Raw genomic sequence first — 137476 nt, forward strand, 5'->3', positions numbered from 1 at the left:
GGCAGGAATGACATATGAGAGATTGAGTCAATTGGGCTTGTACTCGCTGGAGTTTAGAAGAATGAGAGGGGACCTCATCGAAATTTATAAAATTCTAACAGGACTAGACAGACTAGATGCTGGAAGGATGTTCCCGATGGTCAGTGAGTCCAGAACCAGGGGTCACAGTCTAAGGATAAGGGGTAAGCCATTTAGGACAGAGGTGAGGAAGAATTTCTTCACCCAGAGAGTGGTGAACCTGTGGAATTCTCTACCAAAGAAGGCAGTAGAGGCCAACTCATTAAATATATTCAAGAAGGAGTTGGATATATTTCTTAAGGCTAAAGGGATCAAAGGATATGGAGAGAAGGCAGGAACAGGGTACTGAATTTGGACGATCAGCCATGATCTAGTTGAATGGCAAAACAGGCTCGAGGGGCCGAATGGCCTACTCCTGCTCCTATCTTCTATGTTTCTATGTGCCCATGAGATTTGTGCCGTTTTATATTAGATAGTTTATAAGAGAGGGAAAAGAAAGACTTCTCCAGCAAACATTAAAATAATCAGTTATCCCCATCTTGGAAGTGTATTACAGCCTGGAGACTATTAAGACTAATTTGCTTCACCTTGGCTGTGAGCCGCCGCCCGGAGCCACTGACTGGATGTGCGCGCTCCCGCCCGGAGCCACTGACTGGATGCGCGCGCCCGCCCGCCCGGAGCCACTGACTGGGTGCGCGCGCCCACCCGGAGCCACTGACTGGGTGCGCGCGCCCGCCCGGAGCCACTGACTGGGTGCACGCGCCCGCCCGGAGCCACTGACTGAGTGCGCGCGCCCGCCCGGAGCCACTGACTGGATGCGCGCGTCCGCCCGCCCGGAGCCACTGACTGGGTGCGCGCGCCCACCCGGAGCCACTGACTGGGTGCGCGCGCCCGCCCGGAGCCACTGACTGGGTGCACGCGCCCGCCTGGAGCCACTGACTGAGTGCGCGCGCCCGCCCGGAGCCGCGGACTGGGTGCGCGTGCCCGCCTGGAGCCGTGGACTGGGTGCGCGCGCTTGGAGGCACAGCCAGAGCGCCGGGTCACGTGGGCCGGCCTTTCGCAGACAGAATTGGAACTGGAACCAGAATAGGAAGCGCAACGTTCCACAGCATCATTTTCGCTTCTCTGTTGCACTTGCTGGGTGGCGGCGGCGGCTCCGGGCTGTGAATTGAACGAGCAGCAACACAGAGAAGTTTCAGCTGTGCCACTCCAGCAAAGGTAAGCGACCCGAATCCCTCTCACCCTTTTGTTCCTTTTTTGGGAGCCGGCTGGCCAAGCTCCTGTTATTGCTACTGCCCGGCTAACGGTTCCCCTTCTCACCCGTTTTCCGAACCATGTTGGCAGCGCTGCTCACTACATTTATTTTTGTGGTTCTGCTTGATGTCGCTTTTAAATCATTGTTTTTTTGTTTTCATGATGGTTTTGAGGGTTGTATTAGTTGGTTGCTCCCCCCATTGCGTTTTTGCTGGGTGCCACCCCACCCATCCAGAGTCACCCACAGCAGGATGCCTGCACGCAGTAATCGTTCTGTAATAGGGGCATTCCGCAAATGTATGTTATTAAGTGATGCTGGTTATTACTTTCTTTTGCCGGTCAGTATGTGTGCTGCTAAGATGGCACTTAGAAAAAGACTTACATTTATATAGTGCCTTTTATGGCAGCTGATCAATCATAGAATCGTAAAAATTTACAACACAGAAGGAGGCCATTCGGCCCATCTTATCCGTGTGGCGGACAAAGCTATCCATCCCAATCCCACTTTCCAGCTCTTGGTCTGTATCCTCGTCGGTTACAGCACTTCAAGTGCACATCCAAGTACTTTTTAAATGTGACTAGGGTCTCTGCCTCTACCACCCTTTCAGGCAGTGAGTTCCAGACCCCCACCACCCTCTGGATGAAAAACATTCTCCTCAAATCCCTGCTAAACCTCCTACCAATTACTTTAAATCTATGCCCCCTGGTTATTCTGCTAAGGGAAATAGGTCCTTCCTATCCACTCTATCTAGGCCCCTCAATTTTATACACCTCAATTAGGTCTCCCCTCAGCCTCCTCTGTTCCAAAGAAAACAACCCCAGCCTATCCAATCTTTCGTCATTGCTAAAATTCCCCAGCCCAGGCAACATCCTCATAAATCTCCTCTGCACCTCCTCCAGTGCAATCACATCCTTCCTGTAATGTGGTGACCAGATCTGTACACAGTATTCTAGCTGCAGCCTAACTAGTGTTTTATACAGTTCAAGCATAACCTCCCTGCTCTTATTCTATGCCTCGGCTAATAAAGGCAGGTATTCCATATGCTGCCTTATCTACCTGTCTTGCTACCTTCGGGGATCTGTGAACATGCACTCCAAGGTCCCTCTGCACTCTGTGTCCTACCATTTATTGTGCATTCCCTTGCCTTGTTAGCCCTCCCCAAATACATTACCTCACACTTCCCCAGATTGAATTCCATTTGCCACTATTCTGTCCACCTGACTAGTCCATTGATATCTTCCTGCAGTCTACAGCTTTCTTCTTCATTATCAACTACACGGCCAATTTTTGTATCATCTGCAAACTTCTTAATCATACTTCCTACATTCAAGTTCAAATCATTGATATATACCACAAAAAGCAAAGGACCCAGTACTGAGCCCTGTGGAACCCCACTGGAAACAGCCTTCCAGTCACAAAAACACCCTTTGACCATTACCCTTTGTTTCCTGCCTCTGAGCCAATTTCGGATCCAACTTTGCTTTGGATCCCATGGGCTTTTACTTTCGTGACCAGTCTGCCATGCGGGACCTTATCAAAAGCCTTGCTAAAATCCATATAAACTACATCAAACATGCTACCCTCATCAATCCTCCTTGTTACCACCTCAAAAAATTCAATCAAGTTAGTCAGACACAGCCTTCCCTTAACAAATCCATGCTGACTGTTCCTGATTAATCCATGTCTTTCTAAATGAAGATTTATCCTGTCCCTCAGAATTTTTTCCAATAATTTTTCCACCATCGAGGTTAGGCTGACTGGCCTGTAATTACTCAGTCTATCCCTTTCTCCCTTTTTTAAACAACGGTACCACATTAGCAATCCTCCAGTCCTCCGGCACCACACCTGTAGCCAGAGAGGATTGGAAAATGGTCAGAGCCTCTGCTATTTCCTCTGTTACTTCTCTTAACAGTCTGGGATACATTTCATTCGGGCCTGGCGATTTATCCACTTTCAAAGATGCTAAACACCATAATACTTTCTCTTTCACTATGCTTATTTCATCTAATATTTCACACTCCTCTTCCCTGATTGCAATTTTTGCATCGCCCCTCTGTGAAAACAGACACAAAGTATTCATTTAAGAACCATACCCATATCTTCCGCCTCCACGCACAGGTTACCTTTATGGTCCCTAATAGGCCCTACTCTTTAGTTATCCTCTTGCTCTTAATGTATTTTAAAATGTTAAGTTTATCACATTAAGCTGTGATTTCTGCTGTTTTAAATTAATGTTGATATCTTCACTGGTTTGTTTGGACGAATACCCTGCCTACCTCAGTATCTATGTAATTATATTTTACATGTTTTATTTAAATATGGCAGTGGTCTTACAGATGCAACATGTCTCGATCATTTTGAATATACTGCGATCATTAGTTATGTTGATTTTTGACTTGGGCCTGAACTAAACTACTAAATGGCCGTAAATTGAATACTTAGGGTTGTGATCCTTGCAAATAGGCAGAGTAATATTTTCTAACTTTATTCCATTACTGTATAAGCAGTGTGTCTAATTGCAGCATTCCTTTTTACAAAAATCTCTGACCTGACCGTTTTCCTATCCTTTATTAATAAATGACTGCTCGCTACTGTGTTAGTGATCTCCGCTAGGGCCACAGTGGTCATTCCAGTTGGTCTTGTGTATGTCTGGGTTGGCTGGGGGTGGAAGCAGCAGGATTCCTAGTATTGATTGTGATTCAGCAATCCCAGGTGGAAGTACTTGTGTGCAGATGTCGGGTGTAGCAGGCTGGTCAACAAAAGCTCACAATTAGAAAGACTTGCAGTGGAGTACTTGCTGTCCACCTAAAGAATTACCATCTGGTTGAGGTAGTGGAAGCTTGCTGTTAGTCATAGAATTATACTTCAATATGCCTTGCTGTCTTCAGAAGAGGGGTAAACAAAGATAACTAACTGGAGGAGGGGGGGGGGGAAGCATAGACTAGAAACTACTTTATATATTGTATGGGGCAAAATCTCCCCTTTTTAGAGGGATTAGTAAACAAATATAATTATCCTAAGGATTGATGCATGCTGGGCTTTTGCTTGCTGTTTTATGTGTGAAGTTGGTAACCGTTTTTAGTGATTTTTTTTAAAGTTTCAAATGTGAAATGTATGTGTTGTGTTGACCAAATATATATATATATATATATATATATATATATAATATATTTGCAATGTTTGCAGTTACAACTGGCTCTTCAAATCTATTTGCTTTTTTCATAAGCCACAGCTGTAAACCAGATGAGTGGCTTACACAAAAATGAATCCTGTTCTGACATCAGGCTGATATACTACAAGTATTGGTACCTGATGAGATTGTTGTGGTGTTTATTCTTTATTGCCGGTTTTGCATCTCTTAATAATTAGGGATAGTAGACCTCTGCACATGTATTGATGCATCATTTTAGCTTTGCATCATTACAAAATGTGTAGTACAGGAGACACTTTGGTATCCGGGACCGGGATGGTGCCGGTTGATTAAAAATTCTGGATGACGGAGAGGGTTATCTACTGAGGCTATTTTTAACAAGCAAAAATTTAAAAAATCAAGAAATGTGCAGTACAGGTAGACTGTCCTTTATCCGAACTTCCGAAAACCGAAACCCTCTGAAAACCGAAAGATTTTTCGTTCAGCGTAAGTCGTGCACACGACGGCGACCGCCAACCCCCCCACCCCCGACAAATTTCCCAGTCTTATAAAATATTTTCCGAAAACCGAAACACGGCTGGTCCCGAGGTTTTCGGATAAAGGATAGTCTACCTGTATACAGTAATTGGGTACTCACCTACACCACAGGAGAGTCAGGTGTTCGGACTTCCGACAGCACCAAGAAGCCGAGTAGTGGCAGTTTGGAGAACTACACCCACTGACAAACTCGGTCACTGTGGGAGACTCGGACTCGGCAACATTTCTGGTTATTGAGGTATTTTTAGTGTATGAATTTTGCCGGTTAATCGAGAATTCTGGATATTTAGGTGCAGTTTAAATGAGAGTTTCCTGTATAATTGGGAAATGTTGTACTGCAGGCTCTAGGGGCTCAATGGCCTACTCCTGTTCCTATGTTGCTATAAATACTTTTTTTTAAAGTAACCCCTCTTGATTCAAATATCACGGTGTTTTTGTGGTTAAGGTTGTAATCTGTCTGAATAGGAATTCAAACTAGTGGGTAGACTTCTTAAGCAGGTATTAAATGAAGAGAACAAAGAAATGACCCATAGGTAAAGCTCTTGGATTGTGTGTACATATGTGAGCATGTATACAGAGACCTTGTGTGGCCGATATGTTGGCCCATATTTTCCAATCGAATCGAAATGCATGCGCTGAAAACCGGCATTTCTGACCTGTCTAGAATCCTCTTGACAGATCGGACGCCTGTCCCGGAGAAGGGCCTCTGCGGGTGGAGAGTTCCGCTTTCTGCAGAATCTCCGCCCGCTGAAATCACTTAAAAATCTTACTGCTTTTACCAGCATAAGAGTTTTAAAAAGTTTATAAAAAATAAAAAAATAAAAAATTTTCACTCATTTATAATTCTAAAATACCTTTAAAAAAGGTAAGTTTATTTTTAGCCCTGTAAAAAAAAAAACTTTATTTTTCAAAAAATTAAATCTTTGTTAAAATTACATTAAATTAAATATTTTTAAACTCATTTTAAAAATGTGATGGTTTTTTAAAAATGTATTTAATGTTTTGATGTCTTTTTTTTCCAGTGATCCCCATTCATACTTTTGACAGATAGACCTATAAACAGTATGAAGGGGGATTCCTTTTTCCCATTGGCTCGCCTGGCCCACGTGATCCCAGGGACGCTTGTGAACCGCATGCACCCCTGGGAATACGTGGGCCCTGCGCATTTTGTCGTGGCGGCCCAGGAGCGGAAGTGTCCAGACCTTGGCAGCCCTCGGGTAAGGGTGTAGATTTTTTCCCCGATAGGAGACATCCACACGCAGGAAGCCTCCTATTGGAAATTACGGGCCATTTTGTTTTTCAGGAGAGGAGCAGCCCCAGTTATGTTCATAGCTGCAGACATTTTCAGTTTCTTCCCAAGTTACCCTTTAGGACAAGTAAATTCTTGTTTACTTCTAAACTACTTTAGAATTTTTTTTTGTGATTTTTAAATGTGCCAAATCATCCTGGGAAAAGAGCGATGAGTTCACGATGCCCACTGTTAATGAACAAATTGGCCAGCAAGTTGAGGGTAAGAGGAGATACGCTGCGAGTTACGAATCTCCCGAACTTGCTGGTTGATTTACGCTACTCTGGCGTTTGCCTCATACAAACGGAAGCTCACTTTTAGTTTCCATGTTATTTTTAAGAACTTGCTGGATTTGCACATTCATTGATCATTAAACTTGCTGTAGAAAGTTAGGACTCATAATTAACAGCATAAGTACCCTTTTAACGACATGATAATTCTTAATGCAATGCCAATCAATCTCTGTCCCAGAAATGGAACAATTTAAACTGTTGGGTCTCATTCCTGCATGATAATTCTTCTTGGAGATTTAAAAAATTGCAAATTTTAAAATTATTTTCTTCCTTTTCCTCACTCTCGGTCTCTCAATCCAAACTTTCTTTCCCCCCTCATTAATTCTCTTCCTGATTTAACATTTAATTCACCCACTCTAATTCAACCTCCTTCTCTGTCGTTTCTCTTTCTTTCTCAATCTTTAAATCTTATTGGTTAAGGAGAGGGACTGTTGGTCTCGTCGTTCACCTGAGGCCCAGATGTTGCGTTGCCCTTGCTGTGCCTTTATCAGCTCGCACTTTCAGCAAGTTAATTCACAAATTATATTCAAGCTGAAAAGTGCAGGAAAGTGTCTTAACAGCAGACACTGCGAGATGCCCCACTCCAGCAAGATTGGGCCCAATAACATCATTGTTTTACAAGTCTTAAAAAAGCTGTTGGAGCTCTGATTAACTTTAACAAACCATGTGCTTTTCTTTTTATATTTATATCAGTTGTGAGTATTTGTGCTTCAGTTGAGTACTGCTGGCCCCAAAAGGAAAAAAAAACAATTTGGATGAGTTACTTAAAAGGAAAGTGTAAGGAGCTGGGTTTGCATCAGTAGTTTGACTTTTACTGTTTGTATTTCTCTTTCCCATCCCCATTTCCACTATAATGGTGTGCATTTAGTAACACTTTCACCTCAGTAGTGTCATTAATACTCAGTTTAAAATAGCAAAAATCCCAAAATAGGCACAAAATGATGAAGCGTTTTTTTTACTAATGATGAAAGGGGATTCCTGGCATTGCATTTCCCTCGAGTCTGTAATTTATTTCACATTTGATATAATTTTAGCAAGTTGCTGAAGTGTATATCGATTATAAACCTGTTTATTTGTAATGCGTATAACAGAATGTTAATATCTTAGTGTTGCTAGATCAGGGGCTTTAAATCCCTGAAGTAGGACTATGCAAGTAAATGTCTAGGCTAAAATCAAAGTTTGAGTGTGAGCCCCATGTTCTGACTACCACTGGTCCACTTATTGTAAGGGGGAACATGCAACTGAGGCCTCTGGATTGTGGCTAAGCATTTTGGAACCAGAACAATATCAGAAAACCTGAATACAAAAGCATATTTCTGACAGTCATCGACCGGAAGTGTTAACTCGGTTTCTCTCTCCACAGATGCTGCCTGACCTGCTGAGTATTTCCAGCATTTTCTGTTTTTATGTCAGAAAACCTGACGCTTGCAAGACTGCATGATTAGACAGTAAAGTTTTCCCAACTTAGATGAAAAAGAGCTATGTTCATTGTGTTAAGCACTTGATGTCTAGTTTCCTCATTGGATTAGGGGAAGAAAATAATTTTGTCAATATTTCCAGCTTAATGAGACTACCAACCTTTTGTGTATTATTGGGCATTTAATCCTCAGCACACAAGCATCCTTTTCAGCAGGGATCACTGGGTATCAATCAAGAGCAGGAATCCTGACTGAGTTTCTCCTTCATTGCCCAAGACTCTGCTTGAGATTAGCTAGCAAAACACCGATCAGTAATCAAACCTGCAATTTTCTGTTGTGTACTGCTGGGCTACATGAACTAATTGTATTTGGGAGTTGAAAATACAGTTATCCAAAATTTACTACATTTGCGAGTAAAAAATCATCAATTAGTACTGCTCCAAACTATTATGTTGGGTGAAGACAGGATCAGATTTGCCTTTGATGCTGAGCCTGCCAAAGTTCACAAACTGGCACATGGTGAATGGACACTAGGCAAGTTACCAGAATTTGACAAGAACCCATTAAGATATTTTATTTGGTTCTTTTCAAACACGGGAAAATGCAATTAATGTTTAATAATCATGCATCCATCTGTAAATCTTCTCTCCTTGATATTACTGAGCCCCCTCAGTAGCCTTATGTTAAATGCACTGCATGGTGTGGTACAGCTGATCTTGTCAGTGGTGCTACAGTTGGTCTCGAAAGGGGATGAAGTTTTTTTGTTCGTTCCTGGGATGTGGGCATCGCTAGCAAGGCCAGCATTTATTGCCCATTCCTAATTGCCCTCGAGAAGGTGGTGGTGAGCCGCCGCCTTGAACAGCTGGAGTCCGTGTGGTGAAGGTACTCCCACCGTGCTGTTAGGTAGGGAGTTCCAGGATTCTGACTCGGCGATATACTTCCAAGTCAGGATGGTGTGTGACTTGGAGGTGATGGGTGTTCTCATGCGCCTGCTGCCCTTGTCCTTCTAGGTGGAAGAGGTCACGGGTTTGGGAGGTGCTACCGAAGAAGCCTTGGTTAGTTGCTGCAGTAGATGGTACATACTGCAGCCACGGTACACTGGTGGTGGAGGGAGTGAATGGCACCCCATCCACCACCTTAAACAATCAAGTGGGCTGATTTGTCCTGGATGGTGTCGAGCTTCTTGAGTGTTGTTGGAGCTGCACTCATCCAGGCAAATGGAGAGTATTCCATCACACTCCTGACTTGTGCCTTGTAGATCATCATCGTCGCTGGGTCAAAATCCTGGAACTCCCTACTTAACAGCACTATGGGAGTACCTTCACCACACGGACTACAGCGGTTCAAGAATGTGGCTCACCACCACCTTCTCGAGGGCAATTAGGGATAGACAATAAACGCCCATATCCCATTAAAAAAAAAACGAATTAAAAAAAAAAATGGTGGAAAGACTTTGGGAAGTCAGGAGATGAGACACTCGCTGTAGTATACCCAGCCTCTGATCTGCTCTTGTTGCCACAGTATTTATGTGGCTGATCCAGTTAAGTTTCTGGTCAGTGGTGACCCCCAGGATGTTAATGGTGGGGTGTTCAGTGATGGTAATGCTGTTGAATGTCAAGCGGCTGTGGTTAGACTTTCGCTTGTTGAAGTTGCTAACATTCCTGTTCCTGATTGCTGTCTAGTGACTCTTGCTGGAAAATCCTTGTGTATTTAGGCTTGACGATAGAATTGAGTTTAGCTTGACTGAGATTCTTGCCACTGTTAGCTAAAAGCTTTGTTGAATCTTGCTGTCGAGGCTCAACACATGGAGGATGGCCATTTGGGATTCTTTTGATACTGGACAAGCTGAAAATTCCAGCCAATATACCCAAGCACTGACTTATTCCCTAATTAAATTAAGAGTTTTAATTGAAATCTATGTTTCCTTCTCTCATTGCTCACTTGGTTAGTTTAAAAAAAAAAGACACCTTCCAGTTTGACATTAGAATTTGTGCCCATGTCATGAATCCTGCTGCAAAATGATTGCTTTAAGAAGGGCAAGCAATCTGCATTTTGAAGAAAAATTATTCAAGCATTTGGAAACTGGACCCAATTTGACCCTTTTTGACTGCTTTAATTTTGTGGGAATTCATTAACTTGTTTAAAGGATTACAGTGCTACTGTTTTTTTCACATCTAATTTTAGTTCTGAAATGGAGAAATATCTACTTTATTTTCATGTAATAACTGACTACACTTCAGAAGTACTCTGGCTGTGAAGCACTTTGGGACATCCTGATTTTGCTCAAGGCACTACATAAAAACATGTTTTCTTTAATGTTAAATTAATGTTCTACAAAAGTAGAATTTAAGAACTATAAATCAAGGGACATTCAAATTAGATTATTTTTGAAATGAGCTGTGTGTAGAATTTGCAATGAAAACTGTATTTAGTGCAGATATTTCATTGTAGATTTTGGCTTTTTTAAATGGAGCACAAGCACACACGTTTGTCTAGAAATTGGTATTGTGGGGACAGTAAGGTTCTTGCCTTTGTTTTTGACCCTTGCGTGTAACTGACATCCAATAGTTTTCCCAGTAGAAAACTGAAAATACTTGTTTTCGTAAGGCTTGATGTACAGAGTGTCTGTTTACATTTTGAAATGTATCTTTTTTTCATCATCCTTGAATACCATGGAAAATATGCAGCCAAGTCCCCAAACAAAACCAGCACTGAGTAATATCCTTGGCTGTTTACAAAGGTCTACACTAGGTTGCATGACTGCATAGAAGGTCAGCTTATTGTTCTAGTTAGCGATGAGTTGTGAGCAGGAATGCTTTTTACTGCAGTGTAAGTTACTGACCTCAAGTTACTTTAAATCAGGCCCTGGAGTTTTCAAGGATTTCCAGTGTAAAGTGCTACTCTTCAACATACCATAAACTAGGTTTAACCTTCCTTTTTCGAGGGAAGTGCCATGAACAATAATAACCTTTAGATTTTCAGTCATTTATGTACTGCATAAACTGTTTCAGTTCAATTTAGACTGATCATCAATGGTCAATTGCATGGCTTGATTGCTGAATTAGTACAATGAAGTGCAGTTAAAGGAGTCTGAATGAAAAACCAAATTCACTATAATAGGCTGTATTCTGTTTCTAAGTGAGATTTGTTCATTTTCACTCATCTCCCAAACAAATTGTTTCTGGAATTAAACTGAAGTTATCGGGTATGTTTAGATTTGTTGGGATAGTGGCCACAACTGAACTCTGCATTGCATCATCCAGTTTTCGGTACTTCATCTATGAAAGACCAGCATTGATAAAAGACAGCAGCAGAATTCAGGAGGTCAGCATTGGGGATTGTTTGTTGTAAGGGAATTAAATTATTCCCACCCAAAGCAATGCCTCTCCAGAACTGAACTGTACGAACAAAAGACCCCAGCTGCTTTGGTCTCTGTGCATGCATGATTTCTACTGGCTGATTTGCAGATGGAAAATATATTGATGCAGGAAGTTGTGAAGGAGGCTGCAGCCTGCTTGCCAGGAGCCACTGAGTAGCCACTGTGTGGTTGCTTTGCATGAAAATAAATGGAATGGTTAATTTAAATGTGGGGTGGAGGAGGTGGGGAAGGAGGGAGGGGCAGACGGACGGGTGTATTTTTCTTTCTTTCATCACTCCCATTCTGCCTGAACTTGTGATTTCAGACCATTCTATAGGTGTGCGGGACCCCAGTGTTCCAATTTTCTCTTCTAATACTTTGGAAGTAACTTCCAAAAGGCTTTTTTTTTTAAAGTAAAGCTCTTTGGATAAAAATGAAATGTGCCATTTTATGAGGAAATTAGTTAAAATACTGCAACAGTCTTGTTCTTTTTTTCTTGATCTAGCTTCAAAAGAAAAGAAGTTTTGATCAGAACTACTGTAAGTTTAACTGTAGAGTTCCTGAGTAAGATGGGGTTGCATATGTTTGCAGGATTAAAAAAAAAACTATTTATCAAGAATTAAACACTTAGAAGAAGCACTGAGTGTAGCAAGGGCACAGAATGTACTCTGGGTAGGGGATGTTAATGTCCATCACAGAGTGGCTTGGTAGCGCCACTATTGACCGAGTTGGCCGAGTCCTGAAGGACATAGCTGCCAGACTGTGCCTGCGGCAGGTGGTGAGAGAACCAACACAAGTGAAAAATCTACTTGACCTCGTCCTCGCCAATCTACCCGTCGCAGATGCATCTGTCCATGACGGCATTGGTAGCAGTGACCACCGTACAGTCATTGTGGAGACGAAGTCCTGTCTTCACACTGAGGACGCCCTCCATCGTGTTGTGTGGCACTACCACCGTGATAAATGGGATAGATTCAGAACAGAGCGAGCAGCTCAAAACTGGGCATCCATGAGGCGCTGTGAGCCATCAGCCGCAGTAGAATTGTACTCCACAATCTGTAACCTCATGGCCTGGCATATCCCTCACTCTACCATTACCATCAAGCCAGGGGAGCAACCCTGGTTCAATAAGGAGTGTAGAAGAGCATGCCAGGAGCAGCACCAGGCGTACCTAAAAATGAGATGCCAACCTGAGGAAGCTGCAACACAGGACTACATGCATGCTAAACAGCAGAAGCAGCATGCTATGGACAGAGCTAAGCAAACCCACAATCAACGGATCAGATCAAAGCTCTGCAGTCGTGCCACATCCAGTCATGAATATGGTGGACAATTAACCAACTAACTGGAGGAGGAGGCTCCAGGAATATCCCCATTCTCAGTGATGGCGGAGCCCAGCATACGAGTGTGAAAGACAGGGCTGATGTGTTTGCAACCATCTTCAGCCAGAAGTGCCAAGTGGATGATCCATATCGACCTACTCCTGATGTCCCCACCATCACAGAAGCCAGTCTCCAGCCAATTCTATTCACACCACGTGATATCAAGAAATGGCTGAGCGTACTGGGTACAGGAAAAGCTATGGGTCCTGACAACATCCCAGCTACCGTGCTGAAGACTTATGCTCAAACTAGTTGCGCCTCTAGCCAAGCTGTTCCAGTACAACTATAACATTTGGCATTTACCCGACAACGTGGAAAAGCTTTTGTAGTGGGGAAGTTTTAGAAACTATAATCCGGGACAAAAATAAGTCACTTGGACAGGTATGGATTAATTAAGGAAAGCTAGCATGGATTTGTTAAAGGCAAATTGTGTTTAACTAACTTGATTGAGTTTTCTGATGAGGTGACAGAGGGTTGATGAGGGCAATGCAGTTGAGGTGGTGTACATGGACTTCCAAAAGTTGTTTGATAAAGTGCCACATAATAGGCTTGCCATCAAAGTTGAAGCCCATGCAATAATAGGGACAGTGGCAACATGAATATGAAATTGGCTAAGTGACAGGAAACAGAAAATAGTGGTGAACGGTGTCTTTCGGACTGGAGGGAGGTATACAGTGATGTTCCCCAGGGGTCGGTACTAGGACCACTGCTTTTCTTGATACATATTAATGACTTGGATGTGGGTGTACAGGGCACAATTTCAAAATTTGCAGATGAGACAAAGCTTGGAAGTACAGTGAACATTGAAGAGGATAGTGATAGACTTCAAGAAGACATAGACAGGCTGGTGGATTGGGCGGACACGTGGCAGATGAATTTTAACGCAGAAAAGTGTTGTGATACATTGTGATAGAACGAGGAGAGGCATTATAAACTAAAGTGTATAATTCTGAAGGGGGTGCATGAACAGAGACCTGGGGGTATATGGTTACAAATAGTTGAAGGTGGCAGGGCAGGTTGAGAAAGCAGTTAAAAAAGCATATGGGATCCTGGGCTTCATAAATGGAGGCATAGAGTACAAAAGTAAAGAAGTTATAATGAACTTTTATGAAACACTGGTTCGGCCCCAACTGGAGTATTGTCTAATTCTGGGCACCACACTTTAGGAAGGATGTGCAGGCCTTAGAGGGTGCAGAAAAGATTTACAAGAATGGTTCCAGGAATGAGGGACTTCAGTTATGTGGATAGACTGGGGAAGCTGGGGTTGTTCTCCTAGGAGCAGAGAAGGTCGAGAGGAGATTTGATACAGGTGTTCAAAATCATGATGGGTCTAGATAGAGAGAAACTGTTCCCATTGGTGGAAGGGTCAAGAACCAGAGGACACCGATTTAAGGTGATTGGCAGAAGAACCAAAGGTGACATGAGGGAAAAACTCTCTTACTCAGCAAGTGGTTAGGGTCTGGAATTCACTGCCTGAAAGGGTGGTGGAGGTAGGCTCAGTCGTGGCTTTCAAAAGGGAGTTGGACAAGTACCTGAAGGAAAAATAATTTGCAGGGCTATGGGGAAAGGGTGGGGTAGTGCGACTAGCTGAAGTGCTCTTGCAGGGAGTCGGCGCAGGCTCGACGGGTCAAGTGGCCTCCTTCTGTATTGTAACCATTCTACGATTCTATGAAAACTGCCCAGGTATGTCCTGTCCACAAAAAGCAGGACAAATCCAATCTGGCCAATTACCACCCCATCGGTCTACTTCCAATCATCAGCAAAGTGATGGAAGGTGTCATCAACACTGCTATCAAGCAGCACTTAATCATCAACAACCTTCTCACCAATGCTCAGTTTGGGCTCCGCCAGGACCACTCTGCACCAGACGTCATTACAGCTTTGGTCCAAACATGGACAAAAGAGCTGAATTCCAGATGTGAGGTGAGAGTGACTGCCCTTGACATCAAAGCAGCATTTGACCAAATGTGGTATCAAGGAACCTTAGTAAAAATTGAAGTGAGTGGGAATTGGGGGGGGGAAACTCTCCACTGGCTCGAGTCATACCTAGCACAAAGGAAGGTGGTTGTTGTTGGTCAATCATCTCAGCCCCAGGACATCACTGCAGGAGTTCCTCAAGGCAGTGTCCTAGGCCCAACCATCTTCAGCTGCTTTATCAATGACCTTCCCTCCATCATAAGGTCAGAAATGGGGATGTTCGCTGATGATTGCACAGTGTTCAGTTCCATTCGCAACTCCAGATAATTAAGCAGTCCATGCCTGCATGCACCAAGATCTGGACAACATTCAGGCTTGGGCTAATGTGTGGTGCGAATGTTACCTGCCACTTAAGTACCAGGTAATGACTTTCTCCAACAAGCGAGAGTCTAACCACTGCCCCTTGACATTCAACGGCATTACCATCGCCGAATCCCCCACCATCAACATCCTGGGGCTAACCATTGACCAGAAACTTAACTGGACCAGCCACATAAAAAATGTGCCAACGAGCAGGTCAGAGGCTGGGTATTCTGCAGTGAGTGTCTCACCTCCTTACTCCCTAAAGCCTTTCCACCATTTACTAGGCACAAATCGGGAGTGTGCTGGAATACTCTCCACTTGCCTGGATGAGTGCAGCTCCAACATTCAAGAAGCTCGACACCACCAGGACTAAGTAGCCTGCTTGATTGGCACGTCATCCACCATCTTAAACATTCACTCACTCCGCCACTGGCGCACTATAGCTGCAGTGAATACCATCTACAAGATGCACTGCAGCAACTCTTCAAGGCTCCCAAACCCGCAACTTCTACCACCTAGAAGGAAAAGGGCAGCAGGCACATGGGAGCACCATCACATTCAAGTTACACACCATCCTGACTTGGAAGTATATCGCTGTTCCTTCATCGTCGCTGGGTTAAAATCTGGAACTCCCTCCCTAACAATACTGTGGGAGTACCTTCACCACACAGACTGCAGCAGTTCAAGAAGGCGCTCACCACCACCTCCTTGGGCAATAAATGCTGGCCTTGCCAACGACGCCCACATCCCATGAACGAATATTGATAAAATTTTGGCTGCTTTAATTTTGAACGCTTGACAAGTCAAACTGATGCAGTGAATGCAGCAACAATGAATGAATGCATTACCTGAGACAGAAACCTCCATGTCCCTCATAGATTGACCTCTAGCTCTGCATCATGTGATTACATGCCCTGTCTGCAACTGATCTGTCAACTTGAGTCACTACATAGTTCTACTGTACAGTACTAAATGCATGTATTTGGACACCGAAATCAATGTGTTTTAAGCTGACGGTTCTCATCATTTTAAAACACAATATTTAGCAGAATTTGTGTTCTTTAAAGCTTTATGAAAGATAGTGAGTTGAGACACAATAAACTTGATATTTTAAGTGCATTGTCTGGTTATACTTCTGTATTTATACCAGAATTTCAGTTTTTTTGTGCATGGCATTTTAAAAATTCTGACGAAGGGTCACAGACCTGAAACATTAACTCTGTTTCTCTCTCCATGGATACTGCCTGACCTGCTGAGTGTTTCCAGCATTTTCTGTTGTTACAGATTTCCAGCATCCGCAGTATTTTGCTATTTTTAAAGTTCTGTTGGGCAGTGTGATTTACACCCACTGGATCGTGCAGTGGTTTAAAATACCATTGTTTCACTTCTGGATAAGTCATCTCTGCCTGCTAGCTGGCACAAAAGTGGTTTTGCATCAACATAAATGACAAAATTGTGTCTATCACTCTCCCATGTTTTATGAGCTGGATATGACATTCTCCATCATTCTGCATGCCAAAAGAAATGAAATATAATGAGCCTAGAAATCGTTTTGTTCGCTGGCTCCAGAGGCAGCATTTGGTGTTTTGCCAATGATCAGTAGACTTTGTGATTGTCCACCATATTATGCACGTCATGTAAAATTGGGCTGCATATAGGTTGAAAAAATCCAATGTTCTGGATGATTCCCATATTTATCCATGATGCATTTTGCCTCTTTTGTTTTGTTGGATTACATGTATGAATTATGTTTATCACTGTAATGAGAGTGCAAAATGCACATACAGACTGAAATCCCGTCTGAGAAGAGCAGAATTTCAAGGTGGTCATTCCTAGAAGAGAAGTGGCAGTGAATTAAATACTAATGCAATAGTGAAATACTGCAGATGCTGGAAATCTGAAATAAAAACAAAATGCTAGAAATACTCAGCAGGTCAGGCAGTTGCCGAGTATTTCCAGCATTTTCTGTTTTAATTAAGTGGTCACCGTTTTCTAGGAAAACGTGGCACCTCACTTTTTGCACAGCAAGACCCCAGAGACGACAAATGAGAGAAATGCGTTGAGGGATGACTGTTTCCCAATATACTGGAAGAACTCCTCTTCTTCAGATAGTGCCATGGATCTTTTACATTCACTTGAACAGGCAACTGGATCCTCGGTTTAATGTCTCATCCAAAAACAGCAACTCCAATAATGTAGCCTCAGTGAAGTATCAGCCTAGAATATGTGCCCAAACCCTGCAGTGGAGCTTGAACTCTCACTTCTGACTGAGCACTGAGCCAAGTTGACACTAATACATTTAGTTAAGTCTGTCCAATCCAAACTATTTATTTGGTCTTGATCTGTTTTGGCAGATATTTTCCAACTCTGTCACAAGTGGGTATGCTGTGTGGCCCACACGAGAACTGTGAAGCGTTCACTTTATTTTAAGAATGTGTGCACCAATGCTTCTTGGACAATTTTTTTCTGACACTTCTGCTTTTTCCTTTTTGATTTTTTTTGTCTTTTTTAATTCTCAGATTTTGGTTGTTGCAATCAGTGCAAAAGCTGTTTTGGAAGGTTTATTAAGTTCTTCATCGAAAACTCTACTTTGTGCCCATGGATAGTTTCAAAAGTCTGTTTAACTGAGGAAGAAAACAAATACGTCAACAGTAAACATGATTTCAAAACTAGTCAAAAATGTCAACAGTTGCTCCTCAGTGGCATTTGTTTTGTTGCTTTGTGAAAGACATGTGATTTGTTCTAATAATTAACGAGTTCTTGTCGACTTCATAGAATTCCCTCTCTGACATGTGTTTTTGCTAATCAAGATGTGCCTGTTACTATCGATTCAAATTCAGAGTAGCCTTTGACCATATCTTTCTGGTAAGGGGTTGGAGCAGATTTGCTGTTTCTATTGGCTAGTGACTTTTTTTTTTGTTTTCCTTTTCAAGCTGACGTTTAACCAAAAATTGTTTATCAGTCGATGTACTTTGTAATAGTGCACTTGGTAAACTTGGATTCCTGTGAGCGCAAACTATTGGAAAACATCTACAATGAACTAGCGTTTGTGAAATTTTAAAGAGGGGAAATACTCCTTTTAAAATGTATTTCTCCAATGAGGATTGTGATTCTTCAGGAGAAAGTAGCTGTGTAAGTCAAGATAGCAGCTTTGGAAGATCCTGGCTCTGGGTGAGTTTGTGAAGTTGGTATAACTAGGACAATGACACTTAATGGAAAAAAGGATCTGTGATCTTTTTTCATAACTTATGTTAATGTTCTTGCAGTTTGGTTTGTTTTAAGAGCTCTGGAGGTCTCTAGTGTATATTGGGTGGGGTGCAGAATGACACAGTATATTAACAAAGCCTGAAATTTAAAAATGAATATACAGGAAATTCTCGTTTAAAAGGCACCTAAATATCCGGAAATCTCTATTAACCGGCAACATTCAAGAGTAGGTTCAGGTAAGTTTTACTGTATATTAGTGGCCGTGTAACAGGGACTCCTGGATCTGTGGCCGTGTAACCGGTGTGCTGTGTAACGGGGCTCTCGTACCTTGGTAGGTATACCTCTCGGTTATCTGGAATTTTTAATCAACCGGCACCATCCTGGTCCCGTAGGTGCCGGATATCGAAGAGTTTCCTGTAGTTGTAAAATATTTGTATTGTGATCTACATGGTATAGTTACATAGGAATAGGGCATTCAGCCCCTCCAGCCTGTTCTGCCTTCAATCGGATCCTGGCTGATTTGTACCTCCACTCCATTTACCTGCCATTGCTCCATATCCCTTGATACCCTTTTCCCAACAGAAATCTCTGAATCTTAGTCTTGTAAATTTCAATTGACCCAGCATCCACAGCCTTTTTCAGGGAAAGAGTTTTAGATTCCACTACCATTTGTATGAAAAAGTGCTTCCTGATTTCACTCCTCACCAGTTCTAATAAGATTGTGGGAAATAGTTTCTCCGTATATACCCTATCTAACCCCTTTATCATTTAAACACCTCAATTAGCTCTCCCCTCAGCCTTCTAAACTCAAGGGAATTCATGCCAAATTTATGTAACCTGTCCTCATAATTAATCCCTGGTATAATTCTGGTGAAGCTGTGCTGTACCCACTTCCAAAGCCAATATATCTTTCATGAGGTTTGGTGCCCAAAACTGAAGGCAGTACTCCAGATGGGGTCTGACTAAGGCTCTGTACAATTGAAGCATCACTCCTGCACCACCAAACCCCCTGCCCCCACCCCACCCCAGAGATTAAACCAACATTACATTGGCCTTTATAATTACATTTTGTACTTGTGCGCTAGTTTCTAGTGATTTGTGTACGTGAAAACCTAAATCCCTTTGCATGGTTGCAGTATCATTCTACTGAATTACAACATTTAATAAGTAATTAGCAAAATAATTTTGTTTAAAGGACATTGAAAAGCATTTTTTGTGAATTGGACTAAGCCTTAGTTGTATTAGAACTTTGCAGACATACATCGATGGTTCACTCATAAAATTTCTGTTCTGAAATTGGTTTGCAAGTATATGGAGCTATGTATTAAATAGACAACAGTGTCAGTAACTTAGGAGATACTGTACAATCAGCAAGGGCACTCACTATTGAATAAGTAGGGGGACCACCATGACACAGATTTTCAGGTGTGGGGGGTAAGTAGGAAGTAATCGGGAGCGATTGAGAGAATGTATTTAATATTGGATTTTATAACCAGACAGGTGCAGATGACATCCATTTACACAGGAGCTTTATACCCAAGGATTCTACTGAGTATTGTTGGCATATAAATGAGGCTTTTGGCCATTGTTTCACAGATATTTTCCAGATTGAATCACAGAACAGTAATCAAGCAGAGACCTCAAGAAAGGAACAAATGGAATTTTGTCTTTTGGGAGAGACTTTTTATTTACAATGCACTTGCCTCTTTGGCTGATTCAATGCTGCTGTATGAGTGGCTAATAATGTGGGATATCTGAAACTCTCAGGGTGGGAAAGCTGGGATTGACTGCCCTGTTCTTTAGTTGGATTGCCATTTTTTCATGGTTGCCAACAGCAATAAGTTGTCATTTGTGTGGATCAAGTGGTAATATCCAATGTAAAGGCAGAAAATAGGAATAAATTCACCTAGCCTCTATTCTGTGACCTCACTTACCACTGATCAAATTGGAGCCAAAAATTGGAGTGTGATTTGATATAAAGCTAAGATTAAGGGGTGATATAAAGAAGTTGTAAATAGATTCAAGTATATAGAACTATGCCAAAAGAAAAATATTGCGGGTGCTGAAAATCTGTTTCCAGCATTTTCTGTTTTAATTTCACTCAGCCGGTCAGGCAGCATCTGTGGAGAGAGAAACAAAGATGATGTTTCAGGTGGATGACCTTTCATCAGCACTGTCATCACTTCTGCACAAGCAAGCTGTAGTCATTATACCATATCGTGATCACAATAACAATTGTTTTTAAAATCTGTCGTCTTAAAATGTTCCACACAGCAGCTTTCTCTCCCCGATATCATCTTTTTTTATATAAAGGCATAGGGGGAAAAATTTGGTTGCTTTACGCCTCCTGTTAACGCCCTAAGGAGGGCGCTAATGGGGCGCAAAGCAACTAGCACCTGGGCGCGGTGTCGCCAACGCATCCTGCGAAATTCAGCAGGTGGTTGGCGGCGGCACTAACAGTTAGCGCCCCGGGGCGCTGTGCCGCCAGCTGAAGTAATCGCCATGCGCAGCGCCCCGGCTGCGATCTTCGGCAGCACTCCCCGACTTACCGCCGGACGCTATGTCCGATGGGGTCAGGGGAGCCTACCTGTGGCCGGGGCGGCGCTATTTAAAGGCGAGGTACCAGGTGGCCATTTTTGTTGCTGGCCGCCTGCCAGCACCTGCCTCCGCTCCCGTCCCTGGCCTCATGACCCGCCTCTCCCCCGCCCCCCCCCCCCCCCCCCCCCGGGTGGAGTGCGCCCCGGCAAAGTTAGCGCCCCAAAGGGGGCGCAACTCAATTTTTCCCCCATAGTACTTAAAACTCTTGCTATGTATTCATTTCTCAATGTAGAAATAGTTAAAGGAATACTGCTTTAATCGCATAGGTTACCATTTGTCATGAACAGGTTCCTGAAATCTTTAATATAACTTGAATAAACACAGAGCTATAAATCCACAGGATCCGGTCCTTTTGGTTTCATAAATTACAGATAGGTTTGCTATATGAAGTTGCTCTTTTTATATTAAAAAAAAAAAAAAAATTGTTACTGATGTGTGTATAAAAGAACATTTGTTGAAGTTTTGTAACAAATTAATTGTAGCTAGCTCTTAAGTGAATACTAATGACGGTGATTTTCTGTTCATTGGTCTAGTGTGGTTCTCATGTCAAACTGGTTTACAACACCTTAAACCACTTCAGTGTTGATGTAAAATGATTCCTTTTATGCCTCCAGGAAGCACTATGTTTTTGTTTTGAAATATTTGAACTTTTTATTTGGAAATCTCACGCTCTAATGGAGCAGCAGTAGTGTGACTGGTGTAATTGAAACTATTGTCTGATGTGCTGCTGTCGAAAAGAGGCCAGTCTGCAGCACATGGATTTTGACCACTTAACCAACTTTTAGAATGGCACTATTTTAATTTGAATCTCGGCTGACCGATGTAAGCCAGGTTCCAGCTTTTACACTGCTAAATCTGACTCTTATCCATGCAACAAGCTCACAGACCCACAAAAACAACCTGGGAGCTGGATTTGGCAGCGTACATGTTGGGAGCTAGCTTTATAGACTGTTGGAATTAAACCGCACCATTATAAAAACATGACCTCAGGATGTCCCAAAGCACTTTACAACCACTGAAGTACTTTTGAAGTGTAGTCACTGTTGTAATGTAGGATAGCCTGCTGACGCTTACTATGTCGGCTGAAATATGAGTGGTCATTTGAACAAGGTACCGGGCTTTTTTGAGGGGGTGGCACGGCGCATCGGAATCCAAGAAGCCATGCTCCAGCATGAAGTTGATGCCTTCAAGGGAGGAGAGAAGTATATATTTAAAATGCTTGGTTTTGAATGTTTGCAGCAGTGAAATCACTGCTCTCTCTGACTTGTTAATGGAAAACCAACTCACCGTTTTATTTTCATTCTTAGTCTGCTTTCAAATGTGCAGTGTTTATCAGTGAGTGTTCTGTTACTGGTGATTTGCATTACTCTATGACCTCGGAATCTTCCAATGAAAAGTACACTCACCTGGCATTGAACTTTACTTTTGATCTGATAAAAGTCTATGACTTAATGTTCTCTTTTTGGCTCCTCTGATTTGTGTTTATCTTGGGTGTGTCTGGCTCTGTGATAGTGACCTTCCCAGAATGTCTGTGGCAAGGTGCATGGCCTTCCATACAGGCTTCCTGAGTGGTATTTCTGAAGCTTTTTTTTTTGTATATAGGCATGATTCTGAGTTACTTTTATTTGGCTTCATCAAGGCCAGCCCATTAATAGCAGAACCGTCTCAATTGAGCAGACCTTTGAGGAAAAAAAAGGTAATCTAAGGTCACATATACATACATAGATCTGCTTTGTATTGCAAACTGAAGCTTTCAAGACCACACAGGTAACTATTAAGGATAATGGAATTTGGGGGAGTGATACATTGGATTAAAACTAGTTAGAAGTGAGGAAGCAGATAGCTGGCGTTACAGGCAGTTTTGCAGTGGTTTGACATGGGTGGGTTATGGTGTCCTACAGCATTCTGTTCTGAAATGACTTCTGTTCACGCTGTACATCAATGCCGTGGATGTAGGGCTGGAGGGAGTAGTGTCCACGTTTACAGACAATATTAAAATAGGAGGAAGAGTAAGTAATTCTTGAGTTGTGGGGCCAGTGGGATAATTAGAGGGTCCTGGATGTGATCGCATTGGGAGGGAGGGTCCAAGGTGGGAGTGCTGGAATGATAGTGGAGGGGTGTGGCAGTAGCTTTGGCAAGTTTTAGTTGAAATGGACAAAGCACATTAAAGTACAAGAAATCCATAGTCCTGAATGGGTGACTGTTAACCAAATAAACATAAATGCTTAGATTATATTGTTTTCACTTCCATTGTTCAATTTAATTGTGTTATCAGTCCACATGATTTAGAATCTGGGTAAATTGATCAGTTTTGCTTTGTATTGTACTTTGATAAAAAGAAGACTTGTATCTGAAACATTCTTTTAAACAGTGAGTCAACTCGGACAATTCTCATTTGCTGTAATTATTATTGAAATAAAATTCTCTCATCCCTACCAGAGGATGAAAATACAACTCCATTCATAAAGCATCTTCCATTTATCCAGAAGAATCAGAACTGAACTCTGATGCTTCACCATATAATCTAAAATGTATTAATATAAAGGTTACATGTATTAAACTAAAGCTCATCTTGTCTGTGAGATCCACCTCCTGCTCCCTCAACCCTGTTCCCTTCAAATTGCTGACCACCCAACTTCCCTTCCTGGCCCCCATGTTAGCTGCTATTGTTAACGGTTCCCTCTCCTTCAAATCTGCTGTCATCCCACCCTTGACCCCTCTGTCCTTGCAAACTACCACCCCACCTCTAACCTCCCTTTCCTTTCAAGTCCTTGAACGTGTTGTTGCCTCCCAAATTCATGCCCATCTTTACCACAACTCCAGGTTTTTGCCTTTGCCACAACGCTGAAATGACCCTTATCAATGACGTCCTATGTGACTGTGACCAAGGAAAACTATCCCTCCTCGTCCTTCTCTATCTGTCTGCAGCCTTTGGCATGGTTAACCACACCATCTTCCTCCATTGTCCAGCTGGGTGGGACCACCTACTTCCACTTCCGTAACATCTCCCGTCTCCATCCCTGCCTCAGCTTATCCTGCTGAAACCCTCATGCATGCCTTTGCTACCTTTTAGACTCGACTACTCCTGAAGCTCTGCTGGCCGATCTCTCATCTTCCACCCTAAATAAACTTGAGCTCATCCAAATCTCTGCTTCCTGTATCCTAAGTCTCAAGTCCCATTCACTCATCCCTCCTCCTGTGCTCGCTGACCTACATTGGCTCCCGGTCCAGCAACACCTCCAATTTTAAAATTCTCATCCTTTTCAATTCTGTCCCTGGCCTCGCCCCTCCCTCTCTCTCTCTCTCGTAACCTCCCCCAGCCCTGCAACCCCCACAAGATCCTCCAATTCCAGCCTCTTGCACATCCTCTGATTTTCATCGCTCCACAATTGGCTGCCATACCTTCAGCTGCCTAGGTCTTAACCTCAGGAATTCTCTCCCTAATCCTCTCTGCCTCTCTCTCTCTCTCTCTCTCTCTCTCTCTCTCTCCTCTAACACACTCTTTAAAACCTACCTCTTGACCAAGCTTTTGGCCACTTGTCCTAATATCTGCTTATGCAACTCGGTGTCAAATTTTGTTTAATGCTCCTATGAAGTGCCTTGGGATGTTTTGCTACGTGAAAGGCGCTATATAAATGCAAGTTATGTATATTTCAACCAAATTTTATAAGGTTTATAACATTTTTCCTCTGCAAACCATTTGCTATGACCTATACATAGTATTGGCCTAAGTGCTTTAAATAAACTATCTGCACCACAAAAGCTGTATTTTTCTCTGTTCAAACTGGTAGCTACAGTACAAGTTCCAGCCAGGCATTGCATTGTTCATACTGCTTGACTTCTCACTAACTCCGATTCAAATTCTCCTGCCCAAGAGGGAAGCTCTTGAGCATACTTGTACTCATTTGCAGGTCTCTGCTGGCAGCTGTTAAATTTTAAATATTTCAGTAGCATAGCTAGGGGTGCCCACGCACTCAATATATTTACATAATCTATGGTTAAGGTATTGGTAAATATTAAATTCTCTAGCTTTTTTTAAAACCTGGTTTGACAGCACACCAGTGTCTCACTTCTCGCCAATCACTTGCACCGGGCAGGATTTTGCAGTTTGAGCAGCTGTGTTCTAGTCCCTGCTACTGGAAGAGTTTTCCTTAGTCATTTCAAGGTTCTTTGGTATTGGGGAGTGTTCTGGCAAATACAAAACTCCCTCATTATTTTTGAAAGGCTTCAAAATACAACACTTACTAAAAATCACTCGCTCAACTTAATGTGCAGTTGGTGTGCGACCACACAACGAATCCTCAATGTCAATGCTCGCTATCCTGGCAGCAGCCACGATGCCTTCGTCCTGCGGCAGACTGGTTTGCCAGCACTTTTCCAGCCACCACATCAAGCTCTAGGGTGGCTGCTTGGAGACCTGAGCTATCCGCTCCCCACCTGGCTCATGACTCCCCTCTGCAACCCCAAAACTTTTGCCCAGCACTCATATGAGCCATGCTGCCATCAGGAACATCATCGAGTAGACCATCGGCTTATTAAAGCAACAGTTCCGCTGCCTTGACTGCTCGGGAGGAGCCCTCCAGTACTCACCAATTTTGTGGTGGTCTGCTGCATGCTCCACAACTTGGCCAGCAGGGATTGCGGGACCACCGAGGACAAGGAGGGTGGAGGCAGCGAGACAATCGGCCTTCCGGACGGGCTGTTCGTGACTGGCTCATCAGACTGCGATTCGAATGAATGATATCCCAGATCCCCATTGCTCACCACACCCCATCATACCATCCCTGACTCACGCCATATCACCGCGTCCTCCTGGGCGCAAAGGTCAAATGAGAGAGACCACAAAATATTCCAAACACCATTAATAAATTTATCTCTAAACATATCATATTACATGAATTTTAATAACTAATGACCCTTGTGCCCGCCATAGTTGAATAGCTATCATTGTGTGCAAGGTGAGAGATGTGGGTGAGTGTTGCTAGGTAGTGCTTGTTGGTGTGGTGCATTGAGCACTGTTAAGCTTGTGGTACAGATGGTGGTAGTATTAGTTGAAGCCTTCACTCACCCTGACCACCCATGTGAGCTTGTTAAACTTCCTCCTGCACTGGTTGTGGGACCTGGGGAGCGCAGTGCTGCCCGTGATGTGGTGTGCCACCTCCCTCCACATAGTCTGGCCGATTTGTGGTGAGGGCCTCCTGCCAGTTGGTACAGGACTGCCCGCCTTCTCTCCACCACTAAAACCAATGCCTCCAAAGTGTCATCGGAAAATCTCCAGGCTCTCTCCCTGGGGCAGCGATCTACCATCAGGATTTGTAAATAAGTGCTCAATCTCCTTGTCCTTATGATTGTTGAGGCAGCTGCACACCCAACAATGCTGAGAATGAGGTGCTGCAACATCAGTGAACCTCCCGTTTACGTAGTGAAAAAAGCCCGTGGTAATCATTACTTGAGTTTAGACTACACCTAGAATCGTGACTGCAATCATTTTAATGAGTGAGGATGAATTTTGTGTGCAGCATAAACGATTTTCACCTGGTGCTACTTAACTTTTTAGTCTAAACACTGCCCATTCCTTGGCTATAATGAATTTCTAGCCCTTAGTCTGTTGGAGTCTGATTATGATTATAACTTGCTGGACAGTATGAGAACATTCTCCGCCCATGCACGCATGTACTCTCACCTCCTTTTATGGTAGTGACCTGTGCTGATGTATGGTTCCACAGATGCTCTCCAATACTTTGTTCAAATGGTCACCTCTGTTCTCGCCATCCTACGTTGGCTCCTGACCCACCGTATTCAAATCCATCCATGGCCTTGCCCCCTCCCTATCTCTAACCTCCTTCAGCTCTACAACCCCCAAGATCTTTCCTCCAACTCTGGCCTTTTGTGCATCTCCCACTCCTTTTGCTTCACCATTTAGCGACATGCCTTCAACCGTCTAGGCCTTGAGCTCTGGAATTCCCTCCCTAAACCTCTCTGGCTCTCCTCTCCCCTGCGCAAAGCCTAATATTTCCTCCTTTGTCTCGGTGTCAGTTTTTGCCTGACTTATGGGCCTGTGAAGTACCTTGGGATGTTTTTCTACGTTAAAGATGCTATATAAATGCAAGTTGTTATTTTTCAAATATGAAATGTGGACATTGCATGTCGGCAGGCTGCTGAACTTGTTGAGGAAAGCATCGTAGTCGATCCCAAACTTGTCCATCCGCCCACCGACACACCTTCCAGCAAGGCTCACTGGATCTCGGCTACATTTCTTCCACTTTGGCTCATCATAAGAACATAACATAAGAAATAGGAGCAGGATTAGGCCATATAGCCCTTCGAGCCTGCTCCACCTTTCAATAAGATCATGATCTTTGACTTCAACTCCACTTTCCCGCCCGATTCCCCCATATCCCTTGATTCCCCTAGAATAGGTAGAGAATTCCAAAGATTCACAGCCCTCCTGAGTGAAGAAATTCCTCCTCATCTCTGTCTTAAGTGGCCGACCCCTTATCCTGAGACTATGCCCCCTAGTTCTAGACTCGCCAGCCAGGGGAAAACAACCTCGCAGCATCTACCCTGTCAATCCCCCTCAGAATCTTATGTTTTAATGAGATCACCTCTCATTCTTCTAAACCCCAGAGAGTATAGGCCCAATCCACTTGAGATCTCCACATAGGACAACCCTCTAACTCTCATATCTACACTTACCAGCAATCAAAACCATTCCAAATGTAGTCAAGAGTTTACAGATCAAATACCCATTGTCCATTTTAAGGGATCACCAACTTGGTTACTTATCTAGAACAATGTTTCTGGTTGATCTGTACTTCAAGCAACCTGCTTACACTCCTGTACATAATTTGTGTCTATTCAAACTGGTTGAATCAGGTTAATTTTGTGTATTGCCTATCTGCCAGTCACACACTTTTTTTCAGTTATAGGTATCTGAAGCCTATTTGAATTCACTTCTGCCTTATCTATCTAAAGTCAGCCAAAAGCTATGAAAATGTTTCCGATTTGATGCAGGAACAAAACTGTGCTTGTGTCACAGTAAAGAATAAGGGAATGGCAGAGACATGGAGGGCAATAGAGATGCAGTAAATGGGGCAAGGCAAATAGTCTAACCAAAATTACTGTCTGCTGTTTAACATTAAACTGATGTTTGCTGAGGTATTTTTGGAGCGACTGCAAGCATTATCACTGACATAACTTCCTGTGCATTTGTGGTTTTACTCTACAATCTTGTGGTTAATTAAGTATGGTAGGTAGTACTTCTTTGGTTTAAATTAAATGGTGACAGTTTTTAACCAACTTAAAAAATCAATCCATGAAGTTTAAAAGAAAATTATGGTGGACAAAGATGAGTACTTTAGATGATGGATGTGGTGTCATGAACGTTATGGACTGTAAGCATTGTGAAATGTAACTAAATAATGCGTCAGATTTTGCTGTAGAAATAACGGTGAGACTAACGGTGCTCACCATTATTAAAGTGTAAATAGGACAACAACTTCCAGCGCCTGAACATACGCAGTTAAATGCAGAAATCAGAAAGTTGCTGTGTGAGTTGCCCTGCTCCTCCAGAAGTTGTGCGAGAATGGTATGAGATTCTGCATTGAAATTCACGGAACACGTCTGTGTCTGTCTTGAATTACTGCCAACAGCCTCTCTGGCACTGAAAATTTACTTTTATAAGTGTGGAGTCTCATTCCTTCACATTTTAATTATTGTTGGAGATTTAAAATAACGTAATTTTTTTCTCCCTGTCTTCTCTCTCTCGCTCTCTCAATTCCAGCATTATTTCACTTTCTGTATCTGATTTGACATTCAATTAAATATTTTAACTGACACTTCCTGGTTCAGACTCTGCGCTGCTCATAACGATTCTTCAATCTGATTGGTTAAGGGGATACACAGTTGCTTTCCCTCTTTATGCAGGTCCCAGATCCCCTGTAGATGGTGCTGTGCCAAAATGGCTTTCTAATCACAGCAAGTTCCAGTGCAAAATCCCATGGAAAGTTTGTGAGCAAGTGCAATGAACGGCTAGCCGTTCGCTCACCACCAATGCGGTGCTGCTTTCAGCCTCCACTATTCAAATTATCCAATTTTAAAGACCGCATAAACGAAAACACATGCGCAACAGTATCATTACTGAACCATAAAAATTAAACACAAAACGTTTAAGATTGAACCATAGACTTTAGGCACATCCTTTGCAATGCCCTCCGTAAAAACAGAAACCAAATCCCAACACATTAATACCCCTGTACTACTACTTAGGCAGTCCCTCAGAACCGAGGATGATTTGCTTCCACACTAAAAATGAGTTCAGGTGACTGATGAGTCCAATGCGGGACCTACAGTCTCTGTCACAGGTGGGGCAGACGGTGGTTGAAGGGGCGGGTGGGTGGGGTGCTTGGGTTGACATGCGCTCCTTCCGCTGTTTGCGCTTGGCTTCCGCTTGCTCCTGGTGAAGAGACTCGAGGTATTCGGCGCCTTCCCGGATGCTTCTCCTCCACTTTGTGCGATCTTGGGCCAGGGATTCCCAGGTGTCGGGGATGTTGTACTTTTTCAAGGAGGCTTTGAGGGTGTCCTTGAAGCGTTTCCTCTGCCCACCTGGGGCTCTCTTGCCGTGTCGGAGCTGAGTAGAGCGCTTGTTTTGGGAGTCTCTTATCGGGCATGCGGCTGATGTGACCCGTCCATCGGAGCTGATCGAGCGTGGTCAAAGCTTCGATGCTGGGGATGTTGGCCTGAGCGAGAACACTGACGTTGGTGCACCTATCCTGCCAATGGATTTGCAGGATCTTGTGGAGGCAGCGTTGGTGGTACCCCTCCAGTGCTTTGAGGTGTCTGCTGTACATGGTCCATGAGCTTAGTGCCGGGTTTGATGTCATGGTCTTCAAACGCTCTTCCTCAGGCGACCGAAGGCTGCACTGGCACACTGAAGGTGGTGTTGGACTTCGTCGTCGACAGTAGGCTCCCGAGGTATGGAAAGTGGTCCACGTTGTCCAAGGCCTCGTCGTGGATTTTGATAATTGGGGAGCAGTGCTGTGTGGCGGGGGCAGGTTGGTAGAGGACCTTTGTCTTATGGATGTTTAGTGTAAGGCCCATGCTCTTGTACGCTTCGGTGAAAGTGTTGACGATGGTTTGGAGTTCGACCTCCGAGTGTGCGCAGACGCAAGCGTTGTCTGCATATTGTAATTCGACGACAGAGGATGGGACGACTTTGGATCTGGACTGGAGGCGACTGAGGTTGAACAGTTTCCCGTTTGTTCTGTACAGTTGCTGGATAACTCTAGTACTTTAAGGAATATGAAAATGAAACCAAACACCAAAGATGAGCACTTCTTTGTTCATATTTGTTTGCCGTTCTTATTTTGGTTTTGCTTCAACAAATTAGTCGTTTACTATTGCTACTCCCCGTGACATAGCTCTACTTAACCAGCTATCATTAATAAATTTAATGTAAGGTAACGAGAGGGAGCTCTGAACTCTTAAAACCTCCCTTTCAGAATTGTATGTTCAAATAGTTTTTCTTTGAATTATGAGCTTGTAGTTGGACCATAGAAATTTTCAAAATTTGTTGGTCTGCTGAAGCTTAATAACAAGTATTTAACACCACTGCTACCTTAGCTATAACATTGAAATATTTAACACGAACATTGAAATATTTAACACGAACAATCTTAGCTAGTGTTCCACAAATTCTGATACTGTCACTCATTACTTATAACTCAATTCTCCTTTACTTCAAAAAACTTGCAAAATATATGTATATTGCTTGGTTGAGCAGCTTGTTTCAAACTGCGCAAGTGCTAGCTTTTTCCATTCAATTTTTTAAAAAGCTGAAATACTTTTTTTCTTTTGATTTCAAAGGTTTCAGCTTGCTCATGTTACTCAGTTTACAGTGCTTGCATGCCTTTTCAAGCAACATTACCCCATTCTCCTGGTGTCGTCAGGCTGAACGTGTCCTGAACTTAATTATGGCTTAGACTGCCTGATTTGAAATATTACCTTTTTGTCTTGAGCTATGAATAGGATGGGTGGCCTACTGATTAAAAATTACAAGGATGCAGAACATTGTTGTATAGCTGTTCACTCTTGAACAAAACAAAGCAGCTTGGTCCATTCTGACAGACAACCAGCCCATTACTTTGTTGGCTTAAACAGGATGTTGATGGTTATTTTCCCCACTGCCTTTTTTCCGTGATTCTTTGCTTCCACTGTTGAACCTGGTGTTTCCTCAAGAATGAGTATCTCCATCAAATTTGCAGTTTACAGTTATTACTACATAGCTTGTTTTCATACTTTGGTGTATGCTGAACTCTGGGGAAACAAAGGCCCGGATTTTCTGGGGCCTATGACCACATACACGGTGTATACGTGGCTATAAGTGCCTCGTAAGTTCCGGGTTTTCACATGCGCGAATACCTGGCACTTGCGATCTGTCAAGAATCCTCCTGACAGATCCTCCACATCCCTGTGAAATGGACATCCACTGGCAGAGATTTGGGCTATTTGCCCAACTCTTGCCCAGCGAATACCCATGAAACTCTTATGCCTGGTAAACGCAGGCATAAGGCCACCTTTTACCAGCGTAAGGGTGAAAATAAATATTAAAAATATCATTTGAACATTCAAAAACCTGTAAAATAAGTTTATTTTTGGCCCCTTGAAAAATGTTTACATTTATTTTTCCAAAATTTTTAAATGTTGTTTTAAATGTTTAATTATATTGTATTTTAATTAATTTTAAACACGTAATTTTTTTGTGTTAAAATGTATTTTTTGGGTTATTCCTGGACCATCGGGTAGGTGTGTAGATTTATCCGCCCGCGGGAAGCCTCCAACCGCAAATTCAGGCTCAATCTTCAATTTAACTCTGGTTTTTCATGTTTTTTCATTCCATCTAATAGTTTATTTCAAGGCTGTTATCCAAGAAATGCCAGCCTTCTAGCTGATTTTAGTTTATATTGTAACTTGAAGAGGCAAGTAATGAAGTAAATCAAAGTTTAACTGCAGGTCACAATAGTTTGGGGATTACAAGCCTTATTTGAATTTACTGTTAATTGTTTAAGTTTGAAACTTGCTTTCTCTGTTTTTCATACTGTTGGTCAGTAACATCTAGATCAGCTATCTGTAAAGGTTGCAGTGATGTCTTACTACACAGGAAAGGAATCAAATACTTTTCTACAGTTTTGTGCTTTAAGCAAAGATTGGTTACTGAAAATTACTGATCTGAATATCCTTGTGTGTATAATACAGTATATGCTCATGGTGACAGATGTGCTCTCGTATGCATAATCTAATCCCTTAGTATTACAGCACAAATGTTTTAATGTCCTAAATTTAATCTTGTAAAAGTCATACTGTGGTGTATGTGCCTTTAAGAGCCCCTGTGTACTGTAATGCCGGTAGTGGCCACTCGGGCTATATAAGCCTGTATAGTGTCTTGTATCTTTTAGTTCACCTCCAGACTTTGTTCAGTAAACACCTGTTAAACCAACTCCTGCATTCCGTGTCTCCATTAACACACGGATACAACAGTGGCGACGAATTGGAAACGGACTTACCTGCAATTCGGCAGCACCTCAAGGAGATCGATTCCTCAAACGAAGGTTGAAGAAAAAAAAAAGAAAAAACTGTGGCTTCACCAGCTAGCCGGGCTGGTGGCAGGTACTGCAATAATCCTTTCTGGGCGGCGGGCTGGGGCTCAATCGGCTGGCTCTGCAGCGGGGCCGAGCAGCGAAGGCGGAGGCAAACAGAGACGGAGGGTGGAGCACTCTGGAGACGGCCAGCGCTGCAAAGCAGGTCGGCGTTCGGACCAATCAGAGGGAGGGAAAAGTCCCAGAGTCCGGCGGGAACGAGTCTCCAACTATTAATATCTGTGTAAATAAAAACTGTGGAACAGCATTGTCAGCGGCGGGAAAGCGCGGGAGGCGCCATTTTTCTTCAGGGAAGAAAGGAAAGCGCGGGAGGCGCCATTTTTTTTCAGGATGCCTAAGACTGGCAATATTACTGCTTTCGATAGTGATCTAGAGGATTGGACCACGTGGAAAGAGTGGAGGTATATTGCACAGCGAATGAAATAGAGGATGATAAGGCATCGGTACTTCTAAATCTAATGGGCACAAGGACATACGGGCTGTTACGAAACTTAATCACTCCAGCCAAACCGATGGACAAGAATTTTAAGGAGATTGTTGATACCCTACAGGAGCACTTAAACCCAACACCGCTGCTGATAGCGGAACGATTCAAATTCTTCAGGAGGAATCAGCACAAGAATGAAAGTAATGCTGATTACCTCACCGAATTAAGAAAGCTGTCAAAGCACTGCCAATTCAGGGCAGGACTGGCAGATTCTCTGAGACAAATTCGTTTGCGGTCTCCTAAGTGAAGGAACACAGAAAAGGCTACTTTCTGAGAAAGATTTAACACTGGACAAGGCTTTCAGTATGGCTGTATCATATGAAGCAGCAGCAAGAGGAGCTGCAGAGATACAGCAAAAGCCACAGGACTTCTGCACCCATGAAATGACACAGGGTTTCGAGAGATGTTATCGCTGCGGCAGATCCACCCATGACCAGAAGGATTGCTGGTTCAAGGACAAAGCATACAGGCAATGCGGAAAGATGGGACACGTTGCACGTGTATGCCGATCTGGAAACACAAAAATCCACTGACAGAAAAAAAATCAATAAAGGAAAAGTACAGAAAGGTACAAATGATGACGGACAGTAGCTCCGAAGACCAGAAGAGCGATAGCGACTCTGGAAACAAGAGACTAAGCTGTCTCAAATTACATAATGTAATTGCCAAAGAAGATTACCAGACCATTTGGGTTACCCTCACGATAACGGGGTTCCCAGTCAAAATGGAGCTAGATACAGGATCAGCTCTGACCGTCATAAGTCAACGGGATTACGAGCGGCTATTTCCGCATATACCTTTGAAAGACGCAACCATTATCTTGAAAACATATACGGGGCAGAAAGTATACCCCAAAGGAAAAATAAGGGTGCCTGTTGTATACAACGGCAAGGAAATACAGAAGTTGTATTTATACGTTCTGCAAGATGGTGGTCCACCGCTGTTGGGACGTGAATGGATCAGGAAGATACGTTTAGACTGGCACTCCATTCAGGCACTGACGGTGACCAGTAAGAAAAAAAACGATGATGACGTCATACCTGGACGATTAAAAGACATCTTGGCCAGCGCCAAAGTAGTGTTTCAACAGGAACTAGGAACTTTGAAAGGCGTCACCGCCTCAATAAAAGTGGAAGATGCGGCAATTCCCAAGTTTTTTAAGGCACGGCCGGTGCCATATGCAATTCGTCCAGCAGTCGAGGCAGAGCTGGAGAATTTGGAAAAGGCAGGCGTGTTAGCCAAGATCGATTGGAGCGAGTGGGCAACACCCATCGTCCCGGTCATGAAGAAAACGTTGAATAATGATAAATCTGAAGAACAGAGAAAAATTTGCATCTGTGGGGACTTCAAGGTGACTGTAAACCCGGTCCTTCACACGGTACAGTATCCTCTTCCGAGGATAGAAGATATTTTCGCCTCGCTATCCGGAGGGAAACATTTCACCAAAATTGACTTGGCACAGGCATATCTACAGATGGAGGTTGAGGAGGCCTCTAAAAAGTATCTCACGATAAACACACACAAAGGCCTGTACCAGTACAATCGACTGGTTTTCGGAGTAGCATCAGCTCCAGCTATCTGGCAGAGAGCTATGGAGCAAGTCCTGCAAGGGATTCCGGGGACTCCATGCTACCTAGACGACATCCTTGTAACAGGAGAAAACGACAACGAGCACCTTGCCAATTTGGAGCAGGTGCTCACTAGGCTGAGAGAACGGGGCCTACGAGCAAATCGCCCCAAGTGCGAATTTTTCCAGAAACAAATATCATATTGTGGCCACATAATTAACGAAGAAGGGTTGCATAAGTCACCTGAATAAATTGAAGCGGTCATAAAAGCCCCAGCACCTGAAAATGTCTCACAATTAAGGTCGTTCCTGGGATTGATAAATTACTATCATAGATTTTTACCGAACTTGTCAACTGTTCTGCACCCTCTTAACGCACTGCTACAAACGGGAGTAATTTGGAAATGGAGCGAAGACTGTATACGTGCCTTCCATAAATGCAAAGGCTTGATCACGTCCAAGGAGGTGTTGGCTCATTACAACCCATCACTGCCAATCAGACTGGCGTGCGATGCATCCCCTTACGGCGTAGGAGCGGTATTATCGCATAGATTCCCTGATGGCTCGGAGCGGCCGATAGCTTTTGCGTCACGCTCATTGAACTCAGCTGAGCGTAACTATGCCCAGATCGACAGGGAAGCACTCCGCCTGGTATGGGGAGTGAAGAAATTCAACCATTACCTACACGGACAAAAATTTACCTTGTTAACTGACCATCAACCCCTCGTCTCCATATTCAACCCTAAAAAGGGCGTTCCCATTATGACAGCGCAAAGGCTACAGAGGTGGTCCCTTTTCCGAGGGGCACACCAATATGACATAGAATACAAAGGATCAAAACAGCATGGAAATGCTGACGGTTTATCGTGCCTACCGTTGGCAACGGTAGAAGAGGCACCTACAGTGGACCCAGTAGAGATGTTCCACTCAACCATAGTGGAATGTCTACCAGTAACAAATTCTACCATTGAAAAGGAAACGAGAAATGACCCGACTCTCTCTCGAGTCTACGATTTAACGGTGAAGGGATGGCCAGCACATGGCGAACCACTGTTGCCAGCATTCTCGCAAAGAACAGCTGTCAGTGTGCCGAGGAACCTTGATGTGTGGATCCAGAGTGGTGATTCCACCCAAACTCCAGGATAAAGTGCTAAAGGAGCTTCACGAGGGGCATCTGGGTGGAGTGAAAATGAAGAACCTAGCCAGAGCGTTTGTATGGTGGCCAGGTATCGATGGAGACATCGAAGAAATGACCAAGGGCTGTCTAGGATGCCAGAAGGTCCAAAACGCCCCACCGCAAGCCCCTCTACATCCATGGGAGTGGCCCTCGTCTCCATGGCAAAGGGTACACATCGACTTTGCTGGTCCATTTATGGACTCAATGTTCTTAATCGCGGTTGATGCACACTCCAAGTGGCCGGAGGTAATAAAGATGTCCTCCACCACCACGGAAAAAACCATCACAGTATTAAGGACCATATTTGCCAGGAATGGGCTGCCTGAACAGATCTGTTCTGATAATGGACCGCAATTTGTGTCCGAAGAATTCAGAAAGTTCTTAAAAAGCAATGGGGTTAAGCACTACACGTCCGCCCCATACCATCCCGCCACCAATGGATTGGCTGAAAGGTTTGTCCAGACCTTCAAGAAGGCCATAAAGGCCATGGGTAATGAAGACATAAATCTACAGCATAAGGTAGATAACTTCTTGTTTGCATACAGGAATGCAACACGTGGTTACAAACCAAACTCCCGCCATGATGTTTTTCAATAGAAGACAAAGATGTCGGCTGGATTTGATCAAGCCAAACATCAGAAGGGACGTAGAGAACCGGCAATTTCAAGGCATGAATGAAATGCCAATTAGAACCTTCCAGATAAGTCAACCAGTTTTGGCCCGGGACTACCGTACCGAGAAATGGCAGCCTGGAACTATTTGCACACGACTAGGACCGCTGATGTATACCGTGGACATTGGAGAAAGCATAATAATAAGGCGCCATGCTGACCAGATCATAGTCATCCGAAAAGGGACAACCTACCCCACAACACTCTACGCCTAATGATGAAGCAGAGATACCCATAGTATCTACCTCTGATCCGGTGATACTGGAACCAGATGAACCCAACACTGGCATTCAAGCCGAATCGACCTTTCCAAAAGAACCTACTACACCACCGAGGCGTTACCCGGACCGAGTCAGGAAGCCTCCAGAGAGACTGACTTATAATTGATTAACTGCAGCAAATGTGTAGATTATTGTTCTTGTAAACATGTTAATTAATGATTACTTAAAATGTTATGTACTGGTTGTCTAAAAGGGGAGGAATTGTGGTGTATGTGCCTTTAAGAGCCCCTGTGTACTGTAATGCCGGTAGTGGCCACTCTGGCTATATAAGCCTGTATAGTGTCTTGTATCTTATTCACCTCCAGACTTTGTTCAGTAAACACCTGTTAAACCAACTCCTGCATTCTGTGTCTCCATTAACACACGGATACAACACATACCTGCCGATTTTTTTAAATTTCTTCTGAATGTTACAAATTCAGGTCTGCACATAGGCAGTGTTCCCTGTAAGCTGCACTTCGTTCTGAGCAGCTTGTTTCTTTTAATGCACAGTCCCTTTAAATTTCTGAGCAATGTAAAAGCTGGTGAACGGCCTGCGCGGGACCTTTCCCATTACTGTGCAGCCGCCTTGGAAGGAACATTGGTTGTAGGTACTTCTCTGGTTCAGTAGTAACAGTCTGAGCATTTTGTGGGTGTTGACTCTCATTGCCCTATATCTACTTGTACGATACCATAACCCAGGATGCTGCAGTAGCATCCCCTTAGGATCTGGACGAGACCCTCGTCTTTTACACATGCATTTATTCAACCTCTCGAGGCAGACCGAGTTCACACTAGATGAGGTGAGGCTTGGTTCGAATTGTTAACAAAACTTTACTACATATAGCAACATAAAAATGAACATTATCTGTAGACACCTTTGATGAATTTTTCAATGTTAATTGTGTCTGCACTACTGTTCTGTTTATATAATTGCTGTTGGTGCCTGTAGGTGGAACTATAATAGGTTTCCCAATTGGAGGACTTGGTTGGTTGTCATTTTCCCTGTAACGCTGCAATTCCCCTATTTAAAAAAAAAAAAAAAACCCACTTTGCATCTATGTAGTTCTGGGCTCTGGTTATTGGGTGACATTGTACAGCAGATTTGTTGACCTTCATCTAAAAATGTTTCATGTCATTTTTCTTCTCAGCGACTGAAATTTCTAAAGTCTGAAAAGACTTTGAACAAACTACTTCAAAATGTTTTACATATTTCACAATAACACGATTAAATTATAACATATATATCAATAGAATTCTTTTTTGACACTGTCATTAAAGTTTTTAGTTGAAAGCCTTGCCCTGTGTCAAAAGCTGTGCTTCGACTGGATATTTTTACATCACAACAGATAAATTAATCATCTGTGCATTCTGAGCATGTGCAGTTTGCAGAATTTCCCTGCCACAATCTATATCAAAAGGAGTTGAAGGGTGGAAGTCTGTGTTCCCTCATCCAGGATTTGAGACTTTCCTTGCTTTTCCTAAAGACATTGAAATAACTTGGAGATTGAATTCTCAAAGCTTTTGTTTCAGGCAAGTGATGAATTTATCTAAATATTTTACAGTTGTGCTTTTTCTATAATGAATTGCTCACAGGAAAAGAGGCAGTAGTGTGAACAGACACAGCTGTTGTGTGAGAGGCAGCATGTGGGAACAGAGGTATCTGTAATCGTGGGGTTTTTTCGTTAATGGTTAGGAAAGACAACAGAGATTGACTTTTTTAAATCCATTGTCTATAAACAATAGTGTCTTTTCATTGTGTATATGTATATATTCAGTTTTAAAACAATTGCTCCTGAACCATTTTTGGAGCTTAACATTTTTCAGATGAAAAGTTGAAAATTGATGTTTTGAAGTGATTTTATGGTCAATAGTAGTTCCCCACTTGTCCCAGCTGAAGTCACCACAGAGTTGAGCCTGGGGACCCCCCTCTGGCTTACCAAGCTATCTTGTTCATTTTAGAAACTGTTGAAAATTATGTTTCAAAAACAATACAGCAGGAACTAATATTGGCTAAGTACTGCATTGACATGATAACATTCATATTGTGTAAGTTGGGGTTTTGCTTTTAACAAGCCAGGAAACGACAGAAACCCTTTGACTGTAGAATTTGCCACAGTCAGCATTCCAAGCTAGGCCACTGTGCTAAGAAGGAAAATTAGTTGGATGGTTAATTATGATTTTACAATTTTCAAAAGTCAAGAAATTTGGGGGGAAAAATCAACTGGTGCCTGATTAGATTCAGCATAGATAAATTTATGTATGTTCTCTACATGCTAGTGCAGGAGGAAGTAGAGTGCTCCAAAAATACGACTGTCAGCATGCGTTACAGACCCGTCTGTGAACCATAACTCTCTTGTGGCTTATGTGGTGCATTTATTATGTCTGCACTCAGCTCGACACCGTAATTTTTCTTTCAGTAGCACCTGCATAAGCAATACCTGAATGGGGGTTAAAGGGCCATGCACCCAAAAAAAATTAGAGGGAACATTGATTCTAGGTATTTCTAAGCTCTGGCTTGCAAGCAATACTACAAAAACTTGGAATCAGCGAAATGGGCATAGATTGAATCCCTGAAAGCCAACTTAGCTGGATTTGACATGAAAGAACATTAGCAAAAATGTTATGCTTTGCAATGTAAGATCAAGATGAAGACTAGGGAAATGTTGCTTTAACTTTTTATTAAGGATTATATTCGGGCCAAGCAACTTAGTTTATGGAATGACAAAGGGTTGGTGTATCTTGTTTTATGTCTTATTCACTAATTTAATAGTGAATCATAGAATGGTTACAGCACAGATGGAGGCCATTCGGCCCGTCGAGCTTGTGCCAGCTCTCTGCAAGACCACTTCAGCTCGTCCCACTCCCCTGCCCTTTCCCTGTAGCCCTGCAAATGTTTTTTCATTCAGGTACTTATCCAACTCCCTTTTGAAAGCCGTGATTGAATCTGCCTCCACCACCCTCTCAGGCAGCGCATTCCAGATCCTAACTCTTCACTGCATAAAATAGTTTTTCCTCAAGTCGCCTTTGGTTCTTCTGCCAATCACATTAAATCTGTGTCCTCTGGTTCTCGACCCTTTCGCCAATGGGAACAGTTTCTCTCTGTCTAGACCCCTCATGATTTTGAACACCTCTATCAAATCTCCTCTCAATCTTCTCTGCTCCAAGGAGAACAACCCCAGCTTCTCCAGTCTATCAACGTAACTGAAGTCCCTCATTCCTGGAATCATTCTTGTAAATCTTTTCTGCACCCTCTCTAAGGCTTTCACATCCTTCCTAAAGTGCGGTGCCCAGAATTGGACACAATACTCCAGTTGAGGCCGAACCAGTGTTTTATAAAGGTTCATCATAACATGGAAACATAGAAGATAGGAGCAGGAGTAGGCCATTCGGCCCTTCGAGCCTGCTCCACCATTCAATGAGATCATGGCTGATCATCCAAATTCAGTACCCTGTCCCTGCCTTCTCCCCATATCCCTTGATCCCTTTAGCCTTAAGAAATATATCCAACTCCTTTTTGAATATATTTAATGAACTGGCCTCCACCGCCCTCTGTGGCAGAGAATTCCACAGGTTCACCACTCTCTGGGTGAAGACATTCCTCCTCATCTCTGTCCTGAATGGCTTACCCCTTATCCTTAGACTATGACCCCTGGTTCTGGACTCCCTGGCCATCATAAACATCCTTCCTGCATCTAGTCTGTCCAGGCCTGATGGAATTTTATAGGTTTCGATGAGATCCCCCCCTCAATCTTCTAAACTCCAGTGAGTATAAGCCCAATCGACACAATTTCTCCTCATACATCATTCCTGCCATCCCAGGTATCAGCCTGGTGAATCTTCGCTGTACTCCTTCCATGGCAAGAACGTCCTTCCTCAGATAAGGCGACCAAAACTGCACACAATACTCGGTGTGGTCTCACCAAGGCCATGTACAGCTGTAGCAAGACATCCTTGTTCCTGTACTCGAACCCTCTTGCTACGAAGACCAACATACCATTTGCCTTCTTAACCGCCTGCTGCACCTGCATGCTTACCTTCAGCGACTGGTGCACAAGAACACCCAGGTCTCTTTGCACTTCCCCTTCTCCCAATCTATTGCCATTCAAATAATCTGCCTTCCTGTTTTTGCCACCAAAGTGGATAACTTCACATTTATTCACATTATAGTGCATTTGCCATGTTTTTGCCCAATCACCCAATCTGTCCAAATCGTACTGGAGTTTCTCGACATCCTCCTCACAGCTTACCTTCCCACCCAGCTTTGTGTCGCCTGCAAATTTGGAGATATTACATCCAATTCCCTCGTCCAAATCATTAATATATATTGTGAACAGCTGGGGTCCTAGGACCGATCCTTGCGGTACCCCACTAGTCACTGCCTGCCACTCGGAAAACAACCCGTTTATTCCAACTCTTCGCTTTCTGTCCGCCAACCAGTTCTCTATCCAAGTCAATACCTTGCCCCCAATCCCATGTGCCTTAATTTTGCACGCTAATCTCTTCTGCGGGACCTTATCGAAAGCCTTCTGAAAGTCCAAATACACCACATCCACTGGTTCTCCCTTATCTATTTTACCAGTTACATCCTCTCAAAATTCCAGTAGATTAGTCAAGCATGATTTACCTTTTGTAAATCCATGTTGACTTTGTCCGATCCTGTCACTGCTTTCCAAGTGCTCTGCTATTACATCTTTTATAATTGATTCTAGCATTTTCCCCACTACCGATGTCGGGCTTACCGGTCTATAATTCCCCACTTTTTCTCTACCACCTTTTTTGAATAGTGGGGTAACATTAGCTACCCTCCAATCCATGGGTACTGTTCCAGAGTCTATATTGAGTTCTGGAAGATGACCAGCAATGCATCTACTATTTCTAGGGCCACTTCCTTAAGTACCCTGGGATGTAGATTATCAGGCCCTGGGGATTTATCGGCCTTCAGTCCCATCAATTTTCCTAACACCATTTCCCTACAAATACTGATTTCTTTCAGTTCCACCCTTTCATCAGACCCTATGTTCCCCGGCATCTCTGGGAGGTTGTGTCCTTTGTGAAGACAGAACCAAAGTATGAATTTAGTTGGTCTGCCATTTCTTTGTTTCCCATTATAAATTCCCCTGATTCTGACTGCAAGGGACCTACGCTTGACTTCACCAATCTTTTTCTCTTCATATCTATAAAAGCTTTTACAGTCAGTTTTTATGTTCCCCGAAAGCTTACTCTCATATTCTATTTTCCCTTTCTTAATTAATCCCTTTGTCCTCCTTTGTTGAATCCTAAACTGCTCCCAATCCTCAGGATTATTGCTTTTTCTGGCCAATTTATATGTTGTCTCCTTGGATCTTATGCTATCCCTAATTTCCCTTGTTAGCCACGGTTGAGTCACCTTTTTTGTTTTATGCCAAACTGGGATGAACAAATTCTGTAGCTCATCCATTCGGTCTTTGAATGTTTGCCATTGCCTATCCACCGTCAACCCTTTGAGTGCCATTCCCCAATCAATCCTACCCAACTCTCTCCTCAGACCATCGTAGTTTCCTTTATTTAAATAATAACTTCCTTGCTTTTGTACTCGGTCTCTATTAATGAAGCCCAGGATCCCATATGCTTTGTTAACCGCTTTCTCAACCTGCCCTGCCACCTTCAACTATTTGTGAACATATACCCCCAGGTCTCTCTGTTCATGCACTCCCTTTAGAATTGTACCCATTAGTTTATATTGTCTCCCCTCATTCTTCCTACCAAAATGTATCACTTTGCACTTTTCTGCGTTAAATTTCATCTTCCATGTATCCGCCTATTTCACCAGCCTATCTGTCCTCTTGAAGTCTATCACTGTCCTCCTCACTGTTTTACTATACTTCCAAGTTTTGTCATCTGCAGATTTTGAAATTGTGCCCTGTACACCCAAGTCCAAGTCATATATAGAAAAGCATTAGTCCTAGAACCGACCCCTGGGGAACACCACGATACCTTCCTCCAGTCCAAAAAACAACCGTTCACCATTACTCACTGTTTCCTGTCACTTAGCCAAATTCATATGCATGTTGCCACTGTCCCTTTTATTCTGTGGGCTTCAACTTTGCTGGCAAGCTTATTATCAAATGCCATTTGGAAATCCATGTACACCTGTCAACCGCATTGCCCTCATCAACCTTCTCTGTTACCTCATCAAAAAACTCAGTTAGTTAAACATGATTTGCCTTTAACAAATCTGTTATTAAGGACGTGGTAACAGGGCACTTAATAGGATTTCGCAGAAAATAATAATAGGATTTCGCAGAGTCAACACTGATTTATGAAAGGGAAATCGTGTTTGACAAATCGGTTAGTTTTTTGAGGTTGTAACTAGCAGAATAGATAAGGGGAAACTAGTGGATGTGGTGTATTTGGATTTTCAGAAGACATTCGATAAGGTGCCACGCAAGTTATTAAACAAAATTGAGGCTCATGGGATTGGGGGTAATATACTAGCATGGATTAAGGATTGTTTAACAGACAGAAAGCAGAGTAGGAATAAATGAGTAATTTTCGGGTTGGCAGGCTGTAACTAGTGGGGTGCGCAAGGATCAGTGCTTGGGCCTCAGCTATTCACAATCTCTGTGATTTGGATGAGGGGACCAAATGTAATATATCCAAGTTTGCTGATGATACAAAGCTGGGTGGGAAATGTAAGTTGCGAGGTGGATGCCAAGAGGCTTCAAGGGGATATAGACAAGCTAAGTGAGTGGGCAAGAACATGGCAAATGGAATATAATGTGGAGAAATGTGAAGTTTTTTAAAATTTGTTTATGGGATCTGGGTGTTCTTGGCAAAGCCAGCATTTATTGCCCATCCCTAGTTGCCCTTGAGAAGATGGTGGTGAGCCGCCGCCTTGAACCGCTGCAGTCTGTGTGGTGAAGGTACTCCCACAGTGCTGTTAAGTAGGCAGTTCCAGGATTTTGACCCAGTGAGGATGAAGGATCGGCGATATACTTGTAAGTCAGGATGGTGTGACACTTGGAGGTGGTTATCCACTTTGGTAGGAAAAATAGAAAAGCAGAGTTTTTTAAATGGTGAGAGATTGGGAAATGTTGACGTTCAGAGGGACCTGGGTGTCCTTGTATACAAATCATTGAAAGTTAACATTCAGGTACAGCAAGCAATTAGGAAAGCAAATGGTATGTTGGCCTTTATTACAAGAGGATTTGAGTACAAGAGTAAAAATGTCTTGCTGCAATTATATAAGGCCCTGGTGAGACCATACCTGGAGTATTGTGTACAGTTTTGGTCTCCTTACCTAAGGAAGGATATTCTTGCCGTAGAGGGAGTGCAACGAAGGTTCACCAGACTGATTCCTGAGATGGGGGTATTGTCCTGTGAAGAGAGAATGCGTAGACTAGGCCTACATTTTCGAGTTTAGAAGGATGAGAGGTGATCTCATTGAAACATACAAAATTCTTACATGGCTTGACCGGGTAGATGCAGGAAGGATGTTTCCACTGGCAGGGGAGTCTAGAACTCGAGGTCACAGTCTCCGAATAAGGGGTCGCCATTTAGGACTGAGATGAGGTGAAATTTCTTCACTCAGCAGGTGGTGAATCTTTGGAATTCTCTACCCCAGAGGGCTGTGGATGCTCAGTTGTTGAGACAGATATCGATAGATTTTTGGATATTAAGAGAATCAAGGGATATGTGGATAATGCAGGAAAGCAGAGTTGAGGTAGAAGATCAGCCATGATTTTATTGAATGGTGGAGCAGGCTCGAGGAGCTGAATGGCCTACTCCTGCTCCTATTTCTTATGTTCTTACGATGTGCTCAGAGTTAAGCATGGAAATGGATAAACTTTTGCACAGCACAAAAAATATTTAGTTGTATACATGCAATGTTTTTCTTATGTTTTTTGGGTTTCTGTTTTTTTCCCAGTCCCAAACCATGAACTATGTTGGACAGTTACTGGTAACAGTCAAGGAACTGTATAAGGGATTGAATCCTGCAACACTCTCTGGATGCATAGATGTGATTGTGGTCCAACAGCAAGACAGCACTTACCAATGCTCGCCATTTCATGTTCGATTTGGAAAGCTAGGCGTACTTCGGTCAAAGGAAAATGTGGTAAGTCTCCAATTATGTTTTGAAATGTATATAATGTTGAAGGCAGTGAATGAACGCTACTTGAGCCAATGTATTCATGCATTTGTCATATTTTATATCAATCTACCATAATTGTGCAATGCAGTGTTAATCCGACAGTAAAATTATATATCCCATTATTATGATGGGTATTATGTTGTTCGCTTTTGATATTACGCCAGTTACATATTCACATGTATTTTTCAAAAGCTGAACGGTTCCAAGGCTTTTCTGTCTGCATGCTTTTCAGTCTCCATGCTGAAGATAGAGAAGCCCAAAAAGACCACTGAAAAGTGGGTTCAAAGCAAATACTGAAAAATTTCAAAATCTTCTGCTAGTGTTATATTTAGCATGGAGAGTGAGATCTGACTTTTGTTCTGTCATATTAAACTGAAAGGATTCAGAAAATTCAGGGATGATAGATATCCACCTGGCCCATCCCTCTAGTACATTATCTCTTGCATCACCACATCTTATTTGTATTTTATGCTTTTCTGTCTCTTATTACCTTGCTTAGCAGGTTATTCCAAACCTGGGAATATACAGGATCAGAAAAAGACTATCTAGCTATGTTTGGCTGGGCCCAAAGTTCTCCCTTTTTGAATCTGCTGACTCCCATCCAGCTCCACTGTCTCCGAGTGTTATTCCACACACTCCCCTCTCTTGTGTCAAGTAGTTAAATCAAAACTGCTGTCCACCTTTCCTCTTCTGAACTCTGGTCCATGTCCTCATGAGGTGTAGTACTCGGCCATGTACAGTATACTAGGACGGTCCCAGGTTCGATCCCTAGCTAGCTGATCTCGGGCAGGGAAACAGCTGGCAAATGATGAAAAAAATTGAATGTTCCTGCTCCTGAGTTCTATTTCGTTGAACAGCCAGAACATCAAATGTTGTGCTGAAATTTTATAAAAGTCAAAAGGTTTGACCTGGTTGCTTCATTTGATGCCTTTGGGGCTGGTTTTCCAGCCATTGAGAAACCAATTTTGAAACCCTGGAGTCATTGGAAAACAGCCATAGAACTTGATCTCTCAATTTTTTCTCCGTTTAGAAAAAAGTAAAGTTGAAAGAAAGTAGAGGGCGAATGGAAGGAAAGAAAAGCTGGGACAAGAAGTAAAATATTTAAAATGTCCCGTTCTGGTAGATTGGCATTGCATTAACAATTATCACATTAAAAGGGTACAAATGCTCTTCATTACCAGCCCTAACCTTCTGCTGTGAGTTTAATAGGGAGTTCATGTGCAAATCCAGCAAGCTCTTAAAATAATGGGGAGGCTAAGGACAAGATGCCGTTTAGAGCCCTGTAAATCAAGCAGCAAGTTCTGGCGATTCACAACTCACGGTGTATCACTTATACCCTGAACTTGCTGGCTGATTTGTGCATTAATAATGGTGTGCGTTGTTAACACGTGTTATTTTTCCAGTAAGATTTGGCCCATTTTTTTTTTTTTCCTGTTCACAGATGGCTTATTGATATTAGAAATTGTTTGCTATTTGGAGGTGGGGGGGAGAAAAGCGCACTCATCACAAGAATGTAATATATTCTTATCCATGTTGCAAAACATCTGTTTTTAGTCTCGCATAATGAATACACATCAACTGTCCAAAGTTAATATGAAGAATTTGCAGAATTGAAATACAAAATGCACTGCACCAAAATGGTGCCAAAGGCTAAATGTGTCATTTATGTTAAAATCTTACAAAACTGTACATGACGTGGAAAATTTCTCCAGTTTCTCTAATCTCACCTCATGCCCTCTCTGAGCTCATCTTGTCCATGAGACCCACTTCCTGCTCCCTTGCCCCTATTCCCACTAAACTGCTGACAACCCAACTTCCTTTTCTGGCTCCCATGTTAGCTGACATTGTTAATGGTTTTCTCTCCTCGGGTACTGTCCCCCTCGCCTTCAAATCGGCCGTCATCACCCCGCTCCTCAAAAAAAAAAAAAAAAAAAACACCCTTGACCCCTGGATTCTATTATGTCCGTGTTTAATTGAGACACGGACAGCAGGAGTCGGTTATAACAGGCCTTTACTGAATGGAGACAACCTGGAACTACTATGCAAATGTTACTACACAGGCTTATATACAGGGGTGGTCACTACTGGTACTGCAGTATACAGGGGCTGCAGAATATAGTTCCTTCTGCAAAGTACATACACTATAATTCCTCCCCTTTTAGCTAAACAGCACATAACATTCGATTAACAATGAAATAACATATTTACAATTACAGTTGCTAGATACATTAGTTGAAGTTAAGCAATTATAAGTTCAGTCTTTGAGAGGCTTCCTGATTCTGTCTGGAGAACGCCTCTTTGGGGTATCAGGTTCTTCTGGCAAAGTTGAGTCAGGATCAATGTCATTGTTTGGTTCATCTGCTTCCAATATCACCGATTCTGAGGTAGATGCAATTGGTACTTCAGTTTCATCGCCAGGTGTATCAGATCGTGCTGTGGAGTTGACGTTTCCCAGTGACTCTAGAATCTGGTCAGCATGGCATGTTACAATGCTCTCTCCAACATCCATGGTATACATTAGAGGTCCTTGCCGTGTACAGATTGTTCCTGGCTGCCATTTCTCTGCGGTAGTCCCGGGCCAAAACTGGTTGACCTATCTTAAAACTCCTGGTCGGTCTTTCATTCATATTCTGAAACTGCCTGTTCTCCACATCTCTTCTGATGTTTGGCTTAACCAAATCCAAGCGGCATCGTAGTCTTCGATTGAAGAACATCATGGCTGGAGTTTGGTTGGTAACCGCATGTGTCGCATTCCGGCAGGCAAACAAGAAGTTATCCACCTTGTGTTGTAGGGGTATATCTTCATTAGTCATTGCCTTGATAGCCTTCTTGAATGTTTGAACGAACCTCTCGGCCAATCCATTAGTGGCTGGATGATATGGGGCGGATGTGTAATGCTTAACACCATTGTTCTTTAAGAACCTCCGGAACTCTTCAGACACAAACTGTGGTCCATTGTCGGAGCAAATCTGTTCAGGCAGCCCACTCCTGGCGAATATGGTTCGTAAGACTGATAGTTTTTTCTGTGGTGGTTGAGGACATTTTTATTACCTCTGGCCACTTTAAATGTGTATCCACCGCAATTAAAAACATCGAGTCCATAAATGGACCAGCAAAATCAATGTGCACCCTTTGCCATGGAGATGAGGGCCACTCCCATGGATGTAGAGGGGCTTGTGGTGGGACATTTTGGACCTTCTGGCATCCTGTACAGCTCTTGGTCATCTCTTCGATTTCTCTATCGATTCCCGGCCACCACACAAACACTCTGGCTAAGTTCTTCATTTTTACCCCTCCCAGATGACCCTCATGAAGCTCATTGAGCACTCTATCCTTCAATTTGGGTAGAATTACTACTCTGGATCCACACATCAAGGTTCCTCTGCACACTGACAGCTGTTCTCTTCTCGGCAAGAATGCTGGCAGCAGTGGTTCGCCATGTGCTGGCCATCCCTTCACCATTAAATCATAGACCCAGGAGAGTGTCGCGTCATTTCGTGTTTCCTTTTCTATGTTTGCATTCGTCACGGAGACATTCGACGATGGTCGAGTGGAATATCTCCACTGGATCCACTGCCAGTTGTTCTTCCACCGTCGGCAACGGTAGGCGCGACAATCCATCAGCATTCCCATGCTGTTTAGTTCCTTTGTACTCGATGTCATATTGGTGTGCCCCTAGGAAAAGGGACCACCTCTGTAGCCGTTGTGCTGTCATTATCGGTACGCCCTTCTGAGGGTTGAAAATGGAGACGAGGTTGATGATCAGTAAGTAGAGTAAATTTCTGACCGTGCAGGTAGTGATTGAACTTCTTCACCCCCCACACCAGGCTGAGGGCCTCTCTGTCAATCTGGGCGTAGTTCCGCTCGGCTGGAGTTAACGAGCGTGACGCAAAAGCTATCGGCCTCTCTGAACCATCAAGGAATCTATGTGACAGTACCGCCCCAATGCCGTAGGGAGACGCATCACACGCCAGTCTTATCGGTAGTGATGGGTTGTAGTGAGCCAATACTTCTCTTGAAGTGATTAGGTCCTTACTCTTCTGAAAGGCCCGCTTACATTCATCGCTCCATTTCCATGCTACTCCTGTTTGTAGTAGGGCGTTCATTGGGTGCAGAATTGTGGACAAATTCGGCAAAAACTTATGGTAGTAATTCACCAGTCCGAGGAATGACCTCAGTTGCGACACATTTTCAGGTGCTGGAGCCTTAACTACCGCTTCAATTTTATCAGGGGACTTATGTAACCCCTCTTCATCAATCACGTGGCCACAATACGATATCTGTTTCTTAAAAAACTCGCACTTGGGGCGATTGGCTCATAGCCCATGTTCACGTAGTCTAGTGAGCACCTGCTCTAGGTTGGCAAGGTGTTCACTGTCATCTTCACCTGTCACCTGGGATGTCGCCCAAGTAACACCGAGTCCCTCGGAATCCCTTGCAGGACTTGTTCCATCGCTCTTTGCCATATCGCTGGAGCTGATGCTACTCCGAATACCAGTCGATTATACTGGTAAAGACCTTTGTGAGTGTTTATCGTGAGATACTTCCTAGAGGATTCTTCAACCTCCATCTGCAAATATGCTTGTGCTAGGTCAATTTTTGTAAAACGCTTCCCTCCAGATAGTGAGGCGAAGATATCTTCTATCCTTGGAAGAGGATATTGTACTGTGTGAAGGACTGGGTTCACCATCACCTTGAAGTCCCCACAGATGCGAACCTTCCTTGGCTCCTCAGACTTATTTAACATTTTCTTCATGACCGGCATGATGGGTGTTGCCCACTCGCTCCAGTCTACCTTAGACAACACGCCTGCATTCTCCAGATTCTCCAGCTCTGCCTCGACGGCTGGGCTAATTGCATATGGTACCGGTCTTGCTTTGAAAAACTTGGGAATTGCATTCTCTTCTACTTTTATCGAGGCGGTTACGCCTTTAAGCGTGCCCAGTTCTTGTTGTTGAAATACCTCTTTGGCGTTAGCTAAGATTGTTGACAATCGTCCAGGAGTGATGTCGTCATCCTTTTTACCAGCCACCGTCAGTGCCTGAATGGAGTGCCAGTCTAAACTTATTTTTCTGATCCATTCACGTCCCAATAACGGTGGTCCACCATCTTGCAGTATGTACAGATACAATTTCTGTATTTCTTTGCCGTTGGATTCGACAGGCACCCTTATTTTTCCTCTAGGGTATACTTTTTGCCTCGTATACGTCTTCAAGACAATGGCTGTCTCTTTCAAGGGTATGTGTGAGAATAGCCGCTCGTAGTCTCGTCTATTCATGACGGTTAGAGTTGATCCTGTATCCAATTCCATTTTGACTTGGGACCCTGCTATCGTGAGGGTGACCCAAATGGTTTGGTGATCCTCTTTTGCGATTACATTGTGAAATTTGAGACAGCTTAGTCTCTTGTTCCCGGATTCACTCGCTCATCTGGTCTTCGGAACTACTGTCCGTCACCTTTTGTACTTTCCTGTACGGTTCCTTAGTAGCCTTTTTGTTGTCGTTAGTCTTCTTCCCAGACCTGCAAACTCTTCTTCCCAGACCTGCAAACTCGTGCAATGTGTCCCATCTTTCCGCATTGCCTGCATATTTTGTCCTTGGACCAGCAGTCCTTCTGGTCATGGGTTGTTCTGCCGCAGCAATAACATTTTGCAAATCCCCGTGTCATTTCGTGGGTGCCGTATTCCTGTGGCTTTTGCTGTATTTCCGCAGCTCCCCTTGCTGTTGCTTCGTACGATACTGCCACGCTGAAAGCCTTATCTAGCGTCAGCTCTTTCTCTGAGAGTAACCTCTTCTGGGTTCCTTCACTCAGGAGTCCACAGACAAATTTGTCCCGTAAGGTATCTGCCAGTCCTGCTCCGAATTGGCAGTGCTTTGATAGCTTGCGTAGTTCCGTAAGGTAATCAGCATTGCTCTCATCTTTATGCTGATTTCTCCTGTGGAATTTAAATCTTTCTGCTATCAGCAGCAGTGTAGGATTTAGGTGTTCCTGTAGGATAGCAACAATTTCTTTAAAACTCTTCGCCTTCGGTTTGGCTGGCGTAATCAGGTCCTGCAATAGGCCGTACGTTCTTGCGCCCATTAAGTTTAGCAGTACCGATGCCTTTTTCTCATCGGCTACTTCGTTTGCCTCGCAATATACCTCGACTCGTTCCACATACGTGGTCCAGTCTTCTATTGTATTATCGAAGGCAGTGATATTGCCAATCTTCGGCATCTTGCAAATCTAAGATGGCGCCTCCCGCGCTTTGCCTTCTTCCCCGATTTAACAAAATGGCGCCTCCCGCGCTTTCTGTCTTCTCCGCTGTTGCTGGCGTTTTATGCCTTGATGGCGACACCCTATGGTCTTCGCGCACTTCCCCCCGCGCTGCTGCTAATGCCGCTCTCCGCGGTTCCCGTGGCAAACTGCAGCTCCTTGCGGCTTTCTGCGCGTTTAATTTTTATTATTTCCCCGTCGTCGGAACAACCCTGCGGGACACTTGCCTCCCTCTTGGGTCTGTACGCTGCCCGGCTTCGTAGCACCGGCCGCGCCCTGTGTACTCCACCCTCTCTCTCCTCTTCCCGACAACGCTGCTCGGCCCCGTTGCAAAGCCACCCGCTCGAGCGCTAGCCCGCTGCAGCCCAGGAAGTATCAGTGTACTACCTGCCACCAGCCCGATTTTAGCTGCAGCACCATCGACAGGATAACCAAGCCCCGCTCTCGACAGCCTCTCCTGCAAATCTTCAACTCCGCTGACGCAGAGGTGGATGCCCACGGTCGACGCCCATTTCTTCTGTTTCTTCCTTCTGGCCTCGACCTCTGATAACTTCACTTCAGGGATGGATCCCCATGAGGTGGTGCAGACTGTAGGTAAGTTCGTATCTGCTCGTCGCCAGTATTATGTCCGTGTATAATTGAGACACGGACGGCAGGAGTTGGTTATAACAGGTCTTTACTGAATGGAGACAACCTGGAACTACTATGCAAATGTTACTACACAGGCTTATATACAGGGGTGGTCACTACTGGTACTGCAGTATACAGGGGCTGCAGAATATAGTTCCTTCTGCAAAGTACATACACTACAGATTCCTTGCAAACTATCGCCGCATCTCCAACCTCCCTTTTCCCCTCAAGTCTTTGAACGTGTTGTCGCCTCCCAAATCCATGTCCATCTTTCCCGCAATTCCATGTTTGAATCCCTCCATTCGGGTTTCCGTTGTGACTGTCAAAGATTAAACTATCCCACCTCGTCCTTCTTGACCTGTCTACAACCTTTGACACGGTTGACCACTCCATCCTCCTCCAACACCTCTGTCGTCCAGCGGGGTGGGACTGCACTCGCCTGGTTCCATTCTTATCTATCCAATCATAGCCAGAGAATCACCTGCCATGGCTTCTCTTCCTACTCCCGCATCGTTGCTTCTGGTGTCCCGTACCTCCCGTCCCCCCACCCCCCTCAAAAGCATCTATCCTTGGCCATCCTCCTATTTCTCATCTACATGTTGCCTCTTGGCGACTGTAGTGTATGTACCTTTAAGAGGAACTATGTTATTGAAGCCCCTGTATACTGTAGTACCAGTAGTGACCACTCGGGTATATAAGCCTGTGTAGCATCTTGTGTTGTTAGTTCACCTCCAGACTTTGTTCAGTAAACACTTGTTAAATCAACTCCTGCATTCCGTGTCTCCATTAACACACGGATCTAACAGTGGCGACGAGTTAGAAATGAACTTACCTGCAATTCGGCAGCACCTCAAGGGGATCGATTCCTCAGACGAAGGTCGAAGCCACAAACCAGAAAAAATAAAATAAAATAACTCGAAGAAACTCGAAAACGAGGGCCGGGCTTGGTCTCCAGTCTGTGGTTTCCCCAGCTAAACGGGCTGGTGGCAGGTAGTGCACTGATCCTTCCTGGGCTGCGGCGGGCTAGCGTTCGATCGGGTGGCTCTGCAACGGGGCCGGGCAGCAAGTCGGGAAGCGGAAGCAAAGAGAGAGAGAGGGTGGAGCACTCTGGGCGCGGCCGGTGCTGCAATGCAGGTCGGCGTTCGGACCAAGCGGAGGGAGGGGAAAGTCCCAAAGGGTCCGCTCCACGACTGGAACGGTTCTCCAAGTAACGGAGAAACTATTGAAGCGATATATTTTAAAAAAAAATAGAAATACCGCGAAAAGCTGCAGGTCGCAACGGGAACCGCAGAGAACAGCGATTGGGGAGGCGCAAAGACCATAGTGCGTCGCCATTAAAAAAAAATTTAAAAAAATTAATCGCCAGCAACAGCGTTGGCAGCAGCGGGAAAGCGCGGGAGGCGCCATCTTAACTCGGCGGGGAAGAAAGAAAAGCGCGGGATGCGCCATTTTAGATTTTCAAGATGCCGAAGACTGACAATATTACTGCTTTCGATAGTGATATAGAAGATTGGACCACATATGTGGAAAGAGTGGAGGTATATTGCAAGGCGAATGAAGTAGCGGATGATAAGGCATCGGTACTTCTAAATCTGATGGGCGCAAGGACATACGGGCTGTTACGAAACTTTGATCACTCCAGCCAAACTGATGGACAAAAATTTTAAGGAGATTGTTGATACCCTACAGGAGCACTTAAACCCAACACCGCTGCTGATAGCGGAACGATTCAAATTCTTCAGGAGGAATCGGCACAAGAATGAAAGTAACGCTGATTACCTCACCGAATTACAAAAGCTGTCAAAGCACTGCCAATTCAGGGCAGGACTGGCAGATTCTCAGACACATTTGTCTGCGGTCTCCTAAGCGAAGGAACACAGAAAAGACTACTTCCTGAGAAAGATTTGACACTGGACAAGGCTTTCAGTATGGCTGTATCATATGAAGCAGCAGCAAGAGGAGCTGCAGAGATACAGCAAAAGCCACAGGACTTCGGCACCCATGAAATGACACGGGGTTTCGAGAGATGTTATCGCTGCGGCAGATCCACCCATGACCAGAAGGACTGCTGGTTCAAGGACAAAGCATGCAGGCAATGCGGAAAGATGGGACACATTGCACGTGTATGCAGATCTGGAAAGAAATCCACTGACAGTAAAAAGGTCGACAAGGAAAAGTACAGAAAGGTACAAATGATGACGGACAGTAGCTCCGAAGACCAGAAGAGCGATAGCGACTCCGGAAACAAGAGACTAAGCTGTCTCAAATTACATAATTTAATTGCCAAAGAAGATTACCAGACCATTTGGGTTACCCTCACGATAACGGGGTCCCCAGTCAAAATGGAGCTAGATACAGGATCAGCTCTGACCGTCATAAGTCGACGGGATTACGAGCGGCTATTTCCGCATATACCTTTGAAAGACACATCCATTATCTTGAAGACATATACGGGGCAGAAAGTATACCCCAGAGGGAAAATAAGGGTGCCTGTTGTATACAACGGCAAGGAAATACAGAAGTTGTATTTATACGTTCTGCAAGATGGTGGTCCACTGTTGTTGGGACGTGAATGGATCAGAAAGATACGTTTAGACTGGCACACCATTCAGGCACTGACGGTGACCAATAAGAAAAAAAACGATGATGACGTCATACCTGAACGATTAAAAGAAATCTTGGCTAAAGCCAAAGAAGTGTTTCAACAGGAACTAGGAACCCTGAAAGGCGCCACCGCCTCAATAAAAGTGGAAGATGCAGCAATTCCCAAGTTTTTTAAGGCAAGGCCGGTGCCATACGCAATTCGTCCAGCCGTCGAGGCAGAGCTCGAGAATTTGGAAAAAGCAGGCGTGTTATCCAAGGTAGATTGGAGCGAGTGGGCAACACCCATCATCCCAGCCATGAAGAAAACGTTGAATAATAAATCTGAAGAACAGAGAAAAGTTCGCATCTGTGGGGACTTCAAGGTGACTGTAAACCCGGTCCTTCACACGGTACAGTATCCTCTTCCGAGGATAGAAGATATTTCGCCTCACTATCCGGAGGGAAACGTTTCACCAAAATTGACTTAGCACAGGCATATCTACAGATGGAGGTTGAGGAGGCCTCTAAAAAGTATCTCACGATAAACACACACAAAGGCCTGTACCAGTACAATCGACTGGTTTTCGGAGTGGCATCAGCACCGGCTATCTGGCAAAGAGCTATGGAGCAAGTCCTGCAAGGGATTCCGGGGACTCAATGCTACCTAGACGACATCCTTGTAACAGGAGAAAACGACAACGAGCACCTTGCCAACTTGGAGCAGGTGCTCACGAGGCTGAGAGAACGGGGCCTACGAGCAAATCGCCCCAAATACGAATTTTTCCAGAAACAAATATCATATTGTGGCCATGTCATTAACGAAGAAGGGTTGCAGAAGTCACCTGAAAAAATTGAAGCGGTCGTAAAGGCCCCAGCGCCTGAAAATGTCTCAATTAAGGTCGTTCCTGGGATTAGTAAATTACTAACATAAATTTTTACCAAACTTGTCGACAGTTCTGCACCCGCTTAACGCACTGCTACAAACTGGAGTAGTTTGGAAATGGAGCGAAGACTGTAAACTTGCCTTCCATAAATGCAAAGGCTTGATCACGTCCAGGGAAGTGTTGGCTCATTACAACCCATCACGGCCAATCAGACTGGCGTGCGATGCATCCCCTTACGGCGTGGGAGCGGTATTACCGCATAGATTCCCTGATGGCTCGGAGCGGCCGATAGCTTTTGCGTCACGCTCATTGAACTCAGCTGAGCGTAACTATGCCCAGATCGACAGGGAGGCACTCAGCCTGGTGTGGGGGGTGAAGAAATTCAACCATTACCTACACGGACAAAAGTTTACCACCTTGTTGACTGACCATCAACCCCTCGTCTCCATATTCAACCCTAAAAAGGGCGTTCCCATTATGACAGCGCAAAGGCTACAGAGGTGGTCCCTTTTCCTAGGGGCACACCAATATGACATAGAATACAATGGAACAAAACAGCATGGGAATGCTGACGGGTTATCGCGCCTACCGTTGCCAACGGTGGAAGAGGCGCCTACAGTGGACCCAGTGGAGATATTCCACTCGACCATAGTGGAATGTCTTCCGGTGACAAATTCTACTATTGAAAAGGAAACGCGAAATGACCCGACTCTCTCACGAGTCTACGATTTAACGGTGAAGGAATGGCCAGCACATGGCGAACCACTGTTGCCAGCATTCTCGCAAAGAAGAGAACAGCTGTCAGTGTGCCGAGGAACCTTGGATGTGTGGATCCAGAGTGGTGATTCCACCCAAACTCAAGGATAGAGTGCTAAAGGAGCTTCACGAGGGGCATCTGGGTGGAGTGAAAATGAAGAACTTAGCCAGAGCGTTTGTGTGGTGGCCAGGTATCGCTGGAGACATCGAAGAAATGACCAAGAGCTGTCTAGGATGCCAGAAGGTCCAAAACACCCCACCACAAGCCCCTCTACATCCATGGGAGTGGCCCTCATCTCCATGGCAAAGGGTACATATCGACTTTGGTCCATTTATGGACTCAATGTTCTTAATCGCGGTGGATGCACACTCCAAGTGGCCGGAGGTAATAAAGATGTCCTCCACCACCACGGAAAAAAGCATCACAGTATTAAGGACCATATTCGCCAGGAACGGGCTGCCTGAACAGATCTGTTCTGATAATAGACCGCAATTTGTATTCGAAGAATTCAGGAAGTTCTTAAAAAAACAATGGGGTTAATCACTACACGTCCGCCCCATACCATCCCGCCACCAATGGATTAGCTGAAAGGTTTGTCCAGACCTTCAAGAAGGCCATAAAGGCCATGGGTAATGAAGACATAAATCTACAACATAAGGTAGATAACTTCTTGTTTGCGTACAGGAATGCAACACATGTGGTTACAAACCAAACCCCCGCCATGATGTTTTTCAATAGAAGACTAAGATGCCGGCTGGATTTGGTCAAGCCAAACGTCAGAAGGGACGTAGAGAACCGGCAATTTCAAAGCATGAATGAAAGGCCAACTAGAACCTTCCAGATAGGTCAACCAGTTTTGGCCCAGGACTACCATACCGAGAAATGGCAGCCTGGAACTATTTGCACACGACTAGGACCGCTGATGTATACCGTGGACATTGGAGAAAGCATAATAAGGCGCCATGCTGACCAGATCATGTCATCCGAAAAAGGACAACCTACGCCACAACTCTATACGCCTAGTGATGAAGTAGAGATACCCATGGTATCTACCTCCGATCCGGTGATACTGGAACCAGATGAACCCGACACTAGCATTGAAGCCGAATGGACCTTGCCAAAAGAACCTACTACACCACCGAGGCGTTATCCGGACCGAGTCAGGAAGCCTCCAGAGAGACTGAATTTGTAATTGATTAACTTCAGCAAATGTGTATATTATTGTTCTTGTAAAAATGTTATTTAATGATTACTTAAAATGTTATGTACTATTTATCTAAAAGGGATGGAATTGTAGTGTATGTACCTTTAAGAGGAACTGTGTTTTTGAAGCCCCTGTATACTGTAGTACCAGTAGTGACCACTCGGGTATATAAGCCTGTGTAGCGTCTTGTGTTGTTAGTTCACCTCCAGACTTTGTTCAGTAAACACTTGTTAAATCAACTCCTGCATTCCGTGTCTCCATTAACACACGGATCTAACAGCGACATCATCCGAAAACGCAGCGTCAGTTTCCACATGACACCCAGCCCTACCTCACCACCACTTTTCTTGACCCTGCCGTGGTCTCTAAATTGTCAAACCGCTTGACCGACATCCAGTAATGAATGAGCAGAAATGTTCTCCAATTAAATATTGGGATGACTGAAGCCATTGTCTTCGGTCCCCGCCACAAACTCTGTTCTCTAGCCACCGACTCCATCCAGCCCCACACCGTCTGTCTGAGGCGGAACCACACTGTTAGCAATCTTGGTGTCATATTTGACCTTGAAATGAGCTTCCGACCACACATCCGCGCCATAACTAAGACTGCCTATTTCCATCTCCATAACATCGCCCGTCTCTGCCCTGCCTCAACTCATCTGCTGAAACCCTCATGCCTTTGTTACCTCTAGACTTGACCATTCCAATGCACTCCTAGCTGGCCTCCCACGTTCTACCTTGCGTAAACTTGAGGTCATCCAAAACTCGGCAGTTCGTATCCTAACTCGCACCAAGTCCTGTTTACCCATCACCCCTGTGCTCAGTGACCTACATTGGCTCCCACTTACGCAGCACCTCAATTTTAAAATTTTCATCCTTTTAAATCTCTCCATGGCCTCGCCCTTCCCTATCTCTGTAATCTTCTCCAGTCCCACAACCCTCTGAGATATTTGTGCTCCTCTAATTCTGCTCTCTTGATCATCCCTGATTTTAATCGCTCAAGCATTGGTGGCCGTGCCTTTTAGTTGCCTAGGCCCTAAACTCTGGAATTCCCTCCTTAAACCTCTCTGCTTCGTTTTCCTCCTTTTAAGACACTCCTTAAAACTTACTTCTTTGACCAAGCTTTTGGTCATCTGCCCTAATTTCTGCTTGTGTGGCTTGGTGTCAAACTTTTTTTTGTCTTGTAACGCTCCTGTGAAGCGCCTTGGGATGTTTTACTATGTTAAAGGTGCTATATAAATACCAGTTGTTGTTGTTGAAATTTATGACTAGCTAGTGTAATTATTCCACATGAATGATGTGCCTTGGCAAATACTCTGCTCATTTATAGTGGTTTAACTGGCATAAGTTTATGCTGCAATTACTTAGTACTGATTTTGAGTGACATTAATATGCAATTTTGGGAAATTTACCAACTGCTCATTAAAGGAGCCATTTGCTTCCTGCCCCTAAATACTTTATACTGTACTCTTGTCTGTCTAATGTTATTACATAAAAAAAACTTTAAATGGATATTTATGAAATAGTTAAAATATTTAATCTTTTACTCCCAGCATGGGGTACATCACTGGTTGTCCATTACTGGGTGGCAAAGATCCCTTGAGTGAAGTGAACCCAGTAGCCAAAACAGTGCAACATTCTATGTTACAGACTCTACTATTGCTTATTTATTTTTAAATTTGAAACGGTGTTGCATTCTTTTTTCAAGGTTGCCCAAGGATCTATACAGCTGCTGAATACAAACTATGTTTGTGCTATCATTGGATATGGTGGCTATCTCTACACATGTAGTATAAGATTAATTTTCACTGATCCTCTTGTGATTTATCAAACAGTGACTTTAAAACAAATTTAAAATGATCTTATTCTGTATTTTGCATATTGGACACATTTCCCCCTTCTCCCCATCAAGTACTCTTGTCCACCAGCCTGAATATAAAAGCCAAAGTGATATTAAAGCAGGAGTGTTGCACCATTAAACAAGTAAAAATATTGTGGATTAGACACTGGCACTGCATCTCTGGGACTTGTGTTCAAATCCATCCCAGAAATGAAAGTTCCCTGCCTACTGGTTATAAAATGAGCTTCGGGATTCTCAATCCAGTTTCTAATGGGCACGTATCCACAGCATAAAACTGTCCCTAAATCAGCACAAGTTGGTAGTCTCGCTCAGCGAGGCCACGGGGCAGCAAATGTGGGAAATGGAAATTTTACAATGGTGAAATAAGGGCCCAGAAATTCGGGTCGGGGGCTTCCCGCGGGTGGAAGCCCCCGACCTGCACTTACCTAGCGCGCTGGCCATTGAGCTGTGGGCCCATGTGGAATTCCGATCCTGGGCCTCCTCCAACTGCCGGCGCGCAGTGCTTGCGTATCCCAGGGGCGCAATTAGTTCGATGCGTCCCCTGGGATCACGTGGGCCATGGGGAGCCAATGGTAGTGGGGAATGCCCATTCATAAAATTGACAAGAAGAGCTGTCAAAACTATAAATACTATAAGCCCCAAAACATCGCTAAAACTTCAAAAAAATAAATTTAAATCACATTTTTAAAATAACTAATAAACTACATAAAATAACTATTTTAAACAATAATTTAAATTTTTGAAAAATTAATTACATTTTCTAACAGGGCTAAAAATAAACTTACCTTTCTTTAAAGTATTTAAAAATAATAAACCTGTGGAAAAAATGTTTTAATTTTAATTAATTCACCACTTACCTTGTTAAAAGCGGGCCTTGCGCCTGCTTTTTACATGTGTTGCTCCTGGAGACTTACCCTCCCGGAGAAACCTGGAAAAACAATGTAAGTTCAATGCGCACGCGTTCCACCTCTGAACCCCTTCTTTCAAGGGAATGGAAGCTCCGGTTTCCTGCGCATGCGCAGTGCATGCACAAAACTGGCACTTTTGTTGGGCCTATGCGTGAGTATGCAGTGCGTACTCGCGCGTGGGGACCAGAATTTCTGGGCCAAGATGTGCTCTTCTCAACTGGGGAGTGAAAACCATGCTATCCTGACCTGGCAATGCTTGATGCTGATGTTGGGTAGCTGAAATGGAAAGTTTTCATTCCCTAATTGGTACCTTTCACCTAGAGCACAACATTTGCATACAAGCATTTTAGAAAAATAAGCATTCTTTTTAAGTTAATATTTATGCTATTCATTTCTGCCAGGGATCTATCTCTCACCACAACTTTAGCAGAAGTAGCAGAAATGGCTATTTTTCCAAGATTTTCACTGATCTTCCACCAAAGCTAAGCATGTTGCATTAGCTGCATCTCGCTCTCCTTTCTAGAATGGCAATGATTTTAAAAATCCAATAACCAAAATGAAGAAAGAAATTCACAGATGTCACTGCACAAATTAAGTATATTTCAGCACTGAGCTGCATGACTGCAAATTTTGCTTTGTGTCTCAAATATACAGGAAGTGTAAATCAAATGCTTTTCTTTGAGGAGGAAATATTTTAGTTCTTGTAACTTATAATTGCATACATATTCAATTCCTTAAAACATCAGAACTTGGTCTTAAAAAGCTTTACATTGTTGTCATTAAATTACATTAGCGCAAATACACTTCTTGGGTGAGTTGGACCATTTGCGTTTTAAAGGGCATTTTCGAGAAATATCAAGAACTGTTGATTAGGACATAAGGACATAAGAAATAGGAGCAGGAGTAGGCCATATGGCACCTTGCACCTGCTCTGCCATTCAATAAGATCATGCCTGAACTTCTACATCTACTCCACTTTCCTGCCCTATTCCCATATCCCTTCATTCCCCTAGTGCCCAAAAATCTTACTGTTCTCAAGCTTGAATATAGTCATCAATTGAGCATCCACAGCCCTCTGTGGTAGAGAATTCCAAAGATTCACAACCCTCTTGAGTGAAGAAATTTCTCCTCATCTCAGTCCTAAATGGCCGGTCCCTTATCCTGAGTCTATGACCCCTTGTTCCCGACTCTCCAGTAAGGGAAAACAGCCTCTCAGCATCTACCTTGTCAAGCCCTCTAAGAGTTTTATACATTTCAATGAGATCGCCTGTCCTTCTTACAAAGCCCAGAGAGTATAGGCCCATTCTGCTCAATCTCTCCTCATAGGACAGTCCCCTCATCCCAGGAATCAATCTAGTGAACCTTCGTTGCACCCCCTCTAAGGCAAGTATATCCTTAGGTAAGGAGACCAAAACTGTGCACAGTACTCCAAGTGTGGTCTCACCAAAACCCTGTATAATTGCAGCAAGACTTCCTTACTCTTGCACTCCAACCCCCTTGCAATAAAGGCTAACATACCATTTGCCTTCCTACTTGCTTGCTGTACCTGCTTGTTAACTTTCTGTGACTTGTGTGCTAATCCCTCTGGATATCAACATTTAATTGACTTTTTAAAGAAAATTATTCTGCTTTTCCATACTTCTACCAAAGTGGATAATTTCTCACTTCCCCAAATTATACTCCATCTGCCACCTTCTTGCCCAATCATTAACCAGTCTATATCCCTTTGCAGCCTCTTTACATCCTCCTCACTGCTTACTTTCCCACCTAGCTTTGTATCATCATCAAACTTGGATATATTACACTTGATTTCCCCCCCCACTCTTTCCCCCCCCCCCCCCCCCCCCCCAATCATAAGTCATTGATTAGGGAGGAGAATGAAATATTGTAGCCAAAGTTACAGATGAAATCAATAAACAAGGCACTTGCAATATAATTTATTCTGTGGTCACCACTGTTAACAATTTTCCCCGTTCATAATTCACACACACATTATTTATCCATGGTCATTTGGGTGAAATCCTAAAGGGTGCCTGGTGTTTGATTCCTGCGCCATTGTGGCTCTGAACCCAGTGCTCCGTACTTTAAACATATACTGCCTCCCCCACCATCTCAAACTGACTGGAATCCTAATCCTCCATGATATTAAAGCTACAGTTTCAGTTATGAGGCTGTGTTTGAATGTGTCTTGCTTTTATAGCTGATTGGCATAATGCTTGAAGAGTTGTCTATGTGGAGAACTTATTTTGATTTTTTTTAAAGTTATGCAGAATTTATTTAGTGCTATTTTGGGATTTGCAGATTGACATAGAGATTAATGGGAATCCAGTGGATCTGCACATGAAGTTGGGAGATAATGGAGAAGCTTTCTTTGTACAAGAAACTGAGGAAGAAAATGTACGTAACAATTTTTGACTTGATTTGTAAATGATTAATGCAAATACAGTGTGTTGTAATATGATTGTGCCTTATGGCAAGTGGCTTAGAAAGCTGTTTGCTCATTTAACTGTCTTAGTGTTTAAGTTAGATGTAGGCCATGCCTCTCATGACAGAAATTTTTTATTGCATACTACCTAAATGAAATGCATTTAAAATCACAAAAGTAAAATACCGCAGATGCTGGAAATCTGAAATAAAAACAAAATGCTGGAAATACTCAGCAGATCAGGCAGCATCTGTGGAGAGAGAAAGAGAGTTAACCTTTCAGCTCGATGACCTTTCATCAGAACTGGAAAAAGTTAGAGATGTCACAGATTTTAAGCAAGTGCAGGGGCAGGGAAGGTGGGGGGGGAGGGAGGAAAGAACATTTAAAATCAGTTTGGTGCAGATAGGGGGAACACAATTTCCCACGTACATTATTTTATTTGCCACAATATTTTAATTGATTTCTGTTCAGTTTAAGATCAATGAAACAACTAAATAAGTATTGAAAGAGAGGGCAGGCATTTGTGGGAGATGGTGACTGGATGTGGTCACACATTCATACCACAATTTTTACCAATGAGTGTGCCACTGTGCATAATGGAAAGGGTGCCAGATCTGGTCCTCCTTGTAATAACGGAAACGTACCAAAGTGGAGAATTCACTGTGAAGCCGGAGGAAGAGTTATTTTTGCTTATGTTGGTAACTAGAAAAAAGGACCTGAAGTTCCAGAGTCCCTGCTCTATCTCCAGAGTGCTGGACTGAAACTCCCAGCCATTTGCTGCTGTAGATGCCCACACTGTCCCAGTTTAGGGGGACAAGATCATTAGCATGTTTCAGGTGGGTGCTTGGCATCTGTAGTGGCACCTGTATGGCGCTCACCCCAGCAGACCCCTGGAATGTTGGTGCAGCTCCATGCTCCTCCAACATAGCTGAGGAGGCCTGGGAAGGACCTCACCTGAAAGAGCTGGATGAGTCTTCATCTCGCAAAGTAGCTATCTGCCCGTCTCTGCAAGGTAATCAATCTCCTCTGGGATTGATTATCTTTTCTCCAAGGCATTTTGGGGCCTTTTGAAGGCACATAATGGAACCTACGCAGGTTGTATGTATAATGCACTGCCCCAGAAGGCCATAGAGGGCAAACTCAATTAAGGTGTTTATCCTCCCAAGTATCTTCCTTTCAGTGAAAGATATGGAGAACAGATAAGGAATTGAGGTTTTTAACAAAAGAGCTGCCAATGCTGCTACCAATGCTAAATAAATGGTAGAAAAGGAGGAATTACCTCCTCTTCTATGTGTGGCAATTTCTGGAGATTGTGAAGCTTTTGTGGGTGCAAGAGAGAAAGAGAAGTGGTGAACTTCCATAAAATAAGAGAACACTTGGCGTTTGCTGTGAAGTTTATGAAGTGATGGGACTCTGCTGTGTGTTTGTGTTATGGTGAAATTGGACCCCAAGGTTAGGATGGCAGGAGCTGGGACCTCCAAAAATTCTAAGATGTCTAAGGGTATAGTCATACTATAACTCTATTGTCAATGTAAAGTGGTTTTGTTTTAATCTGATGCCGTCGATCCAGTATAAGTATATCTTGAATCCAGAGTCAGGGCATGGAGTGAAGAGGAATGAGACTCCCTGGAAGAGGTGGTCCTGCACTACTTCATTTCAGAGAATTTGAGTGTTGAAACCAGATTTCTAGTGCACATTTCCAAGCTCCATTTTGCAGGTAATTTCACCAATGAACTTTCTAAAGGTGCTCGTCAGTTTGTCACAATGGGCCGTATATTCCAATCCCTACGGGTGTGTATGCACCTGTAGGGACATTGGAAATGCCTCCGTGGGCAGAGAGTTCCGCTTTCTGGAGACCTTCCACCTGCAGAAAACCCTTAGTATTCTTACGCCTGGTAAAAGCAGGCACAAGGCCTGCTTTTACCAGGATAAGAGTTTGAAAAAAGTTTTTTAAAAATTTCACTCATTTATCATTTAAAAATACTTTTTTTAAAAAGGTACGTTTATTTTTAGCCCTGTAAAAAACTAATTTTTTTTTCAAAAAATTACATTTTTAAAAATATTTAATTTATTGTAATTTCAACTAATTTTAAAAAGGTGATGTTTTTAAAAAAATAAAAATAAATTTTTTTTTTTTTTTTTAAAGTTTTACTATTTTTTTGGGTGATCTCCATTCATATATTTGACAGGTCTATTTGTCAAGTGTATGAAGGGAGATTCCCTTCTATTGGCTTCCCATGGCACACGTGATCCCAGGGACACTTGCAAACTGCCTGCACCTCTGGGATATGTGGGCCCTGCACACTTTGAGCTTGGAGAGGCGCAGGAATGGAAGTATAGGTGCCTCGCGAGCCCTCTGGTACATTCGGAGATTTTTCCAGATCGGAGGCCTCCAATTGGAAAATACGGCCCAATATTGAATTTAGTCACCCATTGTCAAAGGAGAACAGCTGCAACGGAGCAATTTAATACCAAAACCGATGTCACCCAGCGTTTGCAGTGTATTCGAACTAATGGTGTAGCCTCAACTTTGAGCAACAGATCATAGAAAGTTACAGCACGGAAGAAGGCCATTTCGGCCCATCGTGTCCGCACCGGCCAACAAAGAGCTATCCAGCCTAATCCCACTTCCCAGCTCTTGGTCCGTAGCCCTGCAGGTTACATCCCAAGTGCACATCCCACTAGTCGGGGGAACTCCGAAGTGTATCACGAACGCAGAAGGGGTGAGGAAAGGGAGTAGCTGGGGCAGCACTCCTGCTCTTCCTGGCCCCACAAGAATAATTTTTACACTTACCTGTGAATGCCTCCACTTCATGGATGATCAGCCATGATCTCGTTGAATGGCGGAGCAGGCTCGAAGGGCCAAATGGCCTACTCCTGCTCCTATCTTCTATGTTTCTGGTGCGACAGGTTTTGTTGAGCAGAGCAAGGGTGACGGACGCTCTGCCCAGTAGGCCATTAAAATGCCTTTTGGGGCCCTATGTACATCACAGGACTTTGAATTGTGTGTATTAATGAGGCTCCCGCCGGGTGGAGGGAGTTAGAATTCCCTCTTTAGTGTCAGTAAACTGGTTTTGTACCCAATGTGGCCCAAATTTATATGTGCTAAATATAATTCTTTAAAATAACAAAAAAAAATGAGATTGATTTCTTCTGGATTGAATTTGAGAATCCTCCACCTTTTTTATTTTGGACAGTTGATTTGAGACTATATTTTTAATTGTTCAGACCTAACCATAAACAAGTTACACACAGAAGTTTTAGAATTTTTTTTGTATTTTTCATGGTTTTCTCTGTGCTATTGTGCAATGTCGATTAGCTCTACCATTTTGATATTGGCATTTATATCTATACGCTGTCACGTTACCTGTGCCACTTTCCATGGTAAATACCAAGAGAGAATGACCGCTGAAGGCTGGGGTCGATTCTTCTACTCATCCCTTTTACCCCAGCAATTCTGTTAAATAAAATTATGCATGCAGAAATCTCGAGAAAAGGCTGCCAGAACTGCCTGACCCTCTTTCTGAAGTTCCTCTTTTCTCAGTTATTTTTGATGCGAAAAGAGGGAATTCCAAAGGCAATAGGGTATTGAGACTGCCACCAAAACCATATTCTCAAGTATACATAGGAAAAGGTAGGTGTTTCAGCACTAAAAATGTATTTCCATTCCATTGGTGTTACGAGTAGCAGTCCCTGCAAGTTTTAATGCACCAGGGGCAATGTTCCCTCCTAATTGTTTTTTTGGCCTGCACCGCTCCTTTAACAGCTGCTGCACTGGTCATTCAAAATTCCGCACAAGCGCTTTTTTTCCCCATTTATAAGCCGGCTCACCGACTGCACGGGGCCTGCTGACAGCGCAGCTTAAAGGGAACGTTGACCAGGGGTTATTTTCACTTGCGGGCGGAAAGCTGGCTGTTGTGGATTAGGCGGGAAGTATAATGGGCAGCTAATCCGCAACCACCAGTTTTTCTGCCCGCATCTAAAGTGAAAATCACCCCCCACCAATCCACTTTTCCCAAGTGAAAAAGTTTAGCGATCAAGCAAAACCAGTTTGCAAAACATTTTATTTGCTGTAGTATAGTTGACTATTACAAGTAAATAAAACTGCTGACTTTCTTCCCTTCCATCTTCCCCTGGCCCCTTTTTGAGAAGGGGGTGGGGGAGGTGGTGGAAGCTGGGATTTTCTGTTGCTGAAAATGTATATTCCTGGTTTATGGCCATGGTTACGGCCTTCTATCCTTCCAAAATAGAACAATGCGGCCAGTGTCTAGGCAATGTAAAAGATGACTTTTTTTTTTAAAAAGAGCATTATAAGTGTGTTTACTGTTCCCTTTTCCCAGCATCAAAAAATGAACCACTGCACTGTATAAACTCCAATTACCTATTCTATTTTTAAACAAAAATTATACTGCTGCCATTCAAACTGGTGCTACTCAATTAGGAAAAGTTCCACCCAATGACTCTGGTGGGGGTTGGGGAGGGAGGGATGCAAGTTTTGTTGAACTAAAGTGTTGCATCATTTTTTTTAAAAAGCTAAGCAGTTCCTTGTAAGTTAGAAGACTCGTCTGACAGGATCACGCTCTCTCATGTAATACCTGGTTGCCCGGGGCAGTTCACTTTGCTTTTTATTGTCCAGGGGATTGGATTTTAAAAAGAAGCTCTGTATATAATTTTTAAAAGTACCAAGGAAGTAGATAATTACTCTAGTAAAAAAAAATTGCTTCCTTTGTGAACATATGTTTTAAGCAGTAGCCAAGACATGTGGTTTTAATTATAAGCTTTGAATAGTGTTTTGTAAGAAAGCAATCCCACCATCCTCTTGATTTCATCAGCAGCTGGTTTCTATGGTTTCCTTCATCTACAGTTTTGTGTTTTAAGATTTATTTGGTCTCTTAAATTTGACATGCCTAGACCTCTGTCTATTTCTTGTACAAAAATCCAGTTATATTAATTGTTAAAATAAATATTTGAAGAAGCCCAAGCAGGGATTTTGTTTTTAATGCCCCCTGTTACTGTTTCAGGCTTTTGGGCCTAACACAAAAGCCTGTTCTCCTAAGAAAGCGTGAACTGAAGCAAGACCTTGTGCACAGAGTAGTGTAGGATAGCATGCCCCAGGCAAACAATAAGATTGTTTATTGTTTACTAGCTGGGGAGCCCCGCGTTGCGAGGGCAATTTTGGGGCGCTTGGTCTCCCTGCCCCTGTGTGTCCCCCCTCTCCCTGTCATGTCCTCTCCCTGTCCCTTCCCTCCCCTCCTCTCCCTCCCCTCCTCTGTCTCCCTCCCCTCGCCCACCCCCACCCCTCCCCCGCTCCCCTCTGTCCCTCTCTCCGGCCCCTCCCCCTGCCTAGCGCCTGAGGTCCGGTGCCGTTCCGATAGCGGGAATGCTGAGTGGCGGCCGGGAGCGGGCTCTTGCGGGCGGAGCGAGCCCCCCGCGATTTCCCGAGGCTCTCTCTTTCTCCCCCCCCCCCATTAAATTGTTATTTAATTCCCTAACACATCATTAAAATATTTACCTTAGTTCCCTAACACACACACACACACACACACACACACACACACACACACACACACACACACACACACACACACACACACACACACACACTGTGGGGGGGAAAAAATTGTGAAAAATCAAGACGGCGGCCACTCACCTCGGTTCAGAAGGATAAGGCCCGCCCACACACGCACCGATTGGTCGACCGGTCAGGTCACCGAAGCGTAAGATTGGTCAATCGTCGAGTCACTCGACACTCAACTGTAGGAAGGAACCCGCCGTCCGATTGGTGGACCTCGACGTCACACGGTCGCTAATGAGATGCTAATGAGCGGAACGCTGAACGTTTTTGGGATACCGCGGGCGGGATTTTTGTCCGGCCGAAACGTAAATACGCCTATGACCGGTCCGGAATCGCAAGCTTTCTTTTGAGGTGACGCACGCATTGGTACGCTCTGTAACTTTCAAACGTATAGAGAACGGACAGACATCGGGACAGACAGAAGAGCCGCTTTATATATATATAGATGGGTTACATGTAGAATTTACGTGTAAGAGTCGCGCTATGTGCCCCATCACTTCAGGAAATTATTAATTTCATTTTTGTAACAGACTAAACTACTAAACATTCATTCACAGAAATAAGCAAAACCAGCTGGTAGTTGAAGCCTGATCAAAGCAGCTGTCAACCAATTCAAGAAAGGGTTCTCATTGCAAATGTTTCAAAATAAATAAGTTTCAAGATAAATAATAGACCAACGTGTCTTGGAAAGTGGTCGGCACCTGATCCATACTAGTGGGTTTTTATCAAAATTATGTGGGCATCATACTTGTGGCGTCTCGCTTTGAACCTGATCAGAGTGGTTAAGTCTTGCATCTGACTTTGCAAGCTTATTGTTGCTGAATCCATCCCATTTATAGCTCCGCAACAGAGTTCAGCATATGGAAGCATTTCAGTAACACGCATCAGTATTCGTGTGATTTCCTTCAGCCTGAGCGAAAAATAAGTTTCATTTTTTGCTTTGGAGTATTTTTATGTGAATCCAAATGAAGTTCATAATTCAAAAACTAATCATCCTATCTATTAAAGGAGCTATAAGTTTATGTAAAAATCAGAACTTCTGTTTAGTGTCTGAGCAATCTTTAATTAAAAGTTATAGTAATTTTTTTTTTTTTTTTTTTATGAAAACAGTTTAGTTTAATTGATTCATTGACCTCAACATTGCCAGGAGAGCCATTATGGAATCTGATCTCCTAGACAGCAAGGGCACAAGGAAGAAAAACTCACCTCAGCACCCCCCCCCCCCCACCCCCGGCCCCAAAGACATTTTCCAGACAGGCTGCATGCCTGATTCCGCCAGTTGTAGGATCCCATTTGAAATTTTCAGGTACAAATGGGTGGAGCGAGAGTATGCAGCCCAGACAGCACCCTCAAGTGTGGGCAGCCCAGGAGCGCGCCACTCCCTCTGCCACCCAGAGAGCACAGGTAGTCTTCGCATCCCAGATGTTAACTGGCCTAACCAGTGGTTTTTAATTAGACTTCTGGTGGGTGCTGAAGAAATGGCTCAAAAAATATTTTGGGAGAATTATTGTGGGGCCAGGAGGAAAAGGATTGTGAGCCTCTGTCTGCCTGTGCTTCATCCCCTCTGGGATGGGATGCCTTCACTTTTGGGAACTCGGGAACCGATCGATTTCTTGAGCTCCCAAAACTGGCAAGGCACATGTTTGGCGGCCATAGCTCACCATCAGGATTCAAATGAGGTTTGATGCTAGGTTGGGACAGGCAGCGTGGCCATTCGCTCATTTCGGGCAGAAGTCGGAGATTCCTTCCCCCCCCCCCCCCCCCCCCCCCAAAGAGGCACCTAAGTAGGTTCTTTTATACTGGAATAGCTGTATGTCGAGTCCAATACATTCTGTAGAGCTGTCATAGTGCTCCAAAAATCACTAGTCGCAACACACGTTATGAACCTACCTTCTATTATCCCTGCCACAAGTTGGATCTATTTTTTAAGTTGGTGAATGCTCACCAGTAAGTAGATGCAAGTGTGTACAGGGTAGATGAATTTGTGTACAGTAAGCACTCCAGTTTCCTACTGACCATGATGGATATATAACCTTGCTGGTCTGAGTGGCAGTATTTAATGCACTTCATTTCACTTAAGAGCAAAATGCTGTTGAGGAGTTCATAGGTTTGAGATTAAAGCCAAGCTAATTTCACTAAGTCTGAGGCTACAGGGTAATTGGTATGGTAAATGGCTGTCACATTGGTGCAGTAAATGGTATTCTTGAGAGGTCGTGTTTAAGGCTTTTTATTTCTATGGGCTTGAGGCTTTTTAAAAAAAAAAAAATGATAGAGCAAATAGTTTTCAGTTTACAATTCTACATTTCAAAGTACAACACGTAAACTGCAAAAGATTTCTTTGTGATTAAAAGGTCTGGTGGTCACATATACTTTTCCTTTGTATATGTGAACATTTCCTGTGCTGTCTCACAATATTCTCTTAAATTATAATTTACCGCATTCGGTTTTTCAATTTAAATATTGCTAATTTTTTTTGTATGATGCAATTTTTTTTATAACTAGGAAAAAGTTCCTCCTCACTTGGCTACCTCTCCCATCCCTACAGAAGAAGGGCAGTTCTTCAAGGATGTGCAGCTGAACTTGGGAAAATCTAGAGCCGACTTGGGAATGGGGCAGAACTTGGAGAATATTGTGCAGGGCACAGCTCCAGAGACCACACTCTGCACCAGCTCGGTGAAGAAGAAAAAGCGGCGGAAGAAGAAATTTAAACCAGATGGCAAAAAGGAAGACCGTACATCGTCAGCTGGCAGTGAGGACATATTTGAAATGGACATGAGTTCTGAGGAAGACAAACCAGTGCATTCTCCCAGGTAAAAATAAACTTTTATCTTGTAGTTTGTAACTCTCTCTTAGAATTCCTTTTTTATTAATCACTGCTATTCTTGATTTCAAAAATGATTGAATAAGCAAGTAAGAAATTAAGCAAAATATATATTGGGTTTCCCTGATGACTCGGTGGATAAATGGACGGTCCATTGTAATACTAGAGATTGTCAGCATTTTGTTCTTTATAGAAACATTTAACTGTCAATGGATTTACTGATATCTGCAAGTGGACCTTATCCCCTATGATCTGCCTTCTGTGGAGTTCACGGTTTGACATCTAGCAATTAACATACTTGTAGTGATCGGCTTACTGAATTAAACAATAGTATTGTGCTATACAACCACATTCACTTCAGATTGGTGGCTATTAAATAGCAGAATATTCAGATTATAGTCAATACTATGTATTTACAATTAAATAGAAATATTGAGTATACAACATTCAGTAAAATACTATAGTACAAAACAAAGACAAGAAAAGTTTGTAATGAGTTAATTACCCTTTAAGAATAGACTTGAATATAAACAATCTTTAGTTTTTAAAGGCAGAAGCGCTGGTTACTGACAGAGAAGTTCAATTTTATTGTACCATTCTTAACATAATGGGCCAGATTTTAGTGAAAAAATTACGATGTCTGAACGACACGCCGTTATTAATGCGCAAATTGGCTAGCAACTTGTAGTGAGGAAGAGATACCCAGTGAATTGTGAATCGCCACAAGTTGCTGGTCGCTTTGCACTGCTCTGCCATTAGCTTTGCAAAAATAGCATCTTGCACTTAACCTCCCACTGATTTTCATGACTTTGCTGCATTTGCACATTAATTACCCATTAACAGCATAAGTACCCTTTTAATGATGTAATAATTGTTAATGACTGCCAATCAGCCTCTCTTGCCTAGAAACTAAACAATTATAAGTAAACAATTATATCCCATGCAGGAGGCGCATAGGAACACCATCACCTCCAAGTCACACAACATCCTGACTTGGAAATATATCGCCGTTCCTTCATCGTCACTGATTCTAAGTCCTGGGACTCATTCCTTAACCGCACTATGGGAGTACCTTCACCAGTGTGGAGTCTCATTCCTTCAGATTGCGAATTGTTTTAAGAGATTTTAAATGGCAATTTTGAAAAACAAATTCTAAATTTTCCTTTGTCTTTTTTTCTCTCGACCTAATCTAAAATTTCCTTCTCTGTAACTGATTTGACATTAAATTAATTCACTCTAATTTACTCTCCTTCTCTGTACTTCTGCTGTTTATTTCTCACTCCTTTAATCTCAATTAGTTAAGTAGATACACTGTTTTGTCCAATTGTTCAGTCTGGTCCCAGATGCCCTGTTGTCCTTGATGCACGTTACCAGCTTGCACTTCCAGCATCTTTGTGGGCTAAAAATGCTAAAACCTAACTTGCACGAACAAGTCTAACTAATGGGACATGCCGCGAAATGCTCCGCTCCAGCAAAATCTGACCCAATATGTTCCTCAAACGGGCCATTAAAAGTAATCTGTCTTGGTGTGTGTGTTGGCATGTACTGCATGTTTATAACAACAACAACTTGCATTTATATAGCACCTTTTAACATAGTCAAATGTCCCAAGGCACCGAACCACATGAGATATTAGGAGAGATCGGCAAGAGCTTGGTCAAAGAGGTAACCTTTAAGAAGCGTCTTAAAGGAAGGTAGAAAGAGGAGGTTTCGGGAGGGAGTTCCAGGGCTTAGGGCCTAGGCAGCTGAAAGCACGGCTCCCAGTGGTGGAGCGGTTAAAATCGGGGAGGCACAAGAGGCCAGAATTGGAGGAGCACAGAGGGTTGTCGGGCTGGAGGAGATTAGCGATAGGGAGGAGTGAGGCCATAGAGGGATTTGAAAACCAGGATGAGAATTTTAAAGTTGAGGTGTTGTCGGACCGGGAGCCAGTTTAGGTCAGTGAGCACCGGAGTGATGGATGAATGGGACTTGGTGCGAGTTAGGATACAGGCAGCTGAGTTTTGGATGAGCTCCAGTTTATGGAGGGTGGAAGATGGGAGGCCGGCCAGGAGAGCCTTGGAGTAGCCAAGCCTAAAGAGACATCTACGGATAGATCAGTATCTTGATTTAACTACTCAATTTGCTTGAATTCTGGTTATCAGTTGAACTCAACAATATTGCACACAAATATATAATAGATCAGTGGCTCAAAATACCCAAATGTATACATTAAGTAGAATGGAGTTATAATTCTCTCAATCCAATCGTGAGGATAATAATTGTGTCTGCGATAATCAAAACCGCAGTAACAATTTCTTAATAGTCATTGAAATTGCCCACTTTGAACTTTAGAGTGAAATACTTCGTCTGCTTCTGTGGTTAAAAAGAAACCAAGCAAATTAAAATTCTTGACACAGATCAGGAAGGTCCTCTGATTGATGCCTGATCCATGCTGAATTTGTTGGGGCAGCACAATGGCTTCTAAGCTCAGGAAGGTAAAATTATCCAATGATCTTTCCCTGATCACTCGTCGGTGAGCTCTGGTGAAAAGTGTGCAAGTGGGGATATGACCAGACTTAACTATGATGGCCTTCCAGCACTTGCTGTAGGCTCTCACCTAACCACCAGGGCAAGCTGCTGGTGGCCATGGAATCCTAACCCAGCATAAGTCACTGCTTTCAGGAGAGATGGGGAAAATATATGTCTTTCACTTGTTCATTTAAGTGTGTGTATGTCTGTTTCAAACTATTCAAAATTTATACACGGACCATTTTCCAATGTATTTGACAGATTTTCTTTTGTTTACAAATATATGCCACTATGATCGTGTAATCGAACCACTTGTGTGTTATGCGCTGCCTGAAAGGGTGGTGGAGGCAGGTTCAATCGTAGCTTTCAAAAGGGAATTGGATAAGTACCTGAAGGAAAAATGGGCCGAATGGCCTCCTCCTTCTGCGCTGTAACCATTCTATGATTCACTGCCCATTTTACCTGCCATTTCAAAGTTTTTTTCATTCCTTGTTTGTGCATATTGATTTGTTGGCTAATCATTTCTGGATCACTCGTCATTTGGTTTCTTTGCTTTGCAAGAGATTTCATTTGCGTATTCATTAAGTGTAACTTGAATGGAACATTGTGGAAGTGACTGTTTCCCACCGCAAACTCCATTCCCTAAGTACTAATGTTTACTTGAGAGAGAAAACAACACTGTAGATAACTTGAATGCTGAAAAAAAAAATCTGAGGGGGGATTACACTACGCCTTTTTGTCTCTAGGACTTTGGTTTGAATCCAACTCTGATTACAATATATTATTTTTCCAAAATTCACTGAAGTATTTGTCCTCCCAATCCTGTTTTGTGGCTTTGATTTTTCAGCACCTCGACTAGGTTCCCAGAACCCTCCAGTGTGTGTATTGAAAGCAATCATTTAAGGTAGTTGTGGTTTAGAAAAATTTGAAACACTTGCAAATATTTTCAGTATTAGATTTATGAATAATTTTATAAGAATGAAATAAAGTAAATGTAATTATTTTCTTTTTCTGTGATCCAGGGGATTGGTATACTCTTCTTTGAAGGAAAATGAGTTAAAAGAATCTCCAACCTTTCACCCTGAGGTAAATTACCCATATTCTGATGGTGATTTGTCTCCAAATGAGAGGTACGTAATACAACTCTAAATCAAAGCACATTATAACAAACCATATTTTTTCTCTCTCCTGCTTTTGATGTTTTTTTAATAAAATATTACATATTCATTAATCTAACAGAGAGACTCTCAAATTACAGACAATTGTCCTTGTGATGTGCAACCTGCTAGTATGAGTTAAACTCACTGATGTCATCTCAGTTATACTGTCCAGTTTCTAACAAGTTAGGCTTCCTGGCTTCCCTGAAACCGAGAATACCACTATGTCTGCACCAACAAGTGCATACTATGTTGTGCATCACACAAACGTCTGTAGTAATTTTGGGTTTTTATAGAAGCCTACATGAGCAGTGTGATTTTGATGCACAAAGATTATTATATATATGTGCACAAAGGATCGGCTTAATTGATAGGTGTACAACAAAATCCTAATAATAAACCTTTGTTTGTGTCAAAATACAATAGAGTGAGGGTCACGTTTCACTAGTCATACATATTTAGTCAAGGACCTTAGAAATGATTGGGATATTGTATGGACTAAATGTCTGTTCATGGTGAACCACTTGAGCACCTCTGGCTTTTAAATAGAATTAGCATTTCACAAACTCCTAATGCCATTGTAGGAAATTGCTACGATTTCCAACTGTGGCAATTCATTTGTGCAGTACTGTGTATTTGCGAAACTGTTTTCTAGATCTGCCACAGTTGTATGCACGCTGTGATCTTTACTACCAGAAATGGACCTGAGAATTCTGTGAGCAAATGAAGTTTTGTCCTTGGCTGGTAAGAAATTTTGGACAACTGCTAAATAAATATTTGGCAGTTTTTCAAGTACAGGAAACTTTCTGGTATCCGGCACTGACGGGACCGAGCTGGTGCCGCTAGATCAAAACTGCCGTAGAAACCAGCGCTAATGTTAAAACATACGGAGCTCAGAGCTCCGTGTGAAGCAACAAACCCTGTTGCTTAGCAACAGCTTCAAAACAGTCGGCGCAGCTTGTAAGCGTCTAGCTGAAGCTGTTGCTTAGCTACAGAGACGCTTGCAGAGCCAGGACTGGAGAAAAGAAGCAACGAAAAGAAAAAAAACTTATCTGAACCGACTCCTGAATTTTGCCGGTAGATAGAGCTTTCTGGACATTTAACCTCCGGATAAACAAAAGTTTCCTGTAGAGTTCCCCTTAGCTCAGTAGGCAGATACAGGACTGAGCCAAGTAGATCGGGGAAGTTCCAGATTTGTTCCTTGATCTGTGCCGAGTTGGTAGATCTCATTCTGAGCAGCAGTGGGGTCCTGTAGTTGGCCAGGTCTCCCACTCCTAATTGGTATTTAGGAAGTTCACATGATGATGTCTGGTTAGCGTCAGCACCCTGAACTTGTAGTTTTCACTGCAGGGTTGCGAATGAAGAATGGTTACTTTTGAGGTACTCCTTAGATTTGATCCCTGGTTTGTGCTAATCTCTGCTGAGGCATTCTACCTCTTGGGCTAGGGAGAGTAAGAGTTAGCTTACAGTTCTTGCTTCTAATTGCTACCCCTGCTGTAGTGTGCGGACAGGATGACACTTTTATATAGGCTCGCACATGGAAAAATTACCACTTGGACAAGATCCTAGAAAGCTGGCTGTGTCCATCAAAATTGACCCCAACATGAGTTTTAGATTGAGTAAAATAATTACAAGTCACTTAGAACCGTTGCTGACAGATTTGATTGCTTGTTCTGAAATATGATGTATTCCATTGCAAATGCAGTCTTTTGTTTTTCTTTCTTTTAGCATATCCATTTCCCAGCCCTTTTCCCCTAAAAGTGACTCGGAATTAATAGTGAAACCATCTGATATGCTGATGTCTGAGTCCCACATGCGGTGGGCGTGGGGAGAATTTCCAGAATCAACAAGGGTAATGAATTTAATTGAACTCTTAATATCCCAACTAGAATTACACTCTGGCATTATTAGAATGAATATTGGCAAATAAAACTACAGCTATACATTAGATGGTTAGCATCTTTTCTAATTGAGATATTGCCATAAAAGCATAAGTGCATAATTCTGACATTCATAAAGCATCATGATCAAGATCTAAGAAACTAGATGAATTTATGGGTCTTCAGAAAAGTCGGGAATTTAAAAAACAAAACCTTGCATGAAGATTGTGATTATTTTAATGGTTGAAGTCCTCTTTATAGTTGAACTCGCAAGGTATTTGAATCTTCTGGACCAATGGTGTTAACTATACTGACTGCAGGAAAGAGTAGAATTGAGGTCTGGAAAAGGAAGTTCCAATAATTAAGAGCTAGGTTAAAGAGCAAGAACCCAAGGGAAGTCATTTTCAGGATTACTCCAAGTATTGAAAGAAAGACTGACTTGCATTTATATAGCGCCTTTCATGAACACCGGGTGTCCCAAAGCGCTTTACAGCCAATCAAGTACTTTTTGAAGTGTAGTCACTATTGTAATGCAGGAAACGCAGCAGCCAATTTGTGCACGGCAAGCTCCCACAAACAGCAATGTGATAATGACCAGATAACCTGTTTTAGTGATGTTGATTGAAGGATAAATATTGGCCAGGATAACTCCCCTGCTTTTCTTCAAAATAGTGCCATCCTGAGAGAGCAGACGGGGCCTCGATTTAACGTCTCATCAGGAAGACGGCACCTCTGACAGTGTAGCACTCCCTCAGTACCGTACTGGAGTGTCGGCCTAGATTTTTGTATTCAAGTCCCTGGAGTGGGACTCGAACCCACAACTTTCTGACATGGAGGCGAGAGTGCTGCCAACTTAGCCACAGCTGACACTATTGCATACTACTCCATATAGAAACAGCACGATAAAGGAGATAAATGCATGACTGGAGAGATGGTATAGGAGGGAAGGGTTCACATTCCAGGGTCACTGGGACAAATCCTGGGATAGTGTGTTCTCCAAAGATTGGATGGGCATCACCTGTACAGACCAATGTTTTTGCTGGGTAAGCAACTACTGTTTATGGGGAAGGTTTAAAGTAATCTGGAAAGGGGGAGATGAGAAACAACATAGAAGCAGAAAGGAAAACCAGTGCCATTTTATGTTTTATAAGAAGGGGCATTGAATACAGAAGTAATGATGAATTTGTACAAGTAAATAATGAGGCCACTGTTAGCATATTTTATTTCAAAATTGTCACTGATTGGAGAGAAAAGTTAGGAGAGATTTCTTTATGCAGATGAATTGCTTTGCCACAGGAAATAGTCGAGACAGACTATTGCATTTTTCAGTGTATAGTTGAATCTAAATATTTTAAGATTGTTTATCAATGTATGAATGGTGGAAGGATAGTGTTTTTTGATGATGCATCCTAACACGCTATTTGCTTTCACAGTAGTCTTGCAGCACTGGTCATAGACCTTCAATAAATCATGCACTAAACCCCCAGGTGCTGCTTCTCACTCGGCATCCTTGTGTACACAATCCTGCATGGTGCGTTTATCTATACAAGACTCGAGTCATTCCGCATTGCACCCAGATCTGTCTGTATTCTCTTCATCCAAGTTCCTTGCATCCCCACTTAACTTGCATCATCACCCCGTCCCCAATGCCTCCATTGATGAAGAGCTTTCGCCATTGGTTCATAATTTTACTCATCTTACTTTCCATTCACCTGAACTGGTTTATATGTGACTATTTGATTACTTAAATAAAATGTTTTAATTCCTGCTTTTCTAAGTCAGTAAAAGTTAAATTGTTTCCTTAAGGCACAAGTGAAATTGTAAAATGTTTGATTTGAACTTTACAGGTTAATAAAAGGGAGAGACTGGAACAGCCAAAAACCTTCACTATTACACCATCTGAAAACACTCACTTCATGGTTATTCTCAGTTCTGATGCCATGGATGTGGATGTCATCGATGGGGAAAGCACAACTCACACAGTATTAAAACCTGAGCCTAGAGCGCCTGTGAACATTAGTCAGACCGTTAGTGACTGTGGAGTTGCATCTTCTGAGGAAATTCCTGTTGACGTACTTTCACAATCCCCACATTCACAGAGTATCCCAACAGCTGGAGTCTCTGTAATGTCTCAGATGGACAGCTCCCCTACAGACCCTGGAATACAGACTCCAGCCATTACAAAATTAGATTCTCCATCAAAGAAAAAAGGTAATGTCTTTGCATAGGGTTCCCACTAACGCTATTTTGTTTCTTTAAGAGGATATGAGCATGTGATAATTAATCTGTATATTACTGATTTGTATTGCTTAACATCAATGGGTGAGATATCCAAATGAAGCATTTATTTTTGGAATTTCATTTTAATAGCCCAAGAATGTAGAAACGTTGATTTCCTACCCAGTGCCGCTGGAATTCTGAGACATCAATGGGAATGCAGGGATATTTGTTCAACTTAAGTAATTATTTACACAGTGGTATGAAACCTTGCTTTTTGCTGCAAAACTCTCCTTGAGGCACAGCATGTCCATCCATGCCCACTTTGAAACAATGTTAAGTGATAGAATTTGGCTGTGTTCCATGAATTTAAAATGTAACTAAGTATTGTGGGACCTGTTTCAAAGTGCATTGTTTTGTTATCCATGGCACTGTGCTGAGTTTTTTTTTATCTGTGCTGTAGCCAGTTTATAGTTCAGTTTCAGGAAATGGACTAGAATGCAGTCAAGCTGGGCAGACTATTAATAAAGGAATAAAGGGGGAGAAATTGGGTGAGTAGCGCCTAAAGAGGCAGTCAGTGGCTGTAGCGCCACTGGCTGCGTCTCCGGCGATATTCAGTAGGGGCGCTAATGGTGGTGTTAGGCATTTGCGCTATGACGTCATCGGTGTGCGCAGCGCCCCATTCGTGCCCCGTTCGCGATATTTGGTAGCGAATGCCGCAGTTGCGCCGCTCGCTACCTGCGCCCGGTTCACGGGGCCTTACTGTGCAAGTTAAAGTGGAGGTGCGGGGCGGCCGCTTTTTCGATGGCCGCCTGCCAGCACCTCCGTCCCCGGCCTCCTAACCCCCCCCCCCCCCCCCCCCCCGCGGCATTGCCGGCTGTTTCCCGCGAGCCCGGCACTTCTCCTTGGTGCCGGGCTCATTTGCCGGCATTCGCGATCGGGGATCGCGCTGTTGCAGGCCCCTCCCCCTTAACAGTGGGAGGAAGGCCTGCAGTACCGCAGCGTGTGGCGCTGCGGCACGTTGCGCTGCGATAATCAGTTTCAGCGCCCCAAAAGGGACGCGGAGCGCCTCGAGCTTCGCCCCGTGTCCCTCGAGGGGGCACTGAAACTGAATTTCTGGCGATCAGTATCACTCCGATCGCTGCGCTAAATCCTGCGCTCAGGCGACTTTTGCGCCCCAACCCAATTTCTAGGCCAAAATGTTTTAGAAGCATTTGCAAAATGGTGAATTACCAAAGAGAAAAGATGCTATCTGCTCACTCCACTTTTGCACGTCAGAAAACAAAGGTGCTTATCAAGTACAAGACCTGATCTCTAACATTTAAAAACTTTTAGGCCTGCATGCAGATAATTTTTTCAGCTTTATGTGGGGTGGGGTGGGGCGCATGGAAGTGAGTTTGCTTCCCTTGCACCAGGAAAGTAAATCAAGGGAGGGAATTAGGATTTTTACATAATTTCAAGAGTGTGGAAAGCTGTTGGAGATAGCAGTTTTGTGGTTTCTGTTATGAAATGTAATTTTGTATATTTATGTAGGTCTCCATAAACGAAGTCAGCATCAGGGACCTGATGACATTTATTTGGATGATCTGACTGTTTTGGAACCTGAAGTTGCTGCTCGCTATTTTCCCAAAAGGTACCACGTTGTCTCCCTGTGTATGTAAAGATTCCCTTGATGGGCTGGTTTGGGAATGCTGAGATAGGCAAAGTCCGAGAGCGAGGTCTGTTATTTTTGGGCTTTGATAGCTTCCAGAGGGTGTGCTGGTAAATGATCCCTTTTTTTTCTAATAGTTGGGAGTCAGTTTTTCCTTTTTACAACCAATTCCTTGAGAGTACGATGACAAGAGATTAGAGGGTGGGAGTGAAAGAATACAAGAAAATATCTTGCCGGTTTTATAGTGTACTTCCTGCTAAATGTATGCCTAATCCAAAGCCCTGCCTCATGCTGGCAACCATTGTAAGAGGGTGAATAGTCTTTGGAATTCCCAGGCTGTTTCCAGTAAAATTGGCATCCAAGTAAATTCACCAGGATGGTGAACACATTGAAAATACACACTTATGCAGGGAAGTTAGTAAGGGGGGGCTATGTCATTGTTTAAATCCAGACTTTCCCTCCACTCATTGTTAAGGCATCGTGTCCTGTTAAAAGATATAATGATTTCTACTTCTGTACTGCTCAGTGTTTAAATGTTATATTCATTTGATGAATCTGATGTCCATGTTCCTCCCCTCCTGGCTTGTGAAAGTACCACTTTTTTCCATTGGGGAAGGTTTCACAATAGGGGTGAGAAATGGCTGCAGTTGCTCTGCTGGCTTCCTGCCCTTTGTAACCAGCCCTACAATCCCATGCAGCAATGTTCCCTGATTGACCAATGTACCATTTGAAAGTGGCTGGATAAACTTCCAATAAAACATTACGAAGAATGCATGGGGATCGGGCGGGAAAGTGGAGTTGAGGCCTAAGATCAGCCATGATCTTATTGAATGGCAGAGCAGGCTCAAAGAGCCGTGTGGCCTATCCCTGCTCTTATGTACTTATGAAAACAACCAATCCCCAGAATGAAGAGTTAGCAAAAGCTACCAATAAAAAAGGTGACCTAATATTACTGCTCAAAATATTTTTTAGAAACTTTTTTGGCCATCAGCTTGATTTCTCCACTAAGTTGGGGACTTGGTACTGGTAAAAAGTGAATAACATAATGAGTTACAAAATTTTTAAGCAAGAAATTAAACTTGCCCATACAATATTTTCTTCATTCAAAATGTGTTTTCTGTTGGAAACTGATGTCTGTCTTAGAAGCCTAAGTTATAAGTTTGCACTTTCCACTGAAGAAGCTAGTGTACAAATCCTGTTGATCACACTGGTTGCACTGCACAGTACTCTTTTATAAAAAAATTTTTAAAAAGTCTGTTGCACATCAAAAAAAAAAATGAAGAAACACTAAACTAGCACAAAATAACAGTGGTGATTGTTGATCCACTGGCAGAGTCCAAGGGGATAGTTATTGTGTCAGCCGTGTCTCCGTTAGTAGCACCCTCGCCTCTGAGTCAGTAAGGTTGTGGGTTGAGGAAGTGCTGCACTGTTGGAGGTCATAGACATAACGGCACAGAAGGAGGCCATTCGGCCCATCGAGTCCGTGCCGGCTCTCTGTAGAGCAATCCAGCCCATCGAGTCCGTGCCGGCTCTCTGTAGAGCAACCCAATCAGTCCCATTCCCCTGCTCTAGCCCTGTAGCCCTGCAAGTTTATTTCCCTCAAGTGCCTATCCAGTCTCCCCTTGAAAACATGGTGTGTGTCTATTCTGTCAGCAGTGAGTTCCAGGTCCTCACCACTCGCTGCATAAAAATGTTTTTCCTTGTATCCCCCCTGTATCTCTTGCCCAAAACCTTAAATCTTTGTCCCCTAGTCCTTGTACCATTAGCTAGTGCGAACAGCCTTTCCCTGTCTAGCCTACCCAAACCTGTCATCATCTTGTACACCTCTTATCAAATCACCCCTCAACCTCCTTTGCTCTAATGAAAACAAATCCAGTTTCTCCAACCTGTCCTTGTAGCTAAGATCCCCTATCCCTGGAACCATTCTGGTAAACATCCTCTCAAGGGCCTTCACATCCTTCCTAAAGTGTGGTGACTAGAACTGGACACAATACTCCAGTTGTGGCCTAAGCTGCGTTTATAAAGGTTCAGCATAACTTCTGTACTTTTGTACTCAATATCTCTATTTATGAAGCCCAAGATCCCATATGCTTTGTTAACCACTCTCTCAATATGTCCTGCTACCTTCAGGGACCTATGCACATTAACTCCCAGGTCCCTCTGTCCCTGCACACTCTTTAAAACTGTGCCATTAAGTGTATATTGCCTCTCCCTGTTCCTTCTGCCAAAATGCATCACCTCACACTTCTCTCTTAAATTCCATCTGCCACTTGTCTGCCCATTCTGCTAGCCTTTCTATATCCTGTTGCAGTCAATTGATATCATCATCACTGTTTGCCACACCCCCAAGTTTGGTGTCATTGGCAAATTTAGAAATTCTACTCTCCCAATATCCAGGTCATTTTATATCAAGAAAGCAGTGGCCCCAGCACTGACCCTTCGGGAACACCACTGTCCACCATCCTCCAGTCTGAAAAACAGCCATTTACCACAACTCGCTGTTTTCTGTCCTTAAGCCAATTCCTTATCCAAGCTGTCACTGACCCACCTATTCCATGAGCCTCAATTTTGTTAACCAGTCTTCTAAGTAGTACTTTGTCAAATGCCTTCCAAAAATCCATGTAGATAACATCCATTGCATTCCCTTCATCAATCCTCCCTGTTACTTCATCAAAAAATTCAATTTGATTAGTCAAACACAATCTGCGTTGGCTCTCCTTAATTAGTTTCTTCAAGTGCTCATTCATTTTTTCCTTGATTATTGTTTCTAAAACTTTACCCACCACTGTTAAACTGACGGACCTGTAGTTACTAGGATTGTCCTTGCACCCTTTCTTGAACAGTGGTGTCACGTTTGCCACTTTCCAATCCTCTGGCACCTCCCCCGCATCTAAGGAAGATTGGAAAATTATGGCAAGCCCTTCTGCTATCTCCCCCAATTCCCTTTGCAACCTGGGATGCAAGCCATCTGGACCAGGCGACCTGTCCACTCTAAGCATACCCATCCTTTCTAGTACATCCTGTCTATTAATTTTCACCCCTTCCATTGTTTTTACCTTTTCCACTTCGACTGATATTTTGTCAGCATCCACCTCCTTAGTAAACACCGATACAAAGTACTCATTGAGTATTCTAGCCTTGCCCTGCGCCTCTAAGCATATATCACCACCTTTGTCCCCAATAGGCCCCACCCCACCTCTTACTACCCACTTACTGTTTACATGCCGGTAGAAGATTTTTGGTTTCCCTTTTATGTTAACCGCCATTCTACTCTCATATTCTCTTTGCCAATCTTATTTTCGTTTTCACTTCCCCTCTCAACTTATTGTATTTGGTCTGGTTCTCCCTTGAAGAATTCACCTGACATGCATCATACAATCTCATACACCCGCTTCTTTTGTTTCATCATCTTCTCTATCTCCTTCGTCATCCAAGGAGCCCTTGCTTTGGTTCCCTTACCCTTCCCTCTTGTTGGAATGTACCTAGCCTGAACTTGGAACATAACATAAGGAATATGAGCAGGAGTAGGCCAATCGGCCCCTCGAGCCTGCTCCGCCATTCAATAAGATCATGGCTGATCTGATCCTAACTGCCAATCCACTATCACAGAACCATCTCCTGCATCTAACAGAATTAGACACACGAAATAGGAGCAGGATCGGGCTACACGGCCCCTGGGCCCGCTCCGCTACCCACAGGGCCATGACCGATCCGAACCTAGACTCGTGTCCAAATTCCTGCCCGCTCCCCGTAACCCTTAATTCCCTTTACTTCTAGGAAACTGTCTATTTCTGTTTTAAATTTATGTAATGATGTAGCTTCGACAGTTTTTTGGGGCAGCATATTCCATGGACCTACCACCCTCTGAGTGAAGTAGTTCCTCCTCATCTCAGTTTTGAAAGAGCAGCCCCTTATTCTAAGACTATGCCCCCTAGTTCTAGTTTCACCCATCACCGGGAACATCTTCCCTGCATCCACCCAATCCAACCCCTTCACAATCTTATATGTTTCAATAAGATCGCCTCTCATTCTTCTGAACTCCAATGAGTAGATTCCCAATCTACTCAACCTCTCCTCATATGCTCATCCCCGGGATTAACCGAGTGAACCTTCTTTGTACTGACTCGAGAGCAAGTATGTCCTTTCTTAAGTATGGACACCAAAACTGTACGCAGTATTCCAGGTGCGGTCTCACCAATACCTTGTACAACTGAAGCAATACCTCCCTATTTTTATATTCTATCCCCCTAGCAATGAAAGCCAACATTCCATTGGCCTTCTTAATCACTTGCTGCACCTGCATACTAACCTTTTGAGTTTCGTGCACCAGGACCCCCAGATCCCTTTGTACTTCAGTACTTTCCAGTTTCTTGCCATTAAGATAATAACTTGCTCTACGATTTTTCCTGCCAAAGTGCATAACCTCACACTTTCCAGTATTGTATTCCATCTGCCAAATCTCTGCCTGTCGATGTCCCCTTGCAGGTTTTTTATGTCCTCCTCACTCACTACTTTCCCCCCCCCCCCCCATCTTAGTATCATCTGCAAACTTTGATATGTTACACTCGGTCCCCTCCTCCAAATCGTTAATATAGATTGTAAAGAGTTGGGGACCCAGCACTGACCCCTGCGGAATACCACTAGTTACTGATTGCCAGTCTGAGAATGAACCATTTATCCCAACTCTGCCTTCTGTTAGATAGCCAATCCTCTATCCATGCCAGAATATTACCCCCAATCCCGTGATTTTTTATCTTAAGCAATAATCTTTTGTGCGGCACCTTGTCAAATGCCTTTTGGAAGTCTAAATACACTACGTCCACTGGTTCCCCTTTATCCACCCTATACGTTACTTCCTCAAAGAACTCCAGCAAATTTGTCAAACATGACTTCCCCTTCATAAAACCATGCTGACTTTGTCCTATTAAATTATGATTATCCAAATGTCCTGTTACTGTCTCCTGAATAATGGACTCCAAAATTTTACCTACCACAGATGTTAGGCTAACCAGTCTATAGTTTCCAGCCTTCTGTCTACTGCCCTTTTTAAATAAGGGTGTTACATTAGCAGTTTTCCAGTCTGCCGGGACCATTGCCGAGTCCAGGGAGTTTTGGAAAATTATTACCAATGCATCCACAATCCCTACCGCCACTTCCCTCAAGACCCTAGGATGTAAGCCATCAGGTCCAGGTGATTTATCCGCCTTGAGTCCCATTATTTTACCGAGTACCACTTCCTTAGTGATTTTGATCGTGTTTAGCTCCTCCCCCCCTTTAGCCCCTGTTTGTCCAGTGTTGGGATATTCTTAGTGTCTTCTACTGTAAAGACTGATGTAAAATATTCATTCAGTGTTTTTGCCATCTCCATATTTCCCACCATTAATTTCCTGGTCTCATCCTCTAAGGGACCAACATTTACTTTAGCCACCCTTTTTCTTTTTATATAACTATAAAAACTCTTACTATCTGTTTTTATATTTTTTGCTAATTTACTTTCATAATCTATCTTTCCTTTCTTAATCAATCTTTTTGTTATTTTTTGCTGTCTTTTAAAGTTTTCCCAATCCTCTATCCTCCCACTAGATTTGGCTACCTTATATGCCCTTGTTTTTAGTCAAATACTATCCTTAATTTCTTTACTTAGCCACGGATGGCTGGCTTTTCTTTTACACCCTTTCCTTCTCAGTGGAATATATATTTTTTGGAAGTTGTAAAATAGCTCCTTAAATGTACACCACTGATCATGTATCGTCTTACCCTTTAATCTATTTTCCCAATCCACTCTACTCAATTCCGCTCTCATACCTTCATAGTCTCCTTTATTCAAGCTTAGCACGCTTGTTTGAGATCCAACCTTCTCACCCTCTAATTGAATATGGAATTCAACCATGTTATGGTCACTCATTCCAAGGGGATCCTTTACTAGGACATTTTTAATTAATCCTGTCTCGTTACACAGGACCAGATCTAAGGTTGCTTGCCCCCTGGTCGGTTCAGTTACATACTGCTCAAGAAACCCATCCCTAATACACTCAATGAACTCATCCTCAAGGCAGCCCTGGCCAATTTGATTTGTCCAATTAATATGATAGTTAAAATCCCCCATAATTATAGATGTTCCCTTATTACAAGCCTCAACTATTTCCTGATTGATACTCCGTCCAACAGAGTTGCCACAGTTCGGAGGCCTATAGACTACGCCCACTAGTGTTTTTTTCCCCTTATTATTCCTTACCTCCACCCAAACTGTTTCATTGTCCTGATCTTTTGACCCAATATCATTTCTCTGTATTAGTGATTCCTTCCTTTATTAACATAGCCACCCCACCTCCCCTTCCTTCCTGCCTGTCCTTCCTGATTGTTAAATAACCTGGTATGTTTAATTCCCAGGCATTGTCACCCTGCAGCCATGTTTCTGTAATGGCCACAAGATCATACCCATATGTAGTTATTTGTGCCATTAACTCATCTATTTTGTTACGAATGCTACGTGCATTCAGATAGAGAACTTTCAAAGATGTTTTGTGACACTTCGTTCCTGCTTTTGCCCTTTTTATTACTTTACCTTTTACTCCATACCTTCTGCCCCTTCCTGACATGCTCTGGTTTTTAATTTCCCCACTGCTACCTAAGTCTATGACCACCTCTGTTGTCATTTGTATTATTTGCTCTCTAGGACCCCCCCCCCCCCCACTAGTTCCCTAGTTATATGATCCGCCAGGACTCTAGTCCCAGCACTGGCCAAGTGAAGCCCGTCCCAACGGAACAGCTCCCTCCTGCCCCAGTACTGGTGCCAGTGTCCCAGGAAGCAAAACCCATTTCTCCCACACCAGTCTTTGAGCCACGCATTTAACTCTCTAATTTTATTTGTCCTAGCCAAATTCACTCGTGGCTCAGGTAATAATCCAGAGATTATTACCCTTGTGGTTCTGCTTTTTAATTTGGCCCCTAGCTGCTCAAACTCCCTCAGCAGAACCTCCTTCCTTGTCCTATCTATGTCGTTGGTACTAACATGGACCATGACAACTGGATCCTCCCCCTCCCACTCCAAGTTTCTCTCCAGTCCAGAGGAGATGTCCTTAACCCTGGCACCGGGCAGGCAACACAGCCTTCGGGACTCTCGCTCTCGGCTGCAGAGAACTCTATCTATCCCCCTAACGATACTATCCCCTACCACTACAACATTTCTTTTAACTCCCCCCCCCCACTTGAATGGCACCCCGCTCCACGGTGCTGTGTCCAGGTTGCTCATCCTCCCCGCAGTCCCTGTTCCCATCCTCACGGGGAGTAAGAGTCTTGAACCTGTTGGACAAGTGCAAGGGCTGTGGCTCCTCCAACACTACCTCCTGGATCCCCGTACCTGCCTCACTTCTAGTCACACCATCCTGACCCTGGCCACGGACTACATCTGAATTAATTAATCTAATTGGTGTGACTACCTCGTGATACAGAGTCCAGGTAACTCTCCCCCTCCCTGATGTGTCTGTGTTTGAAGCTCGGACTCCAGCTCTTCAACACGGAGCCGGAATTCCTCAAGCAGCCAACTCTTACTGCAAATGTGACCACCGTGAGCATCAATGGTGTCCACCAGCTCCCACATATTGCAGCAGCAACACATCGCCTGATCTCCCATTCTATGTAATTAATTAAATTTATTAATATTATTCTTAAATACCCTCTGCCTCGATTCTAGATGGTGAATATCACACCTTAGAAACTATAAACCAAGGAGATTTAAGCTTAAAAAGGGAGAAATACTTACCAACCAATCACTTACCCACTTTGTGGTGACGTCACACCTTGAATACTTTTTACCCCTCTCCTTCCCTGGGATTGGAGATTGGTGAGGCCTACCTGAGCCTCTGGGGCCTCTTGTAGTCGCTCTGCCGCTCAGCTCCGCCTCCACCCGCTGCCGATGCCGCACTGGGGCCTCTTGTAGTCGCTCTGCCGCTCAGCTCCGCCTCCACCCGCTGCCGATGCCGCACTGGGGCCTACCTGAGCCTCTGGGGCCTCTTGTAGCCGCTCAGCTCCGCCTCCACCCGCTGCCGATGCCGCACTGGGGCCTACCTGAGCCTCTGGGGCCTCTTGTAGTCGCTCTGCCGCTCAGCTCCCTAAAGATCACCCATCGTTCTTACAGTTTTTCCTGTCATTCTTTGGTTCCATTTTACTCTGGCTAGATCCTTTTGCATCCCACTGAAGTTAGCCCTATTCCAGTTTAGAAGTTCCACTCTAGATTGTTCCTTGCTCCTCTCCATTGCTAATCTAAATCTTATGATACGATGATCACTCGTACCCAAGTGTTCTCCCACAGACACTTGGTCGACCTGGCCCACCTCATTCCCCAGCACCAGATCCAGCAATGCCTCCTTCCTAGTTGGGCCAAGAACATACTGGCCAAGGAAATTCTCCTGAACACATTTCAGAAATTCCTCCCCCTCCTTTCCCTTTACCCTAGCATTATCCCAGTTGATACTTGGGTAATTAAAGTCCCCCAATATCGCCACTCTATAGCTCTTGCATATCTCTGCGATTTCCCTGCAGATTTGCTCCTTTACTTCCCCCTCACTATTTGGAGGCCTGTAGAATACCCCCAATAGTGTGATCATACCCTTTTTGCTCCTCAACTCTTAACAAAATGGATTCTGTCCTTGTCCCTCAAGAACATCCTCCCTTTCCAACACTACAATGTCGTCTTTAATCGGCACTGCCACCCCACCTCCCTTTTTTCCTTCCCTATCTTTTCTGAGCACCTTGTACCCTTCAATATTAAGTGCCCAGTCCTCACTGTTTTTAAGCCACGTTTCCGTTATTGTCACATCATATTACCACACGGCTAATTGTGCTTGTAGCTCAGCAACCTTATTCACCACACTGTGCGTTTACGTACATGCGTTCTAAACCCATTTTTGAATTTTTCAGTCTTTCTTCGTCTGCTCCTATCTAATGTACTATTTCTGCCTCGAGCACTACTTTCTTCTCTAGTAATATCCAACACACTCACTCTTTTACGAACCTTATTCCTCTTTTCTACTCTTATATGCTGGTGCCCATCCCCCTGCCAAGCTAGTTTAAACCCTCCCCAACAGCACTAGCAAACCTCCCCGTGGGAATATTGGTCCTGGCTCTGTTGAGGTGTAACCCGTCCGGCTTGTACAGATCCCACCTTCCCAGAAATGGTCCCAATGCCTCGGGAATCTAAAGCCCTCCCTCCTGCACCATCTCTCCAGCCATGCATTCATCTGTTATATCCTCCTATTCCTGTACTCACTAGCACGTGGCCTGGGAGTAATCTGGAGATGATCACTTTGAGGTCCTGCTTTTTAATCTCTTTCCTAGCTCCCTATAGTCTGCCTGCAGGACCTCCTCCCTCTTTCTGCCTATGCCATTGGTGCCAATATGGACAACGAGCTCTGGCTGTGTCATCTTTTTTCAGATGAGATGTTAAACCGAGGTCCTGTCTGTGCTCTCGGGTGGACGTAAAAGATCCTGTGACACTATTTTGAAGAAGAGCAGGAGAGTTATCCCCAGTGTCCTGGCCAATATTTATCCCTCAATCGACCTCAATAAAACAGATTATCTGGTCATTATCACATTGCTGTTTGTGGGAGATGGCTGTGCTGAAATTGGCTGCTGCGTTTCCTACATTACAACAGTCACTACACCTCAAAAAATACTTAATTGGCTGTAAAATTGGTGGTCGTGAAAGGTGCTGTATAAATGCAAGTCTTTTCTTTTGGATAAGTGTAAGTCAGTGGGATGGTAAAGTTAACTCCCAACAGGCGCATCAGTTAAAAGGTTGGCAAGAGCAGAGGAATGGCACAGTTAAGGATGTTGCTTCCTAAGGAGGCAGAGACTGGTGCCTTGAATGGCTCTTCGGAGAGTGCCGAGAGGCGCACAGGGCAGCTTTTCGCTTAATCAAGCGGGACACAAGCCTGGGACAGTGGCAGAAGAGGAGGAAGGCAGAGAGTAGCGATGAGATTAGGTAGCGATTGGGCATACAAAGTCCCTGACGGGAGAAATGAAAAGTGGCATGACTGGATGGCAGGAAGGAGAGAAGACAGAAGGGCCCAAGTGCAGTTAAGAGGGCAAAAAATGTGAAATACAAATAATGTGTTCAGGTATGGAGCAACAGCTAAAATGTGCAAGCAAATGAGGTAGAGCGAATTTGGACTAGATGCGTACGGCAAGAGATTAGATGAGACTTTTTTTTCATTCATGGGCTGTGGGTGTCACTGGCAAGACCAACATTTATTGCCCAACCCTAATTGCCCTTGAGAAGATGATGGTGAGCTGCCTTCTTGAACCGTTGCAGTCTGTGTAGTGAAGGTACTACAACAGTGTTGTTGGGCAGGGAGTTCCAGGATTTTGACTCACTGATGAAGGAACGGTGATATATTTCCAAGTCCGGATGGTGTCTGACTTGGAAGGGGAACTTGGAGCTGATGGTGTTCCCATGCGCCTGCTGCCCTTGTCCTTCCAGGTGGTAGTGGTCGTGGGTTTGGGAGGTGCTGTCTAAGAAGTCTTGGTGAGTTGCTGCAGTGCATCTTGTAGATGGTACACACTGCAGCGCCGGTGGTGGAGGGAGTGAATGTTTAAGGTGGTGGATGGGGTACCAATCAAGCAGGCTGCTTTGTCCTGGATGGTGTTGAACTTGTGTTGTTGGAGCTGCACTCATCCAGACAAGTGGAGAGTATTCTATCACACTCCTGACTTGAGCCTTGTAGATGGTGGAAAAGCTTTGGGGAGTCAGGAGGTGAGTCATGCACCACAGAATTCCCAGTCTCTGACCTGTTCTTGTAGCCACAGTATTTATGTGGCTAGTCCACTTGAGTTTCTCGTCAATGGTGACCTCCAGAATGTTGATGGTAGGGGATTTGACGATGATAATGCCATTGAATGTCCTGGCCTGTACACCCCAGTGCCGTGTAGCAGATAGAATAAAAATTGTTGCACTTGGTACCTTAATATAACAACATCTGTCAGCTCAAAGTTGCCAAATTTCACTGGATCAAGAACCTCACCAATCACTAAAGCACTCCACAAAACAAGGAACACAAATTCATGGAAGTTATCCTGTCCTTCACTGAGTCCCTCCTGCTGTCTCCTGTTCTTCACTGAGTTGCTCCTACAATGAGTTAGGTGGGGAATTCCAGGATATTAATCCCACAATGATGTATGTCCAAGTCATGTGTAAAACAATGTCCACTAATGCAATATTAGCATTGAAAATTATGTTTTTTTTCCCTCCTCTATAGTGAGTTTGACAGCACTTCCAAACGATGGACTGAATCAGATACACGTTCTGGTTCTCAGTCGCCACAGTCGGTGGGAAGTGCAGCAATGGATAGTGGCACTGAATGCCTCTCTGATTCAGCAGCTGACCTGGCGGGTCTCGTTCTCTCACTCTGTGGGGGTCTCAGTGAAAATACTGAGATTTCCAAAGGTAAGACAAAAGATGGAAACTGAAGGCTTAGAAAAATTATGGAAGGTTTAATAGAAAAGTATATGTTCTATATTTTCTCTTATTCCTAAATTTTAAGAGAAGGGAGATGTCTCCTAGTCATCCTTTGTTACCATGATTAACATCAAGTTACATTGTGTCTGCAGCACAGAAATGGGCCTTTCGGCCCAACTGGTCTATGCCGGTGTTTATGCTCCACACAAGCCTCCTCCCACCCCTCTTCTAACCCTATAAGCATATCATCTATTCCTTTCTCCCTCATATGCTTATCTAGCTTCCCCTTAAATGCGTCTGTTATTTGCCTCAACCACTACTTGTGGTCGCATGTTCTACATTCATACCACTCTGGGTAAAGAAGTTTCTCCTGAATTCCCTATTGGATGTATTAATGTCTGTCTGTCTTACAGTTATGACCTCTAGTTTTCCCACAAGTGGGAACATTTTCTCTACATCTACCCCGAGAACCCCAGCATGTTCAGCCTTTCCTGATGAGTATATCCTCTCAGTTCTGGTATTATCCTTGTGAATCTTTTTTGCACCTTCACTGCGCCTATATCCTTTTTATAATAGAGACCAGAACTGTGCGCAGTGCTCCCAAGTGTGGTCTCACCAAGGTTCGATACAAGATTAACATAACTTCTCTGCTTTTCAATTATATCACTCTAGAAATGAATCCCAGTGCTTGGTTTTTGTTATGGCCTTATTAACCTGTGTCGCTACTTTTAGTGATTTGCAAATGTGTACTCCTAGGTCCCATTGCTCCTCTACCCCATTTAGACTCGTTTTATCCAAGCATTACGTGACCTCTTATTCTTCCTGCCAGAATGCACCACCTCACATTTGTCTATATTAAAATTCATTTGCAAATTATGTGCCATTCTGCAAGTTTATTAATGTCGTCTTGTCTTTTGTCACATTCTTCCTTGTGTGTTAATAAAACGCCCCCCCCCCCCCCCCCCCACCCAAATTGGTGTCGTCAAATTTTGAAATTCTACTTCTGATTCACGTGTCCAGATCATTAATGTAAATTGTGAACAACAGTGGTCCCAGCACCGATCCTTGTGGAACACCACTTCCCACCATTTGGTAGTCTGAGTAGCTACCCTTGACCTCTACTGTTTTGTTTTGTAGCCAGCTTGCTATCCATTCTGCTACTTGTCCTGACTCCACAAGCTCTGACCATAATCATGAGTCTACTATGCAGTACCTTATTGAAGGTCTTTGAAAATCCAAATATATTACGTCATCTACATTAACCTTAGCTACTCTTTCTATTACTTCAAAGAATTCAATAAGATTGGTCAAGCATGACCTTACCTTTTGAAATCCTTGTTGACTACTCTAATATGTTTTTAGTTTCTAGACTGTCCCTTTACATCCTTCTTGACATGTCTGCTGCCTTTGACATGGTTGACCACTCTCCTTCTCCAACGCCTCCAGCTGCGTGGGACTGCACTCTCCTGGTTCCGTTCTTATCTATCTAATTGTAGCCAGAGAATCACCTGCAATGGCTTCTCTTCCCACTTCCGCATTGTTACCTTTGGTGTCCCCCCAAGGATCTATCCTTGGCCCCCTCCTATTTCTCACCTACATGCTGCCCCTTGGCGGTGACATCCGAAAACACAGCATCAGTTTCCACATGTACGCTGACGACACCCAGCTCTACCTCGCCACCACTTCTCTCGATCCCTCCACGGTCTCCAAATTGTCAGACTGCTTGTCCGACATCCAGTACTGGATGAGCAGAAATGTTCTCCAATTAAATATTGGGAAGACCAAAGCCATTGTTTTCGGTCCACGCCACAAACTCCGTTCCCCAGCCAGTGATTCCATCCCTCTGCCTAACATCTGTCTGCAGCTGAACCACACTGTTTGCAACCTTGGTGGCATATTTGACCCTGAAATGAGCTTCCAACCACATATCTGTGGCATAACTAAGGCCGCGTATTTCCACCTCCATAACATCGCCCGTCTCTGTCCTTGCCTCAGCTCATCCACTGCTGAAACCCTCATCCATGTCTTTGTTACCTCCTAGACTTGACTATTCCAACGCACTCCTGGCTGGCCTCCCACATTGTATCCTGCGTAAATTTGAGTTCACCCAAATTTCGGCTGCCTGTGTCCTAACTCGCACCAAGTCCCGTTCACTCATCACCCCTCTGCTTGCTGACCTACATTGGCTCCCAGTTAAGCAACGCCTCGATTTCAAAATTGTCATCCTTGTTTTCAAATCCCTCCATGGCCTCATCCCTCCCTATCTCTGTAATCTCCTCCAGCTCCACAATCTCCCGAGATATCTGTGCTCCTCTAATTCTGACCTCTTGAGCATCCCTGATTATAATCACTCAGCTATTGGTGGCTGTGCTTTCTGTTGCCTTGGCCGTAAGCTCTGGAATGCCCTCCCCAAACCTTTCTGCCTCTCTACCTCTCTTTTCTCCTTTTAAGACGCTCCTTAAAACCTACCTCTTTGACCAATCTGCCCTAATTTCTCCTTATGTGGCTTGATGTCAAATTTTTTGTCTTAATATTCCTGTGACGTTCCTTGGGGTGTTTTTCTATGTTAAAAGCACTATATAAATACAAGTTGTTGTTTCATTATTGGCTAGCTTGTTTTTTTTTTTAAAAAGAGGACTATATTTCTCCTGAACACACTTGATCACAGTTCTAAATATTTCCCACTGTTGTTCTATCTTTGTCGATTTCCCCCCCCCCCCCCCTGTTTACTGTCCTTACTTCCATTCCCATTCCCTCAAAATTAGCTTTTTTTCCCCCAATCTACTAATTTGGTCTTTTGTCTTGTGTCTTTCTCAATCATTAATTTAAACCTTATGTTCTGATCGCTATTGCCTAAATGTTCCCTTATGCTTACTTCTCTTATCTGCTCTGGTTCATATCCTATTACTAGATCCAGCTGTGATTCCTCTCTGGTTGGGCTTCTTGCGTACTGGGTAAGAAAGGAGTCCTGTACACAATGTAAAAAAAAACTCCATTCCTTTTTCCCCTTACCCTACCTCTTGCCAGTTTATTTGCGGGTAATTGAAACCTCCTGTGATTATTATTCGATGTCTTTTACTTATTTCATAGATTTGCCTACATATTTCTTTGTTCACTTCCTTCCATTATTGGGTGGTCTGTAGAATAACCCTATTAACGTGAGTGATCCTTTCTTATCCTTATCTCAATCCATATGGATTCTGTTTCTATCTTAATGTTAGTTATGTCCCTTTTTGCTGCTGCCATTATGTTGTCTCTAATTCGTACAGCTACCCCAATCCCCTTCTTCCTTCCTTATAGTTTCTAAATAAGTTACATCCTGCAATATTTAACTGCCAGTCCTGTTCTTTATGTAGCCAATTTTCAGTTATTCCTACCATATCTGACTCCTCACTGTGAATTATTGCCTCTAATTCCCCTCTTGTTTCAGATGCTGTGCACCTTGCTGTACAGGCAGTTTAATTTGTTTTTATTAATTGTTCCCCTCCCTTTATTTTTTGTCATTTTATACTTCTGTTCTATAACTGTAATTGTTCCCTGACTGTTTTATGTTGCCCTTATTCCTTACCTTGGTCAGACCTTACACTCATCTAATTCTTTTATCTTCAGACTTTTTTTTTACCAGATCTCCTCTCCTCCCCCCTCCCTCTCCCTGCCATACTAATTTATTGGTTAGCAGCTTGGAAACATTTTTTGTATATTATCCCACTCGGTGACATAGTGGAGCTTTTTTTCCAGTAAAACATGAAACTAGTGACGGTGCTTTTCTCGTTTTTTTAACAAATGGAGAAATTAAAATGGGGCTTGAAAATTGCTAAAATGTCAGGTATTCTGGTTTGCCCCTTTTCCTTTAAAACCTAGTAACTTGTTTATTTATAATGGCGAAATGCTTGAGTTTGCACTTGAAAGTTAAAATGCAGCAGAGTTGGCCCTAGTCTCACAGGATGGCCCCCATATGAACACTGCTACTGGGTCCACCTCCATGTTCCTGTTTTTTGTGCACATGCACGTTGGTTCACTCTGAAGTCACTTTACAGTACAAGGTCTCCCATGTCATCCTAGTGTGCTGCTAGCAATAAGATGCTTTTCCTTCATACTGGGATGATTTTAGAAATGAAAAATCACTTGATTTACATTATTTCATAAAAACAACAGATTTGGGCAGATGCTATGCTCTGACTTCAAAAGCACACTGCAAAGGGTATAAGATATTCAAATCTCTTTCCCACGATGTGGAAACTGTCTGCCTTGAAATGTTTCCTACATCGGTAATCATAGAATTGATTTTTCTCTACACTTTTTTTTATTGTGGGAGTGAGGTTAACAAATCAGTAGTCTAATTCAACTGTGAAGTGCAAAGTTAAATGCCATAAAGAAGGTGTCAACAGGATTAAAATGAATGTGAAGCGGAGGAAGTTGGCACTGTGCAATGTAGTGGTGAGACTTGGGTTTGTGCTCTGAATCCTTGGCATGCCGCGTTTCCAATTTCATTGTGGGGAAGCACTCGGTGACGTCTGGATACTTTCCCAATCAGAGGGAGACGACCAGAGGAAATTGAAGGGGAGAATTTCACTGAGACCTTGTCAAACAGCTAGTAGGGATCAACTGAGGCTTGGGGTTAGGTTTTGTGGTTGAGAGAAAAGGGAGCAAGGAGGTAGCTTGAAAAAGTGGGATTCAGCTGCATCTCTTGGGGGTGGGGAGTGGGGGGATGAAGAAGAGAGAAGGAAGAGGTAAATCATTATTTATTGAATACACATTCAATCCCTAACTTATTGGTAGACGGTGTTGAAGGGGACAAAGATCATTCAAGCATCAAAATACTTGTTGAGTGGCATCTTGCATTCTTTTACAGAGAAATTCTTGCAACATGTTGTTGCATATCGTGAGTTTGCTGAAAATCCTGGCATTATAGATGATCCTAACCTTGTTCTACGAATTAATAACAGGTATGGTATCTAATAACATGACCATGTGTTCTCCTTATTGATTTTGTGTGAAGGGAATTTGTATTTTAACTGAAACAATGCTTGATTTTTATAGCAACAGTTACAGATATAAGTTGCTGTCTGCTGTGTTTGATTTCTTTCCATGTAGTATACTTCTAACAAAACACCATACGCCCTTCCACTCTTATCCAATTTTAAATCTTTAACTATGTAACATTATATTCAAATGTTTCATTTATTGATTAGCAAGCTACAATTTCTGTTCAACTGGGCTTTATTTTCAAATACAGCAGTTTCTGATACCTCATTGTTGCAACAGTTTTCAGTGAAAATGTACTCAATTTCATTACCACTGCATTGACCGCATTGAAGCAGTAAGAGAAAAATGCTTCCAAGTTGCTTGCTCAATAGCTGCAGTGCCAGATAATAATTGTTGGAACTCTGTACACCAAAAACATTCAGGAGCCACTGGGCAATCCCCAATTCCCCCCCCCCCCCCCAATCCATTAAAACACAAACCTGTAGTAAAAGGGATGAAGAAATGGGCCCATGGAATGTTTACACATTGCATTAAAAGCAAATCATTTCACAGTATATTGCGTTTTAATTGAAACAGATCAAGTGGTTGTCTGCAGTTTTTCTGAGTTATGATGAGCTTTAGCTGGGGCCCCTGGGTATGTTAGTTAACCCACCCCTGAATGAACATACCAACTAAGCCAATGTCCATTGTGGCACTGAGCCATAGCATTCAGAAACATTCAAGGGTTGGGCCCTGGTTTGTGCTGTTAGCTTATCTGAACTGGAGCAGGGTCATTATAACTTTTTTCAGCATTCCTGGGCTGTGGCGAAGCCAACACCCTCTCTCCTGCCCCCCCCCCCCTCCCAATTGCTTTGTATTAGCTTGGGAAGAGCATCTGTAAATGGTGAGTGAGGACAAGTTTGGGCTCTCTTGTGATGCATCCTACAGTTGAATAGCCTGCTGACACTCGGCACACACATTAAATAATGGGCACCTGCTTGGCAGCTGTATACCCACACTTCAGGATGAATCAATACCTCCAGGGAAAGAGAAGATAAAATTGGAAGATGGTGGGAAATTTAAGAGAAGAGGGAAATCTGCAGCAAGGTTCATTTATTTCCAGACTTAATTTAGACTTTAAAGCAGTGAAGATTTTATAATCTCTCGAGTCGAACATGAATAGTTTTATTGCTACCCATTGTATAATGGGGATTATGCCAGCTGGAAATGGCAAGGAACCTGGAGTATTTAAGCATAGTAACAAATGGACTTAATTTCTCTTATGCATGTGTATATCGCTATTCTGAAATTCTGTGAATGGCATCGATTTTAACATCGCAAGATGCAACTTGATTCTTTAGTGTAACCTTTTGATTAGTGAAAGACCCTTTCAGCTTTATCTCCAGTATTCTTGCTATAACCAAAATTCTGATGGTCTTTTCAATCCTACATGTTTCTATTTTGCTGCAGGGAACTGAGCACAGTTTTATTTTTTCTGGATTTATTTATGCAAAATATACAATTTTACAGATACTATAACTGGGCATTGGCTGCTCCCATGATTCTCAGCATGCAGGCTTTCCAGAAGTGTCTACCCAAGGTAAAAAAAAGAAAACTGACTTACAATAGCACTTGCCTTTTTAAGATTGCTTAATTAATGTGCCATTTGTTAAAAATGTAAGGAATTTACTTATAATTGGCAGTGCAATGTTTGAATTGTCACTTATCTATTATGAACAGAAGATGTACCTTTTAAAATCCATTATATTGGTTGCACCACTGTAAAATCTCTCTTCCCCAAAGTTTGCAGGAGTCACAAACAGGCTATCGTGCTGAATAGTTTCTCAATTCATTTGGAACTCTGCACTTGGGAGACAGCTCCTTTTGTGGCTACTAAGTGACCATAAAAAGCTAGGTTGTTGGCTGTCGAAGATAGCTAAATTCATAGCAAGTTACAGCACAAAAAGAGGTCACTTGGCCCATCGTACCTGCACTGGCCCACAGAACTATCCGCTTAGTCCTATTTCCCTGCCTTTTCCCCACTTCCCTTTTAAAATATACTATGGATTCTGCTTCCAGCACTCTCTCTCTCTGGTAGGGTATTCCATGTCCGAACAACCCACCATGCTTTTAAAACAAATCAATTTGGTGATCCTAAATTTATGCCCTTTGATTATCAGCTCACCAACCAGTGAAAATAGTTTAACCCAATTTACATTATCGAAATTCTCCATCAGGTTTCCTCTTCACCTTCTAGTGAAGAGAACCCCAGTTTGAGTCTCCCCTCGCATCACCTGGTATCAAGCCAGTGAGACTCTTCTACAGCTTCTCCATGGTCTTGGCGTCCTTCCTAAAATAGTGCCCAAAACTGGACCTAATATTCTTTCTGTTACCTAACCAATGAATTTTATAGGTTTAGCATAACCCTTTTGCTCCTATTTATAAAACCTCTATGGTTTTATGTGTGGGATTATACACCATACAGTAATAGCAGGCTGAATTATCGAATATAAATCACTTCAGCTGTAAATAAGCTCTAGATGTGAGGAAACTGGAAAAAATTGTCATAATTGAGCAAAGATATGAATGGGTAACATTTTTGTTTAACTCTATTGCAAATGTAGTTCTTTATTTTTTTTTTTAAATGCTCGCTCAAATTCTGTACCTGTAGGCAGCAATTGATGACTGGGTAAAAGTGAAGATGCCCAAGAAGTCTGGCAGGTGGTGGTTCTGGCGCAAGAGGGACAGTGCTGTCAAACAGGTACTATTATTATTGCCAATTTGTTCTGTTAAGGATGGAATGGTGTCAATTTGAGAGTCCATAATTGCTTCAGCCATTTTTCAATTGCTTCTGTTGGTGATTGCACAGTGTGTCTGATTGCTCAGTTAAGAAAAGAACTTAATAAACTTGAAACCATCTCTCTTTCAGCATTTATCTGAGTACTAGATCCAAAGTGGCAAATTATTATTCACCCTCATTTCCAAACTTTAACATTTACCCATTGAGTGTTTTTTCAAAGTAATCTTGAACATTCGATACACAAATTTGCAATAAAAAAATCTTTTATGTAATGAGTATTTTCTTAAGGATTATTCTTGGACTTTTGTAGCGATATTTAGGGTAGTTATTCATGTCGGGCCATGAGCTAGAGGACACCTGTTATTTCTGCTGTGATTCCACAAGATGAGTAACTTTTACGATTGGTAGTTGGTAATGATCATCATGTGTAACTACATTTTAGAAAGTAATAAGCTGAGAATGGCAATTGGGGTGATTGCAAAATCTTGCTGGAGGTTGGGAGTTCTCCGGCACCAGAGCATGTTGGAAAATTTGGGCAGTAAAGCCTACTGCCACTTCACTACCCAATCAGGATTTCACTCCCCCTGCCCTGCCGGGGCTGCTGCTGCCTGCTTCTTCCACACCTGTGACATGTGGTAGCGAGTTAGAGCTTGGGGGGGCCTGGTGAATTTCCCTGCTGTCCGCCACCATTTCTTGGGGTTGCCACGTGCAAGATGGCATTAAGTCCTCAGGAAGCAGCGGTAATTACCCAAATGGAGGGAGAGGGCCTTATAGCAGCCTTCTCTCCTGCCCTATGGCCCCAGAGACTTGCCTGCTGAAGGCCTCATTCCAATCTTCAGGATGCTTCTGCCCCTTTAATTCCCTTGTCTGTGTCCCCCACTGCAGCACCGTCCGAGTTTCCTTTGTGGCACTAGCAGCCTCTCTCGATGGTGGGAATCCCGCCAGGAGATTGCCGTGCATCTCTGAATCCCGATGCACGAAATGGGTCAGGGCTGGGGTGGGCAGAGGAAAATCCAGGCCGTGATGTATTTTCTAATTCATCTTGGGAGTTTGAAATTGAGCACGATTTGTAAATCATCTTTCCAGATGTATGATTTTATTATTTATGTAAGTGGAGTAGGGAGAGGAGGAGAAAAAAATCTTATCTTGTGATTATTGAATGGTAAAACAACACCAGAAATTACTATTTTAAAACCTACTTTGTTTTTTGTATATATTTATGATATAGAATGTGACATAGATATTCTGGAGTTCTGAGTGGTTTACCCTTTTGTGAGCTAGAGGGAACAAGAACATTTCTGCAAAATCTCTCTAGTAGATTAGAAGGTTGACTGGATCACAACTTTGCAAGAAATGAGATTGAAGGCTTGAACAGACTTTTCCCGTTCTATAGTTTCTTGTGATCATCTCTCTAATAACTGTTTCTATGTGCATTGGCAGCCTGAAACAAAACAAGAGAACTTGAATGAAAACAACAAACCTGATCAAAACCGAAACTCTGTCACCAGCAGGTAAATCTTGACACTTTACTACAACTCCTAATAACCATTATTTTCATTGGACTGCATTGAAGAGCCTTTAAAATTCAAGCCTCCTTGGTTTTAGCTGAAATTTGAATTTTTCCTCATAAGCTATATGGGAACAAATTCTCTTCCCATACCCCTTGAGCAGCATTGATTTTATGCCCATAGGCTGGAGTAACCCTCACACCAAGGAGGAGTACAAGTGTTGATGATGTGGAGGGTGCGAGGAAGGGGGATGCTAACTTGGGGGAATGGGGTTGGTAGTTTTCCCCCCCCCCCCCCCCCCAAATTTTATCTCTCCTTCCACATGCACATTCCAGTAAGAGAGTTTTCAGGATCTATACCTGATTTTAATTTTTCTCCCCTCCCTAGTCCAAAGACACTGAACTGTCCCACTACCACCCCAGCTGAAATTAGTTGACTTGGGAATCTTTTCAGTCTGGCTCAGTACTACATCTAACCACTGAGCCACCAGAATTAAAGCAAACTACATTTAGTGAGTGATAAAAGCAATTAAATTAAATTAAATCAGGGAATTGGATGCAATATTTCCAAATTCGCTGACGACACTAAACTAGGAGGAGGGGTGGGCTCTGATGAGGATGTCAGGAGGCTACAGTGCGATTTGGACAGGTTGGGGGAATGGGCGGATACGTGGCAGATGCACTATAATGTGGATAAATGCGAGGTTATCCACTTTGGGGGTAAAAACAGGAGGGTAGATTATTATCTAAATGGCAATAGATTGGGAGATGGGGAAGTGCAGAGGGACCTGGGTGTTCTTGTGCACCAGTCACTGAAGGAGAGCATGCAGGTGCAACAGGCGATTAAGAAGGCAAATGGTATGTTGGCCTTCATATCAAGGGGGTTCGAGTATAGGAATAGGGATACCTTACTACAGCTGTACAAGGTGCTGGTGAGACCGCATCTGGAGTATTGTGTACAGTTTTGGTCGCCCCATCTGCGGAAGGATGTTCTTGCCATGGAAAGAGTGCAGCGGCGATTCACCAGGCTGATACCTGGAATGGCGGGAATGACCTACGAGGAGAGATTGAATAGTTTGGGCTTGTACTCACTGGAGTTTAGAAGATTGAGAGGGGATCTCATCGAAACATATAAAATTATGGCAGGCCTGGACAGGCTGAATTCAGAGAGAATGTTTCCAATGGCAGGGGAGCACAGAACCAGGGGCCACAGTCTAAAAATAGCAGGCAAATCATTTAAAACAGAGATGAGGAAGAATTTCTTCACTCAAAGAGTGGTGAGCCTGTGGAATTCCCTGCCACAGAGGGCTGTGAAGGCTAATTCAATAAATATTTTCAAGAGAGAATTGGATATATTTCTGAAGGCTAAGGGGATTAAGGGTTACGGAGAAAAGGCGGGGACGGGGTACTGAACTGGTAAGATCAGCTAAGATCTCAGACGAAGATCAGCCATGATCTCATTGAATGGCGGAGCAGGCTCGAAGGGCCGAATGGCCTACTCCTGTTCCTATCTCTATTCTATTCTAAATAGCACATGCAGCCATGCGGTTACTAATTGCTATGCCAAGTAACACAGTTGCAGAAACACAAATGCAGCTGGGCAAGAATGGCCTGGATTTTGTGGTGAAAATAACGAGAGGCTATCAGTGCTCACCATTATTGGAGTAAATCGAACAGCAACTTCCGGCGACCGCACATGGGTAGTTAAACGTGGAAATCAGGAAGTTGCTGTCTGAGTTGCCCTGTTCCTCCAAAAGCTTCACTATAACAGTATCTCATCTAGATAGACATAGAACGGTGTGAAGTTGGGGTACTTGCATGATCGATGCATACTAATCACACCAGAAATAGTTTGGGCTTGTCTATTTTAAGTCTTAATTACTGCCAAACAACACTTCTGGCACTGAAATTAGCTTTTACAAGTGTGGAGTCTCATTCCTTCAGATTTTAATGATTGAAAATTTTCATATATATACGCACTTTTTTACTTTTTCTTTCTGTCTCTTTTATCTCTCTCTTCCCCTCTCTTTATTTCACTTCTGTACATGATTTGGCATTGAATTACAGGAAACTCTTGATTTACCAGCACCTAAATAACCGGAAATCTCTGTTAACCGGCAAAACTCAGAGTAGGTTCAGGTAAGTTTTACTTCATATTAGTGGCCATTCCTGGATAACCAGGGTTCCTGCACCACAGGGAAGTCTGGATTTGTTGATGTATACGGAGCTCTCGTACCTTTTGCTATACCTCTCTGTAATCCGGACTTTTTGATAAACCGGCACAACGCCGGTCCCATCGGTGCCGGATAAGAGTTTCCTGTAATTATTCTAATTGGCACTTCCTGGTTCAGAATCGGCGTGTCTCAGTAAGGATTCTTCAATCTGATATGTTAAGGAGACACAGTTGCTTGCTTTGTTCACTCAGGTCCCAGATCCCCTGTAGAGGGTGCCACACTGTTTTAGATTTCTAATAACTGCAAGTTCCTGTACAAAGGCCCATAGAGTCTCTGTGGGCAAGTGTAATGAATAGCTAGAACCATTTGTTCGCCATATCTACTGTCAGTTAAACAGTATTAGATTGTATTGATATGATTTTTTAAAAGAATTTTGTTTAAATGTGGAGTTGTACACATTGGATTGAAAAATGATTTCTACTTGGTTTACATCAGTAAATATGTAATAATGAGATCTGCGAGTCCACCTAGATGTCAACTGTGGAACTATTCCTAATGTGGATTAGGAGATGGAATACTTTTTATGGAGATCAGTGCATGCTCGCTGTTTGCCACCATTTCTGAGAATGTATTTTTTTTCCCTTTATCAACATTTTGATTAGATCCAAAGAAGAGGACTCTTCTAGTGATGAAGACTCAACTAACCTAAATGAACCAACAGCAAGTGATCCAAAACTCTCCGAGAACCTTAATCAGGGATATTCCATCACCTACAAGAAGTCTCTGAGATTATCCTCGGAGCAAATTGTAAGCATTTTTTTCCAGAATATGATTTTTCTGTTTTAGTAATTATAAATGTACATGGGTGCACAATTATTCTGTAATACATTACATTGATGTTGGAAAATCACAATTATGTTGATCTTTTCCTTTTTGTTAACTGTATGCGGAAAACCTAACTTCAGAAGGGATTGATTAATTGACTAATTTTGTTCCGAGATATTTCTGCTCTTGTATTGTACTGAGTTGCTGTAATAATTGCCAGATATGCTTAAAAATTACTGAAATGCACTTTTGTTAATATGTTTACTTCCTGCAACACAGATTCCATACTTACAAGGCTTGTAGGTTCTATCCGATTAAATATTCAGCTTTGTAATAGACCAATAACTGAGCATACAAACAAGAGAGTTTACTTTCCTGAAGCCTTCCTACCAAAACTCATGTAGTCATGGAGTTGCAAGAGTGCTAGTTTTGGCTCAGTTTGTTTATGCATTGCCTGGTGTGGAACTGAGTAATGCAAACTAGGAAAGCTGCATGTTTGATTTCCCAATCTGAGCTGAGATGGCAATAGGAGTGCAACAGTTGACCTTGGCATTCTGGACAAGGGAGGAATAAAAAATCAGCCTGGGTTTCCAATCCTGATCCCTATCCAGTCATGCTTGTGGAAATGGATGTCAGTCATGGGCACCTTTGAGCCTCTTGCTGTCAAATATACTGCCGGCACCTGCCATCCAGGCTAACACTTGAAGAATGGTCATTTGGACAGAGTACTGGAGTGTGGCTGCTGCCTGTGGAATTCTTTCCCCTAGCAGTAGCTGGTGCCTTCAGGCGTAGAGAAAAGAAACTTGGGAGGGAAGGCTGAACACAAAACTGGAGTATGGAATTTATGCAGGAGAATCTTTGGTTTTGTGTTTTTAAATTTTCTTGTGTATGTGTATGCCATAGGCAAGTCTTAACCTGAAAGAGGGGCCAAATGATGCAGTATTTAGTATAACGACTCAGTATCAAGGAACCTGTCGCTGTGAAGGAACCATATACCTCTGGAACTGGGATGATAAAGTCGTCATATCTGATATCGATGGAACCATAACCAAGTAGGTTGTGTATATGGACGTACCTGTATTTTAACAGGAATTATTTTCATTAGATGCATATATGGAATAGTGTGCATATAGGATAATTTGGTTTAAAAACTTTGTTAAATAGTAAGTTATCTGTATGAACCTTGTAATTTATGAAGACTTTTGTCCTGTTTATGTATGATGTAGTTTATTCATAATGTAGCATGCTGCATAATGATTTAAGAAAAATATATCAAGCTGCCAGTGCAGAATTCTGTCCAATATGTCTTCTCAATAAGCCTCATGGAGGCTAGAATTTACATGATGCTGTAGCATCCCCTTTTCTTATCAGAATATATGCGTGTTTCTTAATTAACTGTTTCCCTAGTGGTAAATCAATTTCTGTTGGCGGTCTGTTTTAACAGATGCAAATGGTATCGTGCCATTGGCAAACTCAAATTTATTTGTCTATTTCCTGCACTTTTTCCTCTTGTTAGTATGGTTTCTTGATTTTTTGTTGAACTGTATTCTCCATTTTTATAGCCCTATTGCACTTGTAGTATTCATTATCCCCACCCCTTTGAGCCTCTTATGATCCAGTTTTCCTTTTGTTCTGCTTCATTGTGTCTTTTTCCAGTATCCATACCCTCTGAATCATTCTATAACGACACTGAACAGCTTCTCACACTGAAGTTTTTAAGTTTCCACTCAACAACCAGGATTTTCAAAAGGTCATCTACTTTATAGCTCTGGTTTCTGTTCTCTTCTCCATTACTGCCTGTATCTGTTCTGATATTTTTCTGTGTGTACGAATGCAGTGTTGTTGAATTTTCCCTCATTCCCCCATCTTTTTTCTTGGTCACTGAGGTAGAAAATCCGTGGGCCTTTGATCCCATGTAAGTGCTGGGATTGGCCTACTGGAACCTCTACTAATGACTCCACAGGAATATCTGGCTCAGGAGGAGATTGCTTAATTTTAATAATCCAGCTGGGTGCCCACACCACTGGATACATCTCTGGTGTCTGACACACCAGGGGACGTGGAATAATTAGCATTGACTACCACCCCCACCCCCCAACCAAAAAAAAGGTTCCAGGCACACTCGGCAGAAAACTGCCTCATTTACCAAGGGAGGTACTGGCCTAGACCACCAGGAGTGCCTTGCATCCGCTGACCAATATTCCTCTGCTCAATCAATGTACTGGCTGGCTGGCGGATCACCAGCCAAGGCCTAGGAAGTTCCCAGCCTGGGAGTTTTCTTCCTGACCGCACTGCCTCTGATGTGGGTGACTTTGTTTGGAGTGTACTGAGGTTCTGCCCCAAACAAGATTGTTCCAATACTTGCTGTGGAGGCCGAAACACAACATAACCAGGCCCTGACAACTTTGCAGACCTTGCTGAGTGCGTTGGAAGTCTCATGAAATTTTGGGGCCCCTATAATCACCCATCATTCTCCAGGTGAAATCTATGCCAGGTGTTGCCTGTGACCGCCTGTAGCACCTGTCGAGGGATGTAGAACAGCCTGGTAGCGCCACTTGCTCTCCAATATATTTGCTCTCCCAGTTTGTCTCCCAACAACATGCTCAAAGGGGAACCATATCCTACCACAGTTTACTGACATACTAACCTGCTATGTCAACAAGGTACAAAGTAGCACATCTAAAACAGGAAGAGCCTTCAGGTAATAACATTACTCTTTTTCTGCTATGTTTAATAAAATCTACTTTAATGTCAAAACATTTTTTCCCCCCCCAAGAAGATGGGAAAGACTTCTGCAGATAAGAGTGCACAGATTAGAATTTCAATCGGTGAGGTTTAGAATCCTACATATACAGGCTTTGCTTTTCTCCTGTAATGTTCAGTGCTGCTGCAGTTTAGCTCCCATGACGTTTCAGTTTAAATCACATGATTTACTAAATGGCAGCCTGCTCTCTGCTACTGCTGCCACAGGCTGCTAAGACACCTCCCTGGCAAAAAAACAATTTTACTGGAAAACTAGTAAAGCCAGCCCCTCAAATCATGTATGAATTATATAGAATTTTTTAAATCTTTGTAGTTCACTTGTAGGTTTTCATATTGAGTCATACAGCCAGATATTCCTGCAAGCCATTACCCCAACAGGTCTTACTCCACAATTAGTGGGAAGCTTACTGTGTGTTTTTAACTAGTTAAACTCCAGCCATACTACTGTTCTGCCAATCTGCATCTAAGGTCTCTCCTCATGTGGACACATCCCACTTACTTCACATGAGGAGCGACTGTGCACTCTGTAACTGGACAAACAGGCACTCTGCAGGTGAGAGTAGATTTATTAGTAACTTGACTTGCAAACTAAGAAATCTACACTCACCAGGTAATACCTTCCAGACACTGTTGTCCCAAGTCCGAGTTTCCTCCTCCTCTATGCACTGGGCATCTATCAGCATGGTGGGAGGATCTGCACAGAGCAGCCTGTGTTGTGCCAGCCACCTTTTTATGTTTGAGTTGTCCAATGCCCCATACAAAACTTCTCATCACAAACTCTTTATCAGGAAATTTGACAGAGGCCTGAGGCTGACTCTTCCAGGGTGACAGGCCTGCCCTCCCTCTCTGCAGCTGCTTCCCCGTTTTCCCCACAAATGCTCATCACAGCTTGGTCCTGGATCTCACGTGATCCAGAGGAAACCCTTCTGTTAGACTCCCAGGAGTTCATTACATAGAGTAATATAGAAATATATTTCAAAGGATGCATCAATTTCTAGGTCGAAATGATATTGGTGAACCGCTCACTTGTCATATTTTGTGATATCTTAACCGTCCAGTGTGTTACTGCTGGGTAACAGCTTGTCTCTTACCTCTTATTAATATAACATTTAATTTTAGTTCCCATTAATGTTATAACACAGTAATACACTAATCTATTTACCTTAACAGTTGGTTGTTTTAGATAATTTATGAGCGGCAGATAATTTATAGTAACATATGCATTTATTTTCTTATAGGTCTGATGCCCTAGGGCAGATCCTTCCTCAGCTGGGCAAGGACTGGACCCACCCAGGGATCGCTAAACTTTATCATAAGATACATGAGTATGTGTCTGGCAATTACATCTAAGAGGTTGTAAAGAAAGGGTTGAATTCAACTTTTTTTCTCCCTACCCTTGCCAATTTCCTCCCCAAGGTGGTGACTCCATGGCACTGGATGCCCTCAAGTGCCCTGTCCAAATGGCCACTATTCATTTGAGTCTTGACTGCTTATCCACATTGAAAGTCACAGCTAAACCTGATCTCACCTGGCATCTAGAAATGTGTACTTTCAGCAGGTCAATGATCGAATGGGAACCCTGGCAGATTTTACTTTCAAACCAAGCGTGCCTAAACAAATTGTAGCATTGACCCTGGGCTGAACCTGAGATATTTCTAGTCTGTATGATTCTGCTATTCACTGGATAAACTAGTTGAGCGATTCAGGGTTATTAAAGATATTTGATGGCTGATGGAGAGTAATAGCCTTCCTGGTCCTGTACATTCCTATGAGCGATGGTGATATCCATAACAAATATGGAGATCTATCGTATGCCAAATCATTAAGTCTATATTTTTAGGATCTGAGGTGTGGCTGGTTGCTTTAAATTTTGCTTCCTGCAACAGGTGACTGAGATGAAATGTATGTCACCAGACAATATCCATATCCCTTGGAAGGCATGACCTTATTCATGTGCAAATATGTTCTGATTGCAAAACAAGTAGAAACCACTTAACAGACTGCTTACTTTATCTAGGAAATAATAAGGTAAAAGGCTTGGCAATGTGCAGATGGATTTGTCTGCTAGCTAGTTGAAATTCAGGAAACCATCCCATTATTAATTTGATTTTGCTCAACTGTGGAAGACTCCTTTAGATTTTTTTTTGTATGCCAGATTGCTTTAAAGTGTCAGCTGTGGCTCAGTTGGTGGCACCCTCATCACTGAGTCGGAAGGTTATGGGTTCAAGTCCCACTCCAGGGACTTGAGCACAAAAATGTAGGCTGACACTCCAGTGCAGTACTGAGGGAGTGCTGCACTGTTGGAGGTACCGTCTTTTGGATGAGACGTTAAACAGAGTCTGCTCTCTCAGGTGGATCCCATGGCACTATTTCAAAGAAGAGCAGGGGAGTTATCCCCGGTGTCCGAGCCAATATTTATCCCTCAATCAACATCACTAAAACAGGTTATCTGGTCATCATCACATTGTGGAGTACAAATTGGCTGCCACGTTACCTACATTACAACAGTGACTCCACTTCAAAAAGTACCTCATTGGCTGTAAAGCGCTTTGGGATGTCCAGGGGTCGTGAAAGGTGCTATATAAATGCAAGTTCTTTTCTTTAAAGAGTTTGAGTTGTATCTCAACATGGCAGCCTTAAACCCATAGAGGAAAGTGTGGCTTGTTCAAGACTAGTTGTTGGCGAAGCAATCTGACCACAGGGGGCAGTGGAGGTGTCGAGAGGGGTAGTGGAGTGGTAGAGTTGGGTGTTGTCAGCATACATGTGGAAGATGACCCCATGTCTGTGAATAATGTCTCCATGGGGCAGCAGATGGCAGAGAGGGCTGAGGATAGTTTCTTGAGGAACTCTGGAGGTAACAGGCGAGAAGAGGAGCCATTGCTGGTGATGCTCTGGCTATGATCAGATAGGTACAAATGAAACCAAATGGAAGCAGATCTGGACATTGGAAGAAGATGGCATTGTTGACCATGGCTATAAAGAGGACAAGGAAGCATAATGCACAATAGTCACAGTTACAGGGAATGAGGTTTGTCATTTTGGTTAGAGCCATTTTGATGCTAATTGGAGACCTGATTGGGGAGATTAATACAGGGAGTTGTAGGGAGGCAACAACGTGTTCAAGAGCTTTGGAGAGGAAAGCAAAATTGCAAGGACATGGAGATCAAGGGTGTTTTTTCTTTCAGGAGAGGGATGCCAAAGAAACAAACCTTTACAAAAGAAGTAAAGAGACATTCTCCCAGCCCTGCCTTTCGATTTATTTCATTTCCTTTCCAGTTTTGAAAAAGGGTTAGACCCGAAACGTCGACTCTAATTTCTCTCCACGGATGTTGCCTGGCCTGCTGAGTTTTTCCAGCATTTTCTGTTATATTGAAGAATAGCTGTTGCATAACTCATTATAATCAAATTGGGCATTGTGTACAAGGGCTTGAGAGCAAGCCATCTGGCCATCCTCTTGACTAGGAGATGGGATGTTTGCAAGTTACTGTACTGTTTGCCTCATCCCCACTTGCCAAAGTTTTTCTGTTTTCTGCCCTTCTCTCCAGAAGATGCTAATTTTTGCTGGATATAGACCCACAGGCATTGGCAGCTCCAGTAACATAGCCACTCTTCATGTGAGCGCCAAGATAGTTAGAAAAAGCCGAGAACCCAGTTTATTAGACATTAGTCGGGAACAAAATATATAAACAGCATCAAATATATAATTATTAATCAACCTAAATAATAAGTAACCTTTGTTGCACAGGAATTAATTGAGAAATTAAGATGGCTTAAATGTTACCTAAGGTTATATGTTAATTATGCACAAGTTTACTGTTCTCTGCTGTTTGCTTAAAGGAATGGTTACAAGTTTCTCTACTGTTCAGCACGTGCCATTGGTATGGCAGACATGACGAGGGGATATTTGCACTGGGTGAATGATAAAGGAACTATCCTCCCCAGAGGACCCTTGCTGCTGGCTCCGAGCAGCCTTTTTTCAGCACTTCATAGGTATGTGGCAGGATCTCCCATAAGTAAGGAGTTTGGAAATATTTTTGCAAATCGCATGACGAAAGGTTATTTCACTGACTCTTCAAAGCACAGCTTTTTGGATGCTGGTTGGAACACTGTCACTGAAATAGTGTTGGAGGATAGTTCAGGTGGTGTCTGACATACCCAGAAACCCATCACCATGTTTGAGGCGACTGAAAAGACTGTACCTGTAGAGTTTTTGTCCAATATTGAATGCTCTCCATAGAGACATACCCCACCTCCCAAGTCCAGAAAGCTTAGGTGTCGGTTGATGACTTAAGACCCCAATTGTGTGCAGGGTATCACTGAGGTTTAACCAGATAAAACCACACAACTTGGCAGCACAGAATGCTAGTAGCTTTCTGCTGTTCAGCTTTGACCATTCTACCCGCTGAGGCATTGGTTTGCAGGGTGGGTAGAGTGGTCTTAGCTAAATGACAGGCCTACCTCTTCAGATACTCATCGAGAGTAAGACTGGCTGGTCAGACATCAACAGTGTCCTGGAGTACTGAGGAGCTGTGTCTGTTTTTAGGTATTTGATTACTGAGTCTGCATTTCTGTTCTCGGGCTTAATCATCTTGGAGCCACCCTGACCCCAAAGATCATCTTAGGCAGTCCCTCGGAACCGAGGATGACTTGCTTCCACATTAAAAATGAGTTCTCAGGTGACTGAGTCCAATGCAGGACCTACAGTCTCTGTCACAGGTGGGGCAGACGGTGGTTGAACGGGTGGGTGGGGTGCTTGGGTTGGTCTGCGCTGCCTGCGCTTGGCTTCCGCTTGCTCCTGGCGAAGAGACTCGAGGTGTTTGGTGCCTTCTCGGATGCTTCTCCTCCACTGTGCGGTCTTGGGCCAGGGATTCCCAGGTGTCGGTGGGGATGTTGCACTTTTTCAAGGAGGCTTTGAGGGTGTCCTTGAAGCGTTTCCTCTGCCCACCTGGGGCTCTCTTGCCGTGCCGGAGCTCCGAGTAGAGCGCTTGTTTTGGGAGTCTCGCATTGGACAATGTGACCCGTCCATTGGAGCTGATCGAGCATGGTCAAAGCTTCGATGCTGGGGATGTTGGCCTGAGCAAGAACACTGACATTGGTGCGCCTATCCTGCCAATGGATTTGCAGGATCTTGCGGAGGCAGCGTTGGTGGTACCTCTCCAGTGCTTTGAAGTGCCTGCTGTACATGGTCCATGTCTCCGAGGCATACAGCAGGGCGGGTATCACTGCTGCTCTGTAGACCATGAGCTTAGTGCCGGGTTTGAGGTCCTGGTCTTCAAACACTTTTCCAAAGATACCCCAGAGGATAGTCACTAGATAGTTGTGCAATATAGTAGACGAAGTTAAGTTCCACTAGCGTGGGTTTGTTGGCAAAGCAATTTGTGAGCTAGATATTTCACAGCTTTATACTTAATATTATTGCTTAAATTAAAAATTCTTGACACCATAAATATTTACGATTTCAAAACTGACCTGCACATGTTACTCGACATTCATTTTAGAATGCGTTTCTTTAAACATTAAGTGGTATCTGGGCTGGTAACCACAAAAGTATATAGGTGGTTAACTCTTTAAAACCAGCACTACAAAACTGCATGCACAATTGCTATACATCCACAACCTTTTAAAAGTAGAATTATATTGCATATGTATAGAATGCAGTGGCCTTGTATTTCCTTTAGATAGATTTGAATTAACTTGGCAAAATTTTAAAATAAAGGAAAAAACTTCAACTGTCTGTCATTGACAGCTGGAGTTTCGTCCTGCTGAAGGCAGGATTCAAGGCCATAATCATGGCTAAATATTACAGGAACTGGTCTTTTTCATAGGTAGGAGCAAAAGACCCGTTTCTTCTATCTTTGTTTATGCTGCTAGTAATGCCGTAACGGAAATCAGGCAGGGCTACATTCAAAGGCTAGGGAAGATTGCTGGTGGAAACTGAACAATGGAAAATAGTTTAGCAACATGTACATATTTCAAAGATGCATTTTTGAATAGTCCACATTTCAGATAGAACAATGCGTTATGTGGTCATGTATTTGTTTGCCTGACATTACATAAGAACATAAGACATAGGAGCAGGAGTAGGCCATTTGGCCCTTCGAGCCTGCTCCTCCATTCAGTAAGATCATGGCTGATCATCTACCTCCTCTCCACTTTCCTGAACTATCCCCATATCCCTTGTTTCCCTTTAATATTCAAAAATCTATCGATCTCTGTCTTGAATATACTCAATGATTGAGCCTCCACAGCCCTCGAGTAGAGAATTCCAAAGATTCACCACCCTCTGAGTGAAGAAATTTCTCCTCATCTCAGTCCTAAATGGCTCACCTCTTATTCTGAGACTCTGACCCCTGGTTCTAGACTCCCCAGCCAGGGGAAACATCCTCCCTGCATCTACCCTGTCAAGCCCTGTAAGAATTTTATGTTTCAATGAGATCACCTCTCATTCATCTAAACTCCAGAGAATATAGGCCTGGTCTACTCAATCTCTCCTCATAGAACAATCCCCCCATCCCAGGAACCAGTCTGGCGAACCTTTGTTGCACTCCCTCTATGGTAAGAATATCCTTCCTTAGGTAAGGAGACCAAAACTGTACACAATACTCCAGGTGTGGTCTCACCAGGGCCCTATAATTGCAGTAAGACGCCTTTACTCTTGTACTCAAATCCTCTTGTAATAAAGGCCAACATACCATTTGCTTTCCTAATTGCTACCTGCATGTTAACTTTCAATAATTCGTGTACAAGGACACCCAGGTTCCTCTGAACACCAACATTTCCCAGTCTATCTCCATTTAAAAAATACTCTGCTTTTCTATTTTTCCTACCCAAGTGGATAACTTCACATTTCTCCACATTATATTCCATTTGCCATGTTCTTGCCCACTCACTTAGCCTGTCTATAGCCCCTTGCAGCCTCTTTGCATCCTGCTCACAACTTACATTCCCACCCAGCTTTGTATTATCAGCAACCTTGGATATATTACATTTGGTCCCCTCATCCAAATCATTGATGTAGATTGTGAATAGCTGAGGCCCAAGCACTGATCCTTGCACTACCGCACTAGTTACAGCCTGCCAACCCGAAAATGACCCGTTTATTCCTACTCTCTGTTTTCTGTCCATTAACCAATCCTCAATCCATGCTAGTATATTACCCCCAATCCCATGAGCCCCAATTTTGTTTAATAACCTCTTGTGTGGCACCTTATTGAATGGCTTCTGGAAATCCAAATACACCACATCCACTGGTTTCCCCTTATCTATTCTGCTAGTTACAACCTCAGAAAACTCTAACAGATTTGTCAAACACGATTTCCCTTTCATAAATCCGTGTTGACTCTGCCCAATCCTATTATTATTTTCTAAGTGCCCTGTTGCCACATCCTTAATAATAGATTCTAGCATTTTCCCTACTACTGATGTCAGGCTAACTGGTCTGTAGTTCCCTGTTTTCTCTCTCCCTCCTTTCTTAAATAGTGGGGTTACATTTGCTACCTTCCAATCCACGGGAACCATTCTAGAATCTATGGAATTTTGGAAAATGACAACCAATGCATCCACTATCTCTATAGCCAACTCTTTCAAAACACTAGGATGTAGGCCATCAGGTCCAGGGGATTTATCGACTTTCAGTCCCATTAATTTCTTCAGTACTATTTTTTTACTAATACTAATTTCTTTCAGTTCCTCATTCTCGCTGGAGCCTTGGTTCTCCACTGTTTCCGGGAAGATCTTTGCGTCCTCTTCCATGAAGACAGACACAGTATTTGTTTAATTTCTCTGCCATTTCCTTATTCCCCATTATAATTTCTCCTGTCTTGGCCTGTAAGAGATCCACATTTACTTTCACTAATTATTGTACCTGTTTAATTGCAGGGAGGTAATAGAGAAGAAACCAGAAAAATTTAAGATTGAATGTTTAAATGACATCAAAAATCTATTTAGTCTTTCCAACCAGCCATTCTACGCTGCTTTTGGGAACCGACCTAATGTAAGTAGCCAGCAACACTGACTATTTCCTACCTTTTTACTCTAGACTGAATGCCACTTATTGCATATTTTTTTAAGTAGTTAAAAATACAAAATTATTAAACATAAGGTCAAAATATGTATTTTTGTCCCCAGTCTTGGTTTAGCAATTTTTGACGAGTACTGTGCACTGACCAGAGTGTGCAAAATTTCATACCTGCTTTCTTGTCTTTCAAATTTCTTCTCCAGGATGTTTGTGCCTACAAGCAAGTAGGAGTCCCAGACTACAGAATCTTTACAGTAAATCCAAAAGGTGAACTGATACAGGAGCAAACCAAGGGCAATAAATCTTCGTAAGTATTCTGATTAATGGAATTCCTGAGACTCTCGAAATAATAAAGACCATCTTTATTCAAAGCACAGAGGAATTGGAATTAAAAAATGTAATTGTCTGCAACTTGGTTGTAAATTTTGGAAAAGCAACGTGATAGCAATTTAGAAAAGGTTCATTATACCTAGAATTATCCAACCTGTAGCAGTAAATAGTAATTGTTACTAACTCTTGCTAATGAAGCTTTTTTTCCTGTTGGGGTGGGTGTGGTGTGTGAACACACTATGGTCCTCACAGCCATGATTCCCATGTATGTTCTACACTTCTTTCCTTGCCTTCTAGCATTCCTCCCCCCCCCCCCACTCCCCACCTGCATTTTAAAATAATTTTAAATTCTTATGAGCTAAATATACTGACACACCACAGCTCCCAGGAGGTACATTTCTAAAATATTTTCTCCATGAAGCATACTGCTTTCTTCCGTTTGCTGCTATAATCACAGATGCTCTGTAGAGGGCACTGTGCTGGATCAAATGCTAGATTAGAGCAAGTCTGCTCTAAAGCTCGCAAAAACTTTGTGGGCAACTGTCAGCGAGGTGAACGACAAGCACCGTTCCTTCACCGCTGACCGCAAAATCCGGGCCATCACCTCGCTTACCATAAGCAATGCCACAACAGAGCCATTTAAAACAACATATTCTGATTCCCTTGAAAAACTTCACAGGAAATCAATTGGAAATATACTAAAGGCCCTTCTATAATGTATACTTCTTGTAGGTGTAACTGACACAAATTATGTATTTTTGTCCAATTGCTTTGTCATTGGCTGACCCTTTTAAATCCAGTCACTTTACATAAGCTGGGTTTTTTTAAAAATAAAAGGACTGCTTTTCCGATCCATACATGTGTTGCATAGTTGGCTCAAACTCTAGAAGCGAAGGAAGGAACCAAGCTAACTTTGAGCAAAAACAGTTCGTCTCCACTCGTCCATGGCTCACACTGCCAATATCAATACTCTCTCTCTCCCCCACCCATCTATCTAAGTCTACTTCTCCATTTTATATTTATTTCAAAGTGCAACCCTTGCCACTGTCCCACCCTACACTCCAACACCATTCCCATTCCTCAATACCTGCTACTCTACCCTTGCCCTCTACAACTCCAGATACCTACTGCTGCTCTCCAAACTATTCACTTCCCATTAACCTAATACCAACTATCCAAAATTTTCACTCCTCCCTCAGCTGCCTTCTTTCTGCTACTCGCTTCCCACTCTTCTCAACTCGTTCCATCCCATCTTCCACTACCTTTCCTTTAGGGTGTACCTGAGGTTGCAAAAGGTACGATATAAAAGCAAGTTATTTCTATCTTTCTTTACTATGTCATCCTGATAACACATTACTCCAATCTTCCAAATACTATCCACAGTATATCCTACCCTCTCTGCTACTAACCAGCTCTCCACTCCTTCGTATTGTTCTCTAACTGCCTTTATTTCCTCCCAGAATTCTGAATATGGTCACCCCAAATTATTCCATTACACTTTAAGACCTCTTCCAACAATCTTTTTTCGAAAGGCCTGTTCCCCACAATCTCTTCCACTTTCTGCTAAAATTTATTTTTTCATGTTTTTTTTTCCAGGCATCAGGCCAAATTCTAAACCTCCTTATCTGCACACTGACCTCCTCACTACTGTTCCTCCAATGCTCACTATCCATGACTTTATCCATCCCTGAATACCTCGCTGAGCCTCACTCCCCTTTTACGACTACTTCTCAAATCCTCAATACTTCTCAACCCATTTAATTGCACCCACACCCCTCCCAAGTCCTTACAAGCCCAAATAATCCCCCACAAATCACATCCACTCTGACCAATACCACAACAATGCACTTCCTTATAAAGAATTGTAATCTCTCATTCCTTATGAGTAATGCCACAGAAATATATGTATATGCACAATCCTGACAATCACACGTTAACACTTCAAATGTCTTACATAGAAACATAGAAGATAGGAGTAGGCCAATCCTGCCCCTCGAGCCTGTTCCGCCATTCAATGAGATCATGGCTGATCATCCAAACTCAGTACCCTGTCCCTGCCTTCTCCCCATATCCCTTGATCCCTTTAGCCTTAAGAAATATATCCAACTCCTTGAATATATTTAATGAATTGGCCTCCACTGCCTTCTGTGGTAGCGAATTCCACAGGTTCACCACTCTGGGTGAAGAAATTCCTCCTCATCTCTGTCCTAAATGGCTTACCCCTTATCCTTAGACTGTGACCCCTGGTTCTGGACTCCCCGACCATCGGGAACATCCTTCCAGCATCTAGTCTGTCTAGTCCTGTTAGAATTTTATAAGTTTCAATGAGATCCCCTCTCATTCTTCTAAACTCCAGCGAGTATAAGCCCAATCGACCCAATCTCTCCTCATACGTCTTGCACACTTTCTAATGTCACGTTTGAGGAAATCAGTTCAAAGAAATAAAGGCACTACTTGGCATATACAGAAAAATTCTCCAGCAAAAAAAATCAGAGCTACAATGTCTCCAGCCTCTTAATTGGCCTGTATATGAACTCATTTAGTGTTTACTTAACATCTGTAAGATTCTGTAGTCTTAAGAGGGCGCACGTATACACTTTAGCAGCATAATAAAACATTGTATTACAAGCTATAACATTTCTATATACCTATAAAACAGTGCATCCTCTAACACCCTGTGAGCAGCACCACAGAAATGTCCATACTGGTGAAATACTGAATGTACTCCTGATAAATACATAGCACATTTATCACGTAATGTTTGGCTTCATGCTCAATTCCATGATATATAAATTCTGAAAGAACTGTTTACATTCTTGTGCTTGATCAGTTAAGTGTTTATCCAGATTTCACACTGTATTTAGAAATACACATTAGATAAACTGTGGGATGAAGGTTCAAGCATGTGATTGACACACACTGCATTTTGACCTCATCTGTTCTGTGATTGAGGGGGACTGGGGAGCGCTAACAAGGCAAGGGAATACACAATAAATGATAGGATACTGAAGTGTAGAGGAACAGAGGAACCTTGGAGTGCATGTCCACAGATCCCTGAAGGTAGCAGGACAAGTAGATAAGGTGGTTAAGAAGGCATACGGGATACTTTCCTTTATTAGCCGAAGTGTAGAATATAAGAGCAGCGAGGTTATGCTAGAACTGTATAAAACACTAGTTAGGCTACAGCTAGAGTACTGTGTACAGTTCTGGTCAGCACATTACAGGAAGGATGTGATTGCACTAGAGAGGGTACAGAGGAGATTTGTTGCCAGGACTGGAGAACTTCAGCTATGAGGAAAGATTGGCTAGGCTGGGGTTGTTTTCTTTGGAAAAGAGGAGGCTGAGGGGAGATTTGATTGAGGTGTATAAAATTATGAGGGGCCAAGATAGAGTGAATAGGAAGGACCTATTTCCCAGAGCAGAGGGGTCAATAGCCAAATAGTCTGGAGGGTCTCTGCCTCAGCTTGCATATGAATAAGCACTTGGGTATGGTAAAGAAGTGAAGCTCCAACCTCTTCCAGGAGGAGAGGAATGAGAGAAAATTGGGGATGGTAATGGGGTAAAGGAAAGGTACATCAACAACTTGAAGTAAGTCCCATATGAAAAAGACAAGCACTTTGTTTTCCATTCAAGGTTTATAGTTAATGCTTTTTCTTCAGTTGACCTATAACTGAATTCCTATTTACCTACAACATGATTTTCATCCATGGGACACTTTTATTTTGCTTTCCAATTCCAACTAATTGCAACGGCATTTATGGAGATGGTAATAGATGTATTTTTATCGGGTTTTCTACAGAAACACTTAGCTGCTTATTCAAGAAGAACTAGCTCCCCTCTAATTTCAGTCTTTTTCCAATCTTTAGGTACATTAGGCTGAGTGAACTTGTTGAACATGTCTTCCCTTTGCTCAGTCAAGAACAGTGTTCAGCTTTCGTTTATCCAGAATACAGCCACTTCAACTACTGGCGAGACTTGCTGCCGAGTATCAGTATGGAAGAACTGAAATAGGTTTTGCTAGTGGTTGAACTCTGTCAAAGATATTCCCAGTTTATACCTTTTTTTTAAAAAAAGTCTGATTCAGGTACAGATTAATGAAAATAATTTGTTTATTTTATGTACTAATTCTATTATTGTAAAAGCATGATGTTTACATAAGTTGACAGTTACTACCAGCAGAATTTTCTCAGGAATATAGCCTAGTGTTCATTTTACCTATAGGTTGCACCAGAAGGAAACTCAATGATTTTGATCATGAACTGTGTCTTCACATGAGAGCATTGCACATAATGTTAACCCTCTGCACTCATCCTTACAGTTGCTACTTCTAGTAACTGTTTTTAACAAAATCAAAATAGCTTGGCTTGGATTTAAAGGGTTAACTCACTGTATTACAAGAGTAACAGTCTTTTTTAATACCATGAAAATGGACCCAGAACCTGTTGAATATAATGGAGCCCAGAACTACTTAAAGTCCAGTCACATTCTGTAGCAATGACCCGATTCAAATCACGCTATTCGGTGCTGCTTCACCTGTGCTGGAAATAAATGCCAATCTAGAATTTGTTTTCAATTGTAAAAGAATGTATCAATCAATGGCACTTTTCACCCTATAAATCGGATATATGGTAGCAGATCGCTCCGTATTGGGGGAAAGGTCCTGCTTGTAACCCGACATTTATTGCAGACTGTTGACTATTGTGTAGTCGGGCCACTCGAAACATTTTTGTTGTATTTAATGACCTGTTGCCATTTTTTTTGTCAATCCTCTCATGAATGCCTTCAATTGGTAAAATTTAGTACAGTGTTGATCAGCCCTGTTACAAAAGAGTTACATGAAGGGTTTTACATTAGGGCATTGCACATTACTACAGCAAGTTCATTCTTTCTATGAAAGATATAGATTAGTGTGTTATGAGAACACAGAATTATGAAGAAAGATAATTACTTATACATTCTTTAAAGTACTTAAAATGGATGTAATATACTGGTGAATGGGAAATAGCAGAAATAATCATGATTTCTTATTCCAACTGTTCTTTAATCACTTTAAACTATTTGTGCTGGAAGTATTTTCAAAAGGAGAGAAATTGTGAACTTACATATTATTTTAATCACCCATACAAGGCATTATATAGGATATTTGATTCAACATCCTACAAGTTCTATAGAGTCTTTTTATAAGAAGTTTTAAATCCCAATAAGGGCTTGCAGAATGTTCTCAAACTCCTATATGCAATTTTGATGAGGGTAGTAAATTAAATGCATTTTCTTTTCTCGGTATAGCTGTTTTAACTGTTTAAGAAATGATATGCTCAGTGACCTTTTATGTTGTTGATCATTTGGTATTTTGTTTCTGACCATGGATATGATTTGCCCACCAATTATCAAGAGAAGGTCTAATGTATTGCGATTTGATGACTTATTGTTTGTGTGGTCATTTAGGATAACCACAGCACAGTTGTTTTGTCCATCTTGGATTGCAGTGATTGTAAGAAGTATCAGTAAACGTATCAGTATTATATGCCAGATTGTGAACCAATCATACCCTGTATTTAACACAATCTTCAATATAATGTTTGGGTTTGTACGTATGTATGTGTGCACGCACATACTATATTCTTGCTATGAGACATTTCATCATAGAACCATGGAATAAATAAAGATGACATCATTTTGTGTGGTTTGGCGTGTTATTCAGTTACCAGAAGACTATCATCAAACTACAAAGGGTGTTATTACTCAGATGCTGTGTCTATATAGTGGGAGGATGTTGGTCACACCTTTTAATTTTCTACATTGTGTGTGTGTGTATTTTCTTTTTGTCGTGCCATGATTGGCACGAAGCAAGACTTCCACAGAGAGGGAAAATTGGAGAGTCAGTTACTTGCTGCTCTCCTCCACTCTTGCTGCTGTACACTGGTTGCATTGGCAGAGGCCTGAGAATAGATCTGTAGTCTATCTAATCAGCTGGTGAGAGAAATCAAGGATGAGTACCATACAGACAAGGTACCAGCTGACCTTAGCTAGAGCAGCAGTGTGAACTGTATTGTGTCCGAGTTAGGGGGAGGAAGAGAAAATAAGCAATGTTCCAGTATCTGTGTACACGTATGGATATTGGGTGAAGACGGGATCTGGTTTGGTTGTGATGCCAGTACAGTCAAATGTCTGCTAACACTTTATTGATAATCACGCATGACGAGTTATTGCTTGGGCAGAGTACTAGAGCACTGGCAGTCAGTTAGCATCATTGAAAAGAAAGATTAGTGGAGGAGGGGAGTAGAAAGAGAGAAGGAATCCCAATATCAAAGATGCAAGATTCAGAATCCCTGAAGTCAACTCCTAAACACACCACCAGCTGAGTAATTTTATCAATTCATATAGCACAAGTAGACTGGGTACTGTGCAAACTGGATCAATCAAAATGCAGTGGTTTAAGAGTACTACTGATTCTGGCCCTCCCATGCACTCCTGATAATGGCCCAGTAATTCCTGTCGGGGGCTTGCCGCGCATGCAAGCCCCTGATGTGCACTTACCCGGCGCGCCGACATCTGAAACCTGGCCCGCAGTGGATTTCCTGTAAGTGGCCCGGTGCTGATGTCGGCGCGCTGTGCTAACCTGACCCAGCGGCGTAGTTAGTGCGATGTGCCGGCTGGGATCAGGTGAGCACTGTTCAGCCAATCAGGGGAGGGGAAACTTCATTCATAAGTTTGATAGTAAAGACTGTCAAACTCATGAAAAGTACAGCACCCCAAAACACTACTTAAACTTTAAATAAAATTTTAAAAAGCATCCCAATAATTAAATTAACTATGAATAACTTTACAAAACTATTTTAAACAATTAATCAAATTTTTGAAAAAAATAAATTTTGAAAAAATAGGGTTTAAAACTAAACTTACCTTACTGTAGATTCTTTAAAAATAATAAACCTGTGGGGGGAAAAAAATTCTAAATTGTACTAAAAGACCACTTACCTGTAAAACTAAGTACTTACGTGTGGTTTTTCAATGCGTAAAAACCGGAGCCCTTTACACATGCGCAAATCTGTAAAAATACAGGAAATTCAAGTCGCACGCGCTGCCCAATACCGCGCATGCGTTCAGCCTCTTAACCCCTTGGGTCAGAGGACAGGAAATGCTGGTTTTCAGCACATGCGCTGTGCATGCTGAAAACCGGCAATTCCTCCTGGCACACGCGTGAGTACCCTGTCCGTACTCGCGCGTTGTGACAGGAATTACTGGGCCAATAACAAAGGACACCAATGACCAGCTTAATAATGTTCCCTGTAACTTTTTTTGTGCGTGGCCCCTTTAACTGGCTGCGCGGCCCATTCAAATTTTCACACATGCGCAGTTATTTCCATAGACAGGCCGGTGAGCGGCCTGCACGGGACCTCCAGGCCGTTGTGTGCCCACGTAGCTTAGCGGGAACATTGCTCCTCTCCAAATGTAGACATCTAAAGTTGCATGTTGTGGCCTCAACTATTGCAGGCACCTCTGATGTGCCAGGCATTGTAAATGAGGTGACCACCCCATGATAACACAAACTTCAGTAGCTCTTAACCTTTATGCTGGGATTAAAGGTCCATTGGCTTTTTATGTACAAGGACCTAAATTCTTTGGGCTTAACTATGCGCTTCTCTCTGACACAACTTTGACAAACCTTTACAAGTTGCCTTTATCCACCCTTCCATTCAGAAAATGAAGTTTGCATGTGTGCACTCGATCGTTTATGTTGTTGCTCATCAAAAACAAACAGTGTGACCAATTGGTTAGTGGAAAAAAAGAATAGCCTTTTTTTGCAGGCTCATTCTTGTTTTTTCAGTGTGAATCTTCCTCACAGAATCGTAGAATAGTACAGCACAGAAGTATGCCATTCGGCCCATCAAGTCTGTGCCGGGTCTTTTGAAGAGCAACCAATTAGTCCCACTCACCTCGTTCCCCATATCCCTGCCTCTAGTTCTTTTGCCAATCATTTTTAAATCTGTGCCCTCTGGTTATTGACCCTTCAGCCATTGGAAACCGTTTCTCTTTATTTACTCTATCCAAACCCTTCATGATTTTGAATACCTCTTTCAAATCTCCTCTTAGCCTTCTCTGCTCCAATGAGAACAACCCCAGGTTCTCTAGTCTATCCACGTAACTATTCCCTTATCCCTGGAACCATTCTCGTAAATCTCTTCTGTACTCCCTCCAAAGCCTTTATGTCCTGCCTAAAGTGCGGTGCCCAGAATTGGACACAATACTCCAGCTGGGGCCGAACTAGTGTTTCATGTTTTTTATCCTCACAAGTCATTAGACTCTGCAGGGACAGGGACTACCTACTCGGCCCTATCCCTGCTGCTGGCACTGCTCACTCCACACATTGGGTTGTAAATCTAATTCTGTGATTAATATGTCTCTGAAACTTTTTAAGCAAAATATTGCTATGTGGGCAGCAACCCCCACAAGAAAATCTATGTCCCAGAAATAAGATACCTCAGTTCCTCGAGTACAAGAATTCTGATTTGACTGGATACTGTATGGAGAAGTGGAAGTATGTGGAACAAACTGAGTGTATGACTGAGAAATCTAACTGGGAACAATGGAGAAGAAAATTGCAACTCTGGTCCCTGTAGAAATTGATCTGCTGTAGCAAATGCAAACATTCACAGTGGTATAATTGAGGGCTTTTTTCCAAGATTGAAAGTTGGAACAGAGTAGAGATATTAATGTTGCAGTGTTTGGCGTCCATGCCACACCCAGATATTTGGCAGGACAGGAGAATGTCAGTTCAGACTAAGCACTAAGGAAGATAATCCCAATCTTCTATTTCATGTTGTAAAACCTTGCATCCTAATGCCTAAAAGGGGAAATTTTAAACACTTTGGTGGTCCACTATCTTGATGAAGTATGGCTGAAAGTCCCACCATTCAGATGAATAAGTTCCACGTATGTCTTCCCTCACTCAAGTCATATGAGCCAGAAGCATAACTATGGTTTTCAAAACTCTGACCGTGATGTGCTGCCAGTTAGTGTTGAATTTTTTTTATTCGTTCATGGGATGTGGGTGTCACTAGCAAAGCCAGCATTTATTGCCCATCCCTAGTTGCCCTTAAGAAGGTGGGGGTGAGCTGCTGGTGTGAACCACTGCAGTCTGTGTGGTGAAGGTACTCCCACAGTGCTGTTTGGGGAGTCAAAATTCTGGAACTCCTTCCCTATGAAGGAACGGCAATATATTTCCAATTCAGGATGTGAGACTTGGAGGGGAACTTACAGTTGATGGTGTTCCCATACTGCCCTTGTCCTTCTAGATGGTAGAGGTGGAGAGTTTGGAAAGTACTGTTGAAGGAGCCATGGCAAGTTGCTGCAGTGCATCTTTTAGATGGTACACACTGCAGCCACGGTGCGCCGGTGGTGAAGGGAGCGAATGTTTAAAGTGGTAGATGGGATGCCGATCAAGTGGGCTGCTTTGTCCTGGATTGTGTCGAGCTTTGAGTGTTGTTGGAGCTGCACTCATCCAGGCAAGTGGAGAGTATTCCATCACACTCCTTACTTGTGCCTTGTAGATGGTGGAAAGGCTTTGGGGAGTCAGGTGAGACGCTTGCCGCAGAATACACAACCTTGTAGCAGTCGGCGCAGACTTCATGGATTTTTAGATTTTAACCCCTATTTAAAAACTGGACAGGTTGTTTGGGAGCGGGGGATGGGGGGGGGGGGGGGGGAGAGCAGTGAAAACCCACTCAAGCTGGAGATGACTCATTCGTATGGAAACAAACTGTCCTGGGAACAATGGCCCGAGAGGCCCACTCCCAAGTCTTGATTAACAAGGCTGACGATTCATTGTTCTAGTCAAGATGAACTCGTTATGTTAATCAGCAGGAAGATCGAAAAAGAGATCAAAAAACCATTCAATAGATTGAAAACCATTCCCCCAGGCCATGTGTCCATTAATACCATAGACTGCGGTCTGTGTAGTGGAGGGGTGTAAAGGAGAGCCGTTTGGATAGCTCTCTCCCCTGTCCTCCACACAACATCACGAGGAGCAGAGCCTTGCTCTTCCAACCGAGACGGACTTTGACTAAGGCTGGGACTCGCATGCCGCTAGGCCGGTACGGAACCAGGTAGCCGGAGAAAGCTGCAAGCAAGGTCAAAAGGGCAATCTAGGTGAGCATTGCCAAGCCTACACACCCACAAGATCACTTAGCTGTGTGAGGGGGTGCCTGTATGTTCCTACCAAACCAGAGGGGGTTTAGCGTTGGCAGGGTCCTGTGATAGTTTAGTTCATGGGAGGGTGCTTTTAGGCTGCGGTAAGTCAGCACGGCAGGGGCTTGTTGGACAAGTCAGGGTTGTACTGTTTTAAACTGTACTGTTGTGTTCACACTGCTCGTACTGTATGCGAGTGGAGTGGTTTTTGTTAACCTTAATAAACACTGTACGGGTGAGCCTGAAAACGCTGTCCGTGTTCAAATCTGTCCTCGGTAATCCCTATCGTCCAGAACTTGTAGTAAGGGGGTTTGCGTGCTCGCTACGGGCGGGGCAAAACCACTTACAATAATTGGTGATTGTGGTGGGGCCATAGGAAATTGGCCACCACAAAAACCGGTTACAGATTTGGCGACTGCTGGCAGGACGATAGGTTGTGGACTAGATATGGACAGTTTGGAGGGCAAGAGATTCGGAATGGAGGACAGAATTTCCTCCTCTGTGTTTAAAAAGGTTAACGTATCCTAGCAATGGGTGCTGGAGATGTTGCACTCAGAGTCCCCAGGACAGGGCCGCAGAGTGGACAGGGAGCAAGGAGCACAGGAAGTCCAAAGAGAAGGCGATTCCAAAAGCAAGTTCAACTGCTCCGGGTGCAGGTTGAAAAGCTCAAAAACGTGTTGAAGGAGTCTGAAGACAAGTCAGATGCAAGGGGGATAGGCGGGATTAGACTAGTGGAGGAGTTGCGTGAGAAAAGACAGGAAAGACGCGCACAGGAAGAGACCTTCTGTAATATGGGGGAATACTTGCGGTGCCAGGTTACGGAGGCCAGGTTAAATGAGCAGGCCTTACGGGAGGAGAATGTAAGATTAACAACAAGAGCTGACGGTTTGGAGGGTCAGCTAAGGGACATTAAAATAGCTCATAAGGTAGCTAGAAGTAGGGGCTATGAAGACTCTGATCACGGTCCCTGCGAAGAAAGGATTAAAAAATTGACCCAAGCCTTGTCTGGGGCCAGAGGCATAGTCTGTTTAATGGGACCAGGGGAAACCCGGGTGGAGTGGGATGAGGAGGGTCAGGAAGCAGCGGATAAGGTTCAGGACAAGGAAGTCTCACCGGCACCAGAAGCGCCACCGAGACCAATGTATCCTTTGCGGCAGCAAAAGTACGGCCCGCTGCAGAGCGATTACGTGGTCCCATTCACCACCCCGCAGTTGCAAGCCATGGTAGCAGAGTTGCCCAAACTAAAACAGGACGGGGACCCCTCAGTTCACTTTATGGATGTTGAGCAGGTAGGGGGGATCAACGGGTGGAGTGAGGGCGAGCTCCACATGCTGATGCTGCTCTCCGTTGATGGGAAACTGTATCAGAGCCTGTCGGCAACCACAAAAACGGGGTGAGGCACCACAGAGGGGTTGAAAGAGGAGATCCTGAGAGCCATGGGGCATACCCAGGGTAGTCCATTCTCACAAGTGGAACAAACTCTGCAGTTGGCCGGCGAGGTACTGGCTGCATTTGCGACATAACGACGACCGCACCCGCATGTCCGAATTCCTCCTGACTAGAACGCGCCCAGCGTGAGCACCTGTGTCCGCTCACTTATGATGAGTGGGACAGGCCCTGTGTTAAGATGGGGGTGGAGACAGTGCAGGGGAGATATTTGGTGGACACCGGGGCTTCCAGCACGGTGGTCCATTCGGAAGACCCGACCAATTCACCCTGGTCTAACAAGATTCCATTTAGCCTAATGGGATTCACAGGGAACGAGCAGGTGGGGGCGATGTCCAAACCCCTGAGAATAGAGCTAGGGTCCCTCCGCACCATGTGGAAGTGCATGCTAATGAAATGGGAGCAACCAGGGTGGGGAGTCCTCGGGGCTGATTTCATGTTAGCCAACCGGGTCATTGTGGACCTGAGGAATCACTGCCTGGGAGGGGCAGTGGTCTCGGACAAGACAGAGGAGGTGATAGTGAGCCTCAGAGATAAGGGAGGAGCGGGTAGTGTATGCATCATGAAACCCAAAGGGAGTTACGACCTGGAACAGTTGGCTAGTAGCGCCCCAGCCCAGTACCACGCGAATGTACGGGACAACCTCACCACATTCGCCACCCATAAACACGATTGTGGCAGGGTGACCGGGGTAGAGGTCCAGGTGCAAGGGGACCCCATGTCACAGCCACAAAAGCAGTATAGTTTCCCCCGACAGGCAGAAGCCGACTTGGAGACAGCACTGGGATCCCTGGTAAAACAGGGGGTGTTGAGACTAATAGCCACCCACGTGAACTCACCACTCTGGCCGGTGAAGAAACCTGACCAGTCGTGGAGAGCCACCGTGGACTATCAGGTCCTCAATAAGAACATCCCAACTTGCGCGCCCACAGTCGCAGCTATCGCCGATCTGATGGGGAGCATTCCAGCAACCGCAACCACATTCACGGTGCTGGATATCTCCAATGGGTTTTGGTCGATTCCCCTCAGACGGGAAGACCAATACAAGTTTGCATTCACTTTTAAAGAACAGCAGTATACATGGACATGCCTTCCCCAGGGGTTCCACAACAGCCCCTCCATATTCCACCAATCCATGGCAGATGCATTAAAAGGCTTCAGCCGACCACCGGTTAATCCAGTATGTGGACGACCTGCTTTTGTTCTCCGCAAAGGGGGAGAACCATGGGCCACTACTGGACGAGCTGCTAAAGCTGTTGCAGGAGGCAGGGTTCAAAGTCAACCCCAGGAAAGCCCAGATCAGCCAGGAGGAAGTCAAATTCCTCGGGCTGACCGTAAGGGCCGGTGAAAGGGCCATAGACGAAGCTAGGAGGAAGGCAGTACAGGAGCTACCAGCCCCCAAGAATGTGACCGGGGTAAGGTCTTTTCTGGGACTCACAGGGTACCGCCGGGATTTCATAGAGGATTACGCAGCCACGGCAGCCCCTCTTCTTCGGCTCCTCCGCAAGGGAGTCGAGTGGGAGTGGGATCAGAACTGCCAGGAAGCGTTCACTCACCTCAAAGGGGACTTGCAGATGACACCCACATTGGGAGCCATCAACGGTGGGGAAGAATTCTTCTTAGAGGTAGCAGCCAGGGGGGATAGCTTGAGCGTGGTGTTGCTCTAGGAGCGACACGGCAAGCTACGGCCTGTGGTCTACTCACCTAGGGTTCTTACCGAGGTAGAACGGGGATATTCCAACTGCGGGAGGCACCTCCTAGCCACGCATTGGGCTGTAAAGCGCTCACAGCTCTTTACGGGATCATCCCTGATAGTTCTACTCACCCACCATGCCCCCACTCAGATGTTGTTGGGCGGGAGAATAAAGGACGGGACAGTGAGCAGTGCTCGCATTGCCCGCTGGACTTTATTGCTCTCGCAGATGAACTTGAGAGTGCAGGGGTTGACCAAGCCAAAGCTAGCAGCCAACATGATTTACCCAGGGACAGTCCACACGTATACGGTAGAAGGGGTGTGGGATGTAGATGAAGGATTCCGGGCCGGGATACACCCGATGGGCCAGAACATCTGTATAGACGGGTCCAGTTCAGTCGTGAAGGGGGAGTGTCTCGCCGGGTGCGGAATCTATGACACTACGGCTAAAATAGCGAAGGCCATTAAACTCCCCAACACCCTGAGCGTTCAGCATACCGAACTGGCAGCGGTGGCATATGTGGTCACCCACCCCGATGAGTTCTCCACCCCCTATACCATTTGCTCGGACTCTATGTTCACGTGCAACTCACGCACGGAATACTTGGCAATCTGGGCCAGGCACGGATTCAAGTCCACAGATGGGAAGCCCCTAGCAACAGCACCGCTGCTAGGTAAAATTTTGGAGGTCACGGGCACCCGGGGAGATCACTATATTCACAAAGTCAAAGCCCATTCAAAGATAGAGCCCAAGTGGGAGGGCAACCAAAAGGCAGACGAGCTGGCCAAACAGGGGGCCAGGGAAGGAGTATACTGGGATCCGTACAAAGCAGGTCCAGTAGCTGCAATCCTGGACAAGGGAGGCACACAGGGGGTAGCTTTGGCCCCGGACTCAAAGCAGGTCCAAGCCCAGGATCCCGTCCTTAAGGCGTCCTGGTAAAGAGAGAGAATGGGGAGTCCATAGAAGGTCCGTTCGGGGCAGTGGACATTAGTATCAAAGAGAGGATGCTTTTCAAAGGGGATCGGTGGGTAGTCCCAGCGCAGCACCGAGAGGAGTTCCTCCAGTTGGCCCATGGGAGCCCGGGAGCGGGACACCCAGGGTCGGAAACTACCTGGCAAAGGGTAGAGGAGGCAGGGTGGTGGCCCCAGCTCAGGAAGGATGTCCGAGTTTTCAGTGCACACTGTTTGGTGTGTGCAGCCAATAACCCCGATCCGCAGCGCAGGAAAGCCCCCATAGGACACACCAGGAGGGTAGAGGGGCTGTGGCGGTCCCTGCAGGTCGATTTCATCGGACCACTGCCCACCACTAAAGCAGGCAACAAGTACTGTTTAGTCCTGGTGGACGTATTTTCCAAGTGGGTGGAAGCCTTCCCCTACCGAGCAGCCACGTCACTAGCAACAGCTAGAATCCTGGTGAGGGAAGTGTTCTCCCGGTGGGGGCTGCCACAGGTCGTGGAGTCCGACCAAGGGAGCCATTTCACGGGGCAGGTGATGCAGGCCACCTTAAAACTCTTGGGAATACAAGGGAAGTGGCATGTGGTTCACAACCCCCAGTCATCGGCGATTGTGGAGCGCATGAACCGGACACTGAAAGAAAGACTGAGAAAGGAGGTAAGCCCATTCCCGCCGAGATGGGACGAGGCCTTGCCTCTAGTCTTAATGGGTGTCCGGGCACGCCCCTCCAGAAGCACAGGGTACTCCCCACACAAGCTTATGACCGGGAGGATTATGCGTACCCCAACCCATGTGTTGGCACCGGTCCTCACCGAAGCGCAGGTCAGGGAGGTAAAACGGGACAGGTTTGTCAAGAATCTGTACGAGACTTTAAAACAGATTCACTGGCAAGCAGCCAGTAACCTGGGGAGCCAGCACCAGAAAAATCGGCTGCTGTTAGAACCCCAGAGAACCCACGAGTGAGAGGTGGGAGAGCAGGTAATGGTCCGTAATTTCGCCTGAGTAGGGGCGTTCGAGCCACTGTATATAGGGCCTTATAATATCGTGGATAAAGCGAGCTCCATGGTATATGCAGTAAAACTCCCGAAATGCACAAATGGTTTCATGTAAACCAGTGCAAGTTGTTTAACCCCGAGGAGGGGAAAACAAAGGTCAAGAGGCACCAGGGCACAGTCATGAGCCTGGTGGAGGCGGGTCTTCCTCCCATGGTGTGGGACGATGATGACCCGGAGGACGAGGCGGTAAGGAGGAGCAGTCGGGTCCCACGGCCTAGGGTGCCGTGGACGCCTCCCTACTCGCCAACCACAAGCCGCAAGAGGCCCTGATGGGAGAACTCTTAAATGGAGTGCTCGTTAATGTGGCAAGGAACACTGTAAATATTTTGTAAATAACCAAAACCAGATCCGTGGAGGAAAACCCTCTCACAGAACGGAACTGTTTTGCTTTTGTTTTGGCAGGGAACCAAAGGAGATCGGAGGAACAAAGAGATATGGATATCATACTTCTATTCCTAATGATGATCGGAACTGGCAGCATGGAAAGAGGAGACACCGAGGTGTCCTTCCTCTACGGCTGCACAGGAGGGAATGGGCCTACTGTGCACAGCGGGGTAGGACAGGGGACACGGATGGAATCGCCACTTACTTCCACGAGGGAAGGTGGCCAGGGTGGCTGGGATCGAACTCCACTCGGTACTCTGGCAGCGAGGGTTTCACGTATGGAGAAGCTTCCATACCATGTCCCAAACTGCAGGTCACAGCCACCCAGGTTAGGGTGACCGAGGGGAAATGCGTCTGTCTAAGATGTGAGAGACACATTCCCTTGGGACGGTGGTGGTGGTTAAGGAAGTTGGGCCAGGCCAAGGGTAACAGATCCATGGACTGGGAGAAGCTGGGGGACGATACGTACCGACAGATTACGGGGGCGAGGAGGGGAGTAGAAGTGTGCTGGAACAACTGGTGGAAAGAGGAACAGCGAATTTACGTGTGTATGTGGGGGTTGGAATGGGTCTGCCCGGCAGGTGTGTCGATCGCCGCCTTGCGGCGGTGGCAGGATTCCGGGGCTGGGATCGGATGGGATCAGAGTGGGGATTCCTGCATGTTCCCAGACCCACCCAACACAGTAAATTCCACAGAACTGGTAGCTCACAAGAGGAAGCCCCTGCCCACAGCCTCATCGGTACAGGAAACACAGATTAGTTGCCCCACCACCACACCGGGACTGAGGAATGGGTTAGTGTTAGTCCCGACCGGCAAGATCTTGTACCAAGATGTTCACTACGAAGTCGTGTCGGTCATTCTAAATTTAACCCGGGTACAGCTGCCCCGGTGGTGTCCGGTAGAAACGGAAAAATTATATGAGGCCCTGTTGAAGGAAAAGTTCCGACAATTTTATGAATTAAGTTATGGGGACGTAAATCGGGAAAGTCCATATGATTTAACGGTAAACCATCACGTTGGTTTGGGGAGATATAGACGGGGTATTTAATGATGCGGCTACAGCCTTCAGCACGGGCACGTCCATTATCAACAGTATGGACAATGCACTGTTGCAGATGCAGGTCAACACCTTAAGGGACCAGCTGTGAAAGATACTGCGGGGAGGGTAACAAGCTAGAGGGGTCAGAGTTATGGGAGGGCCAGGCTATGACGATATACTTAAAGGACGTCACAGCCGAGCTGGAGGCACATGCTCAGATGATCAATAGTTTGATCAGGGAGGCTCAGAATGCCTTGGCGCAGGCAGCGAAAAACGATGCATGTGTCTTGTATGGTGCGTGGCTGCTGAACGAAGGGCGCAGTAATTTGGAGGACCTACAGCAAGGTCGCGTCCCTTCGTGGGTCAGCAACCGGCACCTCACTGCGCTCAGCCCATACGAAAATTTAATGAGCCCATGCCAACTCCGACTGGCCTCAGAGGCATACCCGATCCCAGTTGACTGTGGCCAGTCCAACCACACTGTAATGGGGATTGTACTCCGGATGCCAGTAATGGGTGGGTCACCGCATCCGGCACCGGTATACCGAGTAGAGAATATTGGCATCCCAAAGGGACGGGGTGCATGTGCGACATCATGGGGCCCCACCGTTTGCTGTAAAGTGGGAGAACGCCATGACCGACACTGACCTCAATGGATGCCAAAGCAGGGGCGCGCACATTTAAATGCGTTTAATCGGCCGGTGTGCGGGTTTGAATCAGAGGGTGCGGAGCCCATTAATTGCACCATGGAGGTGATGGCCCAAAACCACGTTCCACCCCAGGTAGCATATGCGGGCAGAGGGACATACTGCGTCACGACAAGCGTGGACCAGTACTGGGTACACAACGACACTTGGTGCCCGGTCACCGATAAGACTTTCTGCTTCAATCCCCACACAGATGTTCAGGTGGCTCAAGAGTGCATCATTCCCATTCCAGAGCCCACCACGGTACACCTAACGGTGAACAACACGGTACAGGACCTGCAGCAACACGTTAAACGGTTCGGGTATGAAATTCCTCCTCTGCCCGAACACCTCACAAAATTAATAAAGGAAGTTGAACTCTCCCAAAAGCATTTCTATACCCTTGAGCGACGGAACAGGGAAACGGGGAATGAGATAAAAGAACTGGTTTCTCTGCCATGGTGGGACATCGGTCTGAATATTGAGATTCCCCCATGGATTCGTGTGATTTCTCATGTGATTGTAGTAGTGCAATGTGTGTTAGTGTTTTACCTTCTCCGGTTATCATGTAGGAAGCAAAGTAAAACACTCCAAAACCTGTGGCAAGCTTTGATTAAAGAATAGCCCAGAGTTGACTGTCTGTTTGTATATACACCTGTAACTGTGATGTGATTTGTTGCATAAAGTGTGAGATACAGGACCCTGGTGTATACACTGGCACCAGTACTGGGGCAGGAGGGAGCTGTTCTGTTGGGACGGGCTTCACTTGGCCAGTGCTGGGACTAGAGTCCTGGCGGATCATATAACTAGGGCTGTAGAGAGGGCTTTAAACTAACTAGTGGGGGGGAGGTTCCTAGAGAGCAAATAATAAAAATGACAATAGAGAAGGTCATAGACTTAGGTAGCAGTGGGGAAATTAAAAACCAGAGCGTGTCAGGAAGGGGCAGAAGGTATGGAGTAAAAGGTAAAGTAATAAAAAGGGCAAAAGCAGGAACTAAGTGTCACAAAACATCTTTGAAAGTTCCCTATCTGAATGCACGTAGCATTTGTAACAAAATAGATGAGTTAATGGCACAAATAACTACATATGGGTATGATCTTGTGGCCATTACAGAAACATGGCTGCAGGGTGACAATGCCTGGGAATTAAACATACCAGGTTATTTAACGATCAGGAAGGACAGGCAGGAAGGAAGGGGAGGTGGGGTGGCTATGTTAATAAAGGAAGGAATCACTGTAATACAGAGAAATTATATTGGGTCAAAAGATCAGGATAATGAAACAGTTTGGGTGGAGGTAAGGAATAATAAGGGGGAAAAAACACTAGTGGGCGTAGTCTATAGGCCTCCGAACAGTGGCAACTCTGTTGGACGGAGTATCAATCAGGAAATAGTTGAGGCTTGTAATAAGGGAACATCTATAATTATGGGGGATTTTAACTATCATATTAATTGGACAAATCAAACTGGGCAGGGCAGCCTTGAGGATGAGTTCATTGAGTGTATTCGGGATGGGTTTCTTGAGCAGTATGTAACTGAACCGACCAGGAGGCAAGCAACCTTAGATCTGGTCCTGTGTAACGAGACGGGATTAATTAAAAATGTCCTAGTAAACGATCCCCTTGGAATGAGTGACCATAACATGGTTGAATTCCATATTCAATTAGAGGGTGAGAAGGTTGGATCTCAAACAAGCGTGCTAAGCTTGAATAAAGGAGACTATGAAGGTATGAGAGCGGAATTGAGTAGAGTGGATTGGGAAAATAGATTAAAGGGTAAGACGATACATGATCAGTGGTGTACATTTAAGGAGTTATTTTACAACTTCCAAAAAATATATATTCCACTGAGAAGAAAAGGGTGTAAAAGAAAAGACAGCCATCCGTGGCTAAGTAAAGAAATTAAGGATAGTATTCGACTAAAAACAAGGGCATATAAGGTAGCCAAATCTAGTGGGAGGATAGAGGATTGGGAAAACTTTAAAAGACAGCAAAAAATAACAAAAAGATTGATTAAGAAAGGGAAGATAGATTATGAAAGTAAATTAGCAAAAAATATAAAAACAGATAGTAAGAGTTTTTATAGTTATATAAAAAGAAAAAGGGTGGCTAAAGTAAATGTTGGTCCCTTAGAGGATGAGACCAGGAAATTAATGGTGGGAAATATGGAGATGGCAAAAACACTGAATGAATATTTTACATCAGTCTTTACAGTAGAAGACACTAAGAATATCCCAACACTGGACAAACAGGGGGCTAAAGGGGGGGAGGAGCTAAACACGATCAAAATCACTAAAGAAGTGGTACTCGGTAAAATAATGGGACTCAAGGCGGATAAATCACCTGGACCTGATGGCTTACATCCTAGGGTCTTGAGGGAAGTGGCGGTAGGGATTGTGGATGCATTGGTAATAATTTTCCAAAACTCCCTGGACTCGGCAAAGGTCCCGGCAGACTGGAAAACTGCTAATGTAACACCCTTATTTTAAAAGGGCAGTGGACAAAAGGCTGGAAACTATAGACCGGTTAGCCTAACATCTGTGGTAGGTAAAATTTTGGAGTCCATTATTAAGGAGACAGTAACAGGACATTTGGATAATCATAATTTAATAGGACAAAGTCAGCATGGTTTTATGAAGGGGAAGTCATGTTTGACAAATTTGCTGGAGTTCTTTGAGGAAGTAACGTATAGGGTGGATAAAGGGGACCCAGTGGACGTAGTGTATTTAGATTTCCAAAAGGCATTTGACAAGGTGCCACACAAAAGATTATTGCTTAAGATAAAAAATCACGGGATTGGGGGTAATATTTTGGCATGGATAGAGGATTGGCTATCTAACAGAAGGCAGAGAGTTGGGATAAATGGTTCATTCTCAGACTGGCAATCAGTAACTAGTGGTGTTCTGCAGGGGTCAGTGCTGGGTCCCCAACTCTTTACAATCTATATTAACGATTTGGAGGAGGGGACCGAGTGTAACATATCAAAGTTTGCAGATGATACTAAGATGGGAGGGAAAGTAGTGAGTGAGGAGGACATAAAAAACCTGCAAGGGGACATCGACAGGCAGAGATCTGGCAGATGGAATACAATACTGGAAAGTGTGAGGTTATGCACTTTGGCAGGAAAAATCGTAGAGCAAGTTATTATCTTAATGGCAAGAAACTGGAAAGCACTGAAGTACAAGGGGATCTGGGGGTCCTGGTGCACGAAACTCAAAAGGTTAGTATGCAGGTGCAGCAAATGATTAAGAAGGCCAATGGAATGTTGGCTTTCATTGCTAGGGGGATAGAATATAAAAATAGGGAGGTATTGCTTCAGTTGTAGAAGGTATTGGTGAGACCGCACCTGGAATACCGCGTACAGTTTTGGTGTCCATACTTAAGAAAAGACATACTTGCTCTCGAGTCAGCACAAAGAAGGTTCACTCGGTTAATCCCGGGGATGAGGGGATGGACATATGAGGAGAGGTTGAGTAGATTGGGACTCTACTCATTGGAGTTCAGAAGAATGAGAGGCGATCTTATTGAAACATATAAGATTGTGAAGGGGTTGGATCGGGTGGATGCGGGGAAGATGTTCCCGATGATGGGTGAAACTAGAACTAGGGGGCATAGTCTTAGAATAAGGGGCTGCTCTTTCAAAACTGAGATGAGGAGGAACTACTTCACTCAGAGGGTGGTAGGTCCATGGAATATGCTGCCCCAAAAAGCTGTAGAAGCTTCATCATTACATAAATTAAAACAGAAATAGACAGTTTCCTAGAAGTAAAGGGAATTAAGGGTTACGGGGAGCAGGCAGGAATTTGGACATGAGTCTAGGTTCGGATCGGTTATGGCCCTGTGGGTAGCGGAGCGGGCCCAGGGGCCATGTAGCCCGATCCTGCTCCTATTTCGTGTGTCTAATTCTGTTAGATTCAGGAGATGGTTCTGTGATAGGGATTGACGGTTAGGATCAGATCAGCCATGATCTTATTGAATGGCGGAGCAGGCTCAAGGGGCCGATTGGCCTACTCCTGCTCCTATTTCTTATGTTCTTATGTTCTTATGGTGTAAAATTTGATGTACGGTTTGGTTGGGATATACAGTGCGCCTCCCGCCGCGGAGGATGACAGAACTTTTGATGATATTTCTGTTTGGGAAAGGTTGAAATATCAAAGGGGAGCCTGTAGCAGTCGGCGCAGACTTCATGGATTTTTAGATTTTAACTCTTATTAAAAACTGGACAGGTTGTTTGTGGGGGGGGGGAGCAGTGAAAAACCACTCAAGCTGGAGATGACTCATTCGTATGGAAACCGAGAGGCCCACTCCCAAGTCTTGATTAACAAGGCTGATGGCTCATTGTTCTAGTCAAGATGAACTCATTAAGTTAATCAGCAGGAAGATCAAAAAGAGATCAAAAACCATTCAATAGATTGAAAACCATTCCCCCAGGCCATGTGTCCATTAATACCATAGACTGCGGTCTGTGTATTGGAGGGGTATAAAGGAGAGCAGTTTGGATAGCTCTCTCTCTCCTGCCCTCCATACAACGGAACATCAAGAGGAGCAGAGCCTTGCTCTTCCAACCGAGACGGACTTCGACTAAGGCTGGGACTCGCATGCCGCAAGGCCGGTACGGAACCAGGTAGCCAAGACGTATGGGAGAAAGCTGCAAGCAAGATTAAAAGGGGCAATCTAGGTGAGCATTGCCAAGCCTACACACCCACAAGATCACTTAGCTGAGTGAGGGGGTGCCTGTATGTTCCTACCAAACTAGAGGGGGTTTAGCGTTGGAAGGGTCCTGTGATAGTTTAGTTCACGGGAGGGTGTTTTTAGGCCATTGTAAGTCAGTTGTTGGATAAGTCAGGGTTGTACTGTTTTAAACTGTACTGTTGTGTTCACACTGCTCGTACTGTATGCGAGTGGAGTGGTTTTTGTCAACCTTAATAAACACTGTACGGGTGAGCCTGAAAATGCTGTCCGTGTTCAAATCTGTCCTCAGTAATCCCTATCGTCCAGAGCTTGTAGTAAGGGGGTTTGCGTGCTCACTACGGATGGGGCGAAACCACTTACAATAATTGGCGATTGTGGCAGGGGCCAGAGGAAATTGGCCACCGCAAAAACTGGTTACAACCTCTGCCCTGCTCTTGTTGCCACATTATTTATGT

At 43.6% G+C, this 137476-nt stretch overlaps 1 protein-coding gene across 4 annotated transcripts; it reads left to right on the plus strand.

The window, feature by feature from the left end:
* Nucleotides 1-1057: 1057 nt before the first annotated feature.
* Nucleotides 1058-120560, plus strand: lpin2 (lipin 2). Of its 4 annotated transcripts, none has more exons than XM_085992792.1 (21): nt 1058-1236; nt 44511-44699; nt 62118-62213; nt 70319-70626; nt 73993-74049; nt 74168-74275; nt 76031-76154; nt 78030-78393; nt 79933-80032; nt 91306-91493; nt 96358-96451; nt 98001-98070; nt 99142-99231; nt 100711-100781; nt 103614-103758; nt 104680-104828; nt 107778-107864; nt 110377-110529; nt 114418-114532; nt 114760-114863; nt 118753-120560. In XM_085992792.1, the coding sequence occupies exons 2-21, from the start codon at nt 44520-44522 to the stop codon at nt 118895-118897; spliced, it is 2748 nt and encodes a 915-aa protein (XP_085848918.1). In that variant the 5' UTR covers nt 1058-1236; nt 44511-44519; the 3' UTR covers nt 118898-120560. The 4 variants fall into 4 exon arrangements, with proteins under 4 accessions (XP_085848918.1, XP_085848919.1, XP_085848916.1 ...); XM_085992790.1 differs by lacking the exon at nt 1058-1236 and adding an exon at nt 17964-18151; XM_085992793.1 differs by lacking the exons at nt 1058-1236; nt 62118-62213 and adding an exon at nt 17963-18151.
* Nucleotides 120561-137476: the final 16916 nt, after the last annotated feature.

Source organism: Somniosus microcephalus, chromosome 7 (assembly GCF_052327205.1).
Source record: "Somniosus microcephalus isolate GS21.2 chromosome 7, FLI_Smic_1.0, whole genome shotgun sequence".
In the NCBI taxonomy this organism is placed as follows: domain Eukaryota; kingdom Metazoa; phylum Chordata; class Chondrichthyes; order Squaliformes; family Somniosidae; genus Somniosus; species Somniosus microcephalus.

Coding starts and splice junctions, on each gene's coding strand:
- lpin2 (XM_085992790.1), top strand. CDS start 18,065: ATGTATTTCTCCAATGAGGATTGTGATTCTTCAGGAGAAAGTAGCTGT. Junction 76,155..78,029: donor AATTTCCAGAATCAACAAGG/GTAATGAATTTA, acceptor TGAACTTTACAG/GTTAATAAAAGGGAGAGACT. Junction 114,864..118,752: donor ACCAAGGGCAATAAATCTTC/GTAAGTATTCTG, acceptor TCCAATCTTTAG/GTACATTAGGCTGAGTGAAC.